The following is a 130,346-nucleotide window of genomic DNA, read 5'->3' on the forward strand; positions in this document are numbered from 1 at the left end:
AACGTTATCCCTACAGACAAAAATCAGAGGATACAACTGACGATTTACTATAAAACCAGAAAAACGGCCAGTCTACTCATGAGAAACTCTCCAGACACAAAGCAGAACGCTTTAAAAGACACCAACGTCGTCTATGCCTTCAAATGCCCACTTGGGGACTGTAAGCTTCAAAAAAACCAGTATATAGGCAAGACAACAACATCTCTTTCTAGGCGTTTAACGATGCATAAGCAACAGGGCTCCATTAAGGAACATATAATCTCTTCCCACAACCAAACCATCGCCAGAGAAATCCTAGTAAACAACACAGAAATCATCGATCGATACAGCGATAGCAGACGGCTTGACGTTTGCGAGGCACTGCACATTAAGAAGTCAACACCAGCAATCAACAGCCAATTAATGCACAACTATATTCTACCCACCTCAAGACTCCGCTCCAATATAGAAGCATCAAGAAATATGGACCAATAGGCTTTCTACAATCACTTCCATTTCAATACCTATTGTTTCGTGTTCTGTCTTGTGTTGATGAAATTAATACCCTATTAAATACCACCTCACCCCATCCATCTCACTCAAATGTAGATATAAACAAATTGGAGATATGTAAGTTCTATTCAGTTGTGTATGTGTAAAGTCTTTGAAAATGTAATAAGTTTTACGAAACGTGCTCAAGTGTTGCGTCAGACTAGAAATAAAAATGAATTTTGGAGAATTGATTTTTGAATTACCTCCATCAGTGAAAAGAAATGTACGAAAGATTGAGAAAATTCATGTTAGAATTAGTAATCTTACTTTTTCGGTCATATTTAATAATATATATATATATATATATATATATATATATATATATATATATATATATATATATATATATATATATATATATATCTGAAAACTCACACCCCAGAAGTGACTCGAACCCATACTCCCAGAAGCAACGCAACTGGTAATAACAAGACGCCTTAATCCACTTGACCATCACGACCGGACATAATGAGGTGATAGCCGAGGCTATATGAACCACCCCACCGCCGGCACTCGGATAGTTATCTTGGGCATAGCATTTTACCAAATCACCTCATTCTTTGGGGCACACGTGAGGAACACAAATGCGAACAAGCCTGAATGGTCCCCAGGACATATGCAACTGAAAACTCACACCCCAAAAGTGACTCGAACCCATACTCCCAGAAGCAACGCAACTGGTATGTACAAGACGCCTTAATCCACTTGACCATCACGACCGGACATAATGAGGTGATAGCCGAGGCTATATGAACCACCCCACCGCCGGCACTCGGATAGTTATCTTGGGCATAGCATTTTACCAAATCACCTCATTCTTTGGGGCACACGTGAGGAACACAAATGCGAACAAGCCTGAATGGTCCCCAGGACATATGCAACTGAAAACTCACACCCCAGAAGTGACTCGAACCCATACTCCCAGAAGCAACGCAACTGGTATGTACAAGACGCCTTAATCCACTTGACCATCACGACCGGACATAATGAGGTGATAGCCGAGGCTATATGAACCACCCCACCGCCGGCACTCGGATAGTTATCTTGGGCATAGCATTTTACCAAATCACCTCATTCTTTGGGGCACACGTGAGGAACACAAATGCGAACAAGCCTGAATGGTCCCCAGGACATATGCAACTGAAAACTCACACCCCGGAAGTGACTCGAACCCATACTCCCAGAAGCAACGCAACTGGTATGTACAAGACGTGCCGGCGGTGGGGTGGTTCATATAGCCTCGGCTATCACCTCATTATGTCCGGTCGTGATGGTCAAGTGGATTAAGGCGTCTTGTACATACCAGTTGCGTTGCTTCTGGGAGTATGGGTTTGAGTCACTTCTGGGGTGTGAGTTTTCAGTTGCATATGTCCTGGGGACCATTCAGGCTTGTTCGCATTTGTGTTCCTCACGTGTGCCCCAAAGAATGAGGTGATTTGGTAAAATGCTATGCCCAAGATAACTATCCGAGTGCCGGCGGTGGGGTGGTTCATATAGCCTCGGCTATCACCTCATTATGTCCGGTCGTGATGGTCAAGTGGATTAAGGCGTCTTGTACATACCAGTTGCGTTGCTTCTGGGAGTATGGGTTCGAGTCACTTCTGGGGTGTGAGTTTTCAGTTGCATATGTCCTGGGGACCATTCAGGCTTGTTCGCATATATATATATATATATATATATATATATATATATATATATATATATATATATATATATATATATATATATATATATATATATATATATATATATATATATATATATATATATATATATATATATGTTGACATTGACATTAATATATATATATATATATATATGCTCTCCCCCTCCTACCCACCCCACCACGTCGCCTCCCCACCCACGAGGCCACCTTGCCACCCGCCCATAGAAGCCGGGAGGCTCCCATGTGTGTCTACGCCACCCACCCACCCAATGTATACCCACATATTGTGTAGTGGGTGTATACCCACACTTTGTATAGAGGTGGTATATGTATTACCACTCATCTGAGTAGTGGTAATGCACGGCCAGCTGAGTAGTGGTAAGCCACGGCCAGCTGATCATTCCCCCAGCCTCCAACCGCCGCCCACCCTCCAGTCTCCACCCGCCGTCCACCCTCCCGCCCAGCGCCCGCCGAGCACCCGCCCATGTCGCAGCTCTCAACAGACAGCCAGGCTTCTCCAAGCCAAGATGAGCCATCAAGCAGGGGTAGACAAGGCAGATGTCAGACGTGTGACAGGGTATGCTATATCTGGTTGAGGGACGATAATGTGCGCCTTCATTCCAACAACGGAGCCAGGTGTTTGGGTTCTGGGCGCCCTACCAGGGAGAACACCAATCAACAGCCCACACCGCCTGTAAGGCAAAACACCTCCCAGTCCTCCCTACCATTCCCACCTCCCCCCTCCCTTTGTCCTCCCCACCATCCCCCACGCCCTTCACCTCGTCTTTCCCACCATTCCCCACTCCCTCGTCTGATGATCAAATGATCTGATGTTCCCATCAGAAAATTGGGAACAGTTTTCCTATTCTGGGAAAAAAGGAAAACTGTTTCTGGGGCTAGATTCACGAAGAAGTTACGCAAATACTTACGAACCTGTACATCTTTTCTCAATCTTTGGCGGCTTTGTTTACAATTATTAAACAGTTAATGAGCTCTGAAGCACCAAGAGTCTGTTTATAACAATAACAACAGTTGATTGGCAAGTTTTCATGCTTGTAAATTGTTTAATAAATGTAACCAAAGCCGTAAAATACTGAGAAACGATGAACACGTTCGTAAGTACTTGCATAACTGCTTCATGAATCTGGACCCAGCTGTTCCCATCAATGATGTATAAGGAAAACAGTTCAAAACACGAAATAAAAATAATGAAAATATAAAAAAATAACCTATACTCACGAAATGAACGGTATGGTAAACAAACCAGCTCAATTCCAACGCAATGTCACACAAAATAGAAAAAACAAAATGAAAATTAATCAAAATTTATGAAAATTCCGTTTATCAATTAAATCAAAAACATTGAAATTGAATCATAACATATTTAGTATTGCATGTGTTGGTCGTATGTGCAACAGATAGTGCTGTTTTCAAAAATATATGTTTTTACCTGTTACCAGGGGTGGCATCTATATAGTAGGTATATAAAAACACACGCGTATTCGAATGGAACTTTGTGTCAAAATTTCAAAGAAATCAGTGAAGAACTTTTGGAGATTACAGCGTGTATTCCTCTTACATCCAACAGATGGCGGCCTTTTTAAAAAAAAGCATGTTTTTTCCAGTCACAGGTAAGGCATGTATAAAGTAGGTATACAAAAAAGACGCGCCTATTCGAATGCAACGTTGTGTCAAAATTTCAAAGCAATCGGTAAAGTAGTTTCGAAGATTTTTCTCACATGAAAAAAGTATGGAAAACACAATTTTTTTAAACATGCTTTTTTACTGTCACAGACGTGACATCTATATTGTATGGATATAAAAACCTGCTCGGATGCGAATGGAACGTTGTGTGAAAATTTCAAAGCAATCGGTGAAGAACTTTCGGAAATTAGCGATTATGAACAAACGAACATTTTCATCTTTATTTATATAGACACTAGCAGTACCAGACCACGCGTTGCTGTAGCTCAGCAACGCATGTGCTTTGCTGAAATATAAGAAATCACTAAAATCACTGTTCCCATCACTGAAATATGAGAAAAACAGTTAAAAAATTTAATTAAAATATGAAAAGATATAAAATTAAACAATACTCATGAAATGAATGGTGTGGTAAACAACACAGCTCAATTCCAACGCAATTCACATAAAATAATTAAATCAAAATGAAAATAAATCAAAATCTATGAAAAATCAGTTTATCAATGCAATCAGAGACCTTGAAATGGAATTGTAACATATCTAGCATTGCATGTATGTTGCTCTTACATGCAACAGATGGCGCTATTTTTCAAGGAAACCACAGTTTTACCTGTCACAGGTGTGGCATCTATACTTATACTTACGAAATGAACGGTATGGTAAACAACACAGCTCAATTCCAACACAATGTCACACAAAATAATTCACTAAAAAATAAAATAAATCAAAATCGATGAAAATAAAATTTATCAATGCAATCGGGAACATTGACATTGAATCCGTGATATATTTAGTATAGTGTGCATGTTGCCATTATGTGCAGATGGCGCTGTTTAAAAAAAAAATGTTTTTTTCCTGTCACAGGTCAGGCACGTATATAGTAGGCATATAAAATGACGCGCCTATTCGAATGCAACGTTGTCAAAATTTCAAAGCAATCGGTAAGGATTTCCCTCACATGAAACACATAGTTTTCAGAAAAAGCAGGTTTTGTTACCGTCACAGACGTGACATCTATATAGAATGCACATAAAAACCTGGCCGGATGCGAACGAAACTTTGTTTGTAAATTTCAAAGCAATCGGTAAAGAATATTCGGAGATTAGCGATTTTGAACAAAACATTTCCATTTTTATTTATATAGACTAGCAGTACCCGGCTACGCGTTGCTGTGGCTCAGGAACGCATGTGCATTGCAGAGCCACAGCAACCTTCCCTGTCCTCCAGTCCTTCTGTTACGGCCACAATGGGTCACAACCGGGTTATTTTCTGGTGGTACTAAAGTTCTGGTATCCGGCCCCAAGTTAGTAGTGACTTTCAAGGTGTGATCTCGGTAATGCAAGTAAAACACACTGGGGAAGGTGCATTGAATACTACACTCCATTAATTATCAATATATTCATATAAAATCACTTTCCCATCACCTCATTTATAACCCTAGAAGAAGTATTTCTACACTTATTATGTACACAAGTGTCTCTCTCATGGGACACTAAGTGTTCTTCGATGCTCAATCGATGCAGTCTTGTCAGCTTCCGTGTTTCCTCAACACACAGTACCGTCCTCAACCAGTACTGGGAAACACCAACGAGTCTACCCTGGACACGGGCCAGCCTATACACAGTCTCACTAGGTGCTCTCCGTGCACGCCCACAATCACTCTCCAGCCTAGAGCTGGCAGAGAACATCAGCCTCGCGCTGCTGGGCCTCTTCACGTACAAATACAAGGGTAGCGAACCCCTGGCAGGAGCTTCTTGCAACTCACTGGTTACACTCCTCCGTAGCACCTTACTGTCGGTCATCTCTTCCTCTAGCCAGTCCCGGGTACGTCGAATTCTGTCATTGCCACTTCACAGGCAGACTTTGGGACAGGAATTCTTTAGGAATTTTGGGACAAGTTTAATATTTGTGGCTACTGGACAATTTCATGAGAGGGTTTAGTTAGAGAAGAAATGTGATATGCTTCAGAGAATGTACTGAGGATAATTCCTGTGAATGGCTTCAGGTCACAGCGGATCTATTAATAATATATAAGTCAAAACTTCTAAATTTGAAAAATTTAAATTATATACAAACCATTGGCAATAATCCAACCTGGCTTACGAGTTCATGCCATGTAGCTTCAATGTATAAATTAGTGCGTGGGATGCCTTCAATACAAAATGTCTTCCTCTGAAACAAAAGAATACTCACATGTGATCAAAATCTAAGTCAAAATTTGACTATGCTTCACTGCTTTTTAAGCACACAGGAATATGCAATACACTTTGAGAAAGTTAGAAAATAGGCAGACGAAGGACGACAATTTGTAATGTGCTGGAGTTGATTATAGTTGAGGCGGAGCAAGTATATGGGATCAAATGTGTTGGAGTTGATTATAGTTGAGGCAGAGCAAGTATATGGGATCAAATGTGTTGGAGTTGATTATAGTTGAGGCGGAGCAAGTATATGGGATCAAATGTGTTGGAGTTGATTATAGTTGAGGCGGAGCAAGTATATGGGATCAAATGTGTTGGAGTTGATTATAGTTGAGGCGGAGCAAGTATTTGGGATCAAATGTGTTGGAGTTGATTATAGTTGAGGCGGAGCAAGTTTATGGGATCAAATGTGTTGGAGTTGATTATAGTTGAGGCGGAGCAAGTATATGGGATCAAATGTGTTGGAGTTGATTATAGTTGAGGCGGAGCAGGTTTATGGGATCAAATGTGTTGGAGTTGATTATAGTTGAGGCGGAGCAAGTATATGGGATCAAATGTGTTGGAGTTGATTATAGTTGAGGCGGAGCAAGTATATGGGATCAAATGTGTTGGAGTTGATTATAGTTGAGGCAGAGCAAGTATATGGGATCAAATGTGTTGGAGTTGATTATAGTTGAGGCAGAGCAAGTATATGGGATCAAATGTGCTGGAGTTGATTATAGTTGAGGCAGAGCAAGTATATGGGATCAAATGTGCTGGAGTTGATTATAGTTGAGGCAGAGCAAGTATATGGGATCAAATGTGCTGGAGTTGATTATAGTTGAGGCAGAGCAAGTATATGGGATCAAATGTGTTGGAGTTGATTATAGTTGAGGCAGAGCAAGTATATGGGATCAAATGTGTTGGAGTTGATTATAGTTGAGGCAGAGCAAGTATATGGGATCAAATGTGTTGGAGTTGATTATAGTTGAGGCAGAGCAAGTATATGGGATCAAATTCCATAATAATATTTCATAACGGGAGGCCTCACACATATGAACGATATATAGGTAATAATTGTGTCCAAGAAGATTTACCTCACCCCAGTCTTCCTGTCTGTCTGTTTCTGTCACTCTGTTTTCCCTGTTTGTTTTTCTTTTTGTTTGTGTGTGTGTTACTTTCTTTCTGACTCAGATTGTCAGATAATGTCAACAGTAATCTTCTTACATCTTAGGTTTTGTCTATTATGCAAGTGTTTTTATTTAGCATTTCTCTTGTTTAGGTGATGCCATGAGCTTGTCTCATATGCATTTTACGGCCACCTGATTGAAGATGACATGTCAAGCACTTTGTGAGCTTGTTCGCTGCCATACCTACGTATTAAAATTAAAGATTACATCCTTCATACGAGCAGGTGTAAATATTTACCATGTTCGACTGCTGCAAAGGATTCTCAGTTGGCTTCCGGCTGTTTCTAATGAGAAGGTCAGTGGCCTTCTTTTGTTTATAGTATATGATAATGTCTAAGTTTAGGTGAGGACTTGTGCTTTTTACTCTTTTACAGATTATTTTTTTTCATTATTCTTTCCTCTTTCTTATATCCGCTGTGCATGGTGGATTTGTAATATAATTTTAGTGAAGGTGTTGTGGTTTCTGTTCATGGTTCTGGGTTGTACTACAGGTCCAGGTGTCGTCTTAAAGTATCTCTTGGTTAGTGTTTTCCTCATGGTTACTATAACCATTGTTCACCAGTACTTGTGTTATCCTTTCTAACGTCCTATTCACTTTGCTCCATTCAGAGCAGTGGGTAAGGGCTCGACGAGTATAAGTGTTGAGAAAACTGGCTTAATATCTAACCTCACTCCTACAGTTTAGGCATAATCCTATGTTCGTGGCTTGGCAATATTCGCATGTACTTAGAGATGCTGCTACTGTTGTTTTTAACACGTCTAGGAATGGCAGACTGTCATTTTTACTATTTTCATGTATAAATTGGAGTCCTGACTCTCTCTCTAGACGGCTTTTTAGAACAATTAGTTCTTCTAGGTCTTTTACTATTACGAATATATCATCGACATAACGGCAGTATGCAATCGGATTTTGTCTGCAACTGAAGACTCTTTCCTCGACGGTTCCCATGTAAGAATTAGCAAATATCGCTCTTAGGGGGGAGCCCATTGATACTCTATCTACCTGTAGATACATGTTACCTTGCGAACTGATAAAAGGAGCTTCCTTTGTACATGCCTCGAGAATGCTCTTCTAGTGTTGCTTGGGTATGTCTAATTTAGGGGTGATCTTGTCTCTGTATACTCTGTCCAGGATCATTTCTATGGTGGTATCGACCGGGACGTTGGTAAATTGGGATTCAACGTCCAGTGAAGCAGTAATTACCTCGGGCTATGTAGTCTTGATTATTCTTATGAAGTCTGCTGATGATTGCAAATTGTCATTTCTTGGAGTGTATGTAGGTAGACGTTCGTTTAGTCTTTCGCAAGTTGGAAAATTGGGATTGGTATCTGATGATTGGGCGTAGTGGGTTACCTGGTTTATGGGTTTTAACACTGCAAAATGCATACGCAAGGCCATAGTCGCATTGGAGTTTAGTGAGGTGAACTTCACTTCTCTTCATTGATTGCCGTGATAGTTTTGGTCACTTTGTGTTTAAGGTCTTCCAAAGGGTTCCTCAGGATTCGCTGAAGTTTAGTGTCGTCATTCTTCATCATGTAGCTGGATTAATTTATATATTCTTCGGTTGGTATCAACATATATGCTCTTGACCCCTCTATGCCCCTTGGTGTGTCCAGTAGTATATCCACTCAACCAAAAAACTGTACAAAAGTATTGGAACACGTCTGACTTTTAAATCCAATTTCCCGACAGCGCTCATGACTAATTTGGCCACAGATATATCATCAAATCACTTCGTCATGCTGTGGCCGCATGAGTAACATTTTTGTGTCAAGATTGAACGGTCCCCAATCCAGCACGCATCAGGAAACTCTTTGGACTCTTGACCCCCTGAAGGATTTGAACCTGGTCAGCCTCCAGGGAGTGGTTGGACACTCCCAACTTTCAACACAACCACATAGCCGAACGCCAGATCTTGGGAATCTGGAATGGGGCTCGAGTGGAGCGCCTAACCCCCTCACCAATCTCACTTTCACAAACAGTGTCCTGAGCCACGGAGTGCATCCTTGGTAGGCGCTTTATGATGATGTATTTCAGTTTTAGGAATAAAGAACCACCCCACAACCAATAAGCACATCAGAATAGACATCAGATTTTGGTCATGGAGGCCAAACCCCTTCGACACACCATGTCCCTTGGCATGTCCAGTACTATAAGAGTTTTCTGATGCACGATGGTTTGGGGACAATTTAATCTTGATGCACAAATGTTACTTATGGAGCCCCCGGCATGCTGAAGTAATTTGATAATATATCTGAGCCCAAAATACTCACGTGCGCTGTCAGGTATTGGGGTTAAAAGTCAGACGACTTTCCAGTACTTTTGTAGAGTCTGTTGGGTGAACGGATATAGTACTGGACACGCTAGGAGGCATGGAGGTCCTGGCTGACCGAGTTTGAATCCTTCATGAGGTCAAGAGTTTTCTGATGTAAGTTGGCTTGGGTACCTTTCAAGCTTGACGCATATCTATTGCAAGCAACAAAAACGTAAGCAATAAAATGTTATTTAAGAAGACCAGCCATGAGCCATAAGCTGCGGACCACAAAAGAGGGATCAAATAACTCTCTCAACTACACGTTGATATAAAGCAAAGATTTGTTTAAGTTTAGCAGCATCAGATAAAATAAATCTAACAAAAAAGTTAAAAACCTAATTTCAAAACGTTAACAATTTAAAAAGACAGCAATATAAGGAAAATGACAAATTAAATACATAAAACAGAGAAACGCCAAATTTCGACTTAGTAAGTGGTCAATCAATATAGTAAATCTAAATTATTTTGGTTTGGGATCGAGCTTAAGGCCCATCAACCTCTGGAGGGTTACTAAAGCCAGCACAACTGAATATTGACCAACCCGCAAGAATACTTTAATCCTCAACATAGTCCAGGACAAAAGTAAACTCAGTGAGTATACACTGAGAAGTGGTTTACACTTATCGGTGTACATATCCCCTGTGGGCATCATGGCCTGTTATTAAGCCATTTAATGTTATCAAGTGAACAACTAATGCATACTGACCAACCAGCAAGAATACTTCGGCTCTGGATGTAATCTACAGCCAGAGTAAACCCTCGCCACATACACATAGAGAAACAGGTTACATCTCTCGGTGTATATCCTTTGTTACACATATTAATTACAAACACACATTCCAAAAATACAAAACAAAATACAATGGTACAGGAAAGTGTTATAAAGTATCACAATATAAATTATATTAAACAAAATGTCAAATTTAGAAACAAATTTCAGTCTCAAACAATGCATAAATGATTAATGCACAATAGCTTCCACAAAAAAAAATAAACACACGCAACACACAAAGTAGGGGGGGGGGGTTCCCACCTTTTCATATCTCTATCCACCTGTCCATCAGTTTATGCATCCATCAATCCATTTATCCATCTAAGTGTCCATCATCATGGAACTATCTATCCACCCATCTATTTACCCCACTATTTATTCAACTACCTACCAATTTATCCATCCATATATGTATATATATACATTTATGTATTTATATATCTGTCTTTTCAGCCATCTATCTCTCCTTCTATCATCCACCTATTCAGCAATCAATCAATCCATTCATCTGTCTGTTCATCTATCCTTCTATCCATCCACCTATTCATCAATCAATCAATCCATTCATCTGTCTGTCCATCTATATAACTTTCCATCTATCCATCCATATTTCTATCCAACAACCTGTGGATTCATCTATTCATCTATCCATCTATTTATCCCATTATCAACTGAAATTTAATATCCCTCTCTCGTCTATCCATTTATTTATTTATCCATATATCTATCCATATAATTATCCATATTTTCATCCATCTATCTATCCATCTCCATTCCATTCACCAGAGCTATAGAGACTTGAATCGTGGACTACACGTATGTGCAGCAGAAGCTCTATCGACTGAGCTATTGAGTAGTCTTAATAAGGAAAGTTATTTCCACGGAAGAGTGGATGATATTTTATCTATCGAACTATTCATTCAACATTTCCTTTATCCATCCATGTATCCTTCCATAAATATAGATTGGGTTGAATCTTTATCCCTCTCTGTCACTGACTCTATGTCTTTGTTTCTGTATGTGTATCTCTCTGTCTCTATCTTTGTCTGCCCCAATATCTGTCTGTTTTCCTATCTTATAAAAAATATAATTGTCTAATATGTGGGTGAGAGCTATGTAGTGTGAACTACTACAAAATAGAATACACACCCCATTACTCTGAGAAAGGCACGTGGCTTGGGAAACCTCTGACTCTGAAGACAATCTCTTTTATGGGAGTAAGGGCCAATTATGAACATCAGGAAATTTAGGTTAGTTTTCCCGAAATCAGTGTATAATGGTGTATTTGAAAAATGATTTTTTTTTTAATTTATTTTGAAAATATTTAGCAGTGTGGGTGGCAGGCAGTGACAAAAATTGTCGAAGGAGTCTGAATGTGGCACTAGCATGCCATTCACTTTTGAATTCTGGGGACCCCGAACAGCCTATGTTCATCCTATACCCCATACCATTCATTCTTCCAATTTGGGTGAGGCTAGACCCAGGTGTCTGACGTCCAATCTCTCTTTTAGGTATAGATAAGTGAAAAATAAAACTCTAAACGTTAAAGGGGTAAACTAAAGGAACTGGGCTTATATATAAACTCTGCACAGTTCTTACACAGACGAGGTGCTTTTATCGAACGAAGGACGAAATTGTAAACAAAGACTTCAATATGATTACCCAAAACTTTGAAACCAGTCTCACAGAGAGGATGAATCTCTCTCCAAGAATTATTTTAAATATCAGAGAGCATTGGTTTAGATAAAGGCTGACCAGTTCCTAAAGATACTCTGGTGTGCTCCAACATCCTTAACATGAAATTTCTAAAAGAACTACCAACATATCTAGCTTTATCGTTAGAACACACCATATGGAGGAGGAACATACAAACTGTTAGAGCAAACAAACACAAGTAGGAAGAACGGATAATGTAACTCGATTGTTGCATCGTCCAATCTGCAATAGCGTGCAATATGACTCAGTGTTGCCAACTCAGTTTTCAGTTTTACATAAACAAAAACGTGAAAAACATCTAAAAAGATCGAGCTTTTCCAGATATACATCTAAAATTAATATGTTACCTATTATCAATCCTCCAGCACATTTTATGAAAATATAAGTAATACCACTAAAATCTAATTAAATAATGAAAACTAATAATGCTATTAACGTTGATATTTTTACACAAAGCAAACCTAAACAAAAATTCTGTTGTCATCATTGTGAAATTAAGATTGTCAAGAGGAATGTCTGTTGTGAAAACGTAATATATCAATATATAACATATTACATGATAATGTGTATGAATAAAAAGGGATGATTTTAAAAGAAACTTGGCCTAGGGTTAATAATATTGATACAAATATATAATAAGAATAAAGCAAACCATTAAAGTGAGTCATATAATTAATGAATGATCACCATGAAAGACTTCCCAGGATAAATAACTATTGTTAACCTTTGACATGGATAATAAATAAACAATTATTACAAATGTTAACAAACAGCTCAATGACTTACTAAACGCTTCCAAGTTATGATATCTTCAACTTCCAACCAATTCCTGAAAAGAAAAAGAAAAATCAAATATCTCTGGCTCTCTCCTTATATATAAGTTTTTCTCTTTCTCTCCATCAAATATATATATATTTATATATATATATATATATATATACATATATATATATATATATATATATATATATATATATATATATATATATATATATATATATATATATATATATATATATATATATATATATTTAATTATGACTATGATTCACTTAGAATGCTATTAATATTAGTAATAAATCTTCATGTTTATAACGTTTACCTAACATTAGTGCATTAGAAGCTTGAACCTAGAAACTCTTATTTGATGAGCATTGGTGTTGAGTGAACAAGTTTAAAATGCGAATGCCATAGAATGAATGATTGCTGATGGACTGTTGCTTTAGAAAATGGTCTCATACGAAATTTTCAGAATGTTACACATAACATTAAGGACTCAAGATAACTCAAGATAACACTAAAATCTCTCTCGTGTTAAAGACTCTCATGTACTGACCAGTGCAATAAGAACTTTGTTTTCTCGCACAGGTTTCTACCTTGTCCAGCACTCAAGTGAGTGATATGGGTGAGGTAATACTAGGAAGTAGTGCAGAATGAAAATAGGTTTGTGCTTCTGCTTCAATTAACGTTTCGCAACAGCTGATGTCGAAAAGGTAAAAAGGATATCTTAATGATGAAAGTTTCTTGGCTGCTGGGGGAAGAAATTACCAGTAGGATTTGTGTTATTTATTTTAGTTATTATTATTGATTTGTTTATTAAACTACTTATATTTAATTTGCTATTAAAGAATTTCTTTAGATAGTGGACTGAATAGGTTTAATTTGAACCCACTAGAAACCTCCTTCACAAACTTATAGGGTTTATTGTAGAATGTTTTACTAAATCAAACTGATTGATTTATAAAATTTATTACTACGGGTTATTCTAATGTTTAACTCCTATTACTTGCCAAAAGCTAAGCTGTCGTTGTAGAATGTATCCTGGTTAACAAGCAAGAAACATGTCCTCAGTGAACTCGGTCTCCACTCAGACCGTCTGGTAATGGCGTCCCTGTGTGTTGTGTGATTAACCCGTCCAGTTGTTATCTCATGCGGTCACAACTTCACCTGCCAGAATCTTACAGTGTAAAAATTTCTAACAACATCTATCCTGCAGATATGACATAAGAATGGTTATTAGTTTATAGTAATATCACAGTCAGGAAGGAGTCAGCTAGATCAACCGTTCCTTGTGTGACTGGGCCTCTCCTCTCCTCAGTGCCTGGTGGGCTAGATACATATATGTAGGAGGAGTGTGGGAGGGAGCCGTGGAGCCCCGGTACACTACGCTGCACTCCTCAGTTCTGCAATAGTCGCCTGTCTGTCAAGACGTGAATTTCTAAGCTGCCGGATACAACTAGACTTTCCGCCTAACGCGACGTTAATTAATGTCTCATCATCCGTCTAATTTCATCTAGCGCATTTCACTGCAAAATCCGGTTTGCGTTAGTTGATATTCATCTTAGATACAAGTGATTTAAGAAAAGAGGAAAGTGCCCACCACGCGATCACTGCAGAAGCAACGTGACTGCCTAGTATTACTATCTGTGGTTATCGTGAGCATCCGTCTGCCTAATGCCATGAGGCAGGTTTGATAGTGCTAACGTAATTAGTTATTGATTGTTATTTTCTGTGTGGCAGTGTTAACATAATTACTCATTGATTGTTACTGTCTGTGTGACAGAGGGATTAACATAATTAATTGAAAATTTGATTTGATTGAAGTCCTAGGGACAAGTGTCCCTTGGACACTTGCCCGCCGGTGGACACTCCCACCGCCGGTTACGGTGGCAGGAGAAAGGCCACTGGGACACACGTCTCTTAAGAGTACGCGGTTTGTTACCAATAACAGAAGACCAACAACTCTGCCAGCGGGTAAGGATGGAGGCATGAATAACTGGGTAAATGTCGGAATAAGGAATACTTTTACGGGAGATGGCACAAGCGCGGATAGATTCTTTAGTGGCAGCATCCGCACGCTCATTTAAAGAGACACCAACATGGCTGGGAACCCAGCAAAATGCAATTGACTTAAATCTACTGGAGAAAAGAAACAGCCAATGTTGAATCTTGACAACCACCGGGTGGACTAGATTAAAGGACCCTAAAGCCATGAGGGCACTACGAGAGTCAACTACCACCACAAAGGAGGATTGACACCGGGAAAGCAGGAGACGAAGAGCATAGAGAATAGCATAAAGTTCTGCTGTGAAGATGCTAGCCTCCAGAGGAAGGCGACACATATAAGTGTGGTCAGGAAAAGCAACAGAGTAGCCAACACCGTCAGCAGACTTAGACCCATCGGTGAAGATGGGAACGGAGTGGGAGTGAGAAGAAAAGTTCTCAAGGAAGAGGCGTTTCAGAACTGTAGGAGGGGTAAAAGCTTTAGTGATGCGGGTCCAGAGAAGTAAAAAATTTGGGAAGGGGGACCCTCCATGGAGGTAAGGAAGGAACAATACGAGGAGAAACATTGGTAATATGAGCTGAAAGAGAATGCTGTAAGCGAGACAAACGGACAGAAAGAGGGAGGAGGTGAAGAGGAACAGGAACTACAGGAGGGGTAAAAGTCAAAGCACGATAGAGGCGAGAGTGAGGATGCTGTAAGGATCACGCAAGATAGAGAAGACTGTAGCGATCACGGTGATCCTGGAGAGACAGAAAGCCAGTGTTAGCGTACAAGCTGAGGGCAGGAGTTGAACGAAAAGCACCAGAGCTGAGGTGCAACCCAGTATGGTGCAAAGGATCAAGATGGCGAAGAGTGGAAGGAGAAGCAGAAGAGTATGCTATGCAGGGCAACCATAATCGAGTTTAGACAGGAAGTGAGAGGAATGCAAATAGAGAAGTGTGCGCCTATCCGCTCCCCAAGAAGTATGGGACAAAACCTTTAAGTAGGTTAAGGGCCTTAAAGCATTCAACATGGAGGTAAGAAACATGGGGCGACCAAGACAAACGAGTGTCAAGGAATAACCCCAAAAGCTTCGCGGAATCTTTGTACTCAAGGGGATGACTATAAAGTGACAAAGAGGGACGAAGAACGACCCGCTTCCGAGTAAAAGTCATGGCACAAGTCTTAGTGCTAGAGAACTTGAAGCCATGACCGGTGGCCCAAGACGACACGGCATCAATCGCAAGTTGAAGCCGCCGTTGACGGAGAGGCGAATCATCACCCGGACAGCAAAGAGTAAGATCGTCAACATAAAGAGCAGAGAAGATGCCAGAAGGAAGGGAGGAAAGGAGACCATTGAGGGCAACCAGAAAAAAAGTAGTACTCAGAACACTACCTTGGGGCACACCTTCATACTGCCGAAAAGAGGCAGAGAGAGAGAGTGGCACCAAGCCTGACGCAAAAGGTACGACGAGAGAGAAAGCTTTGAAGGAAGAGAGGGAGATTACCACGAAGGCCAAAAGAACGAAGTTGGGACAGAATATGGTATCTCCAAGTCGTGTCATAAGCCTTTTCCAGGTCAAAAAGAACAGCAACAACGGAGGTCTTCGCAGCAAAAGCAGTACGAAAATAGACATCCAAGTTCACCAGGACATCAGTCGTGCTGCAGCACTTGCGAAAACCAAATTGAGAAGGAGAGAGGTGGCGATGGTGTTCCAAGAACCACATCAGACGGACAGTTACCATACGCTCAAACAGCTTGCAAACACAACTCGTGAGAGTTATAGGGCGGAAGTCCGTAGGGGACGTACCGAGAGACCCTGGTTTCCGAATAGGGAGTACAACGGCATCGAGCCAGTCCTCAGGGACGGACGACGACTCCCAGACCTGGTTATACAGACTCAGTAAATACTGAGACGTGCACGGAAGGAGATGGCGAAGCATCTCATAATGAACGTCATCCGAGCCCGCCGCCGTAGATCCGCAGAGGGGCCAGGGCAGACTGAAGTTCAGAAAGAGAGAAAGGATCGTTATAGGGAAGGCGGAGATGAGTGCGGAAATCTAAAGAATAAGATTCAAGAACAGGCTTACGAAGAAGGAAGGATTGAAGAAGATGAGAACCTGAGCTAACAGAAGAAAGTGGGAACTCAGTTTGGTCGTGACCTTCACTGGATCCGCCACAAGAGTACCACGGAGGTCGAGAACCGGCGAGACATCTGGAACGAACTTGCCCGCAATCTTGTGGATCTTCTTCCAGATCTGCAGCAGAGGAGTATCGGACGTAATGGTGGAAACATAAGATTTCCAACTCTCACGTTTAGGTGTATGGATGGTCCTACGGGATACCACACTTGCCTTCCGAAACAGAATAAAAAAATCAGTCGTCTGCCGGCGGCGGTGCCTCTTTCAGGCTGCATGCTTACAGCAGACAGCCCGAGCACAGTCCGCATTCCACCAGAGAACGCACTTCCATGTGCCCCAGGAGGAAGAGCAAGGGATAGAGCTGAGGGCAGCGTTGAAGACAGTGTCATAAAAAAGGAGGGCGCGAGGAAGAGGCAGAGAGGAGAGGTCAGAGAGAGTAGCACGGAGGGTGAATAGGTACCAGTCAGCCTTGGCAAACTGCCACCTAGGGAAGGAGAGGGGAGGGTAGAAAGAGAAAAAGGAAACGAGGATGGGGAAATGATCACTGTTATGGAGGTCATCAAGAACCTGCCACGTGAAATCTAAGTAAAGGGACGACGAGTAGAGAGAAAGATCAAGACAGGAAAGGGTGCGAGTTCCAGAGTCCACATGAGTGGGCTCACCAGAATTCAAAAGAGATAGAGAAGAAGCGAGGACGAACGGTTCGAGAAGACTGTCTCGTGGGTTTGTCAGAACATCACCCCAGAGGGAATGTCGACAGTTGAAATCACCCAAAAGGAGCACCGGCTCTGGCAAGGAGTCCAGGAGGTGCTTAAGATCAGGAAGAGAAAGCAGAACATTTGGAGGGAGATAAATGGAACAGACTATATACCATTTACCCACAAAAACACGGGCAGCAGAACAATGGATAGGTGACGGAAGAAGTAGGGGGACGAAGGGAATATCAGATCGAATTAAGAGAGCAGTAGAGTTACGGGCCCCAGCAAGAGCTGGGGGGGGGGGGAAGAAAGGAATAACCACGAAAGTGACCAGGACGAGCACCAACCATGGGTTCCTGGAGACAAACACAAAGTGGTGTAAACTGTGTAATTAGAAGTTGGAGTTCATGGAAGTTGGCATAAAATCCACGAATATTCCACTGAAGAATAGACATTATCAAAGAGAAAGGACAGTAACAGAGAACAAGAAAGAAATAAAGGTATAGAAGAACACAGTTTATTAAAGAATCTCAGGATCAGGGTCGGCAAAGTCAGGGTTAGGGGGCGTGGGTAAACTTAGTAAGGATAGAGGGAAGGGAGCAAGAGGACAGGCCAGAGGCGGACTGACGGGGTCTGCAGGGGGAGGAGGCAACTGAGAGAGGCAGGCAAGGACAGCTGGAGAAGGGGGGGCAGAAGGCAGGGAGTGCGCCTCAGCAAGGGCAGCAATCGAGAGGGAATCGGGGGCGAAAGAAACCTCCATATCTGGGATAGGGGGTTCGACCACTGAAATTGAAGGGGATGTAGTGACAGAGTCAGAGGGACGGGGTGAGGAAGAGAGCGAAGCCTTCTTACCCTCTGTAGAGGAAGAAGGAGAGGAGCCAGGCTTACGTTTCTGACTCGAAGAGACAGGCGTTCCAGTAACAACGTACCGGGCGACAGACTCAATGGTCTCAGCAGGAGAAGAGGAACGGGAGTGAATAACACGAAGATTGTTGGGAGGATGATGGATATCAGCCTGGACAGACAGGTGGCGTCGAATGTCAAGAGACTAGGGGGAGGGTCGGGAAGAAAGAGTGGGGGGAGATGGGGAAGAAGACAAAGGAGATATGGTGGACTGGGTAGGAAGGGGGGAAACCCCAGATGGAGAACCAGGAGGGAGGCCATCTGGGACAGGAGGCAAAAGAATAGGGGAGAAGGTGGTGGGTGTGGTCGGGTTTAAGGCCTGGAAACGGTTGTGAGACTGAGGAAGACGGGAAGGACGAGGAGAGGTAGAACGCAACACGCGAGCGTAGGATACGCCCCCGAAAGGGGTGAGACGACGAACTTGGCGTCTCGCTTCAGGAAAAGACAGACGATCACGGTGCTTCAAGTTGAGGACGGCTTCTTCGAGTTTGTAGTGTACACACGAGCTTGAGAAGCTAGGGTGGGCCTCACCGCAATTGAGGCAGTTAGCCTGGGAAGAAGTGCACTCGGATTTAGAATGACTATCGTCTCCACACATGGGGCATAGATACACAGTACTGGTGCATTTGAGGACACCGTGCCCGAACTTCCAACACTTATTGCAAAGTCTAGGAGAGGGAATGTACAACGGAGCATCTGGCACCAGCAAGAATAATAGAGGGCGGAAGGGTCTTACTATCAAAGGTGATTTTTACAACTCGAAGGGGCTGACGGCGACGACCACGAGGGGGTCGAGTAAACGTGTCCACCTGGAGGACAGAATGGCCTTGGGCTTCGAGGATATGTTTAATATTCTCATGGCAATCTTTGAGGTCCCGAACACCAGTTGCAACATGGTGTGGGAGGAGTACAGTGCCAACACTGGCATTTAACCGAGCGTTTTTGGAGACCCGAACAGGGGTCTCTCCAATGCAGGACAAAGCGGCTAAGCGAGTAGCTGCATCCTGAGGAGCAGCGATGACACGCGTACCATAACTGGTGGAGCCAAAAGTAACAGAGGCATCTACTGAATCAACACGGTGTTTATGGAGGGAAAAATCGTCAGGAGGAGTAGAATCCAGATGGTGGAGATCAAAGTATTTAGCCCACGTAGCGGTCCAAACAAGGCGTTGTAAGTAGTATTACGGGAAGGGATCGTGCGAGTGCGGCCGTGGCGGGAACGGCGTTGAGAACCCCCAGAGAGGGGGGGGGGTAAAAGGCGCAGTAGTCACAATGAGAGACGAAGCCGTGCCAGGGGACGAGGTGGTCACCACTGGGGGCTGGGGTCGACCCTACCGCAGAGGAGGGAGGGGAGCTGAGGGGAGTAGTCAGGTCGTCGGGGCCCAATGCAGCAGGGGCTACAGAGCCTGGTCTTCCAACACAGTCCGACTCGGGGGCTTGGTCGCCCACCCCACCAGCCTGAGAAAGTACAAGGGAAACATTATCAGCAATGAAAACGAGGGAAAACTTTCATTCACGAATGTGCCCCCACACCCACCATGGAGCCACAATTGGAGGCAGGACACCCGACAGGAAGCTATCGCCGATCTTGCCTGGGACCTCTAGGGGTGCGTCGTGAGTATACGCCCCACAAACACCACGTTAAGAACCGTGAGTCCGTCGAGAGCGGGTTCAGTGACGAAAGGGGGATTGACAATAAAAGGTTCCCCTCGCTCGAGACTTTGGGTACTACAGTTCTACGGGTGCAAGAGTATGCCTCCTCAAACACCCGGGCATCAAAACAAAAGATGGTAGAAAGAATAATCAAAACAGGCAAAAGGTCGGCAGGAAATGACAATTTGATAGGAGAAGAGGGGGGAGAAAAATGTAACACAAGGAAAAGGAAAAGGGGTCTGGCAAAATTGGTAAAGGCAGCAGCAGGAGCATAAGGCTGTAAAAGGACAGTGGACTGACCCATGGAGCATCACACTCCGGCAGCTGCCCACCAAGCCCCCTCACGGCGGCAACGGGCCAGACAGTGAAGGGGTGTCTCTTTAGAAACGCGGAGTTGAAACATTGAAAGGAATGGGGAAGCAAATGATAGGGGAAAGAGTGCAGAGAAATGAAACAAAAAAACAAAAATCTAAAAAAATTAGTAAACATTCAATGTTTTACTAAAGCTAAATATATTGTGTTGTCATAAAATTCTTCTCACTCGGCTGGTGTTATCTAAAGCACGAACATGGCTGGATATAAGGCTCTTGGCCTTCAGGTCCCATTAGAACACTATACCACTGCTGTTAGTAAGGCTTTCCCTAAAGTATTCCCCCCCCCCCCGATTGCTAAAATCAACAATTGCAAGCAGACAAACGGTGGATGTATTACCTGTGAATTCTGGGGTCAATAATATGTTTACAGACACCTATCTGGAATTTATCACAAAGGTGTGAAAGGTCAGCTGGTGGATTTAACATCTCTTGCTTTGGATTTGTCTATCGGTCTAACTGAAGAAGAAGGAATAACACTTTTAGGAGATACTAAAAACATCTCGTTAGTGAATGGATTGTCGGAAACACTATTCAAATCCGCTATTTGTGTATTTAAACAAAACAGTAGTTGAAACCAGCTCATAATTCTCATTTTGGTTGTACGTAAAGTTACTATCTACGATTTAAGGGTGTAAGGCTACGCGCCATGATAAGCTGTACCAGTTTTTTAATCGTGTTGATCCTGGCAAAATTGAACCTGGATATTTCACTAATGCTTCGGTTCGAAAGAAACAGCGGATGGCTGATATGAAAACAAGCGGTGTAAATACTTGCTTCAAACTAATGTTGGATGTCACATCAGTTAGTGAATACATTTTGGATAATGTAGACATTAGGGTGCGCCTCGAACTTCAACCCGATAAATGGCTTGTACTCAGTGATAATGAACAAGCAAATCTTAAATATAATATCAAGTCTACATGTGTATGGAGTTGATAGGGTATTGCCTTGTCCTGAAGGATTAATAGACATAATTGCTACGTCCTTTTTCCTATTAATAGACATAGTTAATAGTTGCTAAGGGCTATTTGGCCATTGTCACCCACAGGTGCATAACAAAAAAAGATTTTTATACTAAACCTGTTAATTTATGTTCTCTGATCATGGAAAAAAATCGTAGGTGGCATATTTTGCCTGTTATAGGGCGGGAAAGTCTGGCAAAAAAATCAGACGCCGACTCATCATGCGTGCCAGACGGTCTGCTCCGCCTCAGCTGTCAGGCAGGAGTGGCCACAAAGAGATAATTACCTAATTATTTCAATGTCGCTGATTTTTTTTTTTTTTCGTTTTTTGCTGTAATATTATTCAATAGTGTGTAGTGTGATATATTTATATAATAAAATGCGTGAATCATCGCTGAACTCAAAATTATGGTGAGCATATTGTTGATTCAATTATGTTCATCAAACAGTGAACAAATACTTTGTCGGTTATTACACTCTATACACAGGTTATATATAAGTATTTGCATATTTTGTTCACCATAACGAACCACTAAGTTGGTATTATGAGTCAAAAAGCAACGAAGAGTGACCGCCACACACCAGCCAGCCACTCACTCCCTCAACTCACTGACTTGCCCACATTCTCCTCCCACAATACAGTTTTTGCTTTTATTCAATATATACAGACGTTATATATAAGTATCTACATGTTTTGTTCACCACAACTGTTCAACAAAGCTGATATAGTTAGTTCAGGCACTAAGAGACGTCGCTACACAGTCAGCTGGCGGCTGTTAGACAACCGCCCTCACACATTCAAGGTCAGACGCAATAAAATTTCTCCCTTAACAATACTGTTTGTGGTGTTATTACCCTATATACACACATTATATATAAGTATTTACAAGTTTTGTTCGCCATAACCGCTCAATTAGTCCGGTATAGTGCCCAAAGAGCATAGTGGCCACCCCTATCCAGCATGATAAATCATGCAGATGTCACCACGTCCCTCACCAAAATGGCTTCTTCCCCACACTCATTTTACTGTTATTATACTATATATACACGTTATATAGAAGTATCTACTTCTGTGTTCACCATAATTAACCACTAAGTTGGCATACTGAGTGGCAGTGGCAGGAAGTGGCAGCCCGCCTTAGTCTGTCACTTGCTCCCTCCATCACCTCACCTTACTCGCCACCATTCTCCTCCCACCATATTGTTTTTGCTTTTATTCACAATATATAGACGTTATATATAAGTATCTGCACGTTTTGTTCACCCATAGCGAACAACAAAGCTGCTATAATGAGTACAGACAGTAAAAGGTGGTCACACAGAGTCAGCAGATAACGCTACATCCCTCCCTACCAAGATTACTCCTCCCACTACGGCCCTAATTAACAAAACAATCCTGTTATTATCAGAATCCTGGTCATTTTGATCACAGTCAGGGGTCTTCTGTAATATTATCATCGCTAAATAATAGCATGAACATATATATTATGGCATTTTTCGGCGATGCTGTGGGTTACAAGCTGAACAGCAGTGCTGTGAGCTCATGCTGCGTGCGCCAGCCTTGGTTGCTCACTCACTACTGAGGCCCTCACACCCGGGAATGTGGCCCACGATTTTTTTTTAAATGGCGTTTGTTTACAAAAGCCCTGATGAAGGTGAGGTGAACCCCGTGTATCCGCGGGTCGAATAAATAATGTGTAGTACTCCATCGTAGTACTAGGACAAGAAATTGAGTGGGTTACCTCTTTTCAATACCTAGGAGTCATAATAGACAATCAGTTGAAATTCACTCAAGAAATTGAATATCTTCGGCAACGCCGAAAGCCAGAAACTCAGTTTTGCGCTCTCTGACCAGTCTTAGAGAGGGTGCATCTCTACCAGTACTCAAAATGTACTACGTTCAAGCAGTTAGGTCACTCATCGACTATGCTGCTCATGCTCTTACATCCCTCAGTGATAACCAGTGGGAGAAACTGGAAGTGTCTCAAAATGGTGCTCTGAGAACAATGCTGGGAGCACCAATATGGACGCGTAGAGAGAACCTTAGAATGGAAACCAATTTACCAGCATTAGAAAACAGGATGAAACAAAGGATAGCCACCATAATAGCAAAACTTACTGGAACAACCGCCAGGCTGTCAATCAGAGACAGCATATAGAGATCCTTTCAGAATTACCTACAGTACAGAACAGGCTCATGGATGGCATATAGAGATCCTTTCAGAATTACCTACAGTACAGAACAGGCTCATGGATGGATAATGTGGTCAAGATTTTAGAGAAAATGGACATGAAATGGACCATTAAAAACAAAGGGGAAGATAGACCATATCAACACTTTCGACAGCCTCCTCCATGGGAAGAACCGAATCTAAAGATAATCATTGAAAGATTACCAGTTAAAAAATCAGCATGTGACCCGTAGAGGCTCAAGGAAGTAATAGAACAACAAATGGAAACTATCTCTAGACCCACAACGCCTCACATCTTCACAGACGGATCAGTTGATCAAGAAAGAGGTTCTGCTGTGGCAGCAGTTTACACTACCAACCATGAAGCTTACTGGAGCATGAATAGTGGGTGCTCAACATTGCAAACAGAATGATATGCCCTGAAGGAGGCAATAAACTATACAATTGAGAATAATTTACATGATGTCATCATTCATACAGACTCTAAATCTTCGCTCCAGGCATTGTTATCCAGTCAGCACAGAGATAATATACAACTCACAGAAATTCAACATATAGGAAAAGATGCACATAATCGAGGGCTGTCAATTACCCTAAATTGGACACCAAGTCATATTGGCATAGAGGGTAATGAAAATGCAGACTCACTAGGAAAAACTGCCACTGCTCTACCTGTTGTACAGGTTCAAATACCTCCAAGTTTCTCACAGATTAAGGAGCAAATCAAGAAGAAAATATTTTTAACTATCAAAAGTCGCCACAGAGCCAAAGTAGCGGAAGGAAGATCCACTGCGATATGGTACGAACAAGACACTGGTTACTCCTCCTTCAAGCCTGGCAAAAGGATATCCAGAGACATTGCAGTAGCCATATACAGACTCAGACTTGGTTACAAGTGCTGCTGGGAGGTAATGAACCCAATAGTTAAAGAGTGTCACATCTATGAAACTGAAGCAGAGGCGCCACTATTACACTACTTACTGGAATGTGAAGCTACTGAACCCCTGCACATCAAACTCAACATTAATCCAACGACAGCAGCTGCATTAGATGCACATTCCACCGCGACTACAATGATTAGGAAAGCTGTTGAGGAATGGGACTCATTAGTGAGCATTCTGCATCTACATCCGCCACCAAGATAATGTTAATAAAACAAGATTAAAACCAGTGCGCTAAAACAGAAGCGATAAATAAACAGGGAAAAAGGAGGAATCCCCCACCTCTATTTTAAACTTAGACCCAAATATCACAGGAAAAAAGTTATCATGTATAACCAAACTCAATTACGGGCTCACCATAGCCCGTGCTACATGGACACTTCGTCCTGAGTAGCTAAATCTCTAACAACAACAACATTCCTCATCTTCACTCGGACTACGGGAAGACATCTCCCGCCAACACATCACAAGAAGCAGTGTGATCACAATGCGACCAAAACGTCTTAAGGTCAGAGCGACTCCACTTGACGGTCATGCTATCGGGAGAAGTAATACTTTAAAGGTCCTGAAGGACGTTACTGGCCTCAAACCCGCTGACATTAATCAGGAAGGTGAAGATATTGTCCTCTTCTTTTCATGTGAAGAGGAGCTAGAAAAACTCCTCACTAACGATGCCATTCTTCGCAAAGAGCATTACCTACATCCTCACTTCCCACGTCAGTTCCTGGCCGGAAGAACTGTTTTTACCAGCAGGACCAGCCGGTGGATCGCTGAGCGACCTCAACATCATATCATAAACAATATCGAGGACGAAAATCCAAACCTGTCGGTATTCAACCTAGAGTTCTGCAACACCGACGAAACATCAATGAAGATTACGTTCACCACCATAGCTGCGGCCACCCAGGCTGCCACACAAGGATTCTACTGCTTCGGCCTAAAAATACCACCCCACCAAATAAAAAAGGAACGATACCATGAGATCCAGCAGTGCTTTAAGTGCTACGAGCTCTCCCACCCGACCAACAAGTGTCAGCACCCTGTCCAGAGGTGCAGCCTGTGCGCACTGGACCATCACTACTCCATATGCAAGGCAACAGTCCATCGCTGCTTGCTCTGTGATGGCAATCACGCCGCAATTTCCTACCGCTGCCCCCGCAGACAGGAAAGCATCAAGGCCCAGGTTGAAGCCAAGAGAAACAACCCTTCTACCTCCTCGACCAGAGTCCCAAGCGTTCAACCCACCAGCTTAGCTCTTACTAATCAACCAGAAGACTTTCCAGTCTTACCAACATGTGGCTCCTCCCAGCAGGCGACACAGCCTTCTCATTGGGGGCCCAAGGTCCCACAGGCTCCTTCACAGCCCCCTGCATCACGTGCAGGCATTATCCCTGGTCTTATTAGACTTGCGGAAAGGCTAGCAGGACCAGACAACCAGCGCTTTGTCAGTGAACTAAACGCATTATACATAGACAATGGCCTGGCCCCCATCATAGCCACTAGCGTAAATCTCACTGCCTCCTCCACAACTCCGGAGACTACCACCAGGACGACCATGCGGTCAACTTTAACACCGACTCCAGAACCGCCCATGACCCGGGCAACACAAACAGAGGTAATTCCTTCTCCAGCTCCCAACACTCCTACCATCACTATCTCAGCAGCCGCGCTAGCAGACGTGCTGTCTACAAACGATAACAGCACCACCAGCGCTCCTGAAATAGCTACAACCACCAATCAACGACACCTAAACCTACCCAAGGCTGCGAGGTGAAAGACAAAAACGCCCACTACGGAGGTTATGGACTCCTCAGACGAGGAAATCATAATAGGAGCTTCACCGCCGCATCATATATACGACACCTGCACGGTTCAAGACTTCCTCATGGAGGCCACGTCACCAAACTCCAAAGACAGCACTGCTCAGCCAAAGTCGCAGGCAAAGAAAAAACAGAAAACCTAGAGGTCTACACTAACCCCACTAGCTCCATAACTGGTATAGCCAGCCCCCCAGGCTGAAAACCATCATGAAGATCCCCATCCATCGCCAGGTCTTTAGTATCAGCCACTGATACAGATAATGGGTCCAAAGAGCCTCCACTTACGGGCTCACCATAGCCCGTGCTACTGGAACTTATTGTTCTGAGTAGCGAATCTTAAACAACAACAACCCGCCAAACACACACCGAAACTACGACGTTGGTACAACGTTCGAACAAGTTTTAACACCTCCTAACCAGTTATAACAACCAATATATCAAGTTGTAACAACGTTCTAATACGTCATAAGCACGTTAAGCCAAGATGTAACAACTTTATTACAAGTTGTAACAAGCGGAAAAGAGACAGTTTCGGTTTGTGTTTCCAGGGAACATTCCTCATCACCAAACTGTCACAGAAAAGCCATTACTTCACTATCTTCTGGAATGTGAAGCATCCAACGATCTTAGAAGTGCTTTAAGAGTCCCTGAATCTTGCAGTGGCCACCTTGAAGCATTCAACACAGCCACTCTCCTGGTCAAAAAAGGTGTCCAGCAGCTGGACACCCTCATAAAGATTGTCAAGCAGTATCCTCCCCCGCGATAACAGCTTAACGATTAAATGCAAGGTAATAAAGGTAATGTGTGTTCTTTCAGTTTATCTCAAAGGTAATGTAGAGCGTGCTCTCTCAGTTTATCTCAAAGGTAATGTAGAGTGTGTTCTCTCAGTTTATCTCAAAGGTAATGTAGAGTGTGCTCTCTCAGTTTATCTCAAAGGTAATGTAGAGCGTGCTCTCTCAGTTTATCTCAAAGGTAATGTAGAGCGTGCTCTCTCAGTTTATCTCAAAGGTAATGTAGAGCGTGCTCTCTCAGTTTATCTCAAAGGTAATGTAGAGCGTGCTCTCTCAGTTTATCTCAAAGGTAATGTAGAGTGTGTTCTCTCAGTTTATCTCAAAGGTAATGTAGAGCGTGCTCTCTCAGTTTATCTCAAAGGTAATGTAGAGCGTGCTCTCTCAGTTTATCTCAAAGGTAATGTAGAGCGTGCTCTCTCAGTTTATCTCAAAGGTAATGTGGAGTGTGTTCTCTCAGTTTATCTCGAAGGTAATGTAGAGCGTGCTCTCTCAGTTTATCTCAAAGGTAATGTAGAGTGTGTTCTCTCAGTTTATCTCAAAGGTAATGTAGAGCGTGCTCTCTCAGTTTATCTCAAAGGTAATGTGGAGTGTGTTCTCTCAGTTTATCTCGAAGGTAATGTGGAGTGTGCTCTCTCAGTTTATCTCAAAGGTAATGTAGAGCGTGCTCTCTCAGTTTATCTCAAAGGTAATGTAGAGTGTGCTCTCTCAGTTTATCTCAAAGGTAATGTAGAGCGTGCTCTCTCAGTTTATCTCAAAGGTAATGTAGAGTGTGCTCTCTCAGTTTATCTCAAAGGTAATGTAGAGCGTGCTCTCTCAGTTTATCTCAAAGGTAATGTAGAGCGTGCTCTCTCAGTTTATCTCAAAGGTAATGTAGAGCGTGCTCTCTCAGTTTATCTCAAAGGTAATGTAGAGCGTGCTCTCTCAGTTTATCTCAAAGGTAATGTAGAGCGTGCTCTCTCAGTTTATCTCAAAGGTAATGTAGAGCGTGCTCTCTCAGTTTATCTCAAAGGTAATGTAGAGCGTGCTCTCTCAGTTTATCTCAAAGGTAATGTGGAGTGTGTCCTCTCAGTTTATCTCAAAGGTAATGTAGAGTGTGTTCTCTCAGTTTCCTACATTGACACAATGTTATATGTGCACAGGATTCACGAAGTTCGTAGTGTAAAGCACGTGGACTAACGCTATGGATATATATCACGCTGGGAGTTCTATTATTGGAATGAGTACTAGCCCATCATCTCTTAAAAGAAGCTACTTTGGTGAGCTTTTCCCTCGGGCATCAGAATCCAGCAGTCAGGTCACCCGCTTGAGACGACCGGAGTAACCATAACGTGACTTACCCAAATGACATTTTATGACCTGAAAAAAGGTTAGTGTATCCATACCTTCGTAACAGAGATTCTCTGATTGGTTAAAGCGTCTATGCTTGACCGGCACTGAAGTACACAAATTCGCTCCTATTACACAGAAATGTGAAGATGTGCGGATAAATAGCTGAAGAGTATTAGCTTGACTACACTGTTCTATGTCCTTACATATGTCATATTAACACCAAATTCATATAAGTAACGAGCAAACGGCCAGGAATCCCAGTGTAATTATTTTCGTCTAATGAAGTGACCATGGCGGTAAATTAGATATCCCATACGGCACAACCAGAGGCAACAGTCTGAGCTGAGTGCTTTTTCATCATGGATATTTTGTCCCCAAACGCCCCTTGCCATTTCAGGGGGCTATAGGGTTTTAAATAGCTTCAGAGCACCAATCCCCCCAGCCACTGGGCATGGTGAGAAGGCACCCCTAAGCACACATACTTCCCTGTCAACACAAACTAAAATACATATAAATGGCAGATGTCAATCTCAACCTACACGATTCGTAGTGTAATAATAACAGTTTGATGATAATAATAACACGTAAAATGGAAAATTATTTAGTATTTTGTTTTCTTATATAAGACAACATACAAAGGGAGAGATGCACAGTATGCCATTAAAAAAGAATTAAAGCTGAGGGCAAAACAACAAGCTGCCTAACCGGCAGTATTGGTGACTTGACAGCAGCATACATGAAAAACAATTCAAAGCGAAAGCTCCTAGCAAGGCCCCGGAGCGGGAGGGTTGTCATGTATGCCCCCTTGATGTGGATTTGGACCATATTCTGTAGATGGAATATGTCCAGGTTAGGGCTTTCATAGAGCAAGTCTCAAAGTCGCTCTTGGTGTGTTCCATATCCTGAAGTCCGTGTGCACTCTCCTTGTATCATGCTCCTCTCCAATTAAGGATTATCGATGAGGCGGATGCTGTGTACTTCCCGGTATATTCCCTGACCTTTTGAAGGATCTCTGGGTGCCGTATTTGTCGCACTTGCTCTGATGTGGACGCGAGAGAGGGAAGTTATCAGCAGAGACCTGGGTGTCCAATATGAAGGCTTCGTCACCTTTGCAAGCGATGATGCTGGGCTTGCAGAAGGCCCTTCCATCCGGTATACGAACCTCACGTTCCACCTCGAAACCTCTCTGCCGCAGGCGACCAGCTATGAACCGAGTGATATTGGCATGACGTTTCACCCGAGCTCCGTGCGTCTTATAGCATGCCCGGGATATGTGGCCCAGGGTTCCTGGTCTCGGGCATTCCTCGCAGAGACCGGAAGCCTCGAGTCTACCCCTAGCTGTTCTATACGTTTACAACGTCTAGACTACAGCGTTTGCCCTAATCTGGAAGGCATAAGCAAAGTCTCATCCGCTTAGCTGACGGGTACCGGATGAGACCCACTTATGGCAGGAAGGAACCTCACAAGTAGATGCAAGGCCGGCACCATCAACCATCCTATACAGTTTTGCTTTCCAACTTCTAGAGCGCTCAGCCGTTCTGTTAAAGGGGGTTCCGGCGGCCGTGGTCAGGTCTACCCATCGACGCATTCGTGCTTGGAATGCGGGTAGAAGAGCCATAGCCACTATCACCGAATCCTCCGACTCTACCAACGTCCCGAGCCGCTTGTTCTTTTGTAGGCGGAATGATGTAGTAAAGTCGGGAATTCCTAGTCCACCGTCCTTTACGTCGGTATGAAAGAAGGCATTAGGGGTATCGTGAGGCAGTCACAACCAGCCACGAATGGCGTGCCGCAACTGCCTGTCAAGCCTCGCTAAATCCGCCATAAACACGCGTCCGAGAACAAGCTTGAGGATTAGGTCTTGTTTAAGTAGGTATAACCTCTGTTGTGGTTTGAGGGGGGCGTTAGTGATGTTAGTCAGACCGTCCTCAAACAGGGAACCATAGGATATGCGTCTGCCTCCGGCCCCGATAAGTATTCCTAAGTACTTGTACTCATCCGCCACACTCATAATACCAATTTTATCGTCCCCGATGTAGTATGTCCAACTGGTGGGGATATGCCAAGTCTTACAATGAGCATGCCAGATCAGCCCAGTGATGCTAGAGCAAGCAATAGCCTGGTTGACCAAGTGGTCACTGGGATATGCTTGGTTATAAGTTTAAATTTTATATAAAATTGACAATGTGTTGTAGGTACTTCTGAGAATTGACTTCGCTCTCATATGAGGCTTGTGTAAAACTATGATGTTAATTTCCAGTATCATGGGGCAAAAAAAAAAAAAACGTTTTTCCTCTCAGAAAACATGGTTTGAATTAGGTTATTTCTCCTATAGGTAATAGTAAGTTATATAAGAATTCAATTTGCTTTCCTCAAAAATTTCCCTGTAAGTCTTTGGCTTAATATCGATTGCTAGCAGAGCCCAGCCCACCCCCGTGACAACAGGTCCCTACCCTTGATGACTGTCTGTTGACAGGTCCCTGCCCTTGATGACTGTCTGTTGACAGGTCACTACCCTTGATGACTGTCAGTTGACAGGTCCCTGCCCTTGATGACTGTCTGTTGACAGGTCACTACCCCTTGATGACTGTTGACAGGTCACTACCCCTTGATGACTGTCTGTTGACAGGTCACTAGCCGTGTTGGCTGTCAGTTGACAGGTCCCTGCCCTTGATGACTGTCTATTGACAGGTCACTTCCCTTGATGACTGTCAGTTGACAGGTCACTACCCTTGATGACTGTCAGTTGACAGGTCACTTCCCTTGATGACTGTCAGTTGACAGGTCACTACCCTTGATGACTGTCAGTTGACAGGTCACTTCCCTTGATGACTGTCAGTTGACAGGTCACTACCCTTGATGACTGTGCATGTCATTACTGTTCCTGAGTATCAAGAAGGAACTCGCATAAGACCTTAGTGACCGGTAGTGACAGGTAAGCCGTCTTGACTGGTTGGCAGAAATGTTAAGACAGTATTTTCGGCGATTATAATATGGTCATCGATCAGTGAGGCTTCCAAGTGTCTGACATAATATTAGCTTCGATAAACACCAGTCTTAACGTAATGAATGCTCCCTGTGTATTAGTACGTATTTATAGATTACATATATATTTACATAAACCCTTCTCTGCACACTGCTAACCTGAACATGTGAGGTGCCCTCAGTACGAGGTTCAAAGGCTCCCACAACTAAACCCCTGCACTATAAACTTTGTGTATAAAGTCCGGCGGGAACACCATTATAGTGCATCCTCAGCACTGAAGGACGTCCATGACCACCCTGATTCGGAAAAAAGTGTAGCCGGTCGAGGAGGAATTCCCCAAAGCTGGAGCCTCACCAGATAACTCGCACCCTGATCTTGTACGCTCTACTTACGTCTTGCCAAGCCCTAGCTTGCATTGTTAAAGCCATCTACCATTGCAGGATGGTGATGTTGCATGCAATTCTAGCCTGGATGAAGTATAAATGCACACCCTAATATTTCAGGTTCAGGTAATCTAACATAAATATGTTTTCATTATCCTGTGACTTAATTTTACTATTTATTTGTTTGCAAACATCACTAATTCAGCTTTTATTGGAGAGACGTGATCCTCACATCATAACTAGAAATATTCTACGTTATATTTAATATGTTATGAATTATGTGTAATATGAATCTTCAGGAAGAAATAATGTTTTCATTGTTAACATTGTTCTCTTATCTCCTGCATATCATATGGTTTACTTCCAATTACTAAATATGAAGTGTATAACATGTATAAAACACATTATATTTCGTTACTAGGAAGCTTAGACTATTGCAATAGCTGAATTTGTACTATAGTAGCTCAGACTGTACTATATTAGCTTAATCTAATCTATAATCTTATTCTTATCGCAATCCATACTATAATAATTTCGTTTGAACTATAATTGCTCAGTTTGTATTATAACAGCTCTATCGTTGTCGCAATAGTTTAGGCCACACTGAAGCTTAAATCACCACTTGAACGTTCCTGTTGTCTCACATTTACCTTTTCACGTCATAATCACAGTTTCAGAAACTCTAATAAGATATTCTACAAAACTCCTTCTCTCAGTACCTTCAACATCAGGCATAATATTTGTTTTTTTTTGTTCCTCATATATTCTGAACTTTGATAAATTTATCTTTTTCCCATATTCTAAAGTTCGAAAAATCAGTTTGCTTTCAAGATTTTCAAAAACTGGTGTGGATGTGCTATTCTTAACTTCCATTGGTCAAGGATTCAGTTTATAACTTTTGTCAGTCATGTGCTCCTACTCTCTACTGCATACGGCATTTTTTTCTAACTTTGGAATATTTTGGCTGCAATTTAATTTCGCTATAACTTTTCTGTGATGGTATTTTCCCATCACTTCCTTCCGTTCTCACATAAATCATTACTAGCATTTAATATTTTTAAGTCATAGATCCAGTCCCTCATTTTCTAAGAAATGACCCATCCTCATATGATAACCTTTCTATATTAATTGTTTTTCTCGTAATCCCCATTATTTAATTCCCGTTTTTATTCCTGCTTTCCTAAAATTATACCATAATTAAAATTTCATTTAAAATCACATTGGCTGCATCTTTATTCCCTGTGATCCTTATAAATATACTTTATTTTCAATGCATTAATTTAAATCTAACCTTAAGTTTATATTAACAAAATATTTCATAAAATTATATTATACGGAGAAACTTACTACAATGTCGTAGTTTTTTAACGAAGGAGAATGAAAGACCAAATATGTGTAAATGTATTAAAAGACAAATTTTTGGATGTAACACGCATCCTTTCTTAAGATAATGTGTGTAAGGCTCTGAATAAGAGCCAAGGAGTTTACGTTTATAAATCTGGAAGAGTACCTCACTTGGCTTCCATCATTAGATGTTGTGATAATGTTCCCAGGGACTCTCCAAATGATGTCGAAGCTTCAGACGAATGCTCAGAACAATTTTAAACTCTAATGCTAAACTGAACAATCCTGATCTCCAATGATAAACAAAACAATATTAAACTCTAATGTTAAACTTAACAATACTAATCTCTAATGATAAACAAAACAATATTAAACCCCCAATGATAAACTGAACAATATGAAATATCTTACCTGGTATTTCTAGCTGTAATTTCAATTCCTCTTCCTCGTTCTCTCATGTGTGGATAACAAAGAACCTGAAACAATTTGTTCACATATTACTGTCAAAAGTATGTCATCAGAATCTCCAGCTACAGCAGGGAAGATTACTGCATGGAATTTATATGTTAACATAGTACAATCAAATGCACTATGAATTATTCATACCGCCAAAATTATGTATCTATGCTTACTGTTACAGTATCACTATTACCATAAATGTGTGCTTCAAATATCAATATATATGTATATGTATATAGTGCACGCCTCAAAGCTGTGCAGGCTCCCTACACACTTGACTTCTTTTTGGCAGTCCCATGTCTGCGACCGGCACATATCTTGATCCGCAGCAGCCTCCATATTGCAGTTGCTCTCCGACATGCTGCCCCTATCCACACTGTTCATAAGTGTATTTGCTTCGAGGGAGATGCAGACGATTATGGATTGCATTGCCTGCACTGAGGAAAATCAGTCGGTTTGCGCTCTAGACACGACGAAGTCAATGACATAATTAGGAGGAGCCTTGCCTTTGCTCAGTTGTTACGAACCCGATTCCATCGTCGGAGCATTGAGAAGCGACGTCAATGCCATCTGTGAGTCCGCTCCCGAAGCCCCCACAACATGGACGACGCCATCTAGTGGTGGCAGGAAGATACCAGCAAGAGGAGCTAGAATCCTGTCCTAGTCAGCTCGAGAGGTAGCTGGTGCTGACCTCTGGTGAGGTGGCGCCTAGAAAAGCAGCGCCATCTATTATAGGAGGAGTTGTATGTCTCTGTCAGAGTACGTAAGTGATGTTTCCTAGTGTCCCATGTACTGACCAGTGTACTGATGACGTGTCTGTATCCACAGAGTCGACGTAGGGCTGCTGTGGTACGAGGACAGTCAGTCTACTCATGGCAGCCAATAGCTCTCTACTCCATTCTTCTTTACGGAAGCAGTGAGCCGCCGCTGGAGAAGAACTGTGCAGTGTTCTACTGTCTGCCTGTGAAGTGGCAGTGACAGAATTCGGCGTACCCGGGACTGGCTAACGGAAGAGACGACTGACAGTTAAGGTGCTACGGAGGAGTGTAACCAGCGAGTTGCAAGAAGCTCCTGCCAGGGGTTCGCTACCCCTGTATTTGTTAGTGTAGAGGCCCAGCAGCGCGAGGCTGATGTTCTCTGCCAGCACCAGGCTGGAGAGTGATTGTGGGCGTGCACGAAGAGCACCTAGTGAGACTGTGTTTTGGCTGGCTCCGTGTCCAGGGTAGACTCGTTGGTGTTTCCCAGTACTGGTTGAGGACGGTACTGTGTGTTGAGGAAACACGGTAGCTGACAAGACTGCATCGATTGAGCATCGAGGAGCATTTAGTGTCTTATGAGAGAGACACTTGTGTACATATTAAGTGTAGTAATAGTTCCTTTAGGATTATATGAGGTGATGGGAAAGTGTTTATATGTGAATATATTAATAATTGATGAAGTGTCGTATTCAATGCACCTCCCCATTTGTATTTTACTTGCATTACCGAGCTCACTCCTTGAAAGCCACTACTAACTTGGGGCCGGATACCAGAACTATAGTTCCACCAGCAAAGAACCCGGTTGCAACCCATTGTGGCCGTAACACCAGTGTCCAGCGGTGAGGGAGCCCCACAACCTATTGAACCCTAACTCTGCTAGCTTTGCTGGCCGACCAGACGGGATCACATTGCACCCTTTGAAGGATGGCAGACAGATGGCGTGGAATTATACTTGAGTATCCCCACCCCCCCCCCCCCTCCTGGCAACAACATACATCAACCTCTCTGCCAGCCAAGCAGAAGGCTCAGAGAATGACACAAGTCTACGAAGTACAGGGAATTAGATCAATGGTTCAATTTCGTTACAATAGGAGCCGAGACCCTAGTCCATTGAGCGAGATTTTGCAAGATGTGTTAAGGTTCTTGGTTCCAGGCTCATTGACTTTACATGATACCCTAGAGTGGCAAGTTTTCTCCTCCAGCGCCTCAGTGTCGCGATCCAGAGGGGAAATGCCCACTGCATCCTCGGTTCCTGCCTGGCGACCGAAGAGTTCCAAGAACTCTACAGCCTCTAGGAAACAAACTTCCCCTTATTTCCTTTTAATGTTCATTTTTTGTAAACAAACTATGTAAATGTATAACCTTACATAATTATATATATATATATATATATATATATATATATATATATATATATATATATACACACAACTTTAGAACACTTTCCCACCAGGAGACTCGAACCCTAGCCAGCACAGAAGCCTTCCAGCAACTGGCATAACAGGTACGCCTTAACCCACTCCACCACCTGCTCAGACCCTTAAAAGAGATGGTAATTTCGGAGTATTTATACACTCCAAAGATATACCACCTCCCAAGAGCACTAGAGCAAGTGAGGGGTCATTTTTATGTTTTTCATATATATATATATATATATATATATATATATATATATATATATATATATATATATATATATATATATATATATATATATATATATATATATATTGGTGTATACTGGCAGCAGGTTTTCTTTCAAACATGTTTCATTGAATATGACCGCATATTCTGTATTTATTATTTTCTGGTTTAGGGCTTCTATCCCTCTAACTATTTTCTTAGCATCAGGGCTTAATTGAAATAGGAGTTCTCCAAAACTCATTTTCGTACTTCTAAGGTGAAGAAAAGAAGTGATTTACTATAGAGTGTATTACACTTATTTGTATAATTTGCACGACGTTTCGAACCTCCATGGTTCATTCTCAAGTGAACAGATCTTACAGTACTAGTTGATTTTATACCCGCATTAGGTCAGGTGATAATACAATGGAGGTGAAAACATGGGGGGATACATAAGGGATAAACATAGGGGCTGCAGAAGGCTTATTGGCCCATACGAGGCATCTCCTATCCAAACACAAAGATTAATCCAGTGTAATTGGCCTGTTATGTTGGACATTGTCTTCTGTGTTGGCATCGATATGTTCTTGTCTTGTCCTTACTCTCATGGTGGGTAGAGTAAATAGTTCCGTGATTTGGGTGTTCATGGTAGGTCGCTCTATTCTTATGTGAATTGCCTCAAGAGGCAATTCACATAGCGACCTACCATGAACATCCAATTATATTCGGCCGTACGGGCAAACGGTCAAAAACGACGTTCTTTTTAAGAGGACAGGTTGCGTCACAGATTCGAACCCGCGCCCAAGAGCATCCCAGATGCTGGGATCAGTCGATTAGTCGATTAAGGCAACGTCGATTAAGGGATGCTCTTTGGCGCAGGTTCGAATCCTTTTCATGGCCCTTGTGGATTTGATCATAAGAAAAACAGTTAAAAAAAACGAAATAAAAAAAATATGCCTACGAAATGAATGATATGGTAAACAAAATAGCTCAATTCCAATGAAATATCACACAATCTTTATAAATAAAAATGTAAATATTCGCTTGTTCAAAATCACAAATCTCCAAAAGATCTTCACCGTTTGCTTTAAAATTTTCACACAACGTTCCATTCGCTGCGAGCGAGTTTTTGTATACATACTATATAGAAATTGCTGAATTGCTGCTATTGCTGAAACCAATCCAGCTAGGATTTGGAATCCCCCTAGGCTGTGAAGCGGCTGCCCATGCAGCACGAGCATACATCACCAACATTTCTGATGAACAGGCCCTGCTCAAACTGGACTTTAAGAATGCCTTCAACATGGTAAGAAGAGATGCAGTACTTTGTGCCGTACATCGCCATTTCCGGCCCCTCTACCCGTTCATACTATCGTGCTACAGTGGTGAGTCAAAACTGCTCTTTGGTGAACATGAAATCAGATCATGTGAAGGTGTTCAGCAAGGTGATCCTCTTGCTCCCCTTCTTTTCTGCTTGGTCTTAAAATAAATCACCGAAAGCTTGTCCAGCGAGTTCAACATCTGGTTTTTGGATGATGGCACTATAGCTGGCACCGTAGACCATCTCTTGGCAGATATCAGGAAAATAAGGGAGCAAGAAGTAAGCCTGGGTCTTGTCCTGAACCCTTCCAAGTGTGAAGTAGTCTCTTCCAACCCAGACATCGTAGCAAGAATAAGGTCTGCCTTGCCTGGAGCCCATGTCATTAGGGCCGAGAACAGCACCCTCCTTGGAGCCCCCCTCGGGTCTAATGCCATTGAGGAGATCCTTGACAAGATAATCGCAGATCTTAGGAGGATGGACGACAGAATAGGTGACATCGATGCCCAGGATGCTTTTTATCTCCTCACTAAATGCCTATCCCTTCCGAGGCTAACCTACTTTCTGAGGTGCGCCCCATCTTACGACAGCCAAAAGCTTGAAGAGTATGACCTCTTACTGAAGACCATGCTGGAAAAAATTGTTAACCTCTCCCTCAACGAATGCCAGTGGAAACAAGCCACTCTTCCTGTTAGGCTCGGTGGCTTGGGTGTCCGCACGGCTACCGAAATTGCTGTCCCAGCCTTCCTGTCTTCCTCCTCAGCATCAGATGACCTGGTTAAGGAAATTCTACCTGACAGCCTGAGTGATGTAGCGGGGATACAGGACCCCCACTACTCGGAATGCGACACGAAATGGGGTGCCATGGCAGACCCAGCACTCAGACCAGCCATGCCGAAAGCCAAGAAACAATCCAGTTGGGACAGCCCCATTGTAGACAAAGAAGCCACAGCTTTGCTGGAGGCAGCAACAACCCCCAGTGATCGTGCACGCCTCACAGCTGTGCAGGCTCCCCATGCAGGGGACTTCCTTTTGGCAGTCCCTATGTCTGCGACAGGCACACGTCTTGATCCGCAGGAGTTCCGTATTGCAGTCGCTCTCCGTCTTGCTGCCCCTATCCACATTGTCCATAGGTGTATTTGCGGCGAGGCAGATGCTGACGAATATGGATTGCATGGCCTGCACTGTGGAAAATCTGGTGGTTGGCACACTAGACACGACGAAGTCAATGGCATCATTAAAAGAAGCCTTGCCTCTGCTCAGTGTCCAGCGGAGAGAGAGCCCCGCAACCTACTGAACCGTGACTCTGTTAGCTTTGCCGGCCGACCAGACGGAATCACACTGCGACCGTGAAATGGTGGCAGACAGTTGGCATGGGACTATACTTGTGTATCCACCCTGGCAACCACATACATCAACCTCTCTGCCGGCACAGCAGGAGCCGCGGCGACACACAGAAAAAGAGACAAGTCAGCCAAATACAGGCAATTAGATCATTGGTACACCTTCGTTCCAATAGGCTCTGAGACCCTAGGCCCATGGGGAGAGAGTGCAAGAAGGTTTCTTAAGGATCTTGGTTCCAAGCTCATTGACACCACAAGAGACCCTAGAGCAGCAAGTTTTCTCTTTCAGCGCCTCAGTGTCGCAATCAAGACGGGGAATGCTCGCTGCATCCTCGGTTCCTGCCCGGCGTCAGAGGAGTTCAAGGAAATCTACAGCCTGTAGGAAGCGAACTTTTTTGTGTGTCCTTTTAATGTTCATTTTTTGTATAAAATCAAAAATGTAACTGTATAACCTTGCATAATAAAGTGTACACCATAAAAAAAAAAGGGGGTGGTAGGAGAAGCGAACACTCTTACGTATTCAGAGTTAAATGGCAAGTTTTTCCCTGAATGCTCTGTGTTCCCTTCTCTGAGGCTGTGGGTCCCTATAATTGCACCAGAGGTGGTACCCCCCTACTATATAGATGTCTTGTCTAAGACAGGGAAAAAAAAGCTTTTATGAAGCTTTTTTTCATGTGAGGGAAATCTACGAAACCTCTTTACCCATTGCTTTAAAATTTTGACAACGTTGCATTCCAATAGGCGCGTGTTTTTATATACCTACTATATACATGCTTCACCTGTGAAAGGAAAAATATGTTTTTTTTAAAAAACAGCGCCATAATTTGGACAAAAGAGCAACACACACTGCAATCTCCGAAAGTTCTTTATCGATTGCCTTGAAATTGTGACACAACGTTCCATTCGAATATGGGTCTGTTTTTATATGCCTATTATATAGATGCCACACCTGTTAAAGGTAAACATGCTTTTTTCTTAACTGCGCCATCTGTTGCACGTAATAGCAACTCATGCTATACTAAATATGTTACGATTACAATTCAATATTTCCCATTACATTGACAAAATGAATCTTGTACAGATTCCTTTTTTGTGTTTACGTGCAGTGTTAAGAGCGTAAGCAATGGTGGAGAAAACTACTATTGATACACTAGACGTTGTTCAGGCGTTCATAAACAACGAGAACTGCCTCTCCAAATTGAAGTTTTAAAGGAAACCAAAACTAGTGTTGATAAGCGCCTACCTTGAACTAAAAGTAAGAGAACAAGATCCTATCATAAATGAATAGACCTTTGAAACCAGAAGACAAACAGGAAAGTCTAGTCTGTAGCAAAGTAGCGAGTGATATGGACTCCACTAAAAAGGAAGACCTGGGAAGTGATGGTGCGAGTGACACAGGTGAACCTAATGTGTGCCTATTGACAGTGAAAATGCGAGAATTAGAAATAAATCGTGAAATCGAAGGGAAAATATAGAAGTAGAGAGAGAAGAAAAAGAGCGAGAAAGAGAAGAAAAGGAGAAAAAGAAGAAAAGAACGTAGCTTTCATGAAAGGGGGAGAAACAGAAGAGAAAGACAGGAGAGAAAAAAGAAAGAAAATTCTTTGCTGTCTCCGAGAAAATAGCTGCCTCATTGGACTGGCCTATGGACAATCAGGCTATTATGATTCAATCACTGCTAACTGGGAAGGCCCAAACAGCGTACTCCACACTGTCCGTAAGTCAGTCTAGTTGTTACGACGCTATCAAGAAGGTGGCGGTGATGGCTTGTCAGTTGGTGCTTGAAGTATATAGACAGAAGTTACGTAACCTTAACAAAACAGCAGAGCACACTTTTAAGAGATTGGCTTGCATTAAGGAACAGTTGGTTTACGATTGGTGTGCGTTTTGGAAGGTTGAGACTAAGGAACAGCTGGAACAACTTATCCCGTTGGAAGATTTCAAGTAGTGTCTATCAGATGATCTGAAAACGCACTTGGAAACACAGCAAGTAGAGACATTGGGTGCTGCGGTCACCATGGCTGAAGAATGTATTTTAACTCATAGGCCCTCTACAAGATATGTTTCCAAGACCAACTCAAGCAGGAGGAGTGAACCATTCCCCATGGTGCCGTGAAGAGAAAACTTCACCCCAGGTAGTCTGAGACGAACAAGCTCAAGGAGAGACAAAGTGTGTTTGACGTGCGGGAAGAAAGAACACGTGTCTGGTAAGTGTAAGAGCAGGGCAGGTAACGACCCGCATAGGGAAGTTATGCCGGTGAGTTATGTGACACTACCAGTTGAAACCCATTCCCTGTGAACAAATAGGAGAGAGAAACCAGGATTGTTTACCCTATACTTCGAAAGGGTATGTATCGAATGACCAGTATAGCAGGTCAGTAGTAATTCTGAGAGATAGTGGAGCAGCCCAATCTCTGATTTTGAAGAGCACATTACCCAAGGAAGTGCCTACTGAAGGAAAGCAAAGTGTCATATTAGGTGGGTTTCTCTCGACTTTGTATGTTGCCCTCTTAGTAGAGGTTCATTTTCAATCCCGTATTTCAATGGAAAGTGTACATTGGCAATAGTAAGTAAGTAAGTAATTATCAAAAGAAGGCACCAAACCGGGAAGGCTATGTAGCACCATCAAATACGCAAAATAATCAGAGGGCGCTAAATATCACCAAGGATGCCAATACGAGAACAAAAACGCATAAGGCGAACGATATCAAAAGTATCCGAGTCACCAAGAATTCTATCGAGGGACAGGTGACCGCGAGGGGCGGTTGGAAAGCAAGACATACGCTCGTCCTGGAAGTCAGGACATTCAAGAAGGACATGCACGACCGTAAGAGGGACAATGCAACTAGGACAATAAGGAGCAGGGCGGCGCTCCATCAAGTGACCATGGGTTAAGCGAGTATGGCCAATACGCAACCTCGCCAGAGCCGTTTCCCACCGCCGGTTACGGTGGAAGGAGGACTGCCACGAGGAAACACAACATTTAAGAGTACGTAGCTTGTTACCAGTAACAGACAACCAAGAAGCCTGCCAACGGGTAAGGACTGAGGAATGGATAACCGGGTAAAAGTCGGAATACGGAATGCCCTTACGAGAGATGGGACAAGAGCGGACAGCTTCCTTGGCGGCAGCATCCGCACGCTCATTTAAAGACACACCAATATGGCTGGGAACCCAACAAAACTCAACCGACTTAAATTTACTATGAACGAGAAACAGCCAATGCTGGATCTCGACAACCACTGGATGAACTGGATTAAAGGACCCGAGAGCCATGAGGGCACTACGAGAGTCAACAACAACTACAAAGGAAGACTGACAACGAGAAAGTAGGAGACGAAGAGCATAGAGAATAGCATAAAGTTCCGCTGTAAAGATGCTAGTCTCCGGAGGCAAGCGACACATATAAGTGCGATCAGGAAAAACAACAGAGTAGCCAACACCGTCCGCTGACTTAGACCCATCGGTGAAGACAGAAACGGAGCGGGAGTGAGAAGAAAAGTGCTCGAGGAAAAGGCGTTTTAGAACCGTAGGAGGGGTAAAAGCTTTAGTGATACGGGTCAAGGAAGTACAAAACCGCGGAAGAGGGACCCTCCACGGGGGCAAAGAAGGAACAACACGAGGAGAAACATCAGAAATACGAACGGAAAGAGAATCCTGCAGGCGAGATAACCGGACAGAAAGAGGGAGGTGGTGAAGAGGAACAGGAACCGCAGGAGGGGTAAAAGTTAAAGCACGACAGAGGCGAGAGGAAGGATGTTGCAAGGACCGCGCAAGATAGCGAAGACAGTAGCGATCACGGCGGTCCTGGAGAGACAGGAAGCCAGTGTCAACATACAAGCTAAGGACGGGAGTCGAACGAAAGGCACCAGAACTGAGGCGCAACCCAGTATGGTGCAAAGCATCAAGACGGCGAAGAGTAGAAGGAGAAGCAGACGAGTAAGCAGGGCAACCATAATCGAGCTTAGACAGGACGAGAGAAGAATGTAAAGCAAGGAGAGTGCGCCTATCTGCCCCCCAAGAAGTATGGGACAAGACCCGAAGGAGGGTAAGGGCCTTAGAGCACTCAACACGGAGGTAAGAGATATGGGGAGACCAAGACAAACGAGTGTCAAGGAATAACCCCAAAAGCTTCGCGGAATCTTTGTATTCAAGGGGATGACCATAAAGTGACAAAGAGGGACGAAGAACAACCCGTTTCCGCGTAAATGTCATGGCACAAGTCTTAGAAGTAGAGAACTTGAAGCCATGATCAGTGGCCCAAGACGACACGGCATCAATTGCAAGTTGAAGCCGGCGTTGAAGGAGAGGCGAATCATCACCCTGACAACAAAGGGTAAGATCATCGACATAGAGAGCGGAGAAGACACCAGAAGGAAGAGAGGAAAGAAGACCATTGAGGGCAACCAGAAAAAGAGTAGTGCTCAGAACACTACCCTGGGGCACACCTTCATATTGCTGAAAAGAGGGAGAGAGAGCGGTACCAAGGCGCACCCGAAAGGAACGACGAGAGAGGAAGCTGCGGAGAAAGAGAGGGAGATGACCACGAAGGCCAAAAGAATGAAGTTGAGATAGGATATGATAACGCCAAGTGGTGTCGTAAGCCTTTTCCAGGTCAAAAAGGACGGCAACAACGGAGGTCTTCGCAGCAAAAGCAGTACAAATATAGACCTCCAAGTTCACCAGGACATCTGTCGTGCTGCGGCACTTGCGGAAACCAAATTGAGAAGGGGAGAGGAGGTGATGGTGTTCCAGGAACCACATCAGACGAACGTTAACCATACGTTCAAAAAGTTTGCAGACACAACTTGTGAGAGCAATAGGGCGAAAGTCCTTAGGGGAAGTACCCAGAGACCCGGGTTTGCGAACAGGGAGGACAACGGCATCGAGCCAGTCCTCAGGGACTGACGACGACTCCCAGATCCGATTATACAGACTCAGTAAATACTGAGACGTGCTCGGAGGGAGATGGCGAAGCATCTCATAATGAATACCATCGGAGCCCGCCGCCGTAGAACCGCAGAGGGTCAGAGCAGAACGAAGTTCAGAAAGAGAGAAGGGATCATTATAGGGAAGCTGAAGATGAGTGCAGAAATCTAAAGGACGAGACTCAAGGACAGGTTTACGAAGAAGGAAAGATTGGGGAAGATGAAGACCAGAGCTAACAGACGAAAAGTGGGAACCCAGTTCGGAAGCGACCTGCAACGGGTCCGCCACAAGAGTATCATGGAGGTGAAGGACCGGTGAAACATCGGGAACGAACTTACCCGCTATCTTGCGGATACGCTTCCAGATCTGGGCCAGAGGGGTTTCGGACGTAATTGTTGAGACATAAGATGCCCAACATTCACGTTTAGCCGTACGGATGGCCCTACGGGCCACCGCACTCGCTTTCCGAAAGAAAAGAAAAGAATCGGTCGTCTGCCTACGGCGGTGCCTCTTCCAGGCTGCACGCTTACAGCGGACAGCCCGAGCACAGTCCGCATTCCACCAGGGAACGCACTTCCGTGGACCCCGAGAGGAAGAGCGAGGAATAGAGCGGAGGGCAGCGTTGAAGACAGTGTCATGAAAAAGGAGGAGAGCGCGAGAGAGAGGCAGAAGGGAGAGGTCAGAGAGAGCAGCACTGAGGGTAAATAGGGTCCAGTCTGCCTTAGCAAACTGCCACCTAGGGAAAGAGAGGGAAGGGCGAAAAGAGAAAAAGGAAACAAGGATGGGGAAATGATCACTTCCATGGAGGTCATCAAGAACCTGCCACGTGAAATCCAAGTAAAGAGAAGAAGAGCAGAGAGAAAGATCAAGACAAGAAAGGGCGCGAGTCCGAGAGTCCAAATGAGTGGGCTCACCAGAATTCAGAAGAGACAGGGAAGAAGATAGGAGAAACGGCTCAAGGAGGCGACCCCGGGTATTCGTCAGAACGTCACCCCAAAGAGAATGACGACAATTGAAGTCACCCAGCAGGAGCACAGGCTCCGGCAAGGAGTCTAGGAGGTGTTTCAAATCAGGAAGAGAGAGCGGGACACTCGGGGGGAGATAAATGGAACAAACTGTGTACCATTTCCCCACAAAGATACGAGCAGCAGAACAATGGAGAGGCGAAGGAAAAAGTAAAGGAACAAAGGGAACATCTGCACGAATCAAGAGAGCAGAAGAATTAGAAGCCCCAGCAATGGCTGGGGGGGGGGGAGAGAAAGGAATAGCCACGAAAACGACCAGGACGAGCACCAAGCATTGGCTCCTGGAGACAGACAAAGGGGCGAAAACCGCGAAATCAGAAGTTGGAGTTCGAGGAAATTGGCGTAATAACCTCGAACGTTCCATTGAAGAATGGACAACGACGGGAAGAGAAAGGACAAAAACAGAGAACAAGGAAGAAACAAAGGCGAAAGAGCAACAGAGCACGTTAAAGAATATCAGGGTCGGGATCAGGGTCAGCAAAGTCAGGGTTAGGGGGCATGGGTAAACTGAGCAAAGACGGAGGGAAGGAAACGGGAGAACAGATCAGAGGTGGGCGGGCGGGGTCCGGAGGAGGAGGAGGAAGAGGAGGAGACAACGGAGAGGAGCAGTCAAGGACAGCAGTAGGAAGAGGGGGAGTAGGAAGAGGGGGAGTAGAAAGAGGGGAGCGCACCCCAGCAAGAGCAGCAACCGAAAGGGAAGCAGGGGCCAAAGAAACCTCCATAGCAGGAACAGGGGGCGCAACCACTGAAACGGGAGAGGAAGGAGCAACAGAGCCAGAAGTAGGAGCTAAGGAAGAAAGCGAAGCCTTCTTACCCGCCGGGGAAGAGGAAGGAGAGGAGCCAGGCTTACGCTTCTGACTTAAAGAGACAGGTGTCCCAGCAACTACGTACCGGGCAACGGATTCCAGTGTCTCAACAGGAGAAGCCGAACGAGAGCACACACGACGGCCGTTAGGAGAGCGATGGACATCCGCCTGCACCGACAGGCGGCGGGGAGAGCCGATAGATGGAGGAAGAGGATGGGAAGGAGGATCGGAGGGGGACGAGGAAGAAGACACAGGAGACATGACAGACCGGGTCGAAAGAAGGGGAACCCCAGACAGAGGACCAGGAGGGGGACCCCTCGGGAAAGAACTCAAAGGAACAGAGGAGGGGGCAGTGGGCGTATCAGGGTCCAAGGCCCGGAAACGGTTGAGAGTCTGAGGAAGGGGGGAAGGACGAGGAGAGGAAGAGCGCAACACGCGAGCATAAGAGATGTTAGTATAAGGCGGGAGCCGGCGAACCTGGCGCCTCGCCTCAGGAAAAGACAAACGCTCCCGGTGCTTCAGGTTAAGGACGGCCGCCTCAAGCTTGTAATGGACACAGGCACGGGAGAACGTAGGATGGGCCTCACCGCAGTTGAGGCAGCGAGCTTGGGGAGAAGTGCACTCCGACTTAGAGTGACCTTCACTCCCACACAAAGGACAGAGAGAGAGAGTCCCAGAGCAGCGGAGGGCACCATGCCCAAACCTCCAGCACTTATTACAAAGTCGAGGAGAAGGAATATACTCCTGGACAGAGCACCTAGCACCAGCAAGAATGACAGAGGATGGAAGGGTCCTACCATCAAAGGTGATCTTCACAACGCGAAGGGGTTGACGGCGACGACCACGAGGGGGACGAGTAAACGAGTCAACCTGGAGGACAGAATGGCCTTGGGCATCAAGGATATGCCGAATATCATCGTGGCAATCCTGCAGATTCCGAACACCGGTTGCAACATGGGGTGGGAGGAGAATAGTGCCAACACTGGAATTCATCTGAACGTTCTTGGAGACCCGAACAGGGATCTCGCCAAGGCAAGATAAGGCAGCCAAGCGGGAAGCCGCATCCTGAGAAGGAGCAGCAACGACACGTGTACCGAGACGAGTGGAGTTGAAAGTAACACACGCATCCACGGAATCTACAAGATGCCGATGGAGGGAGAAATCGTCAGGAGGCGCAGAATCAAGAGGGAGGAGATCAAAGTATTTGGCCCATGAAGCAGGACCAAACAAGGCCTGATACGCATCAGCACGGGAAGGAATCGAGCGAGTGCGGTTGGGGCGCGAACGGCGTTGAGAACCCCTAGAGAGAGAGGGGTCAAAAGGCGCAGTAGTCACAACGAAAGACTTAGCCACACCAGGGGACGAAGTGGTCACCACCGGGGGCTGGAGGCTCGACCCAACCTCAGAGGAGGGAGGGGAGCTGGGGGAAGAAGTCAGGACGGTCAAAGGAGGAGCAAGGTCGGGGCCCAACGCAGCGGGAGCTACAGAGCCTGGTCTTCCAATACAGGCCGACTCGGGGGCTTGGTCGCCCACCCCACGAGCCTGAGAGGGTACAACGGAAACATTCAACGACATAGAGACGAAAAGTGACAAATTCATCCACGAATGTGCCCCCATACCCACCATGGAGCCACAATTAGAGGCAGGACACCCAACAGGAAGCTATCGCTGATCATGCCGGGGCCCCCTAGGGGTGCGTCGTGAGTATACGCCCCACAAACGCCACCTTAAGAACCGTCAGTCCGTCGAGATCGGGTTCAGCGACGAAAGGGGGATTGACAATAAAAGGTTCCCCTCGCTCGAGACGTCGGGTACTACAGTTCTACGGGTGCAAGAGTATGCCTCCTCAAGCACCCGGGCGTCAAAATAGAAGAAGTCCAAAGAAAGAATCCAAAACAAGCAAAAGGTCGGCAGGAAACGACAAGCAGATAGGAGAAGAGGGGGGAGAAAAACGAAACATAAGGAAAAGGAAAAGCGATCCGGCACAATTGGAGAAGACAGCAGCAGGAGTGCAAGGCCAGAAAAGGACAGAGGACTGCCCAACGGAGCATCACACTCCGGCAGCCGTCCACCAAGCCCCCTCACGACGCCAACGGGCCGGAAGGGGAGGGGGCATTGGCAATAGTAGACCATCTCCTTATTAGAAGGGATAGAGGTAATACTAGCCAATGACTTAGCTTTGGGTTTGGTCAGTAACCATCCCTTGGTTGTTGCAGATCCAGTAGAAAACATGGTGAGGAAAGTAATAGCAGTACAAACCAGATCTCAGGAAAAGACTCAGTTGGGATTTAAGGATTTGTTAACCCTACGCCTACCGCTCAGGTTTCCGACAGCACTCCATCTAACTCTGTAGGCTCTACTCCAGAACCGAAGCACTGGACTAGAGCGACCTTGATTACAGAGCTAGAGAATGACCCCCTTGTGCAAGCACTCGCAGATTCCATAGAGACCAGTTAGGAGGTCGGTGACAAGAACTTCTGGAAGGACAAGGTACTGTGCCAGAAGTATCGACAAAGAACCCCCCAGACTCCAGAGGTAGGTACACAGGTTGTCGAGCCCTTTGTGTTCAGGACCCAACTGTTGGAGACTGTCCATACTGGATTATGGTCCGAACATTGCGGGCTTGCGAAAGTTGTTCATCGCCTAGCCAGATATTTCTTGTGTCTTCTGTATTTACTTCCTCTTTCCCAAAAGATCAGTACCGAATGAGTTTCAGGGTTTATCTCCTTTCGAAATGGTGTATGATCACATGGTGAGAGAATCTTTGGAGGTTATCAAGGACCAGTGGGTGGACACAGAGAGCAATATGGATTCGTTGGACTGGTTAGCTACTAACAAGGCAGGTTATTTGTTGCATGGGAACTAGCCAAATAGAACCTGTTACATTCCCAGGTAACTGCCAAGAAGAGATACGACAGCAAAGCGACACCCAGGGAATTTCCGGTAGGAGACCTAGTACTGGTATGTTCTCCACAGTAACAGGGAGCATGAGTACTTATTGGTCCTTACTCTTTTCTCTAGAAAGTTAATGCTACTAACTATATCCTTAGCACTCAAAACAAGAAAAAGAAGCAGATGTTTGTTCACGTGAACATAGTGAAGTTGTACCAAGGTCAGACATTTGTCCAGTGATGATGGTTGTTTCATATGAACAAGACCAAGAGGTGATGGAGAACGTTGGAAAGCAAGTAGCATCGAATTCATAGATTCGACTTGTTATGACTACAATGGGTCGCAACCGGGTTCTTTGCTGGAGGAACCAGCGTTCTTGTATCCAACCCCAAGTTAGTAGTGACTTTCAAGGAGTGAGCTTGGTAATGCAAATAAAACACAATGAGTGAGTTGCAATGAATATGACACTTCATCAATTATCAATATATTCACATTATAATCACTTTCCCATCACCTTAAATATAATCATAAAGGAAGTATTAATACACTGATATATATACACAAGTGTCGCTCTCATAGGACACTAAGCGCTCCTCGATGCTCATGCAATGTAGCCTTGTCAACTTCTGTGTTTCCTCAACACACAGTACCGTCCTCAATCAGTACTGGGAAACACCAACGAGTCTACCCTAGCCACGGCCAGCCTATACACAGTCTCACTAGGTGCTCCTCGTGAACGCCCACAATCACTCTCCAGCCTGGTGCTGGCAGAGAACATCAGCCTCGCGCTGCTGGGCCTCTACACCAACAAATACAAGGGTAGTGAACCCCTAGCAGGAGCTTCTTGCAACTAGCTAGTTACACTCCTCCGTAGCACCTCACTTTCGGTCGTCTCTTCCTCTAGCCAGTCCCGGTATACGCCGAATTTTGTCACTGCCACTTCACAGGCAGACATCAGATACTACACAGTTCCTCTTCGGCGGCGGCTCACTGCTCACGTAAAGCAAAATAGAGGAGAGAGCTATTGGCTGCCCTGGGTAGACTGACTGTCCTCGTACCACAGCAGCCCTACGTCGCCTCTTTGGATACAGACACGTCATCAGTAAACTGGCCAGTACATGAGACACTAGGAAATACCACTTACGGACTCTGACATAGACATACAACTCCTCCTACAATAGATGGCGCTGATTTTCTAGGCGCCACCTCACCAGAGGTCAGCAACAGCTACCTCTCGAGCTGACTAGGACAGGAATCTAGCGCCTCTTGCAGGTATCATCCCGCTACCACTAGATGGCGTCGTCCATTTTGTGGGGGGTTTCGGGAGCGGACTCACAGATGGCACTGACGTCGCTACTCCATGCTCCGACGATGGAGTCGGGTATGTAACACGACTGAATTTGCCTACTAAGTTAACTCACGTGCTTGAAGAGCAACAAAGATCCTTAATTGAGTTAATAACGCAATATAAATCTATTATCAGAAATGCTCCGTGTCTGACGTGTCTTGAAGCACGGCGTTATCCTTGAGGTGGGCGGTAAACTGATAAAGCAGCATCCCTACAGACTCAATCCCCGCAAGAAGAAGGTGGTAAGACGTGAGGTGGACTACATGCTTCTACATAATTTATCACCCCAAGTATTAGCCCGTGGTCATCCCCTTTATGAGGATGGCTACGGGTATCTGGAGACAGCGTATGTCATCAGCTGTCTCTTAAAACCACGATGACCATCGTGGCGTTTACAGCAAGGAAGATACAGCAAGTGAAATATAAATTACAGCATAAACTTTAAGGATGCAAATATCCAGTTCTAGAGTGAAATGGTAGTGGGAGTGCCTGTGGTTGGCAGGTCAGGATCTGTCCAAAGATCGCGTAAACACAGGCCCCCTCCAGTGACGTCACGAGGTACCGCGTCACCCAAGGGAAGGCCCTGGTTGGAGGAGACCTTGGTACCTGGTCTCTGATTGGGCCATTTCGAATGCCAATGAAAACTGTGTGCGATGCCGCTGGCCTAGGCCGCCTCTCGGTGTTCCCAGCATTCAGAACTCATCACTTCACCTTCACTCATTCTGCCCGAAACGCTGCGCGTACTAGTGGCTTTACAAGATTGTAATTACCATATTATGCATCCTCACATTCCCAATTCTTGTATATACATAAATAAATAAATAAGACGTGAATTCCTTAGCTCTCGGCCAGAAACTAGGAAAACCCATCTAAACGCGACCTAAAGTTTACCTCGACATCCCAATTTCATCCCGTGCGTCCGTCTACTGAATCCGGTATCGTTTGGGATCAAAGTTAACGAAATACGAGTGATACTGAGAGACAGAAAGTGTAACTCCACAACTGTTCCATGCGGAGTGCAATAGACAGCCCGGGATAATCTTCAGTTATCAATTCCCATGCATCACCATCCATGAGCCTAACGCTACATGGGTGGAGAATAGTGGCCTAGCCATTGTTCCCCAGTGTGCTAGATATTTATCGATGTGAAATAACTTAATTACAGCCACTAGTGGGACACAGTCTTTCACGCCACTGCCCTACTCACCTAATTGTATTCACTTAGTTGTGCTTGCGGTGGGGGTTGAGCTCTGGCTCTTTGGTCCCGCCTCTCAACTGTCAATCAACTGGTGTACAGATTCCTGAGCCTACTGGGCTCTATCAAATCTATATATGAAACTGTGTATGTAGTCAGCCTCCACCACATCACTGCCTAATGCATTCCACGTGTTAACTACTCTGACACTGAAAAAGTTCTTTCTAACGTCCCTGTGGCTCATTTGGGTACTCAGTTTCCACCTGTGCCCCCCTTGTTCCCGTACCATCAGTGTTAAACAGATTATCCTTATCTATCTTGTCAATTCCTCTGAGAATTTTGTAGGTAGTAATCACGTCTTTCCTTACTCTTCTGTCTTCCAGAGTCGCGAGGTGCATTTCTCGCAGCCTTTCCTCGTAACTCATGCCTCTTATTTCTGGGGCTAACCTAGTGGCATACCTCTGAACTTTTTCAAACTGTCTTGTCCTTGACTTGATACGGGCTCCATGATGGGGCCGCATACTCCAGGATTGGTCGTACATATGGGGTATACAAGGTTCTGAATGATTTCTTATGCAGGTTACTGAAGGCAACTCTGACGTTAGCCAGCCTTGCATACGCCCCCAATGTTATTCTTTTTATGTAGGCTTCAGGAGATAGGTTTGGTGTGATATCAACTCTTAGATCTTTCTCGCTGTCCGTTTCATGAAGGACTTCTCCCATTCGATATCTTGCGTCTGGCCTCCTGTTTCCACTGCCTAGTTACATTACCTTACATTTACTTGGGTTGAACTTTAGTAGCCATTTGTTGGACCATTCATTCAGTTTGACTAGGCCATCTTGTAGCCTCATACTATCTTCCTCTGTCATAATCCTCATCATAATCTTTGCATCATCAGCAAACAATGAGAGGAACGATTCTAAACCATCTGGGAGATCATTTACGTATATCGGAAACAGTATAGGTCCAAGAACTGAACCCTGCGGAACTCCACTGGTGACACCTCTCGAATCTAAGACCTCCCCCCTTCACAGTGACTCGCTGTCTTCTGTTGCTTAGGTACTCCCTTATCCAATGGAGTACCTTCCCTTTCACTGTAGCCTGCATCTCCAGCTTGTGTACTAGTCTCATATGTGGTACTGTGTCAAAGGCTTTCTGGCAATCCAAAAATATTCAGTCTGCATTGCCCTCTCTATCTTGCCTGATTTGTGTTACCTGTTCAAAGAATTCAGTTAATCCTGTGAGGCATGATTTGCTTTTCCTGATTCCATGCTGCTGTTGTGTTACAAAGTTCTTTCGCTCCAGATGCTCCACTAGTTTTTTTTCGCTCCACTAGTTTTTTTCGGTGTTTCTTCCAGGCTGCACGCTTACAGTGGACAGCCCGAGCACAGTCTGCATTCCACCAGGGAATGCCCTTCCGCCTGCCCTCGGAGGCAGAGCGAGGAATAGAGCTGAGAGCAGCGTCGAAGACGGTGTCATGAAAAAGAAGGAGAGAGCGAGGGAGAGGCAGAATGGAGAGGTCGGAAAGAGTAGCACGGAGGGTTATTATGTTCAAGTCAGCCTTGGCAAACTGCCACCTAGGGAAGGAGAGGGGAGGGTGAAAGCGAAAAAGATAACAAGGATGGGGAAATGGTTACTGTTATGGAGGTCATCAAGAACCCGCCACGTGAAATCAAAGTAAAGAGACGACAAGCAGAAAGATCAAGACAGGAAAGGGTGCGAGATCGAGAGTCCACATGAGTGGGTTCTCCAGAACTCAGAAGAGACAGGGAAGAAGAGAGGACGAACGGTTCGAGAAGGAGGTGTTTGTCAGAACATCACCCCAGTTTGTTTGTTTGTCTCAGGTGTTTGTCGGAACATCATCTTAAAGGGTATATCGACAGTTGAAATCACCCAACAGGAGCACAGGCTTCGGCAAGGAGTCCAGTAGGACCTTAAGATCAGGAAGAGAAAGCGAAAAAATTTAAGCGGAGTGTTACGACCCTGGGTTCTCCAGTGGAAACCAGAGGTCAAAATTGAGCTATTAAACTTTCTGGTAGTACAGTTGAGTGCATATTGAGCGGCAATTGTTTGTATCTTCCCTGCCAGACGTAAGACTATTATTGTTTCTCAAAGAGCATTTAAAGACTGAGCTGGGGGTTGATTATTAAATAATAACATAGGCACCAACTTTGCTTACTAATACTTTCTAATCATTTGTAAAGTAACAATACGTTGCATAGGGGAAGATTTTTAATGTGCTTAGCTGCACGATCAATTAGGCTCCTTCCGGCACCACGACATGGGAGGCCTAGCTGGTCGCTAGGAGGTCCTTCTCTGCCTGGCGTTCGTGCGGACGAGACCTACTCTGTGGCTGCACCCCTACTCTTCTCCCTTCTCCTCTTACTTATTTCCCTTACCTGAAGTTCCTGTACCCTTAAGTTAAGTACGGGGCATTATTAAGTGTACCTACTCTGGTAGTAACGATTGGTGAGACCTGGGGGTAGTATTTGCCAGTGTTTTGGGTACCCCTAAGTGTTGTGTTTTGTATTAGGGTCCCGCGTGGTTTCCCTACCCTAAGCTGGATCCAGCTTCAGTGCTTATCCAGTAGTACTTTACCCTAGCTTGTTCTTAGTGTAAACCTTGTATCCTGCCTACGTGGACCAAGGCTTTTAACGTAAGATAGTGTGGTAAAGTTATTATTATTATTGTTATTGGTGTGAGTGTATATGGGGGGTTGTTAAGGGGTTAATAAATAAGTACATGAATTACAGAGTATCCCTTCTTCCTGTGTGGGAGCGCATTGATCAACCCTTAGACTAACATATATGGTCTAGTAGCAAGTTATTACTACTGTGGATAGTTTATTTTGGGGGCCGGGCCTTTTAGCTCTCCCATATTTGATACTCTGTCTTCTAACTACCCTTACCCCTTAATAGTACCAGTACCCCATAGAAGCCAATACACCATTATTTATAACAAGTGGTTGGCCAGTCCGGGAGGAACATTATAAGTGTAAAAAATTAGATTCTTGAGTGCCAAAATTAAAATTTTTTGTTTTCCGCAGAACGGTTGTGTGCTAGCCTAGGGTCCAGCTCATCTAGCAAAGGACATTCTTGCACTGACTGGATACCCAGCTGGATCCCTTCACGATTAAGGATAGTGTGGCCTTGTGTTAGGGGCCGTGCAAATTTTGTTTTTTTCCAATTTTTATTTTTTAATTTTTTCTTTGGCTGGGAGCTAAAATTGTTAGTGATGTCATCTGAAATGCAGAGACTGGAATGGAGCCTTCAGTGGTAGAGATAAAGAAACTTAAAAAGTCTAATTTAGTATTGTTAGGCAAGGAATTTGGCCTAGAATTAAATGACGCGGATAAAAAGTGGACTCTGGTGAATGAAATATTACAACATTGTATTGATGAAGAACTATTGGCAAGTGATACACCTTTATGCCAGCCTAGCCAAGCAGAAAGTGCAGCTCATAAGGATAGAGAATTAGCTCTAGAGTTAGCAAGAATAAAATTAAAGGAGCAAAGACTCAAAACCGAGGAGGCTAGAATTAGAGCGAATGCCACTGGACCTCCACCTGCCGGGGATTCAAACACCAGGCATTATGAGAAAAAGTATAATTTGCCTGAATTTTCCGAGTCTGACCCTGAAAGGTTTTTCAACCATTTTCAGAGATTGGCCACGTCCATGAACTGGCCAAAGGAAGAGTGGGTGAAAATCCTACAGGGAAGACTTAGGGGTAAAGCACAAGATATTTTTATAAACATGCCTGACGACGAGTGTTTTGAATATGATAAAGTCAGGGAATGTATTTTGCGGGCATATGAAATTACTCCTGAAGCTCACCGCCAAGTTTATCGCAACCTTAGGCCTACTCACAACCAACCGCTCACTGAATTTGTGAATGATCAAATTCGATTGTTTGATAGATGGATTCGCTCGGCGAAAGCCGAAACATACGAGGCTCTCAGGAACTTAATTTTAATGGAGCATTTTATAGATATTATGCCAGAGAATGTTTCACAGTATATTAGAGGAAGGGTAGAGGTAAATTCTAAAATAGGGGATTTGGCCAAGTTGGCAGAAAACTACCAATTGGCGGGCAAAAGGCCCAATAAAAATAATTGTACCCCACAGAGTAACAAAACTTATATCCACAGCCAGTCCAGACCAGCTCATTCTAACCTTTACCTAATGCACCTTCTGTTTCAGACATAACTAACCCTGTTAAAGTGTCTAGCCCCACGGCACCTAAGGGTGAACCGAAGGGTAATTCTGTTAGTAATGTCTCTTCTCCCCGACGTTTTTGTGGTCACTGTAATCGTCCAAACCACACTATTAGCCGTTGTTGGCAACTGTACCCGGAAAAAAGACCCAATGCTCTAGTTGTGACACAGGGCTTGAGGCCTTCAGAAGGGTTAGGGAGTAAGACCTCCAACCCACAGTTGGACTTGCTTACCCCATTCTTATCGAAAGGGAGACTACTTTTGTCTGAGGGTTCTTCCTGGAAGGACGTGGTGATCTTCCGAGACACCGGTGCCATCCAGACTTTAATTTAAGAGAGTGCGTTGCAAGGTGCCAACACTCTCGACACTGGAGAGGTGGTACTGGTCGAGGGTGTCACTAGTGATACTCGGGCAGTACCCCTCCATAAGGTTACCCTGGAATCTGATTTCCACAAGGGTGTTTGTACAGTCGGAGTCACTTCATACCTACCTTTCCCTAATGTTGATGTAATAGTTGGTAATGATTTAGCAGGGGATAAGGTAGGGGACTCCAGACTGCCTATTATGTTGCCTACCCCTAAGGTTTGCCTGGATCCACCTGCCGCAGAGGATAATGTTGTGTACCCTGCGTGCGCGGTGACCAGGTCTATGGGATTTAAATGTAAGGGCAGCCCTGTGCTTGCCAAGGTGGAAAATCCCGAGGACACAAGGAACTTTCAGAGTGGTGAAAACCAAGTGGACCTCGCGGACACATTCATGGCCCGACTCGATGACGTGGCCGAGGACATTGTGGAGAGCCTGCCACCGCCATCTACCGAGAGTAGTGGGGAGGTGGAGGAGAACACTGTTGAGCCTCGGTCAATGGCATCTGACCAAGGCCTAGATGCCTCCTTGAGTGAGTTACAGAAAGCTGGCCCCACTCTTGCAGATTGTCATGAGACAGCTGTCTCTATGGAGGAAATTGTAGACGCAGCAACTGGGTACTACTACAATGATCGGATTTTGATGAGAAAATGGAGACCACAGAGTGCTCCCTTGTCAAATGAGTGGGAGGTAGTCCACCAGGTTATGTTGCCGACGTGCTATAGAGAAAGAGTTTTGGCAGCTGCTCATGATGATCCTATGGGGGGACATCAAGGTATAAATATTACGTATCACAAAATTTTAAAGTATTTTTTCTGGCCCAAGCTGAAAAGCAATGTGGCAAAATTTTGTAATGCGTGTATTGTTTGTCAACTGGTTGGGAAACCAAACCAGACTCCACCTAAAGCTCCTCTAAGGCCTATTGTCGTGCCAGAGGAACCATTTTCTCATGTGGTAATGGACTGTGTTGGACCATTACCTAGAACTAAGTCTGGTAATATTTACCTAATCACAATGATGTGTATCACTACTCGTTACCCAGAGGCTTTTGCTGTAAGGAACATCCGAGCAAAAACTGTTGTTGCTCGTATGTTGCATTTTTTTTCCACTTTTGGACTGCCTCGGGTCGTGCAAACTGACAATGGTACTAATTTTAAGTCTGATGTTTTTGAGCAATTTTGTAAGGAACATGGAATAACTCATAAGGTTTTCAGCCCATACCATCCACAGAGTCAGGGGGTAATTGAACGTTTCCATCTAACTCTGAAGCAGATGTTGAAGACATCGTGCGAGAGTTCCCACACCTTCTGGGATGAGAATTTACCGAATGTTTTGTTTGCGGCTAGAGAGGGATTACAAAGTTCACTGGGTTGTTCTCCTTTTGAGTTAGTCTTTGGCCATAAAGTTCGTGGACCCTTGCAAATGTTACAGGAGAATCTGTTAGGGAACGTAACGTAACCGAAGGTTCGGCTTTCTTTGCGCAACACCACCAGAGACTCAAGGACTGCAAGGCGGCTGCATTAAAGTATCTTGGCAAGGCCCAAGAAAAGATGAAAGAACGTAACGATGCTAAATCTAAGTTACGGGTATTTCAGCCAGGTGACCCTGTCCTGGTATTAAAGCCTCGACTAGGGAACACTATGTCCCACAAGTAAGAAGGCCCCTACATTGTGACAGAAAAGACTGGGGACCTCACGTACAAAGTGAGGCACTCTGACAAACGTAACCAGGTAATGCTCATACATGTAAATCGACTGAAGAAGTTCCAGGGCCCCAGGCCCATTGCACTAACCAATGTTTCCATTTCCAGTGAGAGAGGGGATGATTGTTCTGGGGACCCAACTAATCTCATTTTCAATAATTCTAGTTCTGTGAATGCTGTGGAGGAGGGACTGTCCCATTTGCAGATGGCCCAACGTGAAGAGGTGCAGTCGTTGGTTGATGAATTCTCCAGTCTGTTCGGGGAGGTCCCGACCCAGACTGATGCCGTTTGCCATGATGTCGAGTTGACGGACTACACTCCCATTCGCCTTCAACCCTATCGGATGAGTCCAGAAAAGAAGGCCATCGTACGGAAGGAGGTCGACTTCTTGCTCCAGCACGGCCTCATCCGGCCGAGCCAGGGCTCTTGGTGCTCGCCCTGCCTTTTGGTCCCCAAACCAGACGGCTCCTGGCGATTATGCACCGACTATCGGCAGCTAAACAAGGTGACCATTGTGGATGCCTATCCGCTGCCCCTCCTCGAGGACTGCATCGACGAGTTGGGAAATGCCAAGTACGTTTCGAAATTCGACCTCTCGAGGGGGTATTATCAAATCCCACTCACTGAACGTGCTAAACAGCTAACTGCGTTCGTGACACCCGAGGGTGTTTTTGAGGATCAAGTGTTACCGTTCGGCTTGCGTAATGCTCCTGCCACGTTCCAGAGACTCATGAACTCTCTACTCGCTAAGGTGCCAAATTGTCGGGCGTATTTAGATGATATCGTGCTGTTTGACAGTAATTGGGCTGACCACATAGCTAGGTTACGCCAGTTGTTTGCCATCTTGAAAAGGGCAAATCTTACCTTAAATGCTAAAAAGTGTCATTTTGGCCAAGGCACAGTGACGTACCTCGGTTATGAAGTGGGCCAAGGAAAAGTGTTACCTCGGCAAGATAAAATCAGTGCCATTCTGGAGTATCCAGTACTAAAGTCTAAAAAGGACGTTCAAAGATTTATCGGTATGTGTGCGTACTATCGACGTTTTTGTCAGAACTTTTCCAGTGTTGCCACTCCTCTCACAGACTTGTTGCGGAAAGCCGTTAAATTTAAGTGGTCATCAGACTGTGCAGAGGCATTTAAAAATTTGAAATTGATCTTAGCTTCCGCCCCAGTGCTTGCTAGTCCAAGGTTCGACCGACCGTTTAAAATTCATGTTGACGCGTCTGACTCGGGTGCTGGTGCAGTGTTGTTGCAAACTGGGGATGATCAGGTAGAACACCCAGTATATTATTACTCTGTGAAATTCGACAAGGCGCAGCGCAATTATTCAGTGGTAGAAAAAGAGGCGTTGGCGCTAGTGTTAACATGTAAAAAGTTCGAAGTTTACCTCACAGGTAATATAGTGGAAGTGTACACGGACCATAACCCACTAGTCTTCCTGACTCAGATGAAGGGTAAGAATAAACGCATCCTCAGGTGGGCATTGTACCTACAAGACTTCAATCTTTCCATTACCCACCTACCGGGCAGACTCAACATGATAGCCGACGCTCTGTCCCGGTTGCCTGAATAACATTCATCTGAGCCACAGAAAGCCATTTACCAACTGTCATGCTTTAGTTATTTTTTTTTAGGTTCTCCTGTGACATTAAATATTCCGTGTCCAATTTATTTACTTCCCTGTTCTTTTATTTTTTTTGTGGTTTTTTTTTTTCCTTTCAGAGAACTCCTTTGTATTTTTTTTTGCAGAGAAATTGTTTTTGATTGATTTTTTGTTTTTGTCATATGTTTTTTCTTTTTATTCTCTGTATACTCTTACAAAAAATATGACTACTATTCTAGTAGTCACATTTTTTTTTCTCTGAAGGGGGGAGGAGTGTTACGACCCTGGGTTCTCCAGTGGAAACCAGAGGTCAAAATTGAGCTATTAAACTTTCTGGTAGTACAGTTGAGTGCATATTGAGCGGCAATTGTTTGTATCTTCCCTGCCAGACGTAAGACTATTATTGTTTCTCAAAGAGCATTTAAAGACTGAGCTGGGGGTTGATTATTAAATAATAACATAGGCACCAACTTTGCTTACTAATACTTTCTAATCATTTGTAAAGTAACAATATGTTGCATAGGGGAAGATCTTTAATGTGCTTAGCTGCACGATCAATTAGGCTCCTTCCGGCACCACGACATGGGAGGCCTAGCTGGTCGCTAGGAGGTCCTTCTCTGGCTGGCATTCGTGCGGACGAGACCTACTCTGTGGCTGCACCCCTACTCTTCTCCCTTCTCCTCTTACTTATTTCCCTTACCTGAAGTTCCTGTACCCTTAAGTTAAGTACGGGGCATTATTAAGTGTACCTACTCTGGTAGTAACGATTGGTGAGACCTGGGGGTAGTATTTGCCAGTGTTTTGGGTACCCCTAAGTGTTGTGTTTTGTATTAGGGTCCCACGTGGTTTCCCTACCCTAAGCTGCATCCAGCTTCAGTGCTTATCCAGTAGTACTTTACCCTAGCTTGTTCTTAGTGTAAACCTTGTATCCTGCCTACGTGGACCAAGGCTTTTAACGTAAGATAGTGTGGTAAAGTTATTATTATTATTGTTATTGGTGTGAGTGTATATGGGGGGTTGTTAAGGGGTTAATAAATAAGTACATGAATTACAGAGTATCCCTTCTTCCTGTGTGGGAGCGCATTGATCAACCCTTAGACTAACATATATGGTCTAGTAGCAAGTTATTACTACTGTGGATAGTTTATTTTGGGGGCCGGGCCTTTTAGCTCTCCCATATTTGATACTCTGTCTTCTAACTACCCTTACCCCTTAATAGTACCAGTACCCCAAATAAATGGTACCCCAATACCCCAAATACCCCAAATACCAGTACCCCAATAAATGGAACAGACCATATACCATTTACTCATTTAGACACGAGGTTCAGAACATTAAATAGGTGATTGAAAAAGTAAGGAGACGAAGGGAATGTCAGTACGAATCAAGTGAGCTGCAGAGTTATGAGCCCTAGCAAAAACTAGGGAAGGGAAAGGGGGGGGGAGAGAGAGAGAGAGAGAGAGAGAGAGAGAGAGAAAGGAATAACCACGAAAGGGACCAGGACGAGCACTAAGTATCGGCTCCTGGAGACATACACAAGGTGGTGAAAACTGTGTAATCAGAAGTTGGCATGAAATCCACGAATATTCCATTGAAGAATAGACATTGTCAAAAAGAGAGAGGACAGCAACAGAGAACAATGAAGAAACAAAGGAAAAGAAGAACACAACATATTAAATAAGCTCAGGATCAGGGGTCAGTGAAATCAGGGTTAGGGGGCATGGGTAAACCTAATAGGGATGGAGTACAGGGAGCAGGAGGTCAGTCCAGAGGCAGACGGACAGGTTCCGGAGGAGGGGAAGACAACCAAGAGGGGCAGTCAAGGACGGAAGGAGGGGGGTGCATAAACCTAGGAGCGCACTTAAGCAGGAGCAGCAACCGAGAGGGAATCACGAGCTAAAGAAACCTCCATAGCTGGGACAGGGGGCCCGACCACTGAAATGGTAGGGGACGGAGCGAGAGAGTCAGAGGTGGGGGGGGGGGGCAAGGATGAAAGCGATGCCTTCTTACCCACCGGGGAGGAGGAAGGAGAAGAGCCAGGCTTACGTTTCTGACTCAAAGAGAACGGTGTTCCAGCAACAACATCCTGGGAGACAGACTCAATTGTCTAAACAGGAGAAGAAGAACGGGAGAGAACACCGTGAAGATTGCTGGGAGGATGATGGACAGACAGGCGGAGTGGAGGACCAAGAGACTGGGGGGAGGGGAGGGAAGAAGGATGGGGGTGACATGGAAAAGAAGACACAGGAGACATGGCAGAATTTGGAGGAAGGGGGAAAACACCAGATGGAGAACCTGGAGGGAGACACCACCGGACAGATTGTAAAGGAACAGCGGAGGAAGCGGGTCCGGGTCTAAGGCCTGGAAACTGTAATCACTAAAGTGTTAACTATATCTTGTTAGGCAAGTTATCTGTGTGATAGCATCATTTAACGTAATTCATCTTGATTGATTAACTGTCCGTGTGACAGGAATTAATGTAATTACTCACTGATTGTTTAATTATCTTTGTAACAGAGTAGTTACTGTGAAGAATTACTGTTTTGATAGATTGACTGTCTGAGTGACAGATTGTACTTAACGTAAATTATCTCTGATAACTATCTAGGTGACTGCAGTTAACGTAATTAATTAATCTAATTAAGTAATTGTTTATTACGATTTAATTGAATGTAACCAATTGTTCTTCTCTATGTAATAGAACTTTAACCTAATTGGTTAATTGTTTTTAATTGCTTGCCGTCCATAGAAGCATGTATAAACGTAATTAATTTTATATACTGAAGACTGTCTCAGTGATAAGTTTTCTTTTGTTTGATTGTTTTGTTATTTGTTTGGATTGTTCCAATTGTTTTCTATTGCATGTATTTTTATTGCAATTGACTCCGAGTGGATACAGGTGCTTAGTTAGCTTATGTTGTCCCTCCTTGGCCGTGGAAGAGAGCTGAGACGTGCTCTCATTATACCAGCCGAGAGCGGTGGGATGTCATCCAACTGCACTGGCATTGTTAGCTGTGAAGTGTCACTCAGGACATTAACGTATCGCTAAATTGTTGTGCCTTGAATATTATTATGTTTTGTTAATAAACTGTTGTCGTTGCCAAATAAGTGACTTTATGCCAATACCTTTCAAGTGTACTGTCTTTAATCATTGTCCTCTACAAGCTGCTCCAGATATCTTGCACTTAATCTGTGTCGGCTGCTGGATTCGAACCTAGTGATAGGCCAGTCACTGAATATATATAATTTCGGCGTGAGAACCTCATAGTTACTCTTAAGATTCCTACAAGCAATTGAGGAGCTAACAACCTAGTGGATAGGAGTACCAGGAAATTGGACTATGGCGGATGCTCCCGCCTATATTTCATTTGGAAGTTATAAGCTCACATCTGATACTTTACATGATTACTTCTGTGCAGTCCTTCTGTCTCAGATCAAAATCTCACACCCCGATCTTCTAGTACCCGAGCCTGGTAATGAGCTAAGGTTATGCATAGATTACAGACAGGTTAACAATGTTATAGTATCACTCAGTGAAGAGTGATAATTATTAAATAATTATATTATTATAACATTTATTATAATAATAATTGTTAATTGCATTTAATAAATATAATAATTGCATTTAATAAATATAATAATTGCATTTAATAAATATAATAATTGCATTTAATAAATATAATAATTGCATTTAATAAATATCACTCTTCCTTCTGCTTGGTCTTGACGGAAGCCGACCTCGGTTGACGGAGGGCTGTGATTATCTCTGTCTGGAACCCGTAGGTGCGGGACCGGGACGTCCACCAACCCTTGAACTATATGTTTAACACATCTCTAACCCTGTCTGTCCATGGAGGACAGAAGAAAATGTATATATGCTGGTTAGCATTGGAGATGTGTGGCCACGTCTGTGGTAGAAAATAATAATAATAAAAAAAAACTCCTGGGACTCGTGCAGTCCCAGGCTCTGCTTCAGGAGGCTGGGGTCGTTCTTGCCCTTGCTGTGGTGGTTCTTCTCCGGCCCCGACCACGGCGGTCTCCGGGTTTGGGGTCCCTGTGCCTTCTTTTACCAACTTCAAGGTCAATTCCGGAGCTCACAGTTCCTGTGACGACGATGGAACAAATCGTATTGGCGTTTGCCTTTCCATTGGAGACCTTCGGCGCCGTGGAGAGGGGGAACCTGCTACTTGGGTAATAGCTTCTTCTCCATATCAACCTACCCTGGCTTTGTGCCCTGGAGAGGCCACTCCAGACCGTCAACCAGAGAGAAACTCCATAGTCTCCCGAGACTGATGGATGCCTATTACTAGTAGCTAATACATATCCACTTCCCAGGATAAAAGTGTGTATTGATACCATTGGTACATCCACCTTCCTCATTAAGTTCGAGCTCGTCAAGGGATAATGGCAGGTACCTCTGACAGAGCGTGCCAAACCTATTTCTGCTTTTGTAACTCCTGATTGTCTTTCTGAGTGTCAAGTGATGCCATTTGAAATGAAAAATGTCGTCTCTATATTTCAGCGATTGATGGCTATTATATTACACGACGTAGAGAATGCAATGGTCTACATAGATGACGTGTTGATTTACGACTCAAACTGAGAAGACCATTTACGACATCTGGACGCATTTCTTTTGGCTATTCAACAAGCTCGGTTGATAGTCAATCTGCATAAGTCGGAATTTGTTATAATCTCTTATCTTTTTAGAACATGTGGTTAGTGGAGAATGATCGGCCCTAAGAACAGCAACGTAGAAGCCGTCGTTCAGAATCCGACCCCTTCAACACATAAGGAAGTTCTGCGGGTCCGGAGTATGGCTGGATTTTACCATAAGTTCATTTCTAAACTCTCAACTATTGCAATGCCTGTGACAAAGAGGCATTGCAATAGGCTTTGCTCCCTCCTGAAGAAGGGAGCAAAGTTCGTGTGGACCAAGTACTGTCTGATAGATTTTGGAAGCCAAAAAGCCGTACTGAAATCATCTCCTATTCTCATGTCCCCTAATTTCGAGGACAGATTCATATTAACCGTTGATGCTTTAGATTACAGTATCGGGTCAGTGTTATCACAGAAGAATGCTAAAGGGGTAGAACACCTTGTGGCTTATTATTCCTAGAAATTAAGTGATTGTCAACGAAATTATTCAGTGATAGAGAAAGAAACATTGGCCCTGGTGAGCGCTGTTCAACACTTTGACGTTTATTTGACGAGTAATGGTCATCCAATTTTGGTCAAATCTGACCATAATCCTTTAATGTTATTAGGAATTAGTGAGTCACTCGCGTGTCATGTAAACGACGTAGTCACGCCCACGTTATGATGTGAGCGTGGATCACTAATACCTCTGAGCTGCAGTAGTAGTCAGGGGAAAATTTAAAATTCCAGTTTGGCAGCAGGATTCTGCTTCTGGAAACTTTCCTTATTAAGACTCCTCAATAGCTCGGTCGATAAAGCTTCTGCCTCACACACGTGAGGTCCACGGTTCGAGTCTCCTAGAGTCCAGGTGAAGGGAATTACATGTTATATTATTATTCTATCTTCCTATAAGTAAATAATTTACTGGAAATTTGAATTAACTAACCCAACTATAAGTGTATAAAACATTTGTGAGTAAGGCATTTTAATTTTAATTTATGTAGACATAAAAAATAATTTACCTCAAAAACTGAATTCCATGGTTTGCAAGCAGTAAACTGTTGAAGTTCCTGTCGAAATGAGCATTGAGTCACTCCATCATTGTCAGTTCCAGTTACTCTCAGTCTGATCACACCCTGTATAAATATGAGTTACAGTTTAATCACTAACATTTATTAATGAAAGTAACATGCTAACATTTAAGCGACGTAGGTCTCACGTGCTTCAATTGGGAATAAGAATATCATTTAAGAAAAACAATTTTCACAGCAAGCACTTACCTGTTAGAGGGCAGACCACCAGGGAGACCACAGAGAAAACAAATAACATATATTATATGTAAATGGTAACAAGAAGAGAACACTAACTGCTGACATGAATATTCTCCATGTCTTTAATCTTCATTGTATGACAGAGAAAATCAGCTAAGTCCCTCATAAGTCATCCACTTTCCTCACACTATTTCCCTCAAAAGTCCAATACTTGACTCCTGGTCGACTACTTGACTCCTGGTCAACTACTTGACTCCTGGTCAACTACTTGACTCCTGGTCAACTACTTGACTCCTGGTCAACTACTTGACTCCTGGTCAACTACTTGACTCCTGGTCAACTACTGGACTCCTGGTCAACTACTTGACTCCTGGTCAACTACTTGACTCCTGGTCAACTACTTGACTCCTGGTCAACTACTTGACTCCTGGTCAACTACTTGACTCCTGGTTGATACCTGGTTGATACCTGGTTGATGGGGTTCTGGGAGTTCTTCTACTCCCCAAGCCCGGCCCGAGGCCAGGCTCGACTTGTGAGAGTTTGGTCCACCAGGCTGTTGCTTGGAGCGGCCCGCAGGCCCACATACCCACCACAGCCCGGTTGGTCCGGCACTCCTTGGAGGAATAAATCTAGTTTCCTCTTGAAAATGTCCACGGTTGTTCCGGCAATATTTCTTATGCTTGCTGGGAGGACGTTGAACAACCGCGGACCTCTGATGTTTATTCAGTGTTCTCTGATTGTGCCTATGGCACCTCTGCTCTTCATTGGTTCTATTCTACATTTTCTTCCATGTCGTTCACTCCAGTACGTTGTTATTTTACTGTGTAGATTTAGTACTTGGCCCTCCAGTATCTTCCAGGTGTATATTATTTGATATCTCTCTCGTCTTCTTTCTAGTGAGTACATTTGGAGGGCTTTGAGACGATCCCAATAATTTAGGTGCTTTATTGCGTCTATGCGTGCCGTATATGTTCTCTGTATTCCCTCTGTTTCAGCAATCTCTCCTGCTTTGAAGGGGGAAGTGAGTACTGAGCAGTACTCAAGACGGGACAACACAAGTGCCTTGAAGAGTACAACCATTGTGATGGGATCCCTGGATTTGAAAGTTCTCGTAATCCATCCTATCATTTTTCTGGCTGTCGCAATATTTGCTTGGTTATGCTCCTTAAACGTTAGGTCGTCAGACATTATTATTCCCAAATCCTTTACATGCTGTTTTCCTACTATGGGTACATTTGATTGTGTTTTGTACTCTGTATTATGTTTAAGGTCCTCATTTTTACCGTACCTGAGTACCTGGAATTTATCACTGTTAAACATCATGTTATTTTCTGATGCCCAGTCGAAAACTTTATTAATATCAGCTTGAAGTTTTTCAATGTCCTCAGCCGAGGTAATTTTCATACTGATTTTTGTGTCATCTGCAAAGGATGATACGAAGCTGTGACTTGTATTTTTGTCTATATCTGATATGAGAATAAGGAAAAGCAGTGGTGCAAGGACTGTACCCTGAGGTACAGAGCTTTTCACTGCACTTGGACTAGATTTTATATGGTTGACAGTTACTCGCTGAGTCCTGTTTGACAGAAAACTGAGTATCCAGCGTCCTACTTTGCCGGTTATTCCCATTGACTTCATTTTGTGTGCTATCACGCCATGGTCACATTTATCGAAGGCCTTTGCGAAGTCCGTGTATATCACATCAGCATTCTGTTTCTCTTCTAATGCCTCAGTGACTTTGTCGTAGTGCTCAAGTAGCTGTGAGAGGCACGATCTTCCCGCTCGAAATCCATGTTGGCCTGGGTTATGAAGGTCATTGGTCTCCATGAAATTGGTGACCTGACTCCTAATCACTCTCTCAAATACTTTTATGATGTGCGATGTTAGTGCAACTGGTCTATAATTTTTTGCCAATGCTTTGCTCCCTCCCTTGTGTAGAGGGGCTATGTCTGCTACTTTAAGTGCATCTGGTATCTCCCCCGTGTCCAAGCTCTTCCTCCACACTATACTGAGTGCCTGTGCTACCGGCACTTTGCATTTCTTTATAAATATTGAATTCCATGAGTCTGGACCTGGGGCCGAGTGCATGGGCATGTTTTCAATTTCTTTTTCAAAATTTAGTGCGCTCGTGTTTATATCAGTTATATTTACCGGGGTTTGAATATCCCGCATAAAGAAATTGTCTGGATCTTCCACCTTCATGTTGTTTATTGGAGTGCTAAACATGTCCTCATACTGCTTTTTTAGGATTTCACTAATTTCTTTGTCATCCTCCGTGTATGAACCTTCACTTGTACGAATAGGTCCAATACTGGCAGTGGTTTTTGCTTTTGATTTCGCATATGAGAAGAAATATTTTGGATTTTTCTTTATTTCCTGAATTGCTTTCTGTTCTAACTGCCTTTCTTCAGTTTCATATGAGTGTTTCAATTTCCGCTCGATTTCTTCAATCTCCCTATTTAAATTATTCCTTCTTTGACGGGAAATTCGTGTCTGCATAAGCAGTTCCGTTATTTTTTTCCTGCGTTTATAGTGTCGTCTGCGTTCTCTTTCTACGTTAGATCTCTTTCTGGCTTTCCTCAAAGGAACATGTTTCAGACAGACTTGATACGCTTCTGAAGTAAGTTTTTCTATTCCTTCTGTAGGACTTGTATTATTTAGAACAGTTCCCATGGAATGTTTGTAAGTTCCCTGTTTATTATCTCCCAGTCTATCCTTTTATTATTAAAATTCAATTTACTGAATAGCCCCTCTCGCTTTATCAACGTTTTAGGTCTATTCTGAGTATTGATGGTCAACTCCTGGTCAACTACTTGACTCCTGGTCAACTACTTGACTCCTGGTCATATACTTGACTCCTGGTCATATACTTGACTCCTGGTCAACTATTTGACTCCTGGTCAACTACTTGACTCCTGGTCATATACTTGACTCCTGGTCAACTACTTGACTCCTGGACATATACTTGACTCCTGGTCATATACTTGACTCCTGGTCATATACTTGACTCCTGGTCAACTACTTGACTCCTGGTCAACTACTTGACTCCTGGTCATATACTTGACTCCTGGTCAACTACTTGACTCCTGGTCAACTACTTGACTCCTGGTCATATACTTGACTCCTGGTCAACTACTTGACTCCTGGTCAACTACTTGACTCCTGGTCAACTACTTGACTCCTGGTCATATACTTGACTCCTGGTCAACTACTTGACTCCTGGTCATATACTTGACTTCTGGTCAACTACTTGACTCCTGGTCAACTACTTGACTCCTGGTCAACTACTTGACAGCCGGTCTTCTGCCTTACAAATGACAATCAAACTTGAAGATAATATACTACCACTCAAATAATCGAGTACCTCACAGATGGTCATCTTCCTCATTAAACGTTTACTACCTCACATCAGGGAAGCTACACCACAACCTTGTCAGCACACTCTCCTAGTATCCTCAGCACCACCCTTCCCCCCTTCCCCGCACACTCTAAACTCTACTACTTCTGTATGCATCAGTGTGTATCTCCTGTGTATCAATGTGTATCTCCTATGTATCAATGTGTATCTCCTATGTATCAATGTGTATCTCCTATGTATCAATGTGTATCTCCTATGTATCAATGTGTATCTCCTATGTATCAATGTGTATCTCCTATGTATCAATGTGTATCTCCTATGTATCAATGCGTATCTCCTATGTATCAATTTGTTGGCTAAAGTCCTCAATTTTTATAACCTATACAATGTTCTGATAATAACACCTCGGTAATTGTTTACCCAAACCACTAACCCTAACAAAGTGAATGATTTAGTATGATATTAACTACAAAGAGCGTTCTCTACTCTATACTAACCAACAGGTTAACACTATAGAGCCTTCACTTGTATTCTAATTAACAAGCTCCCACTAAAGAGTGTTCTCATGTATACTAACCAACAAGCTCACACTATAGAGCACTCTTATATGTACTAACCAACAAGCTCACTCTATAGAACACTCTCATGTATACTAACCAACAAGCTCACACTATAGAGCACTCTCATGTATACTAACCAACAAGTTCACAATAAAAATTTAATGATACTATATTTTAATTACATGTAAATAAAATCTAATTAAGTTTAACTTAAAATATATATTTTAAATGGTGAGAATAAAAAAGTTAGAAAATGGCCAGTTATAGCGCAATACATTAACTACAAACTTTATTTCATAGGCGAAAGAACGCACAGATAGATGGATAGATGTATAGTTAGGTGCATGGAAAGAAAGATGGATGGATATATAGATGGATAGATTGATGAATGGAAAGAAAGATGGATGGATATATAGATGGATAGATTGATGGATGGATATATAGATGGATAGATTGATAGATGGATAGGTGCATGGATATATGGATTGATTGATGAGTAGATGAGTAGATGGATGGATAGATAAATTGATAGATAAATTGATAGAATGATAGATATAATGAGAAAATGATAGATATAATGATAGATAGATGGATATAGTTGATTGATAGACAGTTATATACATAAATCAATAGATAGACTGATTGAAAGACAGAGGAAAACATAGATGGTTGAATAGATATTGATATGGACAGAGGGACAGATAGATATATGGATAGATAGGCAGATGGATGGATAGATAGAGCAGTAGGAGAGATGGGAAACAGTCTCAGAAAATGCTGAGAAACCCTCCTACTCTACTGTAATTTGAATCTCCTTATCACGTCACCAGCCTCCAGCTTCGCGTCACATCTCAAAAACATCCCACCTCGCATGTTTAGGTCGGTCTTATCTATTCTTCTCAGTAAATTCCCTAGTCTATCAAAATCAGCTTTACGGAAATCTGCCACTATATCAAATAATTTTCTGCCACATCGGTTTCATTCTAGGTTATATCTGATTGCCTTGTGATCACTGTTCCCTAGCTCTCTCCATATTTCATTATCATTTATTTTTGTCTCTGTTAGTTATCACTATCTAAAATACTATTTTCCCGTGGTTGTTTCTTAATATGTATTTTTAGGAACCATTTATCAACTAGTTCTATAAATCTTCTGCTTTGGTACTCCGTTTTGTTAATCCAGTTTATTCGATTACAATTAAAACTTACCCGTAACATATACACTGAGCAAGATGCCAGATATTTGCTTCCATTTTCTCGAAGTTTCGTGGACTGTATGTCTCTTATTATTAGATAATTATAATGTTAATATAATTCAAACAAAATAGTCTCCGTTGGCTCAGTTTTGATCCTCTCTCTAACACTACATTAAAAAAAAATTCCCTGACTCATATGGATACTCCCACTCCTCGTCTCATCTGTTTATCTGTGTGAAATAATTTAAATCCCTTAATTTGTTGTTCAGCTAATAATAGCTTGTTCTCTACATTGATCTACGTTTAAGCTATTGCAATATCATCTAGCAATTCTGCACGGATAAGAGCACTATATCAACTATTTTGTTTCTAAGACTCCTACTGTTTGTGTAGGAGTCTTAAAAATACCTTACACGATGCTTGCAAGCTCACGACAATCTCAGAGAACCATCTGACACCAGCGAGTTCCAAATGTTGCTGAGCGTGCAAATCATCGTACCGTTTGATGTGGAGAGGAGACCGAAACCTTATGTTCACTTAATCCAAAAGTTTATTCCACACAAGTTATATACTAAAAATTGGAAAACACAGTGTCGGAATTGTTGGCTAAAACGAACTTAGTAGCAAAACTGCACACTGCACTGCAGTTCCTCAGCAACAAGACCAGGTAAGGAACAAGGTCAGGACAGGTTTTGTCTTTGATGAATGTTCCACCCAAAGAATAGTCGCCAAAAGAGTGGTAGAAAAAATGGAACTTTAAATTGTGGCACGGGTCACTTTGAACATTTCTGAATTCCTGACTGTCTCAGGACCCCAAGCTTACGACGTAGTGGAGCCCCACGTTAGCTGCGAAAATTATTATAGGTCTATTCAGGATAGAATATAAGAGATAAAGCCATCTGCTTTACAACATTTGAAAGCTAACATATCAATTTATCTGTTAAACATATTAATGCTAAAGTTATCTGGGACATAGGGTTTCTGACTGGATCAGATTATTAGCATACTTATATACTTAAAAAGATGAAAATACAGAGCAATCATTTGTAACATTTTTGCACACAGTAATCTTCTGACGGGCAGGTACTCAGGCTCAATACGTCAACCCCTGAATATAAAGTACTTAGTAAAAATATATTAGTAGCCACACTTGGCACAGAACAGTCTGCCTTAGAAGTAACCCAGTTGGGTGATGCAGGATTAGAGTGAGCAAGCTCTGGGAACAGGAAACCACTAGGATACAGATGATCAAACCTAGCCCCGACGTCACCCAAGCCCCTAGTCACCGAAACTGTGTTTTTCAAATGTTTTTCATGTGAAGGAAATCTTCGAAACGTCTTTACCGATTGCTTTGAAATTTTGACAAAACTTGGCATTCGAATTGGCACAGGTTTTAAAGACCCACTGTATACATGCCTCACCAGTGACAGGAAAAAACAGGCTTTTAAAAAAAACAGCGCCATCTGTTGGACGTAACAGCAACTCATGCTGTAATCTCCAAAAGTTCTTCAATGATTGCTTTAAAATTTTGACACAACGTTCCATTCGAATACGTGCACGTTTATATATCTACTAAATAGATGCCACACCTGTGACAGGTAAAATCTTGCTTATTTTGAAAAACAGTGCAATCTGTTGCACATAATGGGAACACATGCTATACAACCCGTTCTCGCACTTTCTTACAGTCAATATTGACTTATTAAATACTTGCATATGTGACATACTAAACATACTAGTTTACCTTGAAAAGCTTCATAGAAAACACCAACCTTACCTAACCTTCTTAGTATGTTAAGATAAGCATCTTATTGCTTCATAATTACAATTATTACTTAACCTATACCTATAATAGGTTAAGTAGTAATTGTAATTACAAAGCAATAAGATGCTTATCTTAACATAATAAGAAGGTTAGGTAAGGTCGGTGTTTTCTATGAAGCTTTTCAAGGTAAACTAGTATGTTTAGTATGTCACATATGCACGTATTTAATAAGTCAATATTGACTATACGAAAGTGCGAGAACGGGTTGTGCTATACTATATATGTCACGATTCCATTAAAATTTTCCGATTGCATTGATAAATTGAGTTTTCATAGATTTCAATTTATTTTCGTTTTGATTTAATTATTTTGTGTGACATTGCACTGGAATTGAGCCGTGTTTTTCACCATACCATTCATTTCCTAAGTATAAGTATAGATGTCATGCCTGTGATAGGTAAAAACAATTTTTTTAAGGAACAGTGCCATCTGTACTCACCTAACCTAACTCACCTAATTGTACTTTCGAGGTTTGAGCTTTGTCCCTTTGGTCCCGCCTCTCAACTGTCAGTCAACTGATGTACAGATTCCTGAGCCTACTGGGCTCTATCATATCTACATTTGAAACTGTGTATGGAGTCAGCCTTCACCACATCACTGCCTAATGCATTCCACCTGTTAACTATTCTGACACTGAAAAAGTTCATTCTGACGTCTCTGTGGCTCATCAGGGTATTAAGTTTCTACCTGTGTCCCCTAGTTCATGTCCCACCCGTGCTGAAGAGTTTGTCTTTGTCCACCCTGTCAGTTCTCCTGAGAATTTTGTATGTGCTTATCATGTCTCCCCTTACTCTTCTGTTTTCCACGGACGTGAGGTTCAGCTCCTTTAGCCTTTCCTCGTAGCTCATACCTCTCAGTTCCGGGACGAGTCTGGTGGCATATCGCTGAATCTTCTCTAACTTTGTCTTATGTTTAACTAGGTATGGACTCCAGGCTGGAGCTGCATATTCCAGGATTGGTCTGACATAAGTGGTATACAGGGTCTTGAGCGATTCCTTACACAAGTTTCTAAAGGCAGTTCTTATGTTGGCCAGTCTAGCATATGCCGCTGATGATATTCTTTTGATGTAGGGTCTCTGGAGACAAGTTCGGTGTGATATCAAACCCCAGATCTTTCTCTCTATTTGACTCTTGCAAGATTTCACCTCCCAGATGATACCTTGTGTTCAGCCTCCTGTTCCCTTCGCCTAATTTCATTACCTTACACTTTCCTGAGTTGAACTTTAGCAGCCATTTTCTATACCATTCCTCCAGTTTGTCCAGGTTATCCTGTAGTCTCTGTCTATCTTCATCCGTCTTGATTCTTCTCATAATCTTTGCATTATCAGCAAACATTGAGAGGAATGAGTCTATATCCTCCGGAAGATCATTTACATATATTAGAAACAGGACGGGTCCAAGTACTGAGCCCTGTGGGACTCCGATGTTGACATCTCGCCACTCTGATGTCTCCCCCTCACCGTTACTCGCTGTTTCCTGTTGCTTAAGTACTCCCTTATCCATTGGAGCACCTTCCCTTTTACTCCTGCCTGTTGCTCCAACTTTTTTAACAGCATTTCATGGGGTACTGTGTCAAAGGCTTTCTGGCAGTCCAGGAAAATGCAGTCGGCCCACCCTTCTCTTTCCTGCCAAATTTTTGTTGCCTGGTCATATAATTATAATAAACCTGTGAGGCACGATTTACCTTCTCTGAACCCATGTTGGTGGTGCGTTACAAAGTTATTTCCCTCCAGATGCCCTAGAAGCCTTTTCCTCACGATCTTCTCCATCACCTTACATGGTATACAAGTTAGGGAAACTGGCCTGTAGTTCAGTGCCTCTTGCCTGTCACCCTTCTTGTATATTGGGACTTCGTTAGCTGTCTTCCAACTTTCTGGTAGGTCTCAAGTTTCCAGTGACCTGTTATACACCATAGAGAGCGGCACACTTAGTGCTTCTGCACCTTCCTTTAGTATCCATGGTGAGATTCTTTCAGGCCCAACAGCCTTTGTCACATCCAGCTCCAGCAGACACTTTTTAACCTCATCACTGGTGAGGTCAAATTCCCCCAAGGTTGCTTGGTTTGCCGCCTCCTCATTTAGTGCAGGGGCATCTCCTTGTTCTATTGTGAAGACCTCCTGGAATCTCTTGTTAAATTCTTCACACACCTCCTTGTCATTCTCTGTGTATCTGTTCTCCCCTTTTTTCAATTTCATCACTTGTTCCTTCACTGTTGTTTTCCTACTGATGTGGCTGTGCAGCAGCTTTGGTTGGGTCTTGGCTTTACTCGCTATGTCATTTTCATACTGTCTCTCTGCTTCCCTCCTCCCTCTGAGGTACTCATTTCTGGCCCTCTGGTATCTCTCCCTGCTCTCTGGTGTTCTGTTATTTCTGTAGTTTCTTCATGTTCTTTTACTCAGTTGCCTCGCTACCTTCCATTCCTGCAAGGTAGCGAGAAAAACCATGGATTTTTCTGTTGTTTTTCATTTTTCTCCTTTTGGACGGGGATAAACCTGTCTGCAGCTACCTGACACTTCTGGGTGACAAAATCCATCATGTTCTGCACATTCTTGTCTCTAAGTTCTGTTTCCCATGGTATTCCCCTTAGGAAGTTCCTCATCTCGTCATATTTTCCTTTTCGGTAATTTAGTCTTTTCCCCTCTGATCCCATCTTTGGATAGGTTATTATCCTATCTGACAGCAGCTTCCTGTTTCACATAACAGAAACACACGCTATAGTAAATATGTTACGAGTCCATTTCAATGGTTCTGATTGTATTGACAAATTTAATTTTCATAGATTTTGATATATTTTCAATTTAATTTTATTATTTTTTGTGACATTGCATTGGAATTGAGCTGTGTTATTTACCATACCGTTTATTTCGTGAGTATAAGTATAGATGACCGGTAAAATATACTTCTGACAAGTAAAAACACACCTTTTTTTCATAAAATCTCTTGAGCCATCTCTTGCATATAAGACCAACATACGCTATAGCAAATATGTTATGATTCCATTTCAATGTTTCTGACCTCATTGATAAATAAAATTTTCATAGATTTCGATTTATCAATGAGGTCAGAAACATTGAAATGGAATCATAACATATTTGCTATAGCGTATGTTGGTCTTATATGCAAGAGATGGCTCAAGAGATTTTATGAAAAAAAGGTGTGTTTTTACTTGTCAGAAGTATATTTTACCGGTCATCTATACTTATACTCACGAAATAAACGGTATGGTAAATAACACAGCTCAATTCCAATGCAATGTCACAAAAAATAATAAAATTAAATTGAAAATAAATCGAAATCTATGAAAATTTAATTTATTTTCATTTTTATTTAATTATTTTGTGTGACATTGCGTTGGAATTGAGTTGAGTTGTTTTCCATATAGTTAATTTCGAGAAAATAGTTATTTTTTTTTTCATTGTTTTTATTTAGTTTTTAACAGTTCTACTTAATTTTCAGTGATGGGACATCAGATAATTTGATGTTCGCATTTTTTTTATGGGAACATCACAGCATTGGGGAATGCATCATACGAGGAAGTGAGGAATGGTGGGGAGGACGAGGGGACGAGAGTGGGGAATGGTGGGGGAGGATGAGGGGACGAGGGGTGGGCAATGGTGGGCAGGACGAAGGGAAGGGTGAGTGGGGGATGTCGGGGACAAGGAGACAGGAGAGTGGAGAATGGTGGGGAGGACACTGGAAGAGGGAAGTGGGGGATGGTGGGGGAGGAGGAGTGGATGGAAAAGGGGGGGGGGGTTAATGGTGGAGAGGACGGGGGGACGGGGGAGTGTGGCATAGTGAGGATGACGAGGGGATGGGGGAGGAGGGAATGGTGGGAAGGGCAAGAGGACAGGGGAGTTGGGTAGGTGGGGGAGAACGAGGGGACAGGTGAGTGGGGAATGGGAATAGTGGGGAAGACGAGCAGATGGGGGAGTGTGGGATGGGGGGGAAGACGAGGGGACAGGGGAGGAAGGAATGGTGGGAAGGATGAGGGGACGGTGGAGTGGGGAATGGTTGGGAGGTCGAGAGGACGGAGGAGGGTGGAATGGTGGCGAAAACAAGGGAACACGGAAGGGTTCCAAAGTCTACAACGGTTGAGCGTTGTAGACTTTGGTTCTGGACGGTACTAGCCAGTGGGGCTGGTCGAGCGTTGCTGACTTTGTTGCTTGTGCGTTCCAGCAAGTGCACAACAAAGACCTCATCTGAGGCAAATTGTGTACGTCATCCTCGAAGCAGGCTAGCGTAAGGGCTAGCAACGCCAATCCGGTTGACCTCACAGACATGTATATATTGTCTATGTTCTATTGGTGATAGGAAATAATAACGGGTATTTTTATTGTTATTCTTTTTATTTACCTTAAACATTGCACTATATTCCCACCAAAATTAGCTTTCTCTGAGCTTGAATAGGATCATAGAGTTTATAAAGAACCCGGTTACGAAGGGTTCGTAACACTGAGGGTACAGCTAGTTGGCTAATACATTTATAAAGATTCTAGAAAACGACAGCCCTAATGAAGGAACTTACCTACCACATCAGGCAATGACTATTCAGTGAGTAACTACGCTCTGCGCTTAGTATTAAACTGCACTGCCAAAATCAGTTCACAGACGGCAAGTTTAAATGACTGTAAATTTATTTATCACAGATCCAGAAGATGTATGATGCTCTGTTTATGTTTTGTAGAAAATTGTTCGCACATATTGCAAACATGTACCAGCATTTTTAAGAGAATTTCTTCAGGATTGAAGAAATTCAAAATTTTACCAAATTTATGTGGTTATCTGGACCCACTGTCACATATAGATCAGTGGTATTTGGGGCCCATTTCATGCTCATGTTTGCTCCAGACTACCCTGGAGATGAACGTGAAGAATCTTAATGGTCCTACAAAACTTAAATAAGTTACAAATACATAGACAATTTCCAAAAGGCCACTAATATCAATAGAAAACTTAACCAAATATACTGAGAAGCAACACTTCCACTTTCTTAATTACCATATCATAATTACGCTTCCAATGTAAATTAAGTTAATCATATGATAGGAACAGCTTATCCCAATTACTGAATGCTTAATTAAATGAATGTGCTCAGCATTAAGTGTGACGTTTGATTTAAGAATAAAATTATGAAGTTATTACCAGCTAACCTTAGAACCATTACCAAACATGACTTATTGTCTTAAATATCTAAAATCTTTGACCCCTGAAGCTTACTTAGCTTCGTGAAAATAAAAGAATGGATTTTGGTACAGAAGAGCTGGCAGACCCAAGTCTGTTAGGAATAACTCCTGCCTCCAGAGCTACAAGACGTATGGAGAGAAATTACTGATATACAGGACTGTATTGAGAACATAACTGTTATTGGAGAAACAGTGGAAGAAGGAGTACTGGCAACACAGCAGGTGTTGTTGATGCCTCTAATGAGTCGTACGGTGAAGTAGCTTATCTTTTAATAATGACTCATTTATGTTAACCTCCAAGACAAGAGTTACTCTGTTGAAAACTGTACTCTACTGAAGATGGAGTTAACAGCATTACAAGTTGGCATTCGCTTGGATCATCATATTAAGCGTACCCTGACAATCATTAATATTACAAAACAAGAAATCGAGAGCAACAATGAAGCAGTTCTTCAATGGATTAGAAATAACAATAATACAAACCATCCACCTGTTTAGGAAGTACTTATAGTAACGACGATGACCATAGTATATATACCAACGAAGAACGAAACTAGAACGAAGAAATCTGAACTATTGAGTTGGACAAACTGGAAAGCTGTTTTTTACTTGTCGTGCTTTGACAAATTAAACTAACCTAACCTAACCTTCCTAGGCTTAATATACGATATCTGAGGCCTAATATAGTTCATATGTGACCTGTACTAGGCTTAGGAATATTTAAGTTTGTATTTTAGCTTCATTTATTTTAAAATAGTTCCTTACTATTCAGTATACTACTATCTAAAAGCTAAGAACGTACGAATTCTGATTATTGACGATCGTCACAGTAGATTCTATCTAAACAGGAGGATGGGTTCTATATGCGAGTAATAGAGTCGACAAACATCAATATCTTTCAAAAGGATATTGCATGTTCTAACAGAAGAGAATCCAGTTGATAACTTGTCTACAGGACTGATGTTGAATCAATAATTAAAGCTAAATCGTGGTTTCATTGACCTAAGTGCCAGGTAGTCAGCAGTTGGCCATAGCAGAAGCCACAGGTCATAGTGACACAGACCTCGACTACTACAATGATTTAAGCATAAACACTGGTGATAGACTGCACTAGGTACTCAAGTTTAAGTAAGTGGATTAGAATAATGAAGTTAGCATTTTTGTTTCTTCTTAACTGTAGGAAACACGTACTAATTCACATGAATTATCAATTAATGGGCAAAAAAGTCCAAATACGAAGACAGGGGAAAACCCCCCCCTCCCCCACCCCCACCTAACACTGTTCAAATTCATTGAACGCATCGATCATGACAGTCGTGTTGAACTTTGTTGTGGCAGAAGACTTGCGCACACGAATATTGATATTGATACTCAACATCCTTGACTCCTATGAGAAACTCATTGGGCACCACACTTGGTGTTACATGAACATAAAGTAACCAAACACAAAGAAGCGTAACACACCCTAGCGCAATTGAGGCAACAATACCTCAAGTTCGACGAATTCTTAAGGCTATAATAAAAACTTGTATTGTCTGCGAGAGATACGATACCCGGGTATGTCCTTACCTAGGATCTCCACCATTTCCCAGGGAAAGGGTCTTCCACCTCTATTCGGCACGACTATTCAGGCGCGATCACGCTCACAGGGGTAAAAGACAAAAGCACTAGAAAGGCATATGTCTGTTTGCTCACATGTGTAGCCACTCGAGGAATAGACCACAAGCACCTTAAAGGCATATGTCTGTTTGCTCACATGTGTAGCCACTCGAGGAGTAGACCTACAAGTGACTCAACACGTGTGCATAATCATTACCTGATTTACCTGAAGACCACTAACTCCTGTGGCATCGACGAGGGCAGGAAGCCAGCGGCTTGTCGAAGGTCTCCCATTTGCCTTAATGATCTTTTCCATGTATATTTTAGAATTCGACACAGTTCTGACAGTTTCAGCTTTGACTGGTATGCAGTTCCTTGGGTTAATGTCCCTGTTGGTGAAAACGCATCTTCTGTTCTCAGCCCTACATTGTGGCTTGTTGAGCTTAAAACCGTTGCTTCTTGTCTGTGTTACATATGACTTTCTGAAGAAAATAACCGGAGCAACAACCTCTAACTGGTTCAATATATTAAGTATTCATGAGTTCCGCCCTGACATGCCTGGTTTGCAGTGTTGTTAGTCCCGTGGCCTTCAAGTATTCCTGATACAAGAGATGACTTAGCTCTGGAATGACTTGTTGCCCGGTGTTGCACCTTCTCCAGAGCAGCTGTCTTCTTCTGAAAATGAGGTCTCCATGCTTGGATACAGTAACCCAAATGGGGACGCACTTACAGTTGAATCATTACCTCTTTTCCTTATAGTCAAAAGTACCTTCTGAATTAGTACTAGTTCTATAGTATTTTATATCGCATTAGTTCAGGCCTTCCTTACATTACTCACATGTCCAGCCCGAAGCTGATGATCTGACAATAGAGTATATTTAGTGGCTTGGGAAGCGTATCTACAAGAGATCTGTACTTATCCTCTGGTTCAGACTGCACTAGGATAACGTTAAAGTGTGTGAAATAATATTCCTCCCAGAGTAATATGGCATAATCGACTCTATGAATGCAGTGTGGGGGACAGTGAAACGTTGTTTTTGCTAAACACTGTATATGCAGAAACTTACTAACATGCAACTTGAAACTGTTGTTACATAAATAGTCCATAGTTAACAATTGCCTGTTGACCTATAAATCAGAAGACCCTGATTAGAAAGGTACCGTTAAATCCAGCCTATAAATTATGGCATAATCATAACTCCAATGTCGTCCTTTGCAGATGGGGAAGACATAGATCATTCATTCATCTGTGAAAGCGATTTAGGACAAGGGTTTAATATCTAACAAGCATAATAAGGACATGGAATGAAATACGGAAAGCGTACCAAACAACATTATGTGAGCACTATTATGGGGCCAGCTCTCCCTATATATATGACTCGATGTTCTACCCAACAATATTGCCCTTGTGGACAATACATGGACTGTGATTGACACGTGTCAGAAGGTAGCATCATATCTGTTCACCGGAACAGCCAGGCATCTAAGGGCACAGCTATTATAAAATGTTTGACAAATTAGTACAGTATCCACAGAGTGAATAGGTCTACTGGACCCATTCACTCTATGGGAATTACCAGACCCATAGACTCAATCATGACTTCTTATCTCTTTAAAGAAAACTCGTTCTCTCATTCCATGTGGTATTCCACCACCCAATTATCATATAGATGGCGAACACTTGAGAACTGCGAGTCTTACAGATACCTTGGTGTCCCCATTAACGACCCTGGGTACCTTTCTTCTCTCAAGAAGAGACTGTTGGAGAGATTAAAGCCCGTGCGGGTCCTTGTTGTTGGTGTAAATCATGGAATTAACGTGAGACTTGCTAGAATGTTCTATGAATCATTTATCCCCTCTGTGATTGACTAAAAGGCCTTAGATCTTACACTGTATACAGACAGAGAATTAAAATCCCTTGAAGCCTTGCCAAATGAAGTTATGCTTCCTCATCCTTGGGGCTCCAAAGTCCACGAGAAGTTAAAATGAGCCGAGTTAAAATTAAGAACAATAAGTGAGAGAATTTTGTCCATTAGCACAGTTTTCAGTGTGAAGGCGTCGAGTAGATCTCGGCAACACATGAAATTGCAAGCTAAACTTTCTTATATGCTACACTCGCCTGGGGTCTATAGAAGGTCTCCATCAATTAAATATGTGCCCAACTCAATTAATGATTAATCAACCAATTAATTCACGGGATAACTGGGATCTATCAGTTGACTGTAAATACACCTAAGAAAGATTAAATGTGCACACTCTACATTATTAATTTAAAACAGTTAGCACTGAAAACCATCGCTGAGAGTACTCAGGTTATGGGTAACTATGTGTATCAGTACTATACCGACGGTTCTGTAGAAGGTGGAAGATGTACCGGATGTGCATAAATTATATTTTAACGATGTTACAACAGTCTCCGTGGTGTAGTGGTAAGACACTCGCCTGGCGTTCCGCGAGCGTTTTGTCATGGGTTCGTATCCTAGCCGGGGAGGATTTACTGGGCGCAATTCCTTAACTGTAGCCTCTATTTAACGCAACAGTAAAATGTGTACTTGGTTGTAACAACGATTCTTCGCGGTGGGGATCGTATTCCAGGGACCTGCCCCAAACGCTACGCGTACTAGTGGCTGTACAAGAATGTAACAACTCTTGTATATATCTCAAAAAAAAAAATTATCTCATTCATTTTGCAATGAAGCGCGTCAATGATTGGGCAAGTACAACTCAAGTCTAACCTGCTGGCCCTGATTTTTTAAAAGACAATGGCAATGGACGTATATACTGTGACTCGCAGTGTGTACTCCTTGGACTGAACGCACATAGTAGTAACACCCAGAAAATAGTCAGTGATATTCGATTAAAGGGTTTAGCTGCTAAAGAAAACAGATTCGAAATTAAATTATTTTGGATATTATAACATGTTAGCATCTCAAAGCATGATACTGTTGATATGCTTACAAATACAGCCTGTAGCAGACCATTATCAGAAATTAATATAGGTGTATCATTAGCAGAGACAAAGAGAATACTTAAACAAATATCTGATGAAAATCTTTGTGAGGGAATGGGTTTTCACCAGCTAAATCTTTTACTAGAGTGTGGAGTGAAGGAGCGCTTCCGTGCACCCGGGTACGTAAATGGGCGTGCACTCGGTCTAGAATTGATAACCTGTACATGAGACATCAAGTGCTTAGGCTCGATGGAGAGCTTAAGCTATCAACATTCAAAATATGTTCTTATGGCCGTTGTAACACATTTGTAGAGATAGTTGTAGAGAGTAGCTTTGTTATTGTAAGATTGTGGGAGACAGCAGAGCGGGTGGTGTGCTGTGAGGCACGAGCCACCACCGGGACATTTCCATAGCAACCAAGACAGACGCCTTGTGACGTCACCAGCGCGCCAACCAAGGGGAGCTGTGATTGGCTAAGAGCCTTAGGCCCTAGATGCACATCTCTGTGATTGGCTAGTGCAGGATGGGCCAGTAGGCCAGCATCTTGCCGCCCTGTGCCCAATGAAGCCGTGGAAATGTCAGCACTGTGGAGAAATGCCCGATAGACCACTGGATCATTATCTAACACAGTGCACAGTTACAAACCCATTAAGATTTCAATTTAGATTCAACAGAGCAGAAAAAGTTGTTAAAAACGTATAGCAAAATCTTACTGAAACAACCATACGAGTCATAAATACTCATACTCCGCCCAAGTAAAACAGAAACAAGCAACACTTAGTGAGCTAGCCAGAGGCTTAGGGCCCGCGCAGGAATATCCTTAAAAAAAAAACATTCTGCCATAGCCACTATGCTAGTCTGACGTAGTTTTCGCTTTGTCGGCCAACCAAGTGAAACTACTGTCTCTAGTGGTTTCTAGTGCATTTCATATACCTGCAACATCGTCGTGTGTCGGCAAGGAACGTAACAGAATCCGGAAACTCTTCGTATTTGCGTGTATTCCAGGAAGTGTATTTGACTGGAAATATAGCAGTGGGTAAACACACGAACAGGTGTAACAGACTGTGTCGTGACTCCCCACCTCCAGTGATCATCAGACTTTATGTGATCTCCTGCTAGTGTCACATAGCAGGAGTGTCCGCGGAAAACAATATATATCTAGGGATATTTCAGTGATATAGGAACTAAACACAGTCAGATAACTTTTAAAGTGTGTCTCAACATATTAACCAATATATCATAGTGATTACCATCCGACCGTTTGTGTTCAAGAAAAAAATCAGTGAAATTCGTGTGTAGTCAAGGCCTGCCCTCGTGGTGCCTTAGGCGATAGTTGCCAAGTCGTCAATAAATCACATCTCTCGCTATTGAAACATCAAGTAATCAGTGCCCATAGTGCTAAGCTCTCTATGCAAAACCTGTCTCTATTATAACAAAAATTAAGATAACATATTTTAATATCAAGTGAACAAATTATACACAAAATAATTCCGTTGTGTGTATGTAAACAAGGGCCACTTGGAGGTAGGCCCACCCCTGTACCCTCTGTGTGTGTATTCTTTCAAATAGTGTAACGTACTCAGACACAGAAACTAGAAACTAGACACAGTTGTAGCAACACTGGCCATCCATACAGCCTCCTCCAGGCCTGTCTCAAGTTGGTAAACACCACGGTCAATACCCACGGTCAATACCCACGGCCAGCACCCACGGCCAGCACCCACGGTCAACACCCCCACCGGTCAACACCCCCACCGGTCAACACCCCACCTTGTAAGACCATCACCATTGAACAGAAGTGTTCAAAAAATGGCTTTGATAAAAACGTGCATAGAATGCAACATGAAGGTAGATTACCAACAGAGCTTTCAATGCCAACTCTGTTCAGCAGCCATACACAAAAAATGTGCCAACATGACTAACAATTCAAGGAGAAATGGTCCCAGTGACCACTCTGTGTACTGGCTCTGCAAAAAGGATGATGTAACATTTTTTAAATTGATGGAAATCCTGGATAAAACTCCCGCCGAAAACAGAGAATTACTAATTAATGCCTGCATAGCAATTTCTAATGTCTTCAAACAAACTGTACAAGACACCAAGGTACAACCAGCTGTAGCACAGAGCTCGGTGGCAGCGGCGCCTGAGCAGGGCGCGGAGTCGGGGACGCCTGAGCAGGGCGCGGAGTCGGGGACGCCTGAGCAGGGCGCGGAGTCGGGGACCCCTGAGCAGAGCGCGGAGTCGGGGACCCCTGAGCGGAGCGCGGTGTCACAGGCCCCGGAGCAGAGCGCAGTGTCACAGGCCCCGGAGCAGAGCGCGGTGTCATAGGCCCTGGAGCAGAGCGCAGTGTCACAGGCCCCGGAGCAGAGCGCGGTGTCACAGGCCCCGGAGCAGAGCGCAGTGTCACAGGCCCCGGAGCAGAGCGCAGTGTCACAGGCCCCGGAGCAGAGCGCAGTGTCACAGGCCCCGGAGCAGGGCACAGTGTCACAGGCCCCGGAGCAGAGCGCAGTGTCACAGGCCCCGGAGCAGAGCGCGGTGTCACAGGTCCCGGAGCAGGGCACTGTGTCACAGGCCCCGGAGCAGGGCACAGTGTCACAGGCCCCGGAGCAGAGCGCAGTGTCACAGGCCCCGGAGCAGAGCGCGGTGTCACAGGTCCCGGAGCAGGGCACAGTGTCACAGGCCCCGGAGCAGAGCGCAGTGTCACAGGCCCCGGAGCAGAGCGCGGTGTCACAGGTCCCGGAGCAGGGCACAGTGTCGGGGGCGCCGCAGCAGAGTGCGGTCCCTGGCAAAGCGAAACCAACAATACAAGGCCCCAAAATCTGCTGGTATTACAAATGGGCTACCTGTAAGCATGGGGAATCGGGAAGAATAAATGGAACATGTACATACGATCACCCTAGAAAGTGCAACAAGTGTATGATCACCCTACTCCTCAATACAGGTAAATGTACCAAAAGCTGTGAATTCTTTCACCCAGAAATTTGCAAGAACTCTTTGGACAGGAAAGAGTGCTTCAATGCTGAATGTCCAGCTTTTCATATAAGAGGTACCAGACGAATAAAACCGACAGACTACCACTATGAAAACAGCCACTACTCCATCAACCGGGATAATTTTTTAGCAAGAGGAGGAGGAGAAGAATGGCTAAAAATGACCAGACTCTACCACCAACTCGGTCAAATGCTAGAGAGGACGCAAACACAGTGGCCTCCTTACCAGAGCCTCAGATATTAACACCAAGTAAGGCTTCCAGCACTTCCACTAACACGATAACATCATTTATATTTGCCAACATCCAGGGTATAAAAACACGCATATGCAACAAAGTTCACTTTATTGATGGTCTCCTTCAGGAGGCAAATGCAGTGTTTGCAGCCCTAACAGAAACCCACACAAAGGACTACCATGATGGTGAAATATGGATCTCAGAGTACAATCTTTTCAGATGCGATAGGAAACACCGGCTTCAGGGTGGGGTCAGCCTCTACATCAAAGACACACTCATCTGTACTGAGCTGCTAAACACCTCAAATGATATGGTGGAAGTGCTGATAGTCAAAATTGAGATCCTAAATGTAGTTGTTGTCCTTGTATATAAGTCGCCGGAGGCAAACCCTCAGCAGTTTAAAGACCAAATAATGAAAATAGAGCACTGCTTAGAAAACCTAGCAAATCCAGCTCCGAACATCATCCTGCTTGGGGACTTCAACCTACGGCACCTGAAATGGAAGCACCTGGCTAATACAGTAATATCAGAAAGAATACCAGGAAGTAGCCTAAATGAACAGGCACATGCAAATGACCTGCTACGGTTGTGTGACAGGTTTGCCTTAAACCAGCAAATAGTAGAACCAACTAGGAAGGAGAACACGCTGGACCTCATTTTCACTAATAATGATGAGTTGATCGGGAACATAATGATTACAAATACCTGTTACTCAGATCACAACTTAATTGAAGTTCTGACAACCATGGGGAATGGACCTTCAAAACCAGTCCAGATTCCCGGTGGAGGAGATTTCAACAAATTCAACTTCAATAATAAACAGATAAACTGGGAGCAAATAAACCAGGACTTCACAGAAATAAGCTGGTAAGAACAGCTAGAAAATGCAAACCTGAACCAGTGCCTGGAAAAAATATGCTCAGTAGCACTAGAAATATGTTCAAACCGCATACCCCTAAGAAAAAAGAGAAAGAGATGCAGATTGGAACGGGAACGTCGTTCCCTATATAGGCGAAGAAAACGAATCGCGGAACAACTTGAGAGTCGCACCCTATCTCAAGAACGGCGAAGAAGGTTAGGTAGAGAAATAGAAACAATTGAACTCAAGCTATAAGAATCATACAAAACCCAGGAGAGGCAAAGAGAGCAAAAGGCCATCAGTGAAATAGAGAGAAATCCGAAATATTTTTTCTCCTATGCAAAATCAAGATCAAAAACCACATCTAGTATCGGGCCCCTGCGAAAGGGAGATGGAACTTTCACCGATGACAACAAAGAAATGTGCGAGTTACTGAGGAAGCAGTACGACTCTGTTTTCAGCGAGCCATTAAATGCACTAAAGATTGATAACCCAAATGAATTTTTCATGGATATGATACCAACATCAAATCATATATCAGACGTCACCCTATCCCCACTAGATTTTGAAGAAGCCATAAACAGTATGCCTATGCACTCTGCACCAGGCCCGGATTCTTGGAACTCCATATTCCTCAAGAACTGTAAAAAACCACTATCGCAGGCCCTTCACATTCTGTGGAGACAGCCTAGATACTGGCGTTATCCCTGACATACTAAAAACAGCAGAGATAGCACCACTTCATAAAGGAGGAAATAAGGCAGAGGCAAAAAATTACAGACCGATAGCACTAACATCGCACATCATAAAAAATTTTGAGAGAGTGCTAAGAAGTAAGATCACAAAATACATGGAATCACAGCATCTCCATAACCCCGGACAACATGGTTTCAGAACAGGGCGCTCTTGCCTGTCGCAGTTGCTGGACCACTATGATATGGCATTAGATGCTATGGAAGACAAACAAAATGCTGATGTAATTTACACAGATTTCGCAAAAGCCTTTGATAAATGTGACCATGGTGTTATTGCACATAAAATGCGTTCAAAAGGAATTACCGGGAAAATAGGCAGATGGATCTACAATTTCCTGACTAACAGAACCCAATGTGAAATAGTCAACAAAATAAAATCCAGCCCATCAACCGTGAAGAGCTCAGTCCCCCAGGGTACTGTGCTTGCTCCAGTACTTTTTCTCATCCTCATATCGGACATAGACCAGAACACAACCTATAGCACTGTATCATCCTTTGCAGATGACACTAGGATTTTCATGAGAGTTGGCAACATAGAGGACACGGCAAACCTCCAATCAGATGTAGATCAGGTCTTTCTATGGGCTACAGAAAATATTATGGTGTTTAACGAGGATAAGTTCCAGCTCATGCGCTACGGAAAAATTGAAAATATAAAAATAGAAACCACGTACAAAACTCAGGCAAATCATAACATAGAACGAAAAGGCAATGTAAAGGATCTGGGTGTACTCATGTCGGAAGACCTTACCTTTAAAGAACACAATAAAGTAGCCGTCACAACTGCAAGAAAAATGACAGGTTGGATAACAAGAACTTTCCACACTAGAGATGCTATACCGATGATGATACTTTTCAAAACGCTTGTGCTCTCTAGAGTGGAGTACTGCTGCACAATGACAGCCCCTTTCAAAGCTGGAGAAATTGCTGACCTGGAGAGCGTGCAGAGATCCTTTACTGCTAGAATCCACTCAGTAAAACATCTAAATTACTGGGACCGACTAAAGAGCCTAAATCTGTACTCCCTTGAGCGCAGGCGGGAGAGATACATAATAATTTACACGTGGAAAATAATTGAGGGGCTGGTCCCAAACCTGCACACAGAAATAACATCACATGAGACCAGGAGGCATGGCAGGATGTGCAGAATACCCCCGTTGAAAAGCAGAGGTGCAACAGGTACTCTGAGAGAACTCTTATCAACATCAGAGGCCCGAGACTGTTCAATACGCTTCCACTACACATAAGGGGCATAACTGGCCGACCCCTCACAGTGTTCAAGAGAGAACTGGATAAGCACCTCCAAAGGATACCTGATCAACCAGGCTGTGACTCATACGTCAGGCTGCGAGCAGCCGCGTCTAACAGCCTGGTTGATCAGTGCAGCAACCAGAAGGCCTGGTCGACGACCGGGCCGCGGGGACACTAAGCCCCGGAAGCACCTCAAGGTAACCTCAAGGTAAGGTAGCAGTGGAGAGATCTGGGAATGTCTTCCCAGTGTTCAAGGCAGTTTTCCACTAGAAATTCGCGGGAATTTCGAACAATAGTGATGGATAATTGTGCTTTGCTGTGTTTGCCGCCATTTTGTGCAAGCACTCTGCTTCGCCCCTGAGGGAGGTGCAAAGCCACCTAGTGAGGGGTGGGTATGAGCTGTACCGAGCCATGTCGTGCTCAACACAGCTCATCGCAGGGTACTCTAGCCTAGCTGCGTCACCTTGGGAGGTAGCCACGGCCGATCTACGAATCTACAGTGCTGCAGCTTCATTGTGTACTCACCTATTTGTGCTTGCGGGGGTTGAGCTTTGGCTCTTTGGTCCCGCCTCTCAACTGTCAATCAACTGGTGTACAGATTCCTGAGCCTACTGGGCTCTATCATATCTACATTTAAAACTGTGTATGGAGTCAGCCTCCACCACATCACTGCCTAATGCATTCCATCCGTTAACTACTCTGACACTGAAAAAGTTCCTTCTAACGTCTCTGTGGCTCATGTGAGTACTCAGTTTCCACCTGTGTCCCCTTGTTCGCGTCCCACCAGTGTTGAATAGTTTATCCTTGTTTACCCGGTCGATTCCTCTGAGGATTTTGTAGGTTGTGATCATGTCTCCCCTTACTCTTCTGTCTTCCAGTGTCGTAAGGTGCATTTCCCGCAGCCTTTCCTCGTAACTCATGCCTCTTAGTTCTGGGACTAGTCTAGTGGCATACCTTTGGACTTTTTCCAGCTTCGTCTTGTGCTTGACAAGGTACGGGCTCCATGCTGGGGCCGCATACTCCAGGATTGGTCTTACATATGTGGTGTACAAGATTCTGAATGATTCCTTACACAGGTTCCTGAACGCTGTTCTGATGTTAGCCAGCCTCGCATATGCCGCAGACGTTATTCTTTTTATGTGGGCTTCAGGAGACAGGTTTGGTGTGATATCAACTCCTAAATCTTTCTCTCTGTTCGTTTCATTAAGTACTTCATCTCCTATTCTGTATCCTGTGTTTGGCCTCCTATTTCCACCACCTAGTTTCATTACTTTGCATTTACTCGGGTTGAACTTCAACAGCCATTTGTTGGACCATTCACTCAGTCTGTCTAGGTCATCCTGTAGCCTCCTACTATCGTCCTCAGTTTCAATCCTCCTCATAATTTTTGCATCACCGGCAAACATTGAGAGAAACTATTCTATACCCTCTGGAAGATCATTTACATATATCAAAAACAGTATAGGTCCAAGGACTGACCCCTGCGGTACTCCACTCGTAACGTCTCGCCAATCTGAGACCTCACCCCTCACACTGACTCGTTGTCTCCTGTTACTTAGGTACTCCTGTATTCAACGGAGTACCTTCCCTTTCACTCCAGCCTGCATCTCCAGTTTTTTCACTAGCCTCTTGTGTGGCACTGTGTCAAAGGCTTTCTGACAATCAAAAAATATGCAGTCTGCCCACCCTTCTCTTTCTTGCCTTATTTTTGTTGCCTGGTCGTAGAATTCAAGTAACCCTGTGAGGCAGGACCTGCCATCCCTGAATCCATGTTGATGCTGTGTTACAAAGTTCTTTCGCTCCAGATGTTCCACTAGCTTTCTACGCACAATCTTCTCCATCAACTTGCATGGTATGCAGGTTAGGGACACTGGTCTGTAATTCAGTGCCTCCTGTCTATCCCCTTTCTTGTATATCGGGACTACGTTAGCTGCTTTCCAAATTTCTGGCAGTTCCCCTGTTGCCAGTGATTTGTTATACACCATGGAGAGCGGGAGGCACAGTTCTTCTGCTCCTTCCTTTAGTATCCAAGGGGAGATTCCATCTGGACCTATAGCCTTTGTCACATCCAATTCTAGTAAACACTTCCTTACTTCCCCGCTGGTAATCTCAAACTCTTCCAGTGGTTCCTGGTTAGCTATTCCCTCTCTTATCTCTGGGATTTCTCCTTGCTCTAAGGTGAAGACCTCCTGGAATTTCTTATTCAGTTCCTCACACACTTCCTTGTCGTTTGTAGTGAAGCCTTCTTCCCCTAACCTTAATTTCATAACCTGTTCCTTTACTGTTGTTTTTCTCCTGATGTGGCTATGCAGCAATTTAGGCTGAGTCTTTGCCTTGCTTGCGATGTCATTTTCGTATTGTCTTTCTGCCTCTGTGTGCATGGTAGTATGATGGAATGGGTAGGCTGGTGTAATTGAGAACGTACCCCTGTGTCGATTTTGGTGATTTATATCTCTAAGCCTGATTTCCAGTTCAGGTGATCTGCTCCCATTGTCACTATAGCACCTGATAGGTGATTGAAGCGCGGAGCACATGAGATTTCACCCCTATTTAACGCCGTTTCAGTCAAGGAGCGGTTGAACTGAGTATAATGTGCGTACATGTGTGTGAGTGTTTGGACACAGGAGACACATTCAGCTGTGTATTTAAGTAGTACTGGACTCCATACTGGTGGGGTTTGTGTTGATTACATTTCTAGGTGAATTGTGTCATGTCATGTCATGCTCACAAGTGAAGTCCTTTGCCGGAGATCCCGTTCCGGTCATCAGGTTATGGTAGGGGTAAAGTGTTGTAACACCGGGGTTTTCCTGGCATAGGATATTGTGGATTGTTACCAGTGTGTGTGTTTATATACAGGTGTTGTGTTTCCCCGGGTTTTGACAAGTGTAATTTATACGTGACTGACATGCTTAACGTAATTTGGTGGATTTGTGGCAAAGAGTGAGTAATGTCACGGTCGTGTTTGACCGCTCTGTTAAGTAACGTAAATTCCTGGGAGTAATTATCGATCCGTGGGATCGCTAATCACTTGCCCAAGTTGATTAGGAGAGTGTTATTTCCTTAGTGTTCCACATTAGCGTTTAATAACAGAGAGCTACAGGTGAGGTCAGTGGGTATGATACCTAATCATAGTGTCATGAAGCCGAGTGTGTTATCAGTGTGTTTCATTAATTGTCATGGCAAGTGAGTTGCAATGCTTGGGCCATGTTCTAATTAATTGGTTTAAATCACCGTGTGTGTTATTGCTGTTGTTTCAGCCAATTGTTGGGCCGTGTTTTAATTGTTTTAGATCATCGAGTGTTGATTTATTGTGTCGCGGGTGAACTCGTCAGTGGGCCGAGTACTTGGTGTTATATACAGACAGAGTACCGAGTACTCTGTATATTTGGTTGTCCAGTATTCGGTGAGCGTTGATTGAGAGGGTAATTAACGTAACGTCACAAAGGGAACACCCATTGCTTATAGAGGAATTGTTCACAAAATAATTTGAGTTAACATAAAATACGTTTGGGTTAATTAATTTCCAAGGAACAGTTGCTTTGGTCGGTCAAGGGATTTGGGGCCAAAAACAGCCACTTCAGGCGAAGTGGGAGTTGTGCTCTAGCTGCCGTGAGGTGCAGACATGTCGCCTGGCCTCTCCGGTAGTTGGAGTGTTTGCGACTTTCGTCGGCAGGGGGTGTGGGTGTCTCTACCCTCCTGCTGTTCCTGGCTGGTGTGGACGTGGCGCTTTTGAAATGGGCGGCCATCTTCTCTGTTGTGAGGGTCAACTTTGTGGGTTTGGAGTTTACTGGTCGTGCGGGATACCCTGTCGTGGGGATGGTCATGTATGACATGCTCCATATCCCGGTCATGGAAATCTACGGTGTTGAGCTGGTAACTGCTCACCGTGTGGTTATCAAGTTTGTGGGAGAAGCGGTGTACCGTGACTTTCTCCGGTGGTACGAGGGACGTACCTTGCAGCTGCAGGATGGCACTGGATCTGTGTCTATTTCGGATCGTAGCGGTGCCATGACGTATGTGAGTGTCCATGGGCCCCCCATGGAGTTTCCCGAGACCCTCCTCCGGCGTTTCTTCCACCGGTTTGGCGCCGTCGTCAGTGTGCGGTTGCACACGCAGTCTTCTGGCAAGTATGCGGGTGTGAAGACCAACATTCGTACCCTAGGGATGCGCTTAAGGTCAGACATTCCATCCTCTGTCCAGCTTTTAGGGTACTCCATACGGGTGTACTATGCACGGCAACCGCAGACGTGTTTTCGTTGTGGACTGTTGAGCCATCAGGCTGCCGGGTGCACTGAGGCTGCGGCTGCTCCCGTGAACATGTTCAAGGAAGAGGATTTCCTGCCACTCCCCCTGGAGGAGGTGAGTGTCCCGTTGGATGCTGCGGCTCCCTCTGCTTCGCCTGTCCTTCCTTCAGTTGTTGAGGACCCTCCTCCGGGTGTTGCCATGCCATCGGATGTTCTTCCTGATCCCGTCGCTGTCCCCGCTGCTCCCGATGGCCTTAGGGGCGATCTCTGTGCGTCGTCGGCGCTCTCCTCTTCCTTGTCTTCTGCTCCTGTGCCTGGCCCTGCGCCCTCGCCTTGTGTTCCGTCTGTGATGGGTGCTGGGGTGGCGGTGCCGTCTCCTGCTGTGTGCGGTCTGGTTCCACCTGTGGTTAAGGCTACTGCTGTTCTGTGTTCTGCGTCCGGCTGGTGGTATCCGTGTTTCTGGGTCCGCATCCGGCTCGGACGATGTCCGGACGGAGCCCAAACGTTCCCAGCTTTCATCTTCTGCCTGGGCTGATGTTGGTGACTTCAGTGACTGTGGGTCTTCAGGTGTTGATGTGGATCCGGATGCATCGATGTTTACGCAGTTAGTGGTGGCGGAGGTCCATGTGCCTGCTGGTGCTGGTGCCTGTGTCTCGGACGTTACTTCTGTTCTTTCTCCACCAGGGGGCTCTCCGCAGTGTGGGGTGGTGGCTTCCACTGACAGGGATGGTATGGATAATGGTGCTGGGCGTAGCCTGGTGGTGACCTTACGGAAGGATGCGCGCTGTCCGGATTCCCTGCCGTTGTCTGGTGGTGTGCCTGTGGCCGCGGGTGCCCCTGTGATGGTGCCCTCTGTTAAGTTCGCTCCTGTTAGGATGCACGTTGGGGCCCTGGAGGGCGTGTTGCCGGCGTCTGTGATGCCACCGGGTCACTGGACGACGATTGCCGAGTTACTGCTGTCTGACGAACGAAGAACTTTCATGGTAGGCAGGTTCCCTACGTGTGGGGACACGTGGCGGCTACTCGCCTCGTCAGTAGTACCATCTGGGTCCCCTGTTTGCGGGTGTTTGTTGCCAGGGTTCCGGATGTTATGGCTTCCCCGGTGGATGGCCGAGGCCCTTGGCGGTGGTTGCTCTAGGAAGCGTTCCATGTGCGGTTCCTGCGTGCCCGGTTCCCGGTCAAGTATGTCCACTGATGTCCAGTTTATTTGCTTTATGTAGTGCTGTGTGCCCCTCTGGCTGTTTGTTTGCCCTATTGTGTTATGTGCTCGTGCCTCTCCCTTTGTTTGTTGCGAGGCCGGTGGTTTGGTGTGCGTATTCTTGTATATGTGTTTGTTTTGTGTTGTTACTTTGCCCTGTGTGTTATATTTATGCCTTACATGTTGTATTGTTTTTTCTTTTGTTTTTATTTATGGCTTGTTGCATGTTATGATTTTATTGTGTTATATTTCATGTTGTACTTCATGATGTGCTTTGTTGTCAGTCCTTCCGGCTGGTGCTTCTGTTTATTTGTTTCATTTGTTACTCTGTTTTGTTTTCTTGTCCTTATTTGCTTGAAATGTTTCCTTGTATATATTGTTTTTTATTTTGTGTTATGTTCTTGTCTTAATGTATGCTGTCTTGCTCTTGCGTTTCTCTAGTTTTGCTTATTGTTGTACTGTGCTGTCGGTCCTTCTGGCCTATTTTTTGGTGGTTCTGGCCTATTTGGGGTTTGTTGTTGTGTTTCCTACATAAGTACAGTAAAACAACATAGGAAACATAACAACAAAGCCCCCCCCCCCCAAAAAAAATAGTGTTGTTTTATTGTATTTATTGTATTTAACTTGCATGCTTGCGTGTAAAAAAAATAAAAAAAAACACTTCAGGTGAAGTCAGATAGTGGTGTAGGAATTCAGGTAAGGCTGACGGCTTGCAATAAGTAACGGTCTGTTGCAAATTATCTGTCAGTTGGACAAGTAATTAAGTGTTTACGGAAGTCAAAGTAGTTATTTCCGATCAGAGTTTGATTGACTCACACAAGGACTACATTGTTCATTAACGCAACGTCTGTTATTAATATCTGTCAGTTGGACAGATAACTTGAGTGACTCTTTTGTTAGTAAACTCATTGTTAAGTAACGTAGACGTGGGGATTAGTTATCAGTCCATTGGATAGTTAACTGGTCACCTGAGTTAATCGGGATAAGAAGTGCCACAGAAGTGCCATTCATTTCTTTGATGTAACTGTTGAGCCAGTGTTGAGTGTAACGTATTCGTGTATAATTAATTGTTGATTCGAGGAATAGAAATGAATAAACTGTGTTGTTAATTTGAACGCTGTCTTCCGTTACTCCCCACGCATTATTAATTTATCTTTGTTCTGCCTCGTTCCCTGAAATTATTGCTATTAATTTGAGACTGCTTCATGAGACTTGGGCTAGATTCATAGCACCTCACATCTACAAATTTGATGTGAGGACCGCTGATCTACTCATCAGAATCACTCCGGCGATTAGCGAAGGTTGACGGCCAAGTGTACGGAATTTCAAACTTTTGAGGTCTTGGCGTTTGCTCGCGCCTTCATAATTTTTCTATGGTCTTTAGAGTGGGGAATGAGCTGCTTGCAACACTTAATTTAACGTGTTAGCTAAGCAGTCCCTTCCTCAGGAGGTCCATCTAGACTTTGAGTTGAAAGTTGACGGATGTATTAGAATTGTTATGAAAAATCTCATAATCATACTGACCTAACAAATTCACAAAGACCTGAAAACTGTAGCATTTAACATGATAAATATCATGATGAAATATTCATATATGGAACTAATAGAACAAGAACTCGGCAATGTGATGTTATAGTGGCCAGAATATGCCAGGGATATAAACGTATCTGGCAGCTTTATAAAAACCCAATCGTCGAATACACACTGTGTCAAGTTTGTGAAAGAGAAACATGTACTCCCTTGAATATTATATTGTAGAAAGTTCCATATTGATTGATATTCGTCCTCCTGGGCTGAGATATGTTGAACTCTGGATATACTGTCTGAATCTTGGGACACTTGATAATATACTGGACTTGTACCCAAGATTGACTATGCAATGTATCAGATATACAATGTATGTGTTGTACTCATAACCTTAGTTTGTGAAAGCCTCTTAATCACTTTCACTGGTTAAGTGATTATTAACACACTAGTTCCTATATCAGCTATCTTAACCTGTCAGAGTAGGAGAGATATAAATGTATATTTGCATATATACATGTATGTATGAGTATACAGGATATGTGTAACCTTGTATGAAATGCATTTATAACCTCGTCATGAAACATACTAGCTCTATCAAGCCACAGCAACCTTTCCCTGTCTCCCGGTTCTCCCTATCTTTCCCCCTCTCCCCAGCCCCCTCGTCCTCCCAACCATTCCTCACTCCCCCGTCCCCTCGTCCTCCAAACCATTCCCCACTACCCTGTCCCCTCGTCTTCCCAACCATTCCTCACTCCCCCGTCCCCTCGTCCTCCAAACCATTCCCCACTACCCTGTTCCCTCGTCCTTCCCCATCATTTCCCCCCGCACCCCCATCCCTTTGTCCTCCTCACCATCTCCCACTCCAGTGTCCCCTCGTCCTCCTAATCATTCCCGACTTCAACGTCCCCTCGTCCTCCCCACCATCCCCCTACTCCCGTCCCCTCGTCTTCCCCACCATTTTCCACTCTCTTGTCCAATGCATTCCCAAATCATCCGATTTTCCATAAGAAAATTGGGACAATCAAATGATCTAATGTTCCCATCACTGTTATATAAGAAAAACCTTTAAAAAACGAAATGAAAAAAAATAAAAAATAACTATACTCAGAAAATGAACCGTAGGGTAAAGAACACAGCTGAATTTCACCGCAATGTCACACAGAATAATTAAATCAAAATGAAAATATATCAAAATCTATGTAAAATCAATTTGTCAATACAATTAAAAACCTTGAAATGGAATCGCAACATATTTAGCATAGCGTGTGTTGCTAATTCGTGCAACTGATGGCGCTGTTTTTCAAAAGACGCATGCTTTTGCATGTCACAAGTGTGGCATTTATATAATTGGTATATAAAAACACGTGCGAGTTGGAATGGAACGTTGCACCAAAATTTCAAAGCAATCAGCGAAGAACTTTTGGAGATTACAGCGTGTGTTGCTGTTATGTCTAAAAGGTGGCTCTGTTTCTCAAAAAAACATGTTTTTTCCTGTTACAAGTGAAGCATGTTTACAGTAGGTATATAAAAACATGCGCCTATTCATATGCAACGTTGTGTCAAAATTTCAAAGCAATCGATAAAGATACTTTGAAGATTTCCCTCACATAAAAAACACATGAAAAATACCGTTTAAAAAAAAATGTTTTTTTCCCCCGTTACAGACATGACATCTATATAATATACATATAAAAACCCGCGCGGATGCGAATGGAACGTTGTGTGAAAATTTCAAAGAAATCGGTGAAGAACTTTCAAAGATTAGCGATTTTGAACAAACGAACATTTATATTTTTATTAATATAGACTAGCCGTACCCAGCCACGCGTTGCTGTGGCTGAGCACCGCATGTGCATTGCTGAGCCACAGCAACCTTCCCTATCTCCCAGTCCTCCCCACCTTTTCCCCCTGCCCCATTCCTTTGTCTTCCCCCATTATTTATCTTCCCCATCCCCCCTCGTCCTCCCCAACATTCTCCCCTCTTCCAGCCCTTTATCCTCTCCACCATTTCCCACTCCAGCGTCCTCTCGTCCTCCTAACTATTCCCCACTCCACAATCACCATCCCCTCGTCCTCCCCACCATCTCCCACTCCTCCATCCCCTCGTCCTCCCCACCATCTCCCACTCCTCCATCCCCTCGTTCTCCCTCCTATTCATCCCTCCCCTGTCCCCTCGTCCTCCCCACCATTCTCAATTCCCTGTTTTTCGTCCCCATTATCCCCTTCTCCCCTCGTCCTCCCACCCATTACCCCCCTTCCCTGTCCCCTCCTCCTCCCCACCATTCACCACTCCCGTCCCCTCGTCCTCCCCACCATTCCCCACTCCCTCATCTGATGCATTCCCAAATGATCTGGTGTTCCCATCAGAAAATTGGGAACATCAAATGATCTCATGTTCCTATCACTAAAATATAAGAAAAACAGTTAATAAAACTAAATGAAAAAAAAATGAAAAAATAAACACAAACTATACTTACGAAATGAACGGTATGGTAAACAACACAACTCAATTAGAATGCAATGGCACACAAAAAAATAAATAAAAATGAAAATAAATTTAAATTGATGAAAATTCAAGTTATCAATGAAATCGGAAACATTGAAATGGAATCGTAACACATTTAGTATAACGTGTGTTGCTCTTACGTGCAACAGATGGCGCTGTTTTAAACAAAACGGGTTTTTATCTGTCACAGGTGTGGCATCTATACTTATACTTACGAAATGAACAGTATGGTAAACAACACAGCTCAATTCTAACGCAATGTCACAGAAAATAATTAAATCAAAACGAAAATAAATCGAAATCTATGAAAATTTAATTTATCAATGCAATCAGAAACATTGAAATAGGATCGTAACATATTTAGTATTGTGTATTTTCCTATTACGTGCAATAGATGGCGCTGTTTTTAAGAATAAGCAATTTTTTCTGTCACAGGGTGAGGCATGTATATAGTAGGTATATAAGAACACGTGCCTATTTGAATGCAACGTTGTGTCAAAATTTCAAAGCAATCTGTTAAAAAGTTTGGAACATTTCCCCTCACATGAAAAACACAGTTTTCAAAAATATTTTTTTTTTCTCGTCACAGACGTGACATCTATATAGTATGTATATAAAAAACCCGCTCGGATGCGAATGGAACTGTGTGTGAACAGTTCTAACCAATCGGTAAAGAACATTTGGAGATTAGTAATTTTGAGCAAACAAACATTTACATTTATATTTATATAGATGTATTATGAATGTATGTTCGATTAGCATTTTGAAATTACCACAATCATTTTCTGTGGTTGATTGCTCAATAAATCACTGAACTATATGTTAGAACCTATCTCTAACCCTGTCCATGGAGGTTACCTTGCAATGACGATTGCCGTCACCGCGGCCCGGTCCCCGACCAGGCCTCCTAGTTGCTGGTCTGATCAACCAGGCTGTTGAACATCTTCTTATGAACATAAGAAATTTTATATGTGCTGGTTAGCATTGTAAATTTGTGGCCAGCGTCTGAGGTTAAATAATAACAAATTACACACATGCGCACAAACTGTCTTGGTTCCATATGATTGAGTTCAAAGCCTTATCCTCGTGGACACAGAATATGTGTAAAATTTTCACTGTTGTATGTACAGTTATAAATCACAAGGCCTATCATGGTCGTAGTGACTTGGGAACAATCATTCACTTAAAATGAATTGCATTATAGATATCGAAATGTTATGACACTTGACTCACGTTGACAGCTACACGATAACAGTTATCTTTTCTTAAATAATTTGCTATAAGCCTAATTAATTCTTTATTCATTTTATTAATACCTCAATAATAGTGCTTAGTAGAAAGAGATAACTGATGTATATGGAAACTAGAAAGTATATGTGTGGTATGGTAAGGAAACATTTCATTGATTCAAATTGTAAATTGTAGAAAAGTTTTTTTGTTTTTTTGAGATATATACAAGAGTTGTTACATTCTTGTACAGCCACTAGTACACGTAGCGTTTCGGGCAGGTCCCTGGAATACGATCCCCGCCGCGAAGAATCGTTGTTACAACCAAGTACACACGTTACTGTTGAGTTAAACAGAGGCTACAGTTAAGGATTTGCGCCCAGTAAATCCTCCCCGGCCAGGATACGAACCCATGACAAAGCGTTTGCGCAACGCCAGGCGAGCGTCTTACCACTACACCACGGAGACTGTAAAGAAGACTGTAAAGACTGTTCAGAAAAATATTAGGCTAAATTATTATCCTGTAAATCGTTTATTAAAAATTGTGTCAAACTAATGCAGTGTTCATATTATTTTATTTACCAATTGAAATTCACAAACGGAACTATAATATTAATGCACTAGACCTGAGTTAACTTTACAAAAGAGATAACAGAGTATGTAATAATCAGAAGAGTCGTCCGGTAGCACAGTTTCCCATCCTACAAGTAACTGCTCTCACTCTTCCAGAACGGTTGAGAAGTATCAGTTATGTTATTCTCCTCTCCAGTTTCTTATCAAGAATATGCTTGACACAACTTGGATATCTTAAAAATAGCTTGCACCTAGTCTTATCCATCGGACAAGGTGTCCCTATTGTTGAGTGTTAGAGGAGAAGGAAAGTGCTCCGTTTGACAGAATCCGCACTCTAGACACGTTCATGGGGCAATAATCGACTTTCACACTTGCCGAATGGGGTCACCTACTTCTGATACTAAAATCAGATAAGCGTATCTTAGTTAAGTTCTATGGGTCGCTGATACCTGTGGTTCTTTGACATACAACATTAATTTTATGTGTTTCCAGTTATAACGTATGCATAGATCAAATTATCCAGTGTGTCATCTTCTGAATCCTGAACTGTTATCAGCGAGAGTACAGTAAAATACTGCTGTGACTGTCAATAATATAACAACGAATCAATGAGCATAGTGATATTCTGTTGCATTAATTGTGGGTTTGGTTAGAGTTCATAATTTAGAGAAGTGAAACGTTCTGTCGTATCTTCACAAGACATTTAGCCTTGATTAACATCTTCACAAGACATTCAGCCTTGATTAACATCTTCACTAGACATTCAGCCTTAATTAACATCTTCACAAGACATTCAGCCTTGATGAATATCTTCACTAGACATTCAGCCTTGATGAATATCTTCACTAGACATTCAGCCTTGATTAACATCTTCACAAGACATTCAGCCTTGATTAACATCTTCACTAGACATTCAGCCTTAATTAACATCTTCACAAGACATTCAGCCTTGATGAATATCTTCACTAGACATTCAGCCTTGATGAATATCTTCACTAGACATTCAGACTTGATGAATATCTTCACTAGACATTCAGACTTGATGAATATCTTCACAAGACATTCAGCCTTGATGAATATCTTCAAAAGACATTCAGCCTTGATTAATATCTTCACAAGACATTCAGCCTTGATTAATATCTTCACAAGACATTCAGCCTTGATTAATATCGTCACAAGACATTCAGATTTGATTAATATCTTCACAGGACATTCAGACTTGATTAATATCTTCACAAGACATTCAGCCTTGGTGAATATCTTCACAAGACATTCAGATTTGATTAATATCTTCACAGGACATTCAGCCTTGATTATTATCTTCACAAGACATTCAGCCTTGGTGAATATGAGCCAATTCCCCAAATATCGATAAATATAACTAACGGCACTAAGTAAATAATACTTGAATAAAACGTTATAAGGAAAACAGTTAGTTTAAAATAACATAATACTGTTTTTACAATTACAAATCATTATTAAATGCCAAACATCTTGGAAAATAAAAACATTTTCAAAATATGGTTTATTCTATGAAGAGAAAACAACTTACTTGAAGTGATGGCGCACTAAACTCTTCCATGCTGAGACCGTCTTCTGCCAGCGGAAACTCGAAAGGCCACGGTATTGCCTCAATAACTTTATCCTTGCTGTTAAAATAAGGGAAAATGTACCAAATTAATCAATAAAGCATTTAACTGAAACGAAATATGACACATAATAAAGACAGGTAGATAACAATTTTTAAGCCAGCAAAAATACACTCATAATATTGAACAAGTAATTTATAAGCATATTCATCGACCAGCCCCTTCTCCTGTTGAAACAAAAGTTCCCACGTTGCTACAAGCATTACAATACTGTTATTATGCCATAACAGGCGTTCTGCCCATTCACCTGGACTGAATGGGTCTCGAACCCTGGACCCCACTCTTGTGAGGCCGTAGCTCTATCAACTCTTCTATGAACAATCTTAGATGAATGTTTCCAGAAGCAGCATCCTGCTGCCAGACTGGAATTTTGGCAGCAGGATGATGCTTCTGGAAACATTCCTTTTAAGACTGCTCACAGTAGAGTTGATAGAGCTACGGCCTCTCACGCATGGGGGTCCATGGTTCGAGACCCATACAGTTAAGGTGAATGGAATGTTTATTTCCAGGGAAATGTGAAGCGCAGTTTATAAGCGTTCTTACTATGTAGAAAGCTCTCTTCAGTTTGGAAGAAAAGTTCCCATGCTGTTAAAAGCCTTCAGTTGCCGAAAGAAGTCTTTTCACATTTATAAAGCTCTTCTACACTATACCAAGCTTTCCCACGTTCTAGGAAGCTATCCCAATGTTGGAACGTGCATTCATAAGGCAGTAAGAAACCTTACTGGATGTAACGAGGGTTACCATGCTATGAGAAGGGTTCTCGGGTTGTACTAGGTACTACCACGCTATAAGAAGTGTTCTCGGGTTGTAATAAGTATTGTCATGCTATAAGAAGCGTTCTCGGTGTAAAGGAATGGAATTCCAGCTAGCTTACACATGGTTGATAGAAGAAGGCACACCGCATTTTGCTTTCAGCAGGTGCTATTACGATGTTGTCGTTGTCGGTTGCCCATCCTTTATGGACAAACCAACCCAAAATCCGTAGAGTGCCTATACTCAGATCAGGAGATCACCCTGTACACTTCCTACTCTCGGAGAGGGGCTCAGCGTCACACATTCAGGGGGGTGCGGCTCCAACACTGGCCTGGTTTTTCACGTGAACACACCCAACTCAAGCTGCTGTGACTTCCCACTCTCTCCTTATATGGTATGGCCTCCTTAATCCCCCATTCGTTTGAATTATAACTCTGTACCACCCTATCCACAGCTATGGTGCTTTCTCTCTCTCTCTTCTACTTCCTGGAAAGCCTCACTAGGACAAGGGCAAACACCTGTTCATTACAAATATATAATAACAGAACAGAACATATATAAAGCACTCACATACAATATATAAGGAAATAAACTTCAACACCTTATGATATTATAACCTGGTTGCAAACCAATACCATCAGGACTCCATCAGCTGTTTATACCAAGTGGTTGCCCAACTCCTGGCTTGCCACTTGTGCTACCAACCTCACCGAGGGGGTTAAACCTTGTACAGCAAATATGGCATCATCATCCACTCCCTTAGCCGTCAGGCCGAGCGGACAGCACGCTGGACTTATGATCCTGTGGTCCCGGGTTCAATCCCGGGTGCCGGCAAGAAACAATGGGCAGAGTTTCTTTCAATCTATGCCCCTGTTACCTAGCAGCAAAATAGGTACCTGGGTGTTAGTCAGCTGTCACGGGCTGCTTCCTGGGGGTGGAGGCCTGGTCGAGGACCGGACCGCGGGGACACTAAAGCCCCGAAATCATCTCAAGATAACCACCTTTCACTGCGTCTTGCGCGCTAATGACAATCAAGCACTCTACCTACTCCCTACAAGTAGACAATAAGAACTTCCTTCCCACATCTGTGAGTTCACTACCCTGACATCATCAGGTTCTTCCAGGTTTATCTACAAGGATCTTCTACAGCTACTCCAAGCTGCTGTACCATGAAGTTTCCCGTTGGACTCCGGTGGTACTCCACCACTGATTCCACAGAAGCATGTGAAACTTCACATCACTGCTCCTCTTCACACAGTTTGAGGTCCAGTTCCTCACTATGGGGCTTGCTCTTCCACAGAGTACAACGGCCACTCCTACGGCCTTGAAGTTCCACTCATTAACTTCTTCTCTGGCCTCAGAGTACTCCCATCAGCTCCTTCCTTAAACAAACCTACAACCCATTGATACGCTAATAAAAATGTTCCTCTACAAACATATAACTGAAATGAACTACACACACAACAAATATTTCACCCGACATCTACCTGCTTCCCACATACTGTGAGGTGACTTCCCCACATTTGGACGGGTCCATCCTCCGCCCTGCCGGCTGCGGGGCTCCTCGATTTCGAGTCATCTGGCGGCCCAGCCCTCAGTTGCCTCCCTAAGCTCAGCGGGATAGGATGTGCTGCTCCTTCCTAAACTGGTTCCCTCATCTTAATTTAATTTTATTATTTAGGCTTTTTGGCTTATCAAAACATGCCTAACATCTCAATAAACACTTGCTACGGCCGCTGGGCACACGACCAACTACAAGCAATCACTGTTAACTGGTAAGAAGGACTCACCCAGAAATTGTTTCCTGCGCTCACACGGTTGCCCACGAAAATGTTTTCAGGACGGCTACCAATTACCGTTGGAGTGCCACAGGGCAGCATCTTAGGACCTTTTCTATTTCTTATATATATCAATGATCTGCCTAATGACTCTAATATTCCTAAACCTATATTGTTTGCTGACGATACTACCCTTATCTATTCAGACCCCAACCCACATACACTAAATAATGTAGTGAATAATGAATTAAAAAAAGTCCACTTATGGATGTCAACTAACAAACTAACACTAAACATAGAAAATACCTACTACATCTTACTTGGAAGCAAATCATCGAATGCAATTCAGCTACAGATAGACAACATTAACATCAGTAATAAAAATAATGGAAAGTTTCTTGGCCTATTCCTAGACAAGAGACTCAACTTCAGCACCCACATTCAACACATAACTAAGAAAGTCTCTAAGACAGTTGGTATACTCTCCAAAATAAGATATTATGTTCCTAACTCTGCTCTCCTCTCACTATATTATGCACTAATCTTTCCCTATCTTAATTATGGTATCTGTGCATGGGGGTCTACCACTTCAAACCACCTTAAGCCCATCATCACCCAGCAAAAATCAGCTATCAGAATAATAACAAACTCTGCTTTCAGACAACACTCAGCTCCGTTGTTTAAATCCCTTAACTTGCTAAATATTAACTCCCTCCACACATTCTCTTGTGTCAACTACATTTACAAAACCCTGTTCTTAAATGCAAACCATGCTCTGAAACTCTCCCTGGACAGATGTAATAGAACCCATTATCACCACACCAGAAATAAATATCTCTTTGATATCCCCAGGGTCAAACTTAATCTGTGTAAACACTCTATGCAAATTAAGGAACCTAGTCTATGGAACTCACTCCCTAGTGAATTGAAAAGCTGTCAAACTTTTGCCTCATTTAAAAACAAAAACAAAAAGTACCTGATTTCATCTTCGTAGTTTCCTACACAGAGCTTTAAATTTGCTCTGTATCTAGTGTTACCCAATCTCCCAATCTTAATGTACTTAATCCAAACAACTTTATCATTGTGTTCATTGCTGTCTTCTTTTATGTGCTAGCCATATGCTGTATTGTGCCTGCTAAGTTTTGTTAAACTACCATTCAAGCTGTCATTGCAATCACTCTGAGTTACCTATGTGCTTTAATATACCTACAATTTTTCTCTCATCTTTTATTTTTTTATGCTATGTAACTGTTATCATTTTTATAAATTTTGCAAGTATTTGCCTACTTATAAGTTTCTTAGATTAAGGACCTGCCTGAAACGCTGCGCGTACTAGTGGCTTTACAAGAATGTTATTACTATGCTATGTATCCTCACAATCCCAATGTATCTTCTTGTATATATACAAATAAATAAATAAATAAATAAAAATAAATAAGAAGCATTCTCAGGATGTAATAAGTATTATCACTTTATACGAAGCGTTCTCAGGTGGTAACAAGTGTTCCCACTCTGATAGAAAAGTTCACATATTATAAGACTTCCTACACTGCACAAAGAATTTTCATTCTTATCAAACGTTCCTACATGGTAGCAAGCATTCCAATGCTGTTGAGCGTTCCTACATTGTAATAAGGTTTTTGCATCGTAACAAGCACAGTACTGTGAATTCCCGCGCTGAACAAAGCATTCCCACACTGTATAAAGCATTCTCACACTGTACTAAGCATTTCCAAAGTGTACAAATCATTCTCACACTTTACTAAGCATTCCCACACTGTACTAAGGATTCCCACACTGCATTAAGCATCCTCACACTGTTTTAAGCATCCCACATTGTAATAAGTATTCCCCCTGTAATGACTATTCACTACATTGTAATAAGTATTCTCCATAATAAAATATGCAATTCCTACACTGTACTAAGCATGCCCACACTGTATTAAACTTGCTCATACTGCACTAAGCATTCTCACACTGTACGAAGCATTCCTACACTGTACTGATCATTTCCTCACTGTACTAAGCATTCCCACACTGTTTTAAACATTCCAATACTGTACTGAGCATTGCCACACTGGAATAAACATACCCACACTGTAACGACCGTTCCCTCACTGTAACGACTGTTCCCTCACTGTAATCGGCATTCCCACACAATAATAAGCGTTCTAACACTGCATTAAGCATTCCCATACTTTACTAAGCATATTCACAGACTAATAAACATTCCCACACCGTATTAGGCATTCAAACCCGGTAATAAACATTCCATCACTTTAACGAGCATTTCCAAACTCAATTAAGCATTTTCATACTGTAGTAAGCATTTCCATTCTGTACTAACCATTCCCACTGTGTACTAAGCATTCTCAGATTGTACTATGCATCCTTACAATGTAGAAAGCATTCCCACTGTACTAAATATTCCCACAATGTACTAAACATTCCAACACTGTACTAAGCATTCCCACAATGTACTAAGCATTCCCACAATGTGCTAAGCATTCCCACAATGTACTAAGCATTCCCACACTTTACTTAGCATTCCGTCAGTGTAATAAGCATTTCCAAACTGTAATAAGCTTTCCCACACACTGTACTAATAATACCAACACTAATAACCGCTTTCGCACTGTACTAAGAGTGACGACACTGTACTAAGCATACCTATACCGTGCAAAGCCTTCCTTCACTGTACTAAGCATTTACAAACTGTATTAAGCATTTCCACACTGCAATAAGCATCCTCACACAATGTAATAAACCTTTCCATACTGTATTAATCATTTTCACACTGTAATAAAGTATTCCCACACTGTACTAAGCTTTCCCCACACTATACTAAGTTTTCACACACTGTACTAAATATTCACACACTGCAATAAGCATTCCCACACTCTAACCAGCATTCTTACACTATATAAAGCATCTCCACACTTTGCTATAAATTCCCACACAGTACTTACACTCCCACACTGTAATAAGTATTCTCACACTGTACTAAGCATCACAGTGAACTAAGCATCTCTACACTATAATAAGCATTCCCACACTGTACTATGCATTCCAACACTGTACTAAGCATCTCCACACTGAACTAAGCATTCTCACATGTTACAAAGCCTTCCTACATTGAACTAAGCATTTTCAAGCTGTATTAACCATTTCCACACTGCAATAAGCATCCCCCACTGTATTAAACATTCCCACATTGTACCAAGCATCTCCACTATAACGACCATTCTTACACTGTACTAAGGATTAACACACTGAAATAATCCCTGTACTTAGCATTCCCACAGTGCTAAGCATTCTACACTAAACTATGGGTCCCCTCACTGTACAACGCAATCCAACACTGGACCAAACATTCCCATACTGTAAAAAGATTTCCCGCACTATAACAATCATTCCCATGCTATATTCCGACACTATAACACTCATTCCCACACTGTAACTATCATTCCCACACTATAACAATCATTCCCACACTGCAACAAGCATTCCAACACTATTCTGAACATTGCCACAATATACCAAGCATTCCTACACTATAACAATCATTCCCACACTATAACAATCATTCCCACACTGTAACTATCATTCCCACACTATAACAATCATTCCCACACTGCAACAAGCATTCCAACACTATTCTGAACATTGCCACAATATACCAAGCATTCCTACACTATAACAATCATTCCCACACTATAACAATCATTCCCACACTGTAACTATCATTCCCACACTATAACAATCATTCCCACACTGTAACTATCATTCCCACACTATAAGAATCATTCCCACACTGCAACAAGCATTCCAACACTATTCTGAACATTGCCACAATATACCAAGCATTCCTACACTATAACAATCATTCCCACACTATAACAATCATTCCCACACTGTAACTATCATTCCCACACTATAACAATCATTCCCACACTGTAACTATCATTCCCACACTATAACAATCATTCCCACACTGCAACAAGCATTCCAACACTATTCTGAACATTGCCACAATATACCAAGCATTCCTACACTATAACAAGCATTCCCACGCTATAACAAACAGTCCCTCACTATAACAATATTACCGCACTATAACAAACATAAGTACACTATAACAATAATTCCCACGCTATAAGTACCATTCCCACACTATATCAAGCAATCCATGTTATAACAAGGAACCCCCCCTTACACTTTAACAAGCATGTTCGCACTATAACTATCATTTTTACACTATAACGAACATACCCAAAGTACAAATAATATTCCTGCTCTATAACAAACTTCCCTACACTATAGCAAGCATTCCTACACTGTAACTACAATTCCCACACTATACTAAACATTCCCACTCTGTAACTACAATTCCCACACTATAACCAGCATTACCACACTATTTCAAATTTTACATCAATATAACAAGCATTTCCAATATAACAACCATGCCTAGACTATAACAAACATTCCTACACTATAACAGCATTCCCAAACTATAACAAATATTCCCTCACTATAACAACATTGCCACACTATAATAAGCATTCCCACACTATAACATACATTCCCGCAATATAACAAACATTTCTAAACTATAACAGCATTCTCACAATGTAACTACCATTTCCACACTGCAACAAGCCTTTCCACACTATTACAAACATTTCCGCACTATAACAAGCATTATTGTGGAAAATTTCCACATCAAATATATAAACTCGAATGTAACTGCCAATAAGATGTAGTAAATTTACCTTAGTCATAGTAAAGTTACACAAAACGGGGTTACGTACCCAAGGTCAGGTACCATCGTTCTCGACTTGTTGCTGATAAATTTAATAAAAAATACACCTGTCCTAGGGCTGGTTACACAATAAAATGAATCTACTAAATTCAATATATAGTAAATAGATTTGACTGTAGTAGTCAAATTAGTAGTAGTCTCGAGGTAGATTTGACCTCGAAACCATTCTTCCTCCCGAATCTCGAATGTAAGCAAACTCGGGAGAGCAATGAGGAGAAAGAAGGCAGACAATTTATATAGAGGCAGCCTTAAGTTTCGTTGTGATGAACTTAGAGTTCACAAAAGTGCCTCCCACAGTGACCACAGAAATTTACTCAATGAATGCAGTGCAATTCAAATTAGTTGATATTTGCTGCTAACTCTACACAACTTAACCATCATCCTAAGCGGCCTTATCATATGACACACCCATGGTGCGCCGAAAATTAATTTTTTGCCCAAAATTATTTTCTCTTCAAATATTGTTAAATTGCAGTCTCTGAACACCGGAAACTAAAAAAATATGTTGTGACATACTTTAGCCGTGATGGAGCTGAGAAGTTGAGCAAATGATTGGCGCTGAGCGATGGAGCACTCGGGATCACTCGACCCCCGTCACCCTGTGGGGCGGCAGTTGCTGCGAATATATACTTTTTTTTTTGAGATATATACAAGAGTTGTTACATTCTTGTACAGCCACTAGTACGCGTAGCGTTTCGGGCAGGTCCCTGAAATACGATCCCCGCCGCGAAGAATCGTGTTTTCATCCAAGTACACATTTTACTGTTGCGTTAAACAGAGGCTACAGTTAAGGAATTGCGCCCAGTAAATCCTCCCCGGCCAGGATACGAACCCATGACATAGCGCTCGCGGAACGCCAGGCGAGTGTCTTACCACTACACCACGGAGACTGCTTATATAGATTTTCACAATTCTCGTGATGTTCCTCATTCGTTTCTTCTCAGTTTTTTTGACTGTAATATTATTCAAAAGTGTGTAATTTGTGGAATTTACATTGTTCAATGTGTGTGGAACCTCACTAGGCTCAAAATTATGAGGCTCATATATTTGACATGTATATTATATTTTACGATCAGTAAAGCTTTGGTTTTGCTGTTATTCACTATATACACAAGTTGTATATAACTGTCTACATATGTGTTCATCATAACGAACCAATAGGTTGGTATGGTGAGATCGGACAATAACAGAGGTCGCCACACAGGTGACGTTCCCTCTCCCCCACACCATCATTCCTCTTACCACCATAGTGTTTGTACTGTTCTTACACTATAGACCCACATTATATGTATGTATCTGTATGTTTTGTTCACCATAACTCTATAACTAAACTGGTATGGTGGCCATACAACATAGAGGCCACAAAAACTGCATGACAAGGGACAACAGCTAGAAGACGATGCCACCTCCCTTCACCAAAATGGTTCCTCCCAACATACTCCTTTAACTGATATTACACTTTATGCGCACGTTATATATAAGTATCTACATTTGTGTTCACCATAACGAACGACTAAGCTTGTATGGTGAGTCAAGACAATAACAGGTCGCCGAGTCACCAGACAATACTACCTCCCTCCCTCACCAAAATTGAATCTCCCACCATACTACTCACATCGTTAATTATCACCACAATTTTGCTAGTTTCAGAATTCTAGACATTTTTATCAGTCAGGGGTCTTTTGTAATACTATCATCGCCGAAAATAACAGATATATATATATTTTGACAATTTTAGGCGATGCTGTGATCAAAAGCTAAACAGCAGGGCTGTTAGCTCGTGCTACGTGCACCAGCCATGGTTATATTGGCCAATTATTTCATTGAGTCTATGGTTAATCATTACAAAGCATGATAACAAGGATAATCCTCATTATTTTAACAATTTAGGTTCATGTGTAACACCTGTTCTTATTTGTAGTCAACAGATATTACGGTGTATCGTATCCCCAGGTGAATGTGACCACATGATAGTTTAGTTGAGCTGGACATAGCAAGGACCAACAGCCGCCATTAATACAGGTCCAGGACAGACTACATGTGATGGACCGTATCTGGTGCTAGATGACCAGTCAACACTACAAACCAGCTGAGGCCATTTTAAGTGTTCGTTATATAGTTGTGTGATCTGTAACACCTTAGCAATAATATCTACAGTTTAATTACAGTAAGATTAAAATATGAAACCCCCCTCTTAAATGTGTGAAGGGAAGTTTACAGGTGACAATAAATTATACAATACTCTTGAAATAAAAATCAAATCAATCCCTAGTAGATTTCCCCACAATTCCCACACTATAACAAACATTCAACACACTATAACAAACATTTATCACATGATAACAAACATTCATCTCTATAACAAACATTAACACGCTACAACAGACATTATTACACTATAGTTACCATTCCCACACAATAACAAACATTTCCACAGTATAACAAGCATTCCCACACTGTAACCATCATTCCCAATCAATAACATACATTCCCATCCTATTACAAGCATTTCCAAACTATAACAAAAATTCCCACACAAAAACAAGCATTCCCCAACTATAACAATTATTCCCACTATAACAAACACCCTTCACAGTGTAACAAGCATTTCCACACAGTAACAAACATTCCGACACTTTAACAAATTTTCCCTCACTACAACAAGCATTCCCACAATATTACAAACTTTCTAGCAATATAACAAACATACCAACACTATAACAAACATTCCCTCTATATCGAGCAATCCTACACTATAACAAGCATTTCCACTTTATAATAAATATTTTCTCATTATAATAACACTGCTGCACTATAACAAGCATTCAAACTCTATAACATACATTCCCATATGTATGTATTCCGACACAATATCAAGCAATCCAACACTGTAATTACCGTTCCAACTATATAACAAACATTCTCACACTATGACTTCAATTCCAACACAATAGCAAGCATTCCCACACTAACAACAATTCCCACACTGTAACAAAAATTTCCACACGATAACAAACATTTGCACACTATAACAAGCTTTCCCAAACTGGAAGTATCCATCCCACACTATAACAAACTTTCCCCCACTGTAACTACCATTCCCATACTCCAACAAGCATTTCGACAATATAACAGGCATACCCACTGAAAATAATATTCCTACACTATATCAAACATTCCCACAATTTAACAAACATTCTCACACTGTAACTACCATTCCTACACTATAACAAATATTCCACACTATAACAAGTATTCCCACACTTCAAGAAGCATTTGCAAACTTTACCCAACAATCGTTCACTATGAAACACATTCCAAATACCATAACAAACATTCGCGCACTATAACAAGCATTACCACACTATAAAAAAGCATTTCCACACCATAACAAACATTCCCACAATATAACAAGCTTTCCCCCCCACTGTACATACCCTTCCTGCACTATAAAAAAAACATTCCCACACTGTAACTACCACTGCCACACTAACAAGAATTTCCACAATATAACAGGCATAGCCACATTGTAAATAACATTCCCATACTATAACAAACATTCCCACACTCTGACACGTATACCCAAACTATAATTACATTTGAACACTGTAACAAACATTCCCACACAGTAACTACCATTTTAGTTAGTTGCTAGAATGGTAAACCACACAGTAAAAATATATAGCACTATAACTTTAAATTATTTGTTATATGACTTATTTTTATAAGCATCTAAGCATCTAAGCACTTGACTTGATCAAGTCACCTCTATAAAATTAACTATGGAGACTGAAATTGATAAATGTTTGCCATTCCTAGATATACTTATTCATAGGCAAGACTTTTCACTAAACTTTAGTGTCTGCAGAAAACCTACGAATAATTTATCTTATGTTCATTATTTTTCAGGGCATAGATACAATGTGATTTTTTTTTTCAATGTATCTAAGAGCTCTTCGAGTTGTGAGTCCAGAATTCTTAGATGAAGAGTTTAAGAATATTGATTCGATTGGTCTCAAGCTTTGTTACCCACTGAATTTTTTGAAAGTTTGCCGTAGCAAAGCATGTCGTACATATTATAATAATATATGCAGAGAAAAAATTCGCCCAAAGAATGTGTTATGTTTACCATATTTCTCTGGGTTTGAGAATATTGGCAAGGCCTTGAAACTTTTTGATATACATGTATTGTTTAGTTATGAACATACTGTTGGTAAGCTATTAGTTAGGAACAGCTCTCGTAGTGATAATTGTGTCATTTATAAAATACCTTGTAAAAACTGTAATAAGTTCTATGTTGGGCAAACATCTAAAGATTTGAAATGTAGAATTTCGCAACATAAATACTCTGTAAGACATGTCCAATTGTCTAATGCTTTGTTCGTTCATTTCTCAGAAGATGCTCACCAAATTGTTTGGGAGATGGCTTCTTCCATAACGAATTGTACAAGCACCTATAACAGAAACATAATTGAATCTGCTTTGCTACAGATCACAAAAGAAAGTAATTTGAACATTAACAGTGGTTTATATAACTTAGATCCATTTTTAATAGATCGATTAAAGGGCGATTTGAGTAGGATCATTGGAACACATTTGTCTCACTAATTCATTGTAAATATTTACTATCTTATGCTATGTTTATCTTTGTGTGGGCCTGTGTGTGGTTATGTATGGGAGCTGCATCGGATGGGCCAATAGGCCCTCTGCAGTTTTTGTGTGGCTCATATTTGTGTCTACTTATTGTACCTCACCTCACTCCACCATTCTCTCCTGACTATTTATGTCCAGTACTCGACCTGTAAAACCACTCCTTCTGAAGATGTATTAATATACGTAAGTACTTAAGGAAATTCCTGTTTCAATTTTCCTCCGTGGTCTGACACTGTCGCATTTTTAATCACGTGTTTATTTTTCGTGATTTACACACACACACACACACATATATATATATATATATATATATATATATATATATATATATATATATATATATATATATATATATATATATATATATATATATATATATATATATATATATATGTCGTACCTAGTAGCCAGAACGCAATTCTCAGCCTACTATGCACGGCCCGATTTGCCTAATAAGCCAAGTCTTCATGAATTAATTATTTTTCGACTACCTAACCTACCCATCCTAACCTAACCTAACTTTTTCGGCTACCTAACCCAACCTATCCTATAGAGATAGGTTAGGTTAGGTTAGGTAGGGTTGGTTAGGTTCGGTCATATATCTACGTTAATTTTAACTCCAATAAAATAAAATTGACCTCATACATATGGAAATGGGCAGCTTTATCATTTCATAAGAAAAACATTAGAGAAAATATATTACTTCAGGAAAACTTGGCTTATTAGGCAAATTGGGCCTTGCATAGTAGGCTGAGAAGTGCGTTCTGGCTACTAGGTACGACATTATATATATATATATATATATATATATATATATATATATATATATATATATATATATATATATATATATATATATATATATATATATATATAAAAACTGCAGAGAGAGAGAGATGAATAGAAAACCATAGATACACTGAACATCTTGTTTCAGATTCTTTACTTTAAAATGCATAACGTTTCGAATACTTCTCGTATTCATCATCAGATCTAAAAGAAAAAAAGAAATCACAATCAAATAACTAGTAAACAAACAACTCATACTGAATATAATTGCCTATCAAAAAAGAAGAAAGTTAAAGATTAAAAAACAAAGCACTTAAGCTTACTTAAAGTGATCAATACAAGTAAAACTTATTAACTATCACATAGATAAAAGCTAAATCAAAAATTAATAAAATTACAAGAGCAATTTTATAACTACTAAAACAAACCATACTACTAAACTTACGCGAAGTGATCAACTGGAGTGAAACGTGATAGTAAACACGTGGATACTAAACGCTATTACAAATATTAATATATAACGACTTCACATCTACCAAAAATGTATATAAAATGCAAGCAAAATAGGCGACATTAATAATAAAATATTAACCAAACTCTTATAAAACTCAAATATCAAACTAAATATTAAAAAATGTATTATATATCCTAAATAAAAAGATTAATATAATGTACAATGTCAAAACTTGAAATAAGTAAGAAAGGGCAAAGACATGGTAAACTAAACTAAATTATAATAAAATTAAAATGCCAGTATAAACTATAAATGAAATTACAGGGCCTACTTTGTACAACTGAACAGCCGAAAGGTTGCTATTTAACAGAGGCCGCAGCTCCCCTATATATAAGGATTGCGATTGGTACTTTTAATTAAAAACTGGCAAAGTTTCTGGTTCCACTTTTAGAACCATTAACGCATAATGAATTTACTGTGAGAAATTCTCAGGATTTTGTAAAGGAACTTTCCTCTTTAAATTTTGAGTTCCCAACTATAATGGCCAGTTTCGATGTTGAATCCCCCTTTACTGTCCTTTACTAATATTCCTTTCTTGGAAACCATTGATATTTGTATAAATCAGTTATTTGCTGACACTAATTTAGTGTCTGGATTTTGTAGTAAAATATTCAGACGGTTGTTAGAATTAGCGGTTAAAGACTCTGTCTTTATGTTTAATAATAAATATTATAAACAAATTGATGGAGTAGCAATTGGTTCTCCCTCAGGTCCTGCACTTGCTAATGCTTTTTTGAGTTTTCATGAGAAAAATTTACTTGATAAATGTCCTATGGACTTTAAACCAGTCTTGTACAGGATATATATAGATGACACATTTTTGTTATTTAAGGACCAATGTCACATTGAGAAATTTAGAGAGTATCATAATGCACAACATACACGTTTTACTGCAGAGTGTGAAGAGAATAATTCATTGTCGTTTCTTGATGTCAAAGTGAATAACCTTAATGGGTTCAACATTAATGTTTTTAGAAAACCAACTTTTACTGGTTTAGGTTTAAATTTTAATTCTTTTGTTCCTGATATTTTTAAGAAAAGTGCAATTAATACTCTACTGAATAGGGTCTTCGTTTTATGTTCAAATTGGAATAACTTTGATCAAGAAATTAATTTTTTTATTTTTTTTTTCAAATAATGGTTATCCTTTGCATATGGTTTATCCCTTTATAAGAAATTTTTTAAATAAGAAGTTTCACCCTTCCTGTAGGATTACTACAGTAGAAAGGGATATTAAATATATTAAATTACCATTTTATGGCACTATTAGTTTTTCTGTAAGGAGTCGATTGAGGAAACTTTTACAGCACTGTTATCCTCAAGTAGACTTTAGATTTATTTTTGTCAACACAAATACCATAGACACTTATTTTAAATTTAAAGATAAAGTGCCTACCACCCTGTACTCTAGTGTCGTATATATGTATAATTGTTCCAGCTGTAATGCTCGATACATCGGAAGTTCATTTCGGAACTTTAAGATTAGGATAACTGAGCACTGGGGAGTATCTATTAGGACTGGATTACCATTATCTAAACCAGCATTTTCGTAGATTAGAAACCATTGATATGAGTTTAATCATTATCTGCTAGAATATGATTTTAAAATTCTGGACACTTGTATGAATGGCCAGTCAGATTTAAGAGTAATGGAATCCTTATATATGAGGGAGCTGCGATCTCTGTTAAATAGCAACCTTTCGGCTGTCAAATTGTACACTGTATAGTACACAGTAGGCCCTGTAATTTAATTTATAGTTTATACTGGCATTTTAATTTTATTATAATTTAGTTTACCATGTATTTGCCCTTTCTTACTTATTTCAAGTTTTGACATTGTACATTATTATAATCTTTTTATTTAGGATATATAATATATTTTTTAGTATCTAGTTTTGTTTGATATTTGAGTTTTTATAAGATTTGGTTAGAATTTTATAATTGTCGCCTATTTAGCTTGCATTTTATATAATTTTTTTGTAGATGTAAAGTCATTATATTAATATTTGCAATAGCGTTTAGCATCCATATGTTAACTATCAAGTTTCTCTCCAGTTCATCATTTTGTGAAAGTTGACCAGACCACACACTAGAAGATGAAGGGTCGACGATGTTTCGCTCCGTCCTGGACCATTCTCAAGTTGATATATATATCGACTTGAGAATGGCCCCACACTTCTAGTGTGTGGTCTGGTCAACTTACTTTAGCCACGTTATTGTGACTCATCGCCTGCACTTTGTGTAAGTTTAATAGTACAGTTCGTCTTAGTAGTTATAAAATTCCTCTTGTAATTTTTGATTTAGCTTTTATCTATGTGATAGTTAATAAGATTTACTTGTATTGATCACTTTAAGTAAGTTCAAGTGCTTTGTTTTTTAATCTTTTCCTTTCTTCTTTTTTTGATAGGGAATTATATTCAGTATGAGTTCTTTGCTTACTAGTTATTTGATTGTGATTTCTGTTTTTTCTTTTAGATCTGATGATGAATACGAGAAAGAAGTATTCGAAACGTTATGCATTTTTAAGTAAAGAATCCGAAAAAAGATGTTCAGTTTATCTATGGTTTACCTATTCATATTAAAATTAAGATATATATATATATATATATATATATATATATATATATATATATATATATATATATATATATATATATATATATATATATATATATATATATATATATATATATTAGTATATTTTGGTAGCAGTCTTTCCTGTAGACATATATTATTAAATATGACCGAAAAAGTAAGATTAATAATTCTAACACGAATTTTCTCAATCTTTCGTACATTACGCTTCACTGTTGGAGGTAAATCAAAAATTACTTCTCCAAAATTCATTTTTATTTCTAGTCTGACGCGACACGGGCGCGTTTCGTAAAACTTATTACATTTTCAAAGACTTCACAAATACACAACTGATTAGAACTTACGTATCTCTGATTTTATATCTACATTTGAGTGAGGTGGGAGGGGTGATGTGGCATTAACACAAGACAGAACAAGAAGGGATATTAATAGGGTATTAAAAGTATCAACACAAGACAGAACACAAACAATGGGTATTGAATAGAAGTGTTTGTAGAAAGCCTATTGGTCCATATTTCTTGATGCTTCTATATTGGAGCGGAGTCTTGAGGTGGGTAGAATATAGTTGTGCAATAATTGGCTGTTGATTGCTGGTGTTGACTTCTTGATGTGTAGTGCCTCGCAAACGTCAAGCCGCCTGCTATCGCTGTATCTATCGATGATTTCTGTGTTGTTTACTAGGATTTCTCTGGCGATGGTTTGGTTGTGGGAAGAGATTATATGTTCCTTAATGGAGCCCTGTTGCTTATGCATCGTTAAACGCCTAGAAAGAGATGTTGTTGTCTTGCCTATATACTGGGTTTTTTGGAGCTTACAGTCCCCAAGTGGGCATTTGAAGGCATAGACGACGTTAGTCTCTTTTAAAGCGTTCTGTTTTGTGTCTGGAGAGTTTCTCATGAGTAGGCTGGCCGTTTTTCTGGTTTTATAGTAAATCGTCAGTTGTATCCTCTGATTTTTGTCTGTAGGGATAACGTTTCTATTAACAATATCTTTCAGGACCCTTTCCTCCGTTTTATGAGCTGTGGAAAAGAAGTTCCTGTAAAATAGTCTAATAGGGGGTATAGGTGTTGTGTTAGTTGTCTCTTCAGAGGTTGCATGGCTTTTCACTTTCCTTCTTATGATGTCTTCGACGAAACCATTGGAGAAGCCGTTATTGACTAGGACCTGCCTTACCTTACAGAGTTCTTCGTCGACTTGCTTCCATTCTGAGCTGTGGCTGAGAGCACGGTCGACATATGCGTTAACGACACTCCTCTTGTACCTGTCAGGGCAGTCGCTGTTGGCATTTAGGCACATTCCTATGTTTGTTTCCTTAGTGTAGACTGCAGTGTGGAAACCTCCGCCCTTTTCCATGACTGTTACATCTAGAAAGGGCAGCTTCCCATCCTTTTCCATCTCGTAAGTGAAACGCAGCACGGAACTCTGCTCAAATGCCTCCTTCAGCTCCTGCAGATGTCTGACATCAGGTACCTGTGTAAAAATGTCGTCAACATACCTGCAGTATATGGCCGGTTTCAAGTTCATGTCGACTAAGACTTTTTGCTCGATGGTACCCATGTAGAAGTTTGCAAACAGGACACCTAGGGGAGAACCCATGGCGACCCCATCTACTTGCTTATACATGTGCCCATCCGGGCTCAAGAAGGGTGCCTCTTTAGTACAAGCTTGGAGTAGTTTCCTCAGAATATTTTCTGGTATGTCAAGAGGAGTACAGGCTGGATCACGATACACTCTGTCGGCTATCATTCCGATTGTCTCGTCCACAGGTACGTTGGCAAACAGCGATTCTACGTCCAACGAGGCTCTTATCCCTGTGGCCCGTGTGCCCCGCAGTAAGTCAACAAATTCCTTTGGAGACTTCAGGCTGAAGGCGCAAGGAACATAAGGAGTCAGCAGGCCGTTGAGTCGCTTCGCCAGTCTGTACGTGGGTGTGGGTATCTGGCTAATGATTGGCCGAAGTGGGTTTCCAGGCTTGTGCGTCTTGACATTTCCATACGCATATCCAGGTTTATATTCCCCAATGATCTTTGGCAGGTGGAGTCCGGATTTCTTGGCGTTCACAGTTTCGATCAGTTTGTTGACCTTTGCTTTTAATTCGGCTGTAGTGTCCTTCGTTACCCTTTGGAACTTAGTTTGGTCAGAGAGTATGATGTTCATTTTCGCCAGATATTCGTCTTTTTTAAGAATGACATATATTGGCGACTTGTCACCTCTCCTGACAACTATCTCCTTGTTCTCACGAAGGCTTTTAGCTGCCGCTTTAAGCTCGGGGGACAGTATGGTGCTTCTGTAGTTGCCTCGATTCTTTCCTCCTTCTGCAATAAGTTCTGCTTGTAAGGTATCTTTGGTAGTGACCTTCTTTTGTGTCTCGAGGTCGAATATGTCGTCCAACAGAATTTCCAACTCTACTTTCCGGGCCATCTCACTCGGTCTGGACATAACATGACAGTTTATGCCCAGATTTAGGAGAGTGACTTGGTCCTCAGTGAGGTTAATTCCTGCAAGGTTCAGGAAGCCATCTCTTGGTCGTGGAATTGCCATAGGTCCTCCATATAATGTTGTTAGTTTCTTGATAATCCTTGTTTCAGTGCTGAGGTGATGTTGGTCTGTGAGGATGTCGAGGTGTTGTTCAATGCGGGTACGGATACTATGGTCGATGTTGCTATTTCTCCACTCGTTTGTAGCATGCAGTGGTTGCGTTTTGTTGTCTTTGATTTCATTCTCTGCCTTGTATATCTGATCACGAATCAGATCCTGGCGATATTTTATCGTGAAGGCTTGATTCCTTGCTGCTGGGTCGTGCGCTTTAATATTAGTATATTTTGGTAGCAGTCTTTCCTGTAGACATATATTATTAAATATGACCGAAAAAGTAAGATTAATAATTCTAACACGAATTTTCTCAATCTTTCGTACATTACGCTTCACTGTTGGAGGTAAATCAAAAATCAATTCTCCAAAATTCATTTTTATTTCTAGTCTGACGCGACATGGGCGCGTTTCGTAAAACTTATTACATTTTCAAAGACTTTTAGTTCACAAATACACAACTGAATAGAACTTACGTATCTCCGATTTTATATCTACATTTGAGTGAGGTGGGAGGGGTGATGTGGCATTAACACAAGACAGAACAAGAGGGGATATTAATAGGGTATTAAAAGTATCAACACAAGACGATGACGGCGTTTAACGATGCATAAGCAACAGGGCTCCATTAAGGAACATATAATCTCTTCCCACAACCAAACCATCGCCAGAGAAATCCTAGTAAACAACACAGAAATCATCGATAGATACAGCGATAGCAGGCGGCTTGACGTTTGCGAGGCACTACACATCAAGAAGTCAACACCAGCAATCAACAGCCAATTATTGCACAACTATATTCTACCCACTTCAAGACTCCGCTCCAATATAGAAGCATCAAGAAATATGGACCAATAGGCTTTCTACAAACACTTCTATTCAATACCCATTGTTTGTGTTCTGTCTTGTGTTGATACTTTTAATACCCTATTAATACCCCTCTTGTTCTGTCTTGTGTTAATGCCACATCACCCATCCCACCTCACTCAAATGTAGATATAAAATCGGAGATACGTAAGTTCTATTCAGTTGTGTATTTGTGAACTAAAAGTCTTTGAAAATGTAATAAGTTTTACGAAACGCGCCCGTGTCGCGTCAGACTAAAAATAAAAATGAATTTTGGAGAATTGATTTTTGATTTACCTCCAACAGTGAAGCGTAATGTACGAAAGATTGAGAAAATTCGTGTTAGAATTATTAATCTTACTTTTTCGGTCATATTTAATAATATATGTCTACAGGAAAGACTGCTACCAAAATATACTAATATATATATATATATATATATATATATATATATATATATATATATATATATATATATATATATATATTAGTATATTTTGGTAGCAGTTTTTCCTACTAATATATATATATATATATATATATATATATATATATATATATATATATATATATATATATATATATATATATATATATATATATATATATATATATTAGTATATTTTGGTAGCAGTCTTTCCTGTAGACATATATTATTAAATATGACCGAAAAAGTAAGATTAATAATTCTAACACGAATTTTCTCAATCTTTCGTACATTTCTTTTCACTGTTGGAGGTAAATCAAAAATCAATTCTCCAAAATTCATTTTTATTTCTAGTCTGACGCGACACGAGCGCGTTTCGTAAAACTTATTACATTTTCAAAGACTTTAGTTTACAAATACACAACTGAATAGAACTTACGCATCTCCGATTTCGTTTATATCTACATTTGAGTGAGGTGGATGGGGTGAGGTGGCATTAATAGGGTATTAATTTCATCAACATGAAATGAAATGATGAAATTAATACCCTATTAATGCCACCTCACCCCATCCACCTTTGTGGATGGGGTGAGGTGGCATTAAAGTAAAATTAACTAAAAAAACTAAAAAAATTAAAGTCTTTGAAAATCTTTGAACACCCCTAAAGTCTTTGAAAATGTAATAAGTTTTACGAAACGCGCTCGTGTCGCGTCAGACTAGAAATAAAAATGAATTTTGGAGAATTGATTTTTGATTTACCTCCAACAGTGAAAAGAAATGTACGAAAGATTGAGAAAATTCGTGTTAGAATTATTAATCTTACTTTTTCGGTCATATTTAATAATATATATATATATATATATATATATATATATATATATATATATATATATATATATATATATATATATATTTAATTAAACCAAGTAATAAATCAACATAGATACTTCTGCACACAAATACTAGTTAACCACAGATGTAAATTTACAAGCAATAACAAAATATCAGATATGATTATTTTTGGAACAAAATAATACAATTTTATTAAGAAAAAAACTATTACACCTTACTAGTAAGATTCGAACATCGATATATATGCTGCTATCCCGGTGAACGTCAAGTCCACTTCAGGGCTGGTGACGGGGAAAATGCGTACGATGCCCACAAACGGTGGGCGGGGCGTAATGCGCTTCAACACCATCTGGGCAAGACCTCTTGCCTGGAAATTTGATCATAAAAGAACAATCATTTGCAACCTGAAATTTATAAGTCAGAGAATAAGTCAGAGATTTAAATCAGTTCATTAGTTTTCAGTTTTATTTTCTGGGATAAATTATTTCTGGGGAATGTCTTCAATGAATAAAAATTTGACAAATATTAACCAAACTTTTCAATATGTTGGTTATTATGTAGGTTATGTTGTCAGATATACTCATAAATTGTTAAGCAATTAAAATTGAATAAATAACGAAATGTATTTATACCTTAATCAATAATCGAAGCAATATAAGAAGACATTGGAATAATAAGAAATAAAGTGTAAGAAAATGTATGATAATTAAAGGAAATAACAGAAAGCATATCAGTCTTTGTGAGTTTAAATCATCTATTAAAGACTGTTAAACTTTTAGAATTATTTAATGACCATTTATGTATAAAAATAACAATGGCCAAGATTCCCTAACGCATCTATAACTATAAAAGGAAGATATCTGCCATTTTGTCTGTCCAAGTTGAAGGCAAGACACTTGCAGCTAGCTTTCATGTTGGTGTGGGCTGTATAATTTACTGTCTAGGGGATTAAGGCTCTTTCTTGAGCCAAATGGAATTCACGGAGTATGGAAAACAACAGAGTACACATATGACAAAGATTTATATTAATAAGACACACGATATATTACATGGCACAAATCTCCTCCTTACAACTCAAGGTCAATCCGAAGGTAACAACATTAAATAATAATCACCCAAACCGGCTCTGGTCTCCCTATGGCGCTTAGTCCAAAACTGGAACCGTGAACACAGCCACCGCCCGTCAGCCGATGTCACACATATTCACTAGGAAACCTGGACTTTCTCTCATAAACTGTTCAGTAGACTGTCTGTGTACTCTATCCCATTCTTGCAACCCTGTTAATACAATCAAGTGACTTGACTCATGATACTGCTGAAGAAATCCCTCAAGAAAGTAAGGACCAGTCGTCACCGTTCCTCCTCGCATCAGGTCAAGATGGCGTCCGTCCCTGTTGCGTCATCTCATCATTACTCAATTCTTTAACATTTCTAATCAAACCCTTTATTGACCTCATTTACCATATTCCTCATGCAGGCTTTTTTGATTCGGTCCATTTTTCCTTCACTTATATTTGTTATTCCAATATACGTTATTTCTAAACAATCTCCAGCTCAGATGGTACTACTTTGCTGGCAAGGTACCGCGGCCACCCCTTCCTCATTACGCCCACCTCTCCTAACACACACACCCTTCTATCTATACATCCCTCCCTCCATATACTCTTGCCTCATTTCACCCACCAATACACCACCCACCTCTCCCTCTATACACACCTCCCTCCATTCAATATTCCCTACATATACCCCCACCCTATTTGCGCCCCTCTCTCCATACACCCATACATCCCTATATACATATATACATAGCTAATAAAGCAAAGCTAATCCAAACAGTTTTACAGATACATCAGGAGGAAAACATCAGTGAAGTAACAGACAATAACAACTGAGATTAGGGATGAACAGGTTCACTGGGAATTGCAAGGAGGTTTGCAAGGACCGCTGCAAATGATTCCAGAAGGTCAACACAATAAAGAAAGAAGAAGTTTCTAAACTTAGAAAGGGGGCATCAAACCAGGCACCACTGAGGAAAATTGAGAATACCAGTGGTGAGATAAGGAAGCATTTGATTGAACAGTATGTGACAAAAGCTGTAGACCCCGAGGTTCACCGTGGATTCTGAAAGAGGGAGCTGAAGAAAGTGCTTTTCACTTTAAATGGTGTTTAACAGGTCATTGAGAACAGAACATACCGAAAAGTTGGAAGACAATTATTGTAGTCTTTATATGCAAGAAGGGAGACATGCGGAATGTACTAAACTACAGGTCAACCTTTAACTTGCATACCATGAAAGGTTTTGGAGAAGATTGGAAGAAAACCATAGTAGGACATCTTGAGAGAAGGAACTTTATAACATATCACCAGCATGGGTTCAGGGTTGGCAAAATGTGCTTAACAGATTTAATAGAATTCCATGACTAGGTGAGAGAAATTAGACAAGAAAGAAAAGGGTGGAAAAACGATCATTACGGTCACGGGTTTGCAGCCAGGAGCCGTTACAGCCAAACACGTCTCTGGTTGCTGCTCACCTCAGAGAGCTCCTAAGCCAACCAGATAGTGAGGGAACGTACTTTCGTCGGCCACACCCTGTTGAGGGAGGGTCAGCTGTATCGCCTCGGCTTAGCCCTTCTCATTGGTACTAGCCACTCGGTACTATGGTATACAGGGTGAAGGCTCGGTTCCAGAGGAACCACTCGTTCACTTGGAGCAAACTGTTCCAGGTATTTAACATCACAAATAACACCACACATAACGACATACAAAAGGACGCTGAAGGTGTTGTCCTCTACTATTCTACCTGACGACGACCTGGAACGACTGGTCTTACCTATCAACATGTCCGCACTTTACGACGCGGACATACTCCTCACCCAGCCACGTCGCTATCAGGCTGCAAAGACCAGCTTCGCCAGGAGAGTCAGCTTGTAGATCACCGATCACGAGGTGGAAAAAATTCTGGCCAGCATCACCTCGGAAAACTCTACAATGATGGCTGGTTCAGCCATCTAGCGACAACGACCTGCACTCCACCTTAAAAGTGACTCACCACAGCTGCTGAAGTGGACCTTGCCCCCACCAATGGATTTCAGTGTTTTGGCCTCACCATACCACCTGCTTGTGTGCATAAGGAACGCTGTTACGAGGAAAGTCAGCGTTTCAAGTGCTACGAGTACTCTCATTAGACCAGAAAGTGCCTGCAGAGTAATTGATTATAAGTGCAGTGTCTGTGCACAATTATTACCAGTGTACCGCCTGATTTCAATGATGTGTTGTGTGCGGCGGTGACCATATGGCTATGTCACATCTATGTCCCAAACGTCAGGATGAAATTCTGACGATAATCGACGCCAGACAAGCCTTCACAACTCGCCATGCACCATTAACCTTCGACGTTCAAACCGCCATGTTTCCGGTGTTTACGGGAGGAGGAGCCACCGTGCAGCAGCCCAGCCAATGGGGACCCAACTCCCAGCCAATTGGGACCCAACTCCCAGCCAATGGGGACCCAGCCACTCACCGACCCAGCCATCGCCACAACCTTACTCCGGCCAATGACTAACCCAGCCTTCACCACAGCAGTTGCCGGGTACTACCGCTGACCATAGCAATATATATGCTTTAACATTTCTTGCTGACAATATTGCTGGCTCCAACAACCAGGAATTTGTGAGGATTATTTTCGTACCCTATGCTACGAATGACCTCCCGACCTTTACCGTACCTGAGGAAGTCTTCCCCACGTCTCCACAGTTCGTTACTGTGCTGATGTAACCTAACTCCACATCTCTGTCCATACACTCATCTGTTCATACACCCCTTTTTACACCTGATTGATAAAACTATACAATGTTCAGATATCAGTAAACACAATGCTGTTCAAGATGTTCACAGCGCCAGCCACAGGACACTGCCGTTGTTCTGTCCATTTAAGAATCTTCAACGGACTTCTCATGTTCTTTTACAAAATAAACTTTTGGAAATATATTCATTTACATCATTTAGTGACCAGGATTCTGATAATAGCAGCATTGTGGTGGGAATTAGTGATATGCGTTGTATGGTGGGAGGTTGAATCTTGGTGAGGAGTGAAGGAGAGGTGGTGTCGTCTGCTGACTCTGTGTGGCGACCTCTGTTATTCTTTGGAGACCTGAACTCGCCATACCGGCTTAGTGGTTTGCTATGGTGAACAAAACATGCAGATACTTATATATAAAGTGTGTTTATAGTGTAATAACCTTGAAAGGAGTATGTTAGGAGGAGCCATTTTGGTGAGGGATGTATTGGTGAGGGAGGGAGTAAGGCTGTTGTATGCTGGCTGGTGTGGGACTTGTCATGCAGTGTATGGTGGCCACTGTGCTGTTTAGACACTATACTAGCTTAGTTGTACAGTTATGGTGAATAAAACATGAGATACTTATATATAACGTGTGTAAATAGTGTAATAAAACCACAAACAGTATTGTGGGAGGAGGAATGTTGGCGAGTAAGGAGTTGAAAGAGGGAGGGAGGGAGGGTTGGCTGGGTGTGGTAGCCCACTCGTGACGTTTGGACTCACCGTACCTACTTAGTGTTTCGTTATGGTGAACACATACGTAGATAGGTATATACATCGTGTGTATATCGTGTATAACAGAAAAACTCACTGTTTGATTGGTTGATTATTATAATATAAATGTTACATGTATCAGCCCAAAAATTGTGAGCATAGCGATGCTCCGCACACATTGAACTATATAAATTCCATAGATTACACACTTTTGAATAATATTACAGCAAAAACTCAGTGTAAAAACAAATAATAAACATCACAATAAATGTAAAATAATTATATTCGTGGCCACAGCCGCGCCAATGGGTGGCAGGGTCGAGTGACCCCGCACGCTCCATCGCACAGCGCCCATTGTTTGCTCAACGTCTCGGCTCCATCACGGCTAAGGTATGTCACATATAATTTTTTTTTTAGTTTCCCGTGATCAGATACTACATTTTACCAATATAAGAAGAGAAAATAATTTTTTGAAAAGAATTTATTTTCGGCGCACAGCAGGAATGTCATTTTAAGGCCTCGCAGCAAGGTGGTATTAAAGCAAATTTGAAATTGAAAATTAAATATTTTTTGTGTGTGTGTTTATGTTACGAAGTTGATCCATAAGGCCAAGTTGGTGCATTTGCTATGTAAATTATAGGTTGCTTGCTGCCACTGAGTTTTCCTATGGCAGTTTCAGGAATATATATATATATATATATATATATATATATATATATATATATATATATATATATATATATATATATATATATATATATATATATATATATATATATATATGTATATATATATATATTGTGATGGGAAAATGTAGGTGTAAGGCAGTCCTCCCAATGGCTGGTGTCAATGCCAATCACATTAGTAAAAAAAAGGAGAAAATAAAGTTGACTGCTTAGCTGTTGCATCCTGTGGTCAAGTAAAAAGGGAAAACACGCAAAACAAATAGTATGAACAATGAAACTTTAATTGAATTTAAACAAATATACACAAAGATAATCCCTTGGCTATGTATAGTACGAATTAAACATAAATACAAAGACAAAAAACAATATAAAATAAAATAATGGTTACATTACTCTACAATGAGTCAAGACAAAAAAATGAGTTAAAGGTGCTGAGAATATTGGCTGGCTGAAAACCTCCACTAATACACAGAGCGTATGCTAGATAGAAGTATCAGCCTTGAGAGCACAGAATATTCTAAAGCCAACTGCTCGTGCACACTTAGTCATAGGCTATGCAGATGGTGCTGAAGTCGAATATACCCCCTGTAAAAACGAATTCTACTATGTATATACTACTCTTGAATGTAGTATTTTGATGTTATAGACGTACTGAAGTAACATGATGTAGGAAAGAGCAGGCCAAATCTCTCTTGATAGAGATTACCGTCACAATATATAAATATCTATGTATATTTTGAAAACTCACACCCCAGAAGTGACTCGAACCCATACTGCCAGGAGCAATGCAACTGGTATGTACAGGACGCCTTAATCCGCTTGACCATCACGACCGGACATAAGAAAGTGATAGCCGAAGCTATTTGAACCACTTCCCCGCCGGCACTTTCTTTCAACATTTCAACACAAGACAAGCACAAGAAACTTTCAACACAAGATGTTTTCTGGTATGTCAAGAGGAGTACAGTCTGGATCACTATACACTCTGTCCGCTATGATCCCGATTGTTTCATCCACACGTATGTGGATGAAACCACATCCTCTTGACATACCAGAAAACATTCTAAGGAAACTACTCAAAGCTTGTACTAAAGAGGCACCCTTCTTGAGCCCGGATGGGCACATGTATAAGCAAGTAGATGGGGTTGCCATGGGTTCTTCCCTAGGTGTCCTGTTTGCAAACTTCTACATGGGTACCATCGAGCAGAAGGTTTTAGTCGACATGAACTTGAAACCGGACATATACTGCAGGTATGTTGACGACATTTTTACACAGGTACCTGATGTCAGACATCTGCAGGAGCTGAAGGAGGCATTCGAGGGGAATTCTGTGTTGCGTTTCACTTACAATATGGAGAAGTATGCGAAGGTGCCCTTTCTAGATGTAACGGTCATGGAAAGGAGCAGAGGTTTCCACACTGCAGTCTACACTAAGGAAACGAACATAGGAATGTGCCTCAATGCCAACAGTGACTGCCCAGACAGGTACAAGAGGAGTGTTGTTAACGCTTATGTTGACCGTGCTCTCAGCCACAGCTCAGGATGGAAGCAAGTCGATGAAGAACTCTGTAGGGTAAGGCAGGTCCTAGTCAACAACAGCTTCTCCAATGGTTGCGTTGAAGACATGATAAGAAGGAAAGTGAAACGCCATGCAACCACTGAAGAGACAACTAACACAACACCTGTACCCCTTATTAGACTATTTTACAGGAACTTCTTTTCCACAGCTCATTAAATGTAGGAAAGGCTCTTGAAAGATATTGTTAATTGGAATGTTATCCCTACAGACAAAGATCAGAAGATACAATTGACGATTTACTATAAAAACCAAAAAAAAACGGCCAACCTACTCATAAGAAACTCTCCAGACACAAAGCAGAACGCTTTAAAAGAGACCAACGTCGTCTATGCCTTCAAATGCCCACTTGGGGACTGTAAGCCTCAAAGAATTTAGTATATAGGCAAGACAACAACATCTCTTTCCAGGCGATTAACGATGCATAAGCAATAGGGCTCCATTAAGGAACATATAATCTCTTCCCACAACCAGACCATCACCAGAGAAGTCTTAACAAACAACACAGAAATCATCGATAGATACAGCGATAGTAGGCGGCTTGACGTCTGCGAGGCACTACACATCAAGAAGTCAACACCAGCAATCAACAGCCAATTAATGCACAACTATATTCTACCCACTTCAAGACTCCGCTCCAATATAGAAGCATCAAGAAATATGGGCCAATTGGCCCTTTGCAGTTATTTCCTTTCTTCCCTTTAATTTATCCAATTTATACCCATTGCACTGTGTTCTGTCTTGTGTTGAAAGTTTGCTCTGTCTTGTGTTGAAAGTTTTGTTCATCTCATCCAAAACTGTTGTAACATATCACCTCACCCAAATGTTAGTATATAAGACAAATGCTGTTTAAATGATAGCATAGTACAACTATGTTTAGTGTTTGAAGGTTATAGTTATGTGTGTGTAAACTAAAGTCTTTGAAAATGTAATAAGTTATTACAAAACGCATTCCAGTGTTGCGTCAACCTATAAATAAAAATTAATTTGGAGAATTGATTTTTCAATTACCATCGACAGTAAAAAGGAAGATAAGAAATATTGAGAAAATTCGTGTTAGAATTATTAATCTTACTTTTTCGGTCTTATTTAATAACATATGTTTACAAGAACGACTGCTACCTATATATATATATATATACATACCATATATATATATATATATATATATATATATATATATATATATATATATATATATATATATATGAATGAAAACTAGTCCTGGGGACCATTCAGGCTTGTTCGCATATATATATATATATATATATATATATATATATATATATATGTCGTACCTAATAGCCAGAACGCACTTCTCAGCCTACTATGCAAGGCCTGATTTGCCTAATAAGCCAAGTTTTCATGAATTAATTGTTTTTCGACTACCTAACCTACCTACCCTAACCTAACCTAACTTTTTCAGCTACCTAACCAAACCTAACCTATAAAGATAGGTTAGGTTAGGTTAGGTAGAGTTGGTTAGGTTCGGTCATATATCTACGTTAATTTGAACTCCAATAAAAAAAATTGATCTCATACATAATGAAATGGGTAGCTTTATCATTTCATAAGAAAAAAATTAGAAAAAATATAATAATTCAGGAAAACTTGGCTTATTAGGCAAATCGGGCCTTGAATAGTAGGCCAAAAAGTGAGTTCTGGCTACTAGGTACGACATATATATATATATATATATATATATATATATATATATATATATATATATAATATATATCACAAAAACACTGATCCAAGTATGCAGAATAACCACATATGAAAAATAGAAAATGCTTAACGCGTTTTCTGCTAATTCGCCTTCATCAGAGCAAAGTTGATTCTACTTTGCTCTGATGAAGGCGAATTAGCCGAAAACGCGTTAAGCATTTTCTATTTTTCATATGTGGTTATTCTGCATATATATATATATATATATATATATATATATATATATATATATATGCAGAATAACCACATATATATATATATATATATATATATATATATATATGCAGAATAACCACATATATATATATATATATATATATATATATATATATATATATATATATGCAGAATAACCACATATGAAAAATAGAAAATGCTTAACGCGTTTTCGGCTAATTCGCCTTCATCAGAGCAAAGTAGAATCAACTTTGCTCTGATGAAGGCGAATTAGCAGAAAACGCGTTAAGCATTTTCTATTTTTCATATGTGGTTATTCTGCATACTTGGATCAGTGTTTTTGTGATCATTGTGTAATCTTGGGCATAGCATTACCATCCGAGTGCCGGCGGTGGGGTGGTTCAAATAGCTTCGGCTATCACCTCATTTTGTCCGGTCGTGTTGGTCAAGTGGATTATGGCGTCTTGTACATACCAGTTGCGTTGCT

The 130,346-nt window shown here is 42.0% G+C and overlaps 1 protein-coding gene across 1 annotated transcript; it reads right to left on the reverse strand.

The window, feature by feature from the left end:
- Positions 1 to 5,873: 5,873 nt before the first annotated feature.
- LOC138358420 (uncharacterized) lies at positions 5,874 to 121,513 on the reverse strand. The gene is made up of 6 exons (XM_069316253.1): positions 121,362 to 121,513; positions 100,426 to 100,522; positions 64,589 to 64,702; positions 33,765 to 33,829; positions 12,858 to 12,900; positions 5,874 to 6,073 (listed from the first exon to the last, which is right to left on the reverse strand). The coding sequence occupies exons 1-6, from the start codon at positions 121,490 to 121,492 to the stop codon at positions 5,966 to 5,968; spliced, it is 558 nt and encodes a 185-aa protein (XP_069172354.1). The 5' UTR covers positions 121,493 to 121,513; the 3' UTR covers positions 5,874 to 5,965.
- Between the last annotated feature and the right edge of the window lie 8,833 nt (positions 121,514 to 130,346).

This window comes from Procambarus clarkii, chromosome 83 (genome assembly GCF_040958095.1).
Source record: "Procambarus clarkii isolate CNS0578487 chromosome 83, FALCON_Pclarkii_2.0, whole genome shotgun sequence".
Lineage (NCBI taxonomy): Eukaryota > Metazoa > Arthropoda > Malacostraca > Decapoda > Cambaridae > Procambarus > Procambarus clarkii.

Excerpts from the sequence above, each read along its gene's own strand:
- LOC138358420 (XM_069316253.1), bottom strand. The coding sequence starts at position 121,492 with ATGGTGTTGAAGCGCATTACGCCCCGCCCACCGTTTGTGGGCATCGTA. Across the intron at positions 100,523-121,361 it reads TCGATGTTCGAATCTTACTA|CAAGGATAAAGTTATTGAGG; the intron begins GTAAGGTGTAAT and ends TTATTTTAACAG. Across the intron at positions 12,901-33,764 it reads ATTACAGCTAGAAATACCAG|GAATTGGTTGGAAGTTGAAG; the intron begins GTAAGATATTTC and ends TTTTCTTTTCAG.